The sequence below is a fragment of the Mesoplodon mirus genome (assembly GCF_964341445.2).
Source record: "Mesoplodon mirus genome assembly, chromosome: 18".
NCBI classification, from domain to species: Eukaryota; Metazoa; Chordata; class Mammalia; order Artiodactyla; family Ziphiidae; genus Mesoplodon; species Mesoplodon mirus.
This window is the reverse complement of record NC_138994.1, coordinates 28,299,709-28,443,887: the sequence shown is the minus strand read 5'-3', so window position 1 is coordinate 28,443,887 and position 144,179 is coordinate 28,299,709. Positions and strand designations below refer to the sequence as shown.

At 43.8% G+C, this 144,179-nt stretch overlaps 1 protein-coding gene across 1 annotated transcript; it reads right to left on the bottom strand.

Annotated features, from left to right (window-relative positions):
- Positions 1-65,016: 65,016 nt before the first annotated feature.
- Positions 65,017-141,382, bottom strand: LOC309793384 (RAD52 motif-containing protein 1-like; the record flags this gene model as incomplete). The annotated part of the gene is made up of 6 exons (XM_082603856.1): positions 65,017-65,271; positions 66,733-66,818; positions 68,469-68,567; positions 69,518-69,686; positions 70,063-70,185; positions 141,293-141,382. 6 exons carry the CDS (start codon positions 141,380-141,382, stop codon positions 65,170-65,172), a joined length of 669 nt encoding a protein of 222 aa, XP_082459982.1. The 3' UTR covers positions 65,017-65,169.
- Between the last annotated feature and the right edge of the window lie 2,797 nt (positions 141,383-144,179).

Genomic DNA, 144,179 nt, shown 5'->3' with positions numbered 1-144,179 from the left:
CCTAGAACATGAGTTCCAGGAGAGCTGAGATTTTGTCTGTTTTGTTCCCTGTTGAAGCCTCAGGTACCTCACATCATTCTTTGTTGAATAATAAAAATGTATTGAATGCCAGCAACACAGAAGCCCAAAGGAATAGCACTACCTTTCTGTTATTACCAACAACTAAAATCTGCATAACACTTCAGGCTCACAGTTCACAGAGGGTTTTCTACACCTTATCTCAGGTGATTCTGTGACGCTGCCATTATTACCTCCGTCTCACAGACAAACGAAGGCTCAGAAGACGTAAGTGACTTGCCCAGGAATTCTGGCAATTAATGCTACTTCTGTTCACTCTAGACCCCCACCCAGAAAGCTCAGAACATACCCTACTGAACTGTTCAATTCTCCTTAACTACAGATACGCAGAGTTCAAGTTCACCAAAACACTTTATCCGATTTGCTTCAATAGAATTGATGGAGAGGGAGGAAACAGAGGAAACAACATCACTAACTATTAAAGTTGAACAATGGGTACAGTGGGATTGATTATACCCTTTCCACTTCTATACATCTGAAATTTTCCATAATAAAAAAATGTAATTAAAAAATAAACTCTTCACTCCCAACATAAGCTCTGCCACTTCCAACTTCCTATTGAGCACACCTGGGTGCGAGGAAAACACCACAGCAGAGAAGTTTCTCAGTCTGAGGCACTGAAGAGAGTGCTGCACTGGGAATCAGGAAGCTTCAGTCTTCACTCTGCTTTATCTAACTGTGAGACCTCACTGGTCCCTCTAGTTCCTCTGGGCCCTGAACTTCCTCATCTGTTCCTTCCAGGGTTAAGATTCTGATTTCACCTTTCTACTAGTTCCTTAAACTCAACACACAAAACCAAAATCATCTTTTCTCTATTCTAAACCCCTAAGACCTGCTCTTCCTCCTGACCTCTGTATTCCTGCTGTCCCATTCTGCCAGCCATCCAACCACAAATACCTCAGCATCATCTCTGACTTAAGACACAGAACTGACTGTTCCTTCCCCTCCTACCTAATCAGTCACCACATCTCTCTGTTCAACCTCCAAAGTACCTCTTGACTCCACCACCTCCTTTCATTCCCAAGCACACTAACTCAGGCACTCATCATCCCTCACCTGGAGTAGTGCCATGAACTCGACTGAAAACCCTGTCTCTAGTTTCTCCTCACTCACAATCCATCATATGCATTCTCCAAAACCCAGTCATGACCTCTCAACAGCCTCACTGTCCACTATGTTCTTTCATGTAACCCAGGGTCCGGGTAATTTGGATACTCAGTTTCCGGACATCCACCTCATTTCCAACACCACCCCTCAGCCTTTGCTCAAGCTACCCTTCCCTCCAGAATGCCCTCTTCTTGCCTTGGCGCCTCAGTTTCACAGTGGTGCAATTTAAATGCCACCTCCTCAGTTGAAGCGTTCCCTTACATCCGCAAGGGGGCAGTATCACTCCCTCCACTGAACCCCTAAGCACCTTGTCTGAACCCCTCTTACAGCACCCTTCAAATTCCTATTAGTCCTTTCTTGTTTTGGTGCCCCTACTCTCTCTACTAGATGATTCGCTCCTTGTCAGAGGAAATGATGCTTTATTCGTCTTTGTATCCTTCAGAACAGAGCTTCTCAAAGACTGTGCCGTGGCACTGTGGTATGCCCTGAATGAGCTAAAGAGGTTCTAGTCAGTCATCCCCTCAGCCCTCCACAAAGAGACTTCAGCAGCCAAAGTCCCACAAGTCAAGCCTCAAGCAGCCTCAAGCAGCCTCCTCCTTCAGCCAAGTATACGCCACGATGACTTGAGAAGCACTAAGAGGATGCAACACGTGGTACACAATGGATGCGCACTAAACATGTGCTGAGCTGAACCTTGGAATAACTCACCCGTTCCCCTTCAACCACTATGTTCTCAAGAAAACTTACCATCCAGACTAGACTCTCTCTGAACATTCTCCCCGAACAGGTTCTGATCATCTTTTTAATAATCACCTGTTTATTAGCTGGTTATACTTGCCTTACCATCCAAAGCCCACATCGATAGTTTACTGATTAAAATAGCAAAGGATATGAACAAACAATTCACCATGAAGAGACTCAAAGAGAAAAATTCAACATTATAGAACAAAGAAGTACAAATGCCAATTTACACTATTAAATAAGCAAAAACTTTTAAGGAAAAAATGTATTTATATCCAGTTATGGCGAAACAGGTACATCTGTATATCTCTTAGTAGTACAAACTGGTATAACATTCTTGAAAAACAGGATGGCGATATATATATCAAAAACCATAAAAACATTCATACCATTTAACACAATAATGCATTCAAAAATTTATCCTAGAGATATAATGAGCCCGAAGAAAAGTACAATAATATCTACAATAATGTACATTAAAGTATTAACTGAAAACGAGCCAGCAACATAAATAACTAACATAAAAAGAGTTAAGTAAATTATTGACGGCATGACTTGATGAAATATTTTGCAGCCTCTCAAAGTGTAATCATGTCAATTAAAATTGTGACAACTATAACATGGAAATGTTTCATAATCTAATAAGTAGGAAAAATTCAAATTATATACATTATAATTAAAAAGGAGTACAATAATCTATGTGTGTGTGTATGTATATATAGATAGATATAGAGAGATATATATCTCTCTATATATATTTTTAACAGAATGCCAAAAATAAAATCAACTGTTTTAGGGGTAGTAACCCAAATATTTAACAATTTACTTAATAACAATTCTTAAATTATTTTATAATTTAAGAGAGGAAGTTCTACCATACTGAGCAAACTTAGGGGTCCCAGGATGCAAACTCGATATAGTCTCAGGAAGAGGTCCACACCTCTCTTTTATTGCTCACTTTGGCCTTAACTGAGAACGCTCATGTACTTCTTATCACAATGACCTATGACAACCCAGACCCCAGCTTTCCAAGGACCAAGAAACCAGCTCAGCTAGCCTTCTGATCATCCCCATGAACCTGTGGGGGATGAATCGTGCAAACTACCCTAACTCAAGAAACAAAGAACCCCTACAACAATGTTTTACTTTAGCAATCAATAAGTAGCCAAGCCTAAGTTTAATTATAAACCCTAAAAGTATATAGCATTGTCTCATTAAAGTCTCTGGGACTAGCATTAAAAATACATCAAAAAATAATTTTAGCACTGATGCCCCACAAGGACAATATTAGAACAGTCTTCTAATTGTTTTTCTGTAGTATTACCATTTTCTTAGTTTAATACTGAATGGCCAAGATACTATAATGGACCAAGAAGATTAATTACTGTGAAATAATAAATACTCAAGACTAAAATGTCATTCTTAGGGCATTTCAGCAATAAACAAATAATTTGAAGGACTAATACAACCATTAGGGAAAAAGTTTAACCTTCTGTTTCCATTGGTATGTTCCTGGTATCCAGATCCTCAGAAATGCAGATATATAGTCATTCATGACAATACACACATAGTAGATAACAGGAAAAACAGACAATTTAACACTTAACCTGTTCATCAGAGCACTGGGCGGTCAACACTCAAGAATGTTGACACAAAAACTGAAGGACCTCTGAAGAGCCAATCATATGCAGATAGGTTGAATCCCTGTGCAGTTACTCATGCAAAACAGAAGTGGAAGATTAACCTACCCTCACTTCTCTTCAAACAAACTGACAAAGCATCAGGCAGTCTGTTTGGAGTAGGTTCACCATCATCCAGTCGGCCCCAGAAGTAGCCAATTGAGTCAGGTCACCGCTGCTGCACCAGGGCCCTACTTCCTCCACCTTGTCTCAGCTCATCTTGCTGACCAGACACCCTCCTCTAGATTAAGTCCCTTTGGTCTTTTCCTCAGGCATTACCAAGTCCTTGCTTTGTAAATAAGGCTCTCCCAGACCTTACTCACCTGCAGTTCACTGCACTGGGTATCACCCAAAGAGCCCATCAGAGCTCTTTATAATTTCTGAAAGAGAGAGAAGGAACCTTTGAATACATACTAGAAAACACCACTGCTGATGTATCAGTTCTGAAGCATTTGTATCCAGTGGTCACAGCATATGGTCCTTTGGTCCACAGTACTTCAGTAAAATGTAGCATAACCAGCCAGGACCAAGAGTCCTGAGATAAAAGTTTGGTTTAATGTTACTACTAATCAGCTGTATGACCTTGGGAAAGTCACTTGACTTCTCCAGGCCTCAATTTCCTCATCTGGAAAATAAGACAGACTAGATAGAAGCAGCAGAGCATACTGCAGTGGAAAGAGAACGCCCTTTCCAAGGCACAGCGCCAGCACCACCACTTACTGGTCTTGCGACGTTATGTTCGTTAATTCACATTTAACCTAAATCTCCTCTGCAAAGCAGAAATAACAGCTATCTTGGAGTTGTTCTGAAAACTAAAGGAAACATAATGAGTTATAAAAAGCCTAGAGTAAGTATACTGTGCATCTCATCATAAAATTCCACAGATGATAATTACCAACATTACTCCCAGCCCTAAGGTTACGTGAATTCAATTTCCAAATATTTATTTCCTTACAAGATCAACAAATCAAAACTTTACCAACCTGACAATGCAATTAACTGTTTGAGTGTTTCACTAACAATTCAATTACAGTTATCTTAAACTAATGGAAGTTTAAGATGATCAATATTAATTAACATCACAGGAAATAAGGGTGGAATACCTGCCTAACACCTAAACGGGTTCCGTGGCCATGCCTTCCATGACTTCTCCCTCTGCTTTCACTACTGCCCGCGCACCGAGTCAAGAGAGGTCTTCCAAACACCAAGTAACACCAACTGCTTTCTACGGTCAGATTAGGGGGACATGGCTAACGATGGAGGAAGGAGAGCAGAGGCTTTTTATCTTTTTTCCTATATACACTTAGCACTGCTTGGATTTGTTGACCATAGCATGCATCAGTTTTACATAAAAATAAATAAGTTTTTAAACTATATTAGTTACACATATTGCCTACTGAAAGGAAGCTCGCCTCACAGGATTATTTTCACCACTAGGAGAATATCGACAGAAGAAAGCAAAAAGGCAAATTCAGATGTTCCGAGAACACCTAAAATATGGCACAGAAATAACAAAAATCACAAACATTCACACGTCACAATGGTTTACTCAAAAAAATGTGCCTGCATTCTTTGAAGAACCTAATGATGAATCAGGGTTTCTGGGGGTCAAAACAAGTTGAACACACAAATTCTGGCTTTAGGGGCTTCTCTGGTGGCGCAGTGGTTGAGAGTCCGCCTGCTGATGCAGGGGACACGGGTTCGTACCCCGGTCCGGGAAGATCCCACATGCCGCGGAGCGGCTGGGCCCGTGAGCCATGGCCGCTGAGCCTGCGCGTCCGGAGCCTGTGCTCCACAACGGGAGAGGCCACAGCAGTGAGAGGCCTGCCTACCGCAAAAAAAACAAAACAAAAAAAACAAATTCTGGCTTTACCAGACAACTTCCTGCCCTTGGAGAAACTGACCCAGTACAATTTACACCAGTAAACAAGTTGGTATGACTCTTTAGTAGTATGCTGAAAAACGTTCAATTTGCTTTAGACAATTGGTAGCTTTTAAAATAAAGATAGATACATATATAAATATATATGTACACACATATATATACATATAAATTAAAAATCTTCATGTTATATCTACTATTTATTTTTGAAAGAGGAATATTAACCTTATTAAATTCAGGATAGCTCAAAAGTATAATCTCAGCCACCGGTGAAGTGACAGACCACTAAGTTTTATGTGGCTCCTAGCCAGTGCTACCGAAGTCATCCTGACTACACCCAGCAATTTAAATGAACTACAAGCTGCTGCGGCCACACTCTCCACACATATCATACTTCTCTCCTAGAAAACAATTCAAACTATTATTTAGAAATCAAATTATATTTGCATGTATACTTATCTAAGTTTATGGAAATAAACAGCCATAACACTTTGTTTATAATTTTTAAGTAGCTCCTCCCCATCTCTTGTTTATCGACAAGTTGATAAACTTGGCCCCAAGTCTACTAGGCATTTCAAACTGTTAAGCATTTAAAACAACAGGCAAAGGACCTTACTTCTTGTGCTGGGCCTGTATTTAGAATCTTAAATAGAGTCTGACAGATAATTATAGACTAATTTGCATTTAATATCAATACCATGCCTACTTCTTAAACAGAGGACAAAAGTGCATGTGTAAGATCTGGTCTACTTAGTTGTAGGTCCCTCTGCAATATTCTTAGCCTTTCATGAATATGCTCTATAGTTTTAAACTACACAAGGTCCTTTGCAAGTAGAAATGATTTCCCCTGTTATTTTGGCATCACTCCCTGCTCCAGTAAAACACTGGACTGTCCATAAATGTATACAGACTTTAAAACAATGTAGATTGAATACTTATGGTATTAGAAATGAAACTTCTTGCTAACAACTGCAAAAATCAAGCACACCAGCTGATAGAGAGGCACTTACTGACTCCCCAAAACTCCCGCCTTACCTAAAAATAGTGTCCCAGCTTCCCAGCCAAAAGGACAGACTAAAAAAGCGATGTGTTCAAAGACACAGACCCTCGCTTCACCACGAACTTCAGTACTATGGCATTTCCCATTTTAGAATGCTTCGTGTGACAACCTGTTCGGTGGCCAACCACCAACTTCACTTTGAAGTGAATACTAACACTTCACATGGTAATATGTATTCAAAGTAATATGTATTAAAAAAGGTCCAGAGGCCCGCAGACCGGTCCCCTCCTCCCCCGTACTGGTTGCCTTTAAAACCGCCCCCCCCCACGCCATGTTTAAAAACGTGGCTTTGGGTCTTTCCCGTCGCTCCTGCCCCGGCCTCCCTTCCCCCCACCCTTCGCCTCCACGCCGGTTCCCTCTACCCCGCCGCCCTCCTGTCCTGGAAGACACCCCGCGTCTGCATTTAATCAGCCCGAGGTTTCCCTGCTGCTGGCAGCAAAGAGCCGCTCATTGGTTTATTTATGCGTCTGTTATTGCTCTAGATCTTCGGTGCCCGGAGGCGGGCTTCTGCTTCCCGCCCCCGGGCAGACGGGGGTCGCCCTCGGGGCCCCGGAGCCCGGCAGCCCTGCAGGCCAAGCGGCGCTCTGACTGCAGCATCCGCGTATGGAAAGATACCTCTGTCCTGCCAAACCGTTCCGGGGCGGACACTGTGTCCCCGAGCCTACCGGCATCGCAGCGCGTAAGGGAGGGGGAGGGGGAGTAGTAAGCGAAAAGCAACTTTTACCTCTGTTGACTCTCCCTTCCGCTGTCTCCTCCCCTCGGCCGGTAATGCGATCTGCGACCCTCTAGATGGGGACCCCACCCCTCCCCTAGAAATGTGGTTTTGGGCTCTGCCGAATCCACCCTTTTACAGTCCCGGCTGCTTGCGAACTGGGACTTCCCGAGGCAGGTAACTCGGGGGCGCAGATGGCGAGCTCTGGCCGGGGAGCAGAGGCGCGCCAGGGCTCGAGGGAGGGGCCGGGGCCGGAAGGAGGGTGCGCCCGCCGCAGTCCACCTGCCGGGTCCCAGCCGGGCGGCGAGCGCCGGCGGCCGGGCGAGCGGAGGACTGCGGGCAGCACTCCGGCCCAAGGCTGGTTGGGGGACGCTCAGGTCGCCTGGCTGCGACGGGGCGCGCTGGAAGTAGGGGCGCCGAGATGCCAGCCGGAGAACCAGGCGAGCGTCCCCGCAGCCCACGCCCGCCGCCTGGGCCTCTGCTCCTGCCCGAGGGCTCGCTGCAGGGGAGCTGAGCGCTCTCGCGATACTCGCCGCCCGCTTTCGGTTGCGCGGGCGAGTAGAGCTTCGGCCCGCGCCCTCGCGCGGTGGTCCCCTTGCCCCGGGGCCCGTTGGTCAGTCCGCCGCACTCTCACCTCCCATTGCCACTGGTCTCTGCTTTGCAGACTTTGGGGGCCTACTCTGGTTGCTTTTTTGTTTTCCCCTAGCAAATTTTGACCAAGAGGTGTCCAAGGGAAAATTCCTCCAGGACACCAAGACTTGCGAAATTGTATTCGGTATAAAATGCTGTTGAAAGGCTCTGAAATTAGAAGAATGCACAGGCATTAAAGCCCTCCTTCGGTGCACGGGGAGGGCCTGGGGCCTTCGGGTCCACCCAAAGGTTTTACGCTCCACCAGCCCCTAGGAGAAGCCTCTCTCGAGGAACCTGGACGGTTGCTGACAAAAGCCCTGCCCCCGGGGAGCTAAAAACTCCACCAGGCAATTGTCCCGGCCAAGTGAGAAGAGTGGGGTGTAGACTCCTTAAGGGATTGGCCCGGGGTCAGCGGTGAGGGAGGGAGCGAGGTGGTGAGTCACTGCAGGCCGGCTGAGAACGCGGCGTGTCGGGAGGGCCCTCGCCTTTGTCACCGCTTCTCTGAGCTCCGAGTGAGTTGGGAAACTGGAGCCCGGAGCCAAGTTCTTGGACAATCCAGGCCCCGCCGCCACGCGGGGCCGTGGGCTGGGGGCGGGGAGGCAGCGCTGCTCGCGACCCTCTGCCACTGCCCGCTGGAAAATGAGCCGCCCCGCCCGTCTGGAGAAGGCTCCAAAGTCTCCCCTTTACGCGGTAGCCAGTTACTGTTTCCAGTCCCCCTTCTGCACCTAGTCAGCCTCTCCTATGCACTGACTTACTGGTTGCTTTGTGTTTGCCCGGCACCTTAATATGTGTGGTCTTAGTTTCCTGTAATTCAGCATTCAGTAAGCTTAGGGCAAGGACTGTACCTCGCTCATGTTTCTTTAGGAGGTGCTTTTCTTGGCCTTGCATAGGCCTGGACCCAGAGAAGAGCTTGATATATGTATGACTGCCTGACCCACCCGTTCGTTCAAGACAACGTGCATCCTGGCCCATCCTAGTGCAAGATGCCACCTGTGGCCTCAGCTCGAAAACCCTCCTAACTCCTTTCGCTGCCTCCACTCTGGCCCCTACTGTCTGCTCTCCATCTGACCAACCCAGTGAGGTCTGTGAAATGTTGTCACGTGAGTCCTCTGCTTAAACCCACGGGAGGTGTCCTCGTCACACTTAGAATAAAACCGAATTCCTAACCATAGCCTCCAAGGTCCCATGTGAGGGGGCTCCTCACCATGATCAGCACACTGGCCTTCAACATTCCCCTGCAGCACTGCAAGCCTCCCTCCAGCCAGATCCTTGACCCCCAGATCTGATGGCCATCATCCTTTTAGCGCTCAGGTCTCAGCTCGGATGTCCCCTCCTGGAAGAGAATTTTCATGATCCCCTGCACCAAAGCAGGGCATTCTCTATTCTTTTACCCTGGATTAGGAATGTTCTTGTTTGTCTATTTGTTGATTGTTTATTATCTGCCCCAGCCCCCTTATGGAGTATAAGCTCCAGAAGGGCACAGGCCTTGTCTAGCTTGTTCACTCAGGGCCTGGCACATATATAGGCATTCAGCAAAGATTTGTTGAATGAATGACCAAACCTTTATGAGAGCGAGGGGTGGTGGTGAAAGAGTGCAGAAGCATGGAATGAGCAGCTGACGGCCCTGCCCATCATCAGACCACTGGGATTGTACACAGCTAGAGGCAGGCAGGTAGGAGTGGAGTTGGGGGGAAACAGACCCCTTGGTCACCATTAATGGTGCTCCATTCTGATTCTGATCTGATGAACCACAGCCCCAAATAATTCCCCACTCACGCCCGCTTCCTTCCCTCACTTTTTTTCTCCCCATCCCCAGCAATGGCCACATCTTATTCTGTCCAGACCTAAGGCTCAGTCCTTGGGTCTCTCTTTTTCAACTACACTGCCTGCCCTTCTCTTTCGGTCTCAAGGCTTTGAGTAGCGTCTTTACCCTGAGAAAGGACTCTAAACCTGTAGCTCAAGCCCAGGGCTTTCTCCTGAGCTTCAGACCCTAGTCCAGCAGCTTCTTAGCGTCTCCACATGAAACTCTCATGGACGTCGCAAGCTCAACATGTCTAGAGGTGAGTTCTTGAGTTCCCCCCACAAACGTGCTCCACCATGGTCTTCCCTAGCTCCATCTCTTAATTGCTCAGGCCACAGTCACTCCTGTCTTTCTCTCAAACTCCATCTTCAATCCATCTACAAATCCTGCTTTGCCTTCAAATTGTATCTAGCAATCTACATCTCTCATCACCTCCATTGTTGCCACTCTGGTCCCATGCACTTTTATCTCCTTCCCTTTGCCCCCATTCAGTGTATTCCCAACGTAGCCACCACACTGGTCTCGATAAAGTGCAGATCAAATCCTAGCTCTCCTCTGCTCACACCCATCTGATTCTTCTCGTCTCATTCAGAGGATAAATCTAGAGTCCCACACGATTTGCCTCTGATTTGTTTGAGCTCATCTCCTGCCTCTCTCCGCTGGCTCTGTTTCAGCCATAATGGGCTCCTTTTTGAGTGTTTCCTCTTCCAGTCACACCATCTCCCCTATATTCACATGGCTCACGCCTCTGCTTCCTTCAAGCTTTGCTCAGCCCAGTGAGTCCGTCTCTCACCAGTCTATTTAAATTTTCAATACTCCCCCCCCCTCCCAGACACTCTATTTCTTTCCTGCATTTTTCCCATAGCATTTATCACCTCCGAAAGTAATAAATAATTTGTTATTCAGTTTCTTGTCTGTATCTTTCCATGTGAAGAATCAGTTTGCTGATCACCAAAGACTTGTGTTTGTTACTGGGAACTACATTTCCCAGCCATGCCCTTGCCTTTGGGGCCATGTGACTAGTTCTTGCCAATAGACGTGAAGCAGAAGTGTGACTCTGAATGAGCAGGGCAGATCTGCATGACCAAAAATACATGCAAGGACTCTCAGCTGAGCAGACAACAGACCTTTATTATGTTAACCTGCTGAGAAGTTGTGATCTGTTTGTTACAGCATTTAGCACCTCAATCACTGTACCTTGGGTACAGTGGCCCACTAGAACAGAAGTTCAGTGAGGGCAAGGGCTTGTGTAGGTTTTGTTCATTTGTTTCTCCTCAGTGCCCAGAACAGAGCTTGGCATATAGTGGGTACCTAATAAATGTTTGTTGAGTGAATGAATTAGTTTCCTTTTTCCACGACCAGTCATGAAAATAAGTGAATGGTTGGCAAGGAAAGGACAATGTGAAAGGAATTTTTTGTTTGTTTGCTTGTTAAGCAGGTAGTAACTCTGGATTTCTACAGAAGCGCTGGCTACAGGTCTTGGTAAAACTAAATGGAGCTTCCTTTAATTCTGTTCTCCCCGCTTCATCTTTCTCTTTTCTTTTTCCCGCTTTTCTGCCTTCTCCATCTCTATCCCTCTAGGTCCTCCTTCTCTCTCCCTTTCTTCTTCCACTCCTTTTTCTTCCATGGATTTTCTTCTCTTTTTATTCCCACTTAATCTAAAAAAAAAATTCACTGCCTGTTAATGTGAGCTACTGCGAGTACTCAGCCAGGATATCTACTCCAGGTTACTTAAAATATAGACGTGGGAAATAACATGGGTTAAAAAATAAAGAAATATTAAATCCATGGACTCCTACTCTCCTTCTACCTTTAAGGCCCACTTCATTTCTTCTTGAAATACAGAAAAGAAGTGATGGTGGTCCAGATAATTCAGACTAACCCCCCCCCCACTAAGGACTACTAAAACAAAATAGACAATGTATTCCTCAAAACATCTGCTTGGAAACATCTGGTAGGTTAATAAGAGTGAAAACTATCAGGGGTAGACAGAACAGGGAGGTGATTCTAAGATTTGGGGTCCTTGTGCCCTAAGGTCCTTTGCTTTTGACAGCAACTTAAGTCCAGAGTAAGTATCACCTCGCACACATTTAGACAACTGTTATCAAAACCAAAACAAAAAACAGAAAATAACAAGCGTTGGCAAAGATGTAGTGAAATTAAAATACTTGTCCATTGCTGGTAGGAATGTAAAATGGTGTGACCACTATGGAAAACATTATGGCAGTTTCTCAAAAAATTAAACAATGACCATATAACCCAGCACTTCCACTTCTGGGTATATAACCAAAAGAATTGAAAGCAAGGACTCAAACAGATATTAAACACTCATGTTCATAGCAGCATTATTCACAATCACAAAAAGGTGGGAGGAACCCAAGCGTCCATCAACAGATGAATAGTTTTTTTTTTATTGTGGTATATACACACCATGGAATATTACTCAGCCTTCAAAAGGGAGGAAATGCTACACATGCTACAACATGGATGAACCTTGACAACATTGTGCTATGTGGAATAAACCAGCAGCAAGAAACAAATCACTGTCTGATTGTATTTGTATGAGGGCATCTAGAGTAGACAAATTCTTCGAGAGTAGGAAGGGTGATTGCCAAGCAGGGGGTAGGAAGGAAGGATGGGGAATTGTTAACTGGATACACATATAGCGTCTTCAGTGTGGTAAGATGAAAAGACCTCTGGAGATTAATTGCAGAACAATGTAAATGTACTTTACTGTACACTTTAAAATGACTAAAATGGTAAACTTCATGTTAACAGAGTTTTTACCACAATTTTTAAAAAGTTTAATGGTTAAGACAGTAAATTGTGCATTGTACCACAATTTTTGAAAGAAGAACAAAAATTTAAAAAGACAAACCATGCAAAAACTACCAAAAGAAGGTAGGCATTATGGCAAAAAAGCATGACTGGAAGTAAAGAGGGATGCTTCATAATGATGGAATGCTTCATTCACCAAGAAGACATAACAGTTCTGAATTTGTGTGTGCCTAATACACATAGCCTCAAAATATAGAAAGCAAACCCATGGACAGAATTGCAAGAAGGTAGAGACAAATCTACAAATATAGTGGAAGATGCATATATCAGTAACTCTTAAAATGAGCAGATGGAGAGCTAGTAAGAAAGAGATCTGAACAACTGGATAAGCAGACCTTACCTAATAGATGTATAGAGAATACTGCACCCACAACTGCAGATCACAAATTCTTCTCCAGTCTACATGGAATGTTTATGAAAATGCTGGGCCATATAACAAGTCTCAACAAATTCAAATGCTCTAAATCATACAGAGTACATTCTCAGACAGTGATGCAATTAAGATAGAAAACAAGAAAAAAACTAAGAAAATATCTACATATTTGAAAATTATTTCTTTCTTTCTTTTTTTTTTTTTTTTTTGCGGTATGCGGGCCTCTCACTGTTGTGGCCTCTCCCGTTGTGGAACACAGGCTCCGGACGCGCAGGCTCAGCGGCCATGACTCACGGGCCCAGCTGCTCCGCTGCATGTGGGATCTTCCCGGACCGGGGCACGAACCCCTGCCCCCTGCATCGGCAGGCGGACGTTCAACCACTGCGCCATCAGGGAAGCCCAAGAGGTGGTTATTATGTAGTCATTAAGAACAATGAGTTTGGGAATTCCCTGGCGGTCCAGTGGTTAGAACTGTGGCGCTTTCACTGCTGAGGCCCGGGTTCATCCCCTGTTTGGGGAACTAAGATCCCGCAAGCTGCTCGCAGCGGGCCAAAAAAAAAACAACGAGGCAATGAGGTCAATCCGTAAGTACAGACATGGAAAGATGAGTACAGTACATTAGGAAAAAAAACAACATGCAGATCAATATGAGTAATATCCCAATTAGGTTAAATATCAAAATAAAGCAAAACAGAAAACCTGAATGTGTTTATATATGTATAGGAAAATCTGGAAGGCTGCAAACTGATTGTTAATAATGGAGTTACCTTTCATAGTGTTGGATTATCACTTTTTTTTTTTCTCATGGTACGCGGGCCTCTCACTGCTGTGGCCTCTCCCGTTGCGGAGCACAGGCTCCAGATGCGCAGGCTCAGCGGCCATGGCTCACGGGCGCAGCCGCTCCGTGGCACGTGGGATCTTCCCAGACCTGGGCACGAACCCGTGTCCCCTACATTGGCAGGCAGACTCTCAACCACTGCGCCACCAGGGAAGCCCAGATTATCACTTTTTAAATTACGTACTTCTTTGTATTTTTTTTTGTCAAAGACATGTATTACTTATATAATTTTTAAATTTTGTTTATTTATTTAATTTATTTTTTGCTCTGTTGTGTCTTCGCTGCTGGGCGCGGGCTTTCTCTAGTTGCAGCAAGCGGGAGCTACTCTTCGTTGCGGTGCGTGAACTTCTCATTGAGGTGGCTTCTCTTGTTGCGGAGCACGGGCTCTAGGCACATAGGCTTCAGTCGTTGTGGCACGTGGGCTCAGTAGTTGTGGCGCATGGGCCTAGTTGCTCCGCGGCATGCGGGATCTTCCCGGTCAAGAGCTCGAACACGTGTCCCCTGCATTGGCAGGTGGATTCTTAACCATTGCGCCACCAGGGAAGTCCGTATAATTTTTTTAAATAGGTAAAAACATGAATAACAAAAGCAGCACTGTAGCATTAGAATTGACTTGAACAGTTAGAGGTGCTTAAATACAATTTTGTTACTTTCCTTTTATTTTTGTGACCTTAAGCTTAAAGTATGTTATTGAAATGCCATGTAGATGAAGATTTTTCAAATATATGAAAATGTAATAGGATTTCCATAGCCAGTTTTTCCATATTTTAATTTTTCTTTTTATTTCCTTTTCTTTTTATTTCTTTTTAATTTTTTCCCATATTTTAATTTTGTATGAAGTTATTTTTAAGTACAATTCCATTTTCTACAATAATCAAGGATATAACTCCATTGGTCCAAAAGTAAATAGGTGAAGATTAGTATTTTCCACTTTTAGGCAGGATATCTAATTTATTTTACTGTGACCTCAATTTTTAAAAAAATACCAAAAGAAGGGAAGATTGATTACAGATCTTGCAATAACAACTCCCAATTAGGGCTTCCCTGGTGGCGCAGTGGTTGAGAGTCTGCCTGACGATGCAGGGGACGCAGGTTCATGCCCCGGTCCAGGAAGATCCCACATGCCGCAGATCGGTAGGCCCGTGAGCCATGGCCGCTGAGCCTGCGCGTCCAGAGCCTGTGCTCCACAACGGGAGAGGCCACAACAGTGAGAGGCCCTCGTACCGGAAAAAAACAAAAAACCATCTTGGGAATTTCCCGGTGCTCCAGTGGTTAGGACTCCATGCTCCCACTGCTGCAGGCCTGGGTTCAATCCCTGGTCAGGGAACTAAGATCCCACAAGCCACACGGTGCGGCCAAATAATTAAAAATTTTAAAAAAAGTAAAAAAAATATCCATCTTGCTGGAATATTTTCAGAATTCAAATAATGACAACTATTGTAATTTGATTTCCATTTTAGAAAGTTAGCTCTTTAAATCAACTCACAGTGTAGAGTGAATCAGAAAGGGAGGAGATTAAGGAGACCAGTTAAGAGGTCATAGTTTTAGTTAAGAATGAAAACTACCTGAACTAGGATAGCAGCATTAAAAAATAAGGATGGTGCAGATTCAAAAGTTGTGGGCAGTGTGAGTTGAGGGAAGGGGAGAAGTTAAGGCAGAGGACACGGAGGAGCAGTCCCTGGGGGCAGCTACCACTTAAATGGGATCCTCTGCACGGGTTTTGTCTGCAGGTTGGTTTGTGCCCAGGCCCCAGTGTAACCAGACCGGTTGGTCACAAGTACCCCAGTATCTACTGCCTTGGAGCCTGTATTCATCTGCCCAGGCTGCCGTAACAAAATACCACAGGCTGGGTGGCTTAAACAACACATACTCACTTCTCACAGTTCTGGAGGCTGAGAACTCCAAGATCAAGGTGCCGGCAGACTGGGTTGCTGGTGAAGGCCCTCTTCCTGGCTTGCAATGACTGCCTTCTTACTGTGTCCTCACATGACAGAAAGAGACTGGGAGTTCCCTGGTTGCCTAGTGGTTAGGATTCCCGGATTTTACTACCGTGGCCCGGGTTCAGTCCCTGGTTGGGGAACTGAGATCCTGCAAGCCTCACGGTGTGGCCAAAAAGAAACAAAAGAGAGAGAGACTGATATCTCTCTCTCTGTTCTTATAAAGCCACTAATTCCATCTGGAGGGGCCCACCCTTATGACCTTTTCTAACCCTAATTATCTCTCAAAAGCCCCATCTCCAAATATAGTCACATTGGAAGTTGGGCTTCAAGGTATGAATGGGGGAGGGGGACATGAGTCCATAGCACAATGTAAAGTCCATGGAAGGAATGGGCCTCTTTACCGAGTGTGTGTGTGTGTGTGTGTGTGTATTAGACTGGATTTTTTGCCTTTTGTCTGCTATCTTCTTTCCTTCTTCCTTCCTTTATAACTGTAGTACAACTGTTTTTGTTTTGGGCATTCAGTTTGGCAATATTTAGTAAATTTTCAGCTGTGGCCCAGCTATTTCACTTCTCTGAGTGTCCATGTAAAGGAAAAACATACTCCTGTGTGTTTCCTCTGCTCTCAGTATTCTCCTACAATGCTGATTCACATTTTTAAAATTAATTAATTAATTAATTAATTTTTATTTATTTTATTTTTGGCTGCGTTGGGTCTTCGTTAGCTATGCGCCGGCTTTCTCTAGTTGTGGTGAGCAGGGGTTACTCTTCATTGTGGTGCACAGACTTCTCCTTGCAGTGGCTTCTCTTGCTGTGGAGCATGGGCTCTAGGTGCGCAGGCCTCAGTAATTGAGGCACGCGAGCACAGTAGTTGTGGTGCACTGGCTTAGTTGCTCCATGGCATGTGGGATCCTCCCAGACCCGGACTCAAACCTGTGTGCCCTACATTGGCAGGCAGTTTTTTATTATTTATTATTTTTATTTATTTATTTATTTATTTATTTATTTATTTATTTTTTGTGGTACGCGGGCCTCTCACTGTTGTGGCCTCTCCCGTCACGGAGCACAGGCTCTGTACGTGCAGGCTCAGCGGCCATGGCTCACGGGCTCAGCCACTCTGCGGTATGTGGGATCTTCCCGGACCGGGGCAGGAACCCATGTCCCCTACATTGGCAGGCAGATTTTTAACCACTGGGCCACCAGGGAAGTCCCTCCTGATTCACTTTTGACACTAGATGTGTGTGGGTTTTCCGCACATCAGGCAGGAATTGTTAAATAAATTATAATGTATCTATACTATGAACTGGTATTCAGGCAAAACTAAAGTAGAGCTGTATCCACTGAGGTGCAAATATATCTAGGACCACATCGTTTACCAAAAAAAAAAGCAAGTTCCTATATATAATGTAGAGTCTGGATTCATTTCTTTATTTTACTTTTTTAATCTTTATTTATTTATTTGGTTGCACTGGGTCTTAGTTTCTGCCAGCAGGCTCCTTAGTTATGGCTCACTGGCTCCTTAGTTGTGGCATGTGAACTTTTAGTTGTGGCTGTAGAAAGAGAATCAGTAGGCTTTTGCATCTGCCCTGGGGTGCACCGAGGTTGCGAGCCCAGGTGACTGATGGCGGTGCCGGGCGTGGGCTGAGGGACAGGCGGTGTTTGTATTAGATCCATCAAGCTGGAACTAACCCTCCATCCAAGAGGAGAAGCCCAGCAGGTACCAGGGCCTCTGCTGGTTCTGTGTTCTCTCGCTTCAGAAGAAGAGCTATTTGTCCGCGTACCACAAAAAAAAAAAAAAAAAAAAAAAAAAAGGAGAGCTGTTAGTAATCCTGGGGAAACCTGGGGTGTTCCTGTGTCACAGCTACTGGGTGACCAGTGTCACCTGAGCTGCGGTCTTTGTGTGGCTCCAGCAGCTGCTGGGCCTCGGGCAGGATGTGCTTGCACCTCCCCCCAGGAGACAGCCACTCCGGGTCAGGGGTGCACAGAAGTGATGAGAGGAGAGACCAGCCCTCCCTCTGCATGTCGCCTCCTGCCGCCCTTCCCAGATCCCCTTTCCTCCTCCTCGCACGGGTGCCCTGCCCTGACTCCTCCCCTCTAACATATTTGACTGGCGCTTACTTCTTTCCCACCCAGGAATGTGGCATCACCCCAGAAAGTGAGAACCTGACCTTGTCACCGAAAGGAGCTATTGACCAGTCGTCCTGCACGGGGACGCCTCTCTCCTCGACAGTTTCCTCCCCAGAAGGTACATGATGGTGGGTCGGAACAACTGCAGGTCCTTCCCCATCAGCCGAGTCCTCCCGGATGGACTAGGGAGCAGCACTTTAATACCTAAGCGGCAGACAAAATAGGCCCCAGCTTGAGAGGAAGTGAGACTCGCTCCCTTGCAATGAGAGGGCGGTCTAGTGGCTGAGCTGGGGGAGAAGCAGGTATCTCACTCCCAGTCCTGCTGTCATAAGTGTTTCTTTAACATTATGACAGGGAAAAGCAAATCCCTCATCCCTGAGGTTGAGTTTGGAGTTCTAAAATATAAAGCAGCCAAACCTTGGAAAACCTTCCATCTAAACCCTATTTGGTGAGGGCAAGGCCAGGCCGCTGGTGTCCTCACTGCCCGGGTGCAGCGAGAGAGCTCTGCTCCCAGTGCAGTCACAGCAGCCGGGCCTGACCTCCGTGTCCTTCCTCCAACTCCTGTCTCCAAAGACCCTGCCAGCAGCAGTCTGGCCCAGTCTGTCATGTCCATGGTGTCCTCCCAGATCAGCACCGACACCGTCTCCTCCATATCCGGCTCCTACATCGCCCCTGGCACAGAAGAGGAAGGGGAGGCTCTCCCCTGCCCCCGGGCCTCCAGCAGGACCCCCTCAGAAGAAGGAGACGTAAGAGAGGAGCATGGGATCGCCCTCGCCGCTCTGCTCTGCTCTGTACTCGAGTCCCAAGGAGCTCAGTCCAGGGCCTGCCAGGGAGATCGGCAAAGCCCCCCAGTGCTCGGGAGGGGAGCCCTGGAAAACAGGGTACTGTGTCGTTGAATCACAGACTCCCTCAGATGTGATCTTCCATGTGGCACCACTTCTGTCCTGAGGACTTGGTTTGGTTTGCTGCCAGGCGAGCTGCGTAGGAGAGCCGGTGGCATCTGCACCTTGACTTTTGTTGCTCCTTTGCAGGTGACGCCAGCGGCGTCTCCAGACTGCAACTTTGCGGGCCTCGTCGCCACCGCTGAAGAGGAGGATGCAGAGGTAAGAGCAAGGTGGACGCTGGTGCCCCTCCCCGGTCAGAGGGACTGCCGGCGCTGGCACAGGATGCAAATAGGATGGGGGCTCTTCTGGAAGAAGCCTTCCAAGGTGGTGCACTTGGATCTGTTAGAGGCAGGGTGCAGGCACAGGGACTGTCCGGTTAGCAGAGTGCGCTGGTCTCAGCGTAATAGGCGTGGGGTGAGTTCCAGAGGGAAGTCTCCAGGCCAGACCCTTGAGAGGGTGTTTGTCCTCCAATTCACTTAGTATTTACCTGGCACAGGCATCTCACATCTTCCTGGCACTGGGGGACACAAAGACCGAGTGACATGGCTTTTGCCTGCCCACGCCCCCAATCCACCCATCCCACCCATCCCGGAGCTCCGTCTGATGGAGGAATCAGACTTATAACTCAGCGTGAGAAATGCTCTGATGGAGGTGTGGCCGAAGTATATGGAATGCCCAGCTCCCAGTGGGGGCTCTACAACTTTCTCTTGAGCCAGATGTTCTCAAAGGAGTATCTGTATGGGATTGGGGATCCTAAAGGGTTTCTGAAAGTTTTATGATCTCACGGTTTGCTTTTTCATTTGACAACTTTGATTTCCACCTGAGAGAAACAGTGTGAGCTAAACTATGACCAAGGCTATTCCTGACAGTCCCAGGGTCCCTCTGTAAGGTGCCTTAGACCTGGTCCCTCTGGAACGTGCCTCAGACCTGGTCCCTACGGGCCGATCCTGCCTCGCCAAGCAAAATCTGCCTCTGCTGGGCCTCCCAGCCATCTCACACGGACAGGAAATGTATGGATACCATGAGGGTGATTAGTTCTGTCTTCTGACCATCAGTAGACTCATTTCACTGCTTTACGGACTCACAGTGCCTTCCTTCTGTCCTAGGGAGATGATGTTCTAGAAGAAGAGGACGGATCACCCACACAAGAAGATGGTAAAAGACCTGGTCTTTTGCTCCCTTTTATTATATTTCTTTCCCGGGTATTCTCTGAAGGGTACAGAAAGGGGCACTGGTGTGACTTGGTGGCACTGCTCAAGGGTGTGGCTTTGGGGAAAGGTTGTCTTCTTGATGGAATATCAAAGCAAGCAGGGTATCTGAGGACCTCAGCAGCCTTCCTGGCTCTTTCTGGGCCTCTGAGCCAAGGCTGCAGAAGATACATGGAGTTCTCCATCTACGTTGAGTAGATCCTGAAGCTTCTTGGGCAACTGCCATCCCCTTCCTTCCTGCTTCAGCTTCTCAGCCGAGTCTCACAGAACTGCTCTAGCAGCCCCAAAGTTCAGCTGCAGCAGGAGAACAGCTTCCTCCCCTTGGGGGAACCGACTGTTAGGCAGTAGGTTTTCCTGCTTCAGTGAAGAAAACGGCTGATGTTACAGTAGCAGAAGGATCACAGCCCTGGCGGCACAGCAAAGGTGAGGTGAAGAGACGTTAGCAGCTCAGCGTACACTAGTGTTTGTAGGCTATTGGAACGAGTCTCTTTACCATCATTCAGGCCTCAAGTAGATATTTTTTTTAATTGGAAGAGTTGGTTTACAAAGTTGTGTTAGTTTCTGCTGTACAGCAACGTGAATCAATTATACATATACATATATCCACTCTTTTTTTAGATTCTTTGCCCATATAGGCCATTACAGGGTACTGAGTAGAGTCCCCTGTGCTCTACAGCAGGTCCTTATTAGTTATCTATTTTATATTTAGTAGTGTGTATATGTCAATCCCAATCTCCCAATTTATCCCTCCCCTCCCTTGCCCCCCGCCATAACCATAAGTTTGTTTTCTACATCTGTGACTCTATTTCTGTTTTGTAAATAAGGTCAATCTTATCTTCAATCGGAAGAATGTTGTTTCTAGTAAGCCGAGAAGCAAAGGAACGACCTACATATAGAGCAAGGAAGTGGGGGTGGGGAGGTGACCTGGAATTCCCACCTGGGAGTGTAGGACCAGGCGTCCCAGGAACCGGTGTCTCTTCAGTTTGCTCCTCTGAGATGCCTCCACAGAAGGGCAACCTCCAGAGCAAACCTGGATCCCAGCCTGGATGCAGATGCCATGCTAGTCGCTTCTGCTTTGACCATGGCAGTTGCTTGGGGGCCGGTGTGGTGTGCAGGGGTGCGCATGCGCACATGACCACACTCTCCTGGCAAAGTAGTGCCGAAGGAGGGGTGGTCGCCCAGGCTGTGCCTCTGCCGCACGCACACGCCAACCAAGCCGGGGTTGGGCGCTACCTCCCCTCGGTTGATGTCTTCAGGGCACAAGGCTCCGAGATCTCCATTGTGATTGTCGTCCCCAGTAGAATATTTGCTTCTAAAAGGCACAGGGCAGTACGTGGTTTCCGCCTGACATTCCATATGTGGTTTCCACCTGACATGCCGTACGCAGTACATGTATGTTTCTTCCTCTCCCTTTCACCAAGGAAAAAAAATCGGGTGGGGAGCTTGAAAAAATAACATCTAAAACTGTCCCCTTCCCATCTTACACGACTGTAGGTTTCTGGTCATCCCCTTAAAACATCCTCAGAATAGCAAATTAAGTCTCAAAGAAAATAAATCATAATTTTGCGAACAATGCGATTCTTTGATTTGAGGTGCCAAATTACGGGACCAAAGAGCTTTAATTGCCATTTTATGTATTAGTCATTTCGCAGAGCCTTGTGGTCATAAACACACCCCACGTGCACCGACAGACACAGGCCGGAGTCCGGGGTCACTTCCCCCGTGGCTCTCCTGGCTCCTCCAGCCTGGCTTAGCTCTGCTGTGGGCCCGCGTCTGCGTGTCCGAATCCCACAGACCTCCCCAGGGTCTGATTTCCCTGGAACGAAGGCTGGAAAGGGGCCAGTTAAGGAAACAGAGCAGAACAGAGCGAGAACACAAACGTACCCACACAGTTTCCTTTATTGTCCACTCTCCCCAATAATTATTGTTTTTAATTTTAATTATTTATTTTTTTAACATATGATTTGATGTTTTTTGTCTCCATCCTTAAGATTTTTATTTTAAGGACAGCAAAGCAGAGAAAAACACAGCCAGGTCCTCTCTAACTGCCTTAACTCCGTTACAGGCCAGAGGACATTCGCATTTCTAGGTATGGAGTGTGACAATAACAATGACTTTGACATCGCCAGCATGAAAGCACTGGACAATAAGCTGTGCTCTGCGGTCTGCTTACCCGGTGAGTGGCAGTCTGCTGAATATGAACTTGGTGGGAGATGCTCCCCTGCTCGCACCCCTGCTCTCAGCCTGGGACACCCATCTCCTGCCCTGCAGTTCCTGCAAGAAGGCATGGGCTTTGCTAAGGTGCTGGGAGCCAGTTGCTGAAAGGAAGTGAGGCGACCTCAGGAGAGTCCTTGGGCAAAGAGCGACTCTGCTCTAAGCGAAACTATTTGGGCATGGAGAAAGGCACAAAAATACCTCCAAAGCCTTCCAATTTGACCTGACCGTGTCCTCTCCATCATTCTCTTGCAGGTCCCATGGCAGGGGGCCTGGTCTTGTTTCCATCAACAGGCAGTTTAAGGCAGACACGGCGTCGGTGATAAGGTCTTGGAAAGAGAGCCTGAGCCCTTGAAAAGGGAACCTGTAGCCCCTCAGAGGAGAGTGGTTAGTTAGGATCAGAGAGGAATTTCAAAGCCAGCATTTTATAGACTAGCTCTGTGACCCAGTGAGCCCTGGGCGACCACCAGTTGCCTTGTGCTCCCTAGATTTGGATCCCAAAGGAACGATCAGGGGTCGAGGGTGACTCTTCTCCCTGGAGCGTTAACTCTGTAAATTCAATCAGGGCCATCAACGTGCCCCTTATTCCTTCTCATGACACTAAACTGAATCCGGGATGAGTTCTCAGGAGGAACCCACCTGTCAGTCACACTCTGGGCACTGATGTCCCCCTTCTCCATGCTCACCAAGGGCTTCACCAACCATGGCTCTAAAGCCACGTCTTGCCCGGTGGACTAGGTCGAAATTGCCCCTTCTGGGTTCACGGCAGAGACTGCCTTCATGTTGCATGGTTTGTAATCTCTTAAACATGCCCTGGACATGTTTAAGCTTCAGGAGAGCCACGTCCCATCGTGGGTCCATTGCTTTACCCCCTTGGCAACGTGGCTACGGGTGCTGGAGGGACACAAACTCCTGCGGTTGCCACTCTCCATCAGCTTGCAAAAGACCCAGGTCCTCACCCCTCTGGCCCCATGCAGGCTTGTGGTGGAGGAAGCCGTAATCCCCAGAGACACATCCCATGGCTTTCCCAGGGGCTCGCCAGCCTTTCCACTTAGCGTTGACCCAGCCAGGCCTGGGCCTGAGCGGCTGAGGTCCGGGGTACACTTCACTTCCTGCCTTCCCACTCTTTACCTGGCTTCTGTCTGTCCATTTGTTTCTCATGTCTTTTTGCCAAATGTACGTCTGTCTGTCCAGTTTCTTTATTTTGAAACTCATTTAGGTTACCCAGACTTCGTGTGAAAGTTCATGTTCACCCACACCCAACCCCAAGCTTGCTGGGCACGCGCACATCCGAGGGGCCCTCGCTGAGGCTTCCATTCCTAACTGGCAAGAGCCTGTATTTAATATGCTGAAATTTTCCAGGAAAAAAAAATATTTGTGAGACTAGATTAATCCCTGTTCCACAAAAGCGGGGATGCATCTGTGGCAAAGGTTACAGGCAGGATTTGTTTTGGTCACTAGTTGGGGAAGATGCCATCTCTGCCCTCACTCCGCCCTGAGTCTGTGGCAGCTGTGCCGGCCAGCCGCTCACTGGGCTTCAAGAGAGGAATCTAGGCTCCTGCCTCCCCGCAGTGGCTCCCCACCAACCCCCGTGTTTGGCAGAGAGAGCTCCTGGGAATTGTTTCAGCCACCCATGTTGGTGGAAACTGACCCCAGGCCTTGTGCTTCCTCCTCTCCCTAACTCCTACGGGCCAACCTGCTGGTGGATGTTTATTCCACTCTGGGATTGCGGCAGGGGAGCGAGACCTGGAAGGAAAACAATGCCTGGGCTTCTTTATGGTGATCTCGAGAGCCAGCCATTCTCAGATTAAACTGGCTTCACCGTTCAGGCCAGACATGAAACCGAATGACAGTGGCGGCTGCCGGGAGAGGGAGTTGAGGGTCGCATCGTAGCCTCACCCCGAGGTCTCAAGGGCTCTTACGGGAGAAGGAAAGTGCATCTGCTCTCTTGGTAAAATGTTTCTCGGGTTCTGCTTTAGCGTCACACTGGTAATAAAGAGCTGGGGAACTCTCTGGAAGCATCTGTCGGGTTAATGTCAGGTTAATGACAGGAGCATCCACTGTGGTAGTTCCCGTGGAATCAACAGACCTCACCACGCTCAGCTGTAAGTTCAAAGTTCCATCCTATGACTGAGGTGCCTCAGGCTGGCTTGGCCGTCAGGACAGCTTCTCAGGCACTTGGTCTCCCTCTCCACGCTGTTTCCCTCCCCACATGGATGCCACTCCCCTCACGGAGCGCCCACAAGGAGGGAGCCCGGGGAGCATCCCATGGTCCACCCTCCCCAGGCCCACAGGTGCTCTGCCAGGAGCCCCAGCTCGCAGCAAGGATGGCTCAGGTCCCCATCCTCGCTGCTCTCATCACCCTTGTGGGAGTGATGCTGAGAAAGCACCTGTGTCATTCCAGCACCTCTTCCGCTAAGAAGCCTCTGGGTCTTCTTTGGCCCTGAGACCAAGGTGGGGGGGCGATGGTATGTTCTGAGATTGTTCTGCAAGGTTCTCAAAGGGAGGAAATCTGAGTTGACCATTGTAGGTGGTGAGTCGATTAGAAGCGCGAGGCCGTGCTAGGTAGACGGGGCCCCAAGGAACCTGATGGAGTATCACACAGGCGTCAGGATAGTGGCCAGGGGACCAGTGACAATTCTGTGAAAAGGCTCTGGGGAGTGTGATGGGAAAAAGCAAAGATAATTTGAGTTTATTAGTGGAAATACAAATGTTTTTGTTTTGTTTTGTTTTGTTTTTTGTGGTACGCGTGCCTCTCACTGTTGAGGCCTCTCCCATTGCGGAGCACAGGCTCCGGACGCGCAGGCTCAGCGGCCATGGCTCACGGGCCCAGCCGCTCCGTGGCATCTGGGATTTTCCCGGACCGGGGCATGAACCCGTGTCCTCTGCATCGGCAGGCAGACTCTCAACCACTGCGGCACCAGGGAAGCCCGATACAGATGTTTTTAAATGATGTCATTGGACAGGAGTGGGCATACCGATGAAATCTAAAAGTACTTATGGAGGGAATTCCCTGGCAGTCCAGAGGTTAGGACTCAGCACTTTCACTTCAGTGGCCTGGTTCAATCCCTGGTCGGAGAACTAAAATCCTCCAAGCCACTGCACAGCCAAAAACAAAACAAAGAAAAGTACTTATGGAGACCTGAAATAACCCAAGACTAAGACGCCACTAGGAAGGGTTATGCTTCGCAGATACTAAGGAAAAATCGGAATTAACTTTCTCTTTTCCTGGAGAGAAACCCTACAAGATGGTGGAACTGTTACAGACCTTAAATTTAATTAGTGGCTGGGTAGAGGCAGGAAAGAGGTGTGTGGAATCCCCCTAGATGTGCTCCCCAAATCTGCCTCTAGAGGTCTCCTCACTCCCCCGTTTCTGAGCCTGAGGATGGAATTAAGTGGGAACCACCTTTCTCTACCTCCCGGGAAGGATTTTGAATCTCCAGGCTCCCTTTTCTGGCTGAGGGCTGGACAGAATGGCAGCACTCGCTCAGGAAGTCCTCCTGCGCCTTCCAAGCTTACCTTCTGCATCCAGGATGAACGGAGCAGCAGGGTTTCGCCGAGGGTCTGGCAGAAGCCTTTTTAGAGGAAAGAGCACCACCGACTGTACTAAGAAGCTGGGGAGATCAGAGACTTCAGGTCTGAGTCTTGAGGCTGTTTCAGAAGGAGCCACTTTTCAGCCCTGGCTCAGAATCTGGACCGGTGGTGTTTGTAGCAAGGACTCAAGAATTCAGAGCCAGGCAGCCTGGCAGCCAGTGGTGGTGGCGGCGAGGCTGCGGCAGTGTTTTGATTTGACTTTGTGTGTGTGTGCGTGTGCGTGTGCGTGTGTCTGTGTGTGTGTCTTCTCTCCTGTTTACCATTTGCTTTTGGTCTTTCGTACCAAACAGCCGCAGTTCCGGAGTCCTGCCCATTAAACACAGAGGAATAAGTATGAGATCTACCAAATTATATAAAACGAAGGAACAACATATTACATCTGGGGGTTCCTAACTTAAAAGGGCCATCTTGCCTGCTCTGCGTCCTGTCACCCTTAGAAGGGAAAAGCACTGTGGACCCATGTGCCGGACTCCGGTACCCCCAGGGAGTACAGATCCCCGCATTCCGTCTGGCTGTGAGAGATACCTAAACATTTCCTGTCCCACTCACTCCCCTTCCCCTGGGGTCCACCTCCACAAGACTATTATTAGAGCCTTAGGGCGGATTAGCACACCAGGACATTTATGGGTATACACAATTTATACCCGCTGAATCCTAGTGTTTCTGCCATTAAAGGGTTTCGTGTCTTGGGCTGGCCTAACCTGAAGCTGACCCCAGACATTTGTGAGTGGCCTCCCTCAAATGTGACACAGTGAGCGTCACGTCCACCCTCCAGGGTCAGCCGGCTCCGTCCACGAACTGAGCCCTCTGAAGGGCATGGCTTTCGGCTCTTCCCTGGAGGAGATCACCGTGTGCTGGAGGATCCAGCAATTTCCACACAGCATGAGAAATAGGGTGATGGTACCGGCCAGTGGTGAAGCACTTCGGAGCACGCTGGACCCCATCTGGCTTCAGGGGGGGCCTTCTGGGGGCAGGTGCTGGAAGAGGCAGCTCAGCAGTCCTCGGCCAGAGAATGGAAGGCTTTCCCCCAACTCAGGGGGTTAGGGCTTCATCCTCTCCCTTCAGAAGGGGCATCTCACTGCACTGGGGGGACTGAATCAGATGGAGTCAGTCTGTGGGCTGGGAGGACGACTTCGGGGAGATGAGTGTAGCCTGAACAAGGCCTGGGGGGGCGGATGGTTGTCGCGCACATTCTGTGAGTCAGGCGCCCTGCTCACCACTCTTCCATGTCACCTCGCTTAGTCTCACAGCATCCCTAGGGAGTAAGTACTTGTCTCCCATCTGATGGATGGGAAAACCAGGGCTCCAAGTACAGTGACCTGCCCAAGGTCACACAGTCAGTACGTTACAAGCTGGGGCTGTATCCCGGTTTTCTGACTACAGATTTAGACCTTACTAGAGCTTGAACAAGCAGGAGGTCAGGATGGATTGGATACAGAGCATGAAGGAGAGAGAAGCACCAAGAGTGGGTTTCCAGCATGGGCAGCGGGTGCTTCTCGTGCAGGAACTGCAGGACAAGGGGGGAAGATGATGAGTTTCGTGGATGGTACCCGGGGGACCCCAAAGCTCTGGAGCTAATGTCTCCTGGGGTTGGTGGCACCAGCTGATAGCAACTCTCGGTGGGCTGTTCGGGTGCAGAAGGAGAGGAACAGCTGTCACTCTGTTCTCTGCCATGCCATTTGGTCCCTGGCACCCTGCTGGGCAGCCAGTCCCTTCCTGCCCCACCCTGGCCCCCACAGCAAACACTAACTCTGAGCCCAAATTAACACACTCTTCTCCCTCCCCTTCACCTCCTCCTGCTCTCGTGAAAGTCTCAGCCAGACTCAGTTTCTTTTCCTGGTCCGCTGTAACACTTAGGCAAACTTCAAGACCAAATAAAGATACAAAGGTGGATCCTACGGCAAGCTCACAAAACAAGGACCATCCTGCATGTCCCTCCATCAGTGGGCCACAGTGGCCATGACTGTCCCTCGCCCAGTGGACGCCACTGCTCCCAAGTTTCACGTGCTGTGGTTTGCACCCTGTGGGAGTTCCAGCTAATGCGCATCTTGCCAGCTTTCGTGCCAAACTCCCGGACTGTCCTGCCAGAGACACCATCTGCACCAAACCAAAGGTCCGGTAACCTTCCTTTCCTCTTCTCAGGTGCCTGGCAGGCTGACGACAACGTGCTCAGTCGTCGGAACACGCAGCGCAGACGCCCATCTTCTGGCAGCTGGAGGACCCCGAGAACAGGCTCTGCGTGTGGGATCCTTTGGCCATCTGAGAGCCTTAGCCCCTGTACCAGGGCTCTCCTCCCGTTCTCACATCCCATCCTGGCCTCATGGCACCACTGACCTCCTGGGCATCCTCAGCAAGACACACGGAGACTTTTTAGACCCACGTGAAAGCTGGATGCTGAGGGCACCTGACCCTTCTCCCAGACTCATCTTCTTCCGCAACCGTGATCCTTCCCCTCTCAGAAGGGACTGGAAACCTCTTTTCTCCTTGTGGGCTAAAGTCACTCGAACTGCAGCTCATGAGACCCTTTGCAGAGAGTCTCTGGAATGTTTCCACTGTATCTTGATCTTCAGGTGGAGCTGTGGTCTACAGACTGGTTATTTCTTGCGCATCTTTTTTTTTTTTTTTCTCCTGAGGAGGTAGACCAAGAAGACTCAAGAGTTTGGGTGACTTCATTACAAACACCCATCTGGCATTTTCTAGTCTCTGGGACATCATAACCAATCTGAGACCTGCAGATTGGGGTGGCGTTGGGGGATGACTCCTGTGAGAAGGGAAAGCCATATTGCACTGTAAGTGGGGTTTCCCTCAAAATGCATTAGGAGCTCCTCTCTCAAGGACAAGAAGCAGTGGCAACCACCAGAAGGTTGGTTGGGAAAACAGTTCTTGCTTCTGGTAGCAGAGGCTATGCCTCGTGTGTCTGCTTAGGAAGGAGGCCTTGAATCTGAGAACCCCTCAGTTACATGATGACCTACCGGGGAGTTCTTTATGATCAGGTGCACTCAGGAAGGCCTGGGGCTCCATCCTAAGGTGACACTGCAAAGGCATTTTTGACCCCCTCGATGTACCAGGCACTTGTTAGGGACTGTCGTATATTATCACGTTTCATCACTACCGCCCTGTCAGGTGGCATTCTTACCCCTGCTGCCCCCGTCTCCACCCCGCTTTTCTGAAAGAGTTGAAGAAAGAAGCTGAGAGAGGGGTGGACCGGTGGTTCTCATTTGGTGCCCAGGAACCCCAAAGGAGGTTGGGGGAAGGGCTGAGCTGGGGTCAGTGGTGGTCTGGGAGGCTCCCCACCCCACCGGTTTTCCTCCCCTGTCCTCCAGATCAGCTGAGCCTGATGGGGGGAGCCGGAGGTACTGCCTTCCATAGGTTCATCAGAGATTTAGAGATATTGTTCAAATCACATGTGCACCCCACCTCACTCTGCTGTAGGGCATATAAATAACAGCCTGAAACAGCAAGACCGTAAGCTGTTGGCTGTTCGTCCCTCAACACTAGTGTTATCAATGGATTCCTCATAGCTCTCTGATAGATGCATTGTCTGCTGGCTTTTGGAAGAGGTGGTTATTTAGTGGAGCATGAGATTGAGAAGCAAAGTGGGATCCAACATTTTGTGAGGCTGAGATATGACAGAGCCCTAGGCTATGCCCACCATGATGGCCTGAATTAGTAGTTGGAATTGTTGCCCTAGAAGAGCTTTTCAGGGTCCTTCCCAAGGCCTCAAAGAGAGCCCAGTGCCGGGGAATGTTTTGCACCTCCTGTGTGGCTGCTTTGCGCCACCAGGTGCCTGGTGACCCTCACTGCCTGGTGGTTGTGGTTCACATCCTGCCCTGGGGGCGGGCAGGGGGAGGCCTGTGGTCTTGACAGACACTACATGAGCCAAGCCTGAATCTCAGCTTCCGCCTTGAGTTCCCGTGTCCACCCGCTCTGAAATCCTGCAGTGGGCTCTGCTGTTTCAGGCCCCATTTAATGTCCTTCATTTCCCCGAAATATTCTTACAGACCCTTTCATATTGAAGATTCGAGCAAAAACCACACTTCCTGATCTCCTTGAAGTCTGAGTCCCAGAAGCACTAGGGAAGGGGGTGCTCCCTTAGCCTGGGGTGGTGGCATACAGATCCACCTCCTCTCCCGACAGGTAGTATTCAGAGTGTGGTGTTACCTGAGATGAAGGAGATGCAGGTAAACAGTTGCCACAGTGGCCAGGAACCCTAAGAGGAAGCCATTGCCTTCACCCTTTCTGGAGGGTCTGTCTTCTCCCAGGAAGAGGCTCAGAGAGATTCCTCAAGGCCTTGGTTCCATAACCAAGACATACCCGGGTGAGAAGTGGCCCTTCACTCCTGTTTCTCAGACAGTTCCTGCTCTCTCCCCCATCCCCTCACCTCTTTGCCCTCATTTAGCTCTTTGGCGAGCAGAAATATCCCATCCAAAAGGGCTGGGATCAGGGAACAGGGCACAGAGCCTGGTCGGGGAACAGGACAGCCGCCCCAGTCATCATCTGGAGATGGTCATGTTGTTAGCAGTTGACCCACAGAGAATATGACGGGGCCTGGTTTCTCACACAAGGACACAGACTAACCGGAGGCCTGGGGCTCCTTCCTGCCACACTCAGGTCGGAGCTCACCTATGAGCTCACTTCCGGGTGGTGTGGTGATCCCAGCCTTCTCACAGAGCCCTTTTTCCTTCTCCTCCCCAGTCCCATCCCACCAGAGGTCATGCCCACGCTGGGGCATCTCCTGGGCACGGACCCACACACGTTAAGCCATCTCACCTGGGGAGGGTTTGTGTCCTGTTCACCTGACCTTGGCATGCTGCTTGCTCACTTTGCTTTAGGATCTGCACACCTAGTGTGTGTAAGTATGTGTGTACTGTTGTGCCATCTGTGTACCCCTCACTCCCTGGAGTACACTCATGGGCACACTACAGTGGGGACGTCAAGGATGCAATATTTATGGATTGCTGCATGATTTTTAAAAATGAATAAAACTGTTCACAAGGGAAGAAGAGCTGTTAACTGCGCAGTTGGCTTATTTGTGAAAGTTTCTGTGCGACTTTCTCCAGCACGTCTTTAATACTTTGACTCAAAACAAGCTGGACATGGAGGAGTGAGAGGGCAAGGGGTAGAGGGAAAGACATGTTTCTGCGTGGAAGCTGGTGTACCATCCCCTGGGCACAGCTCCTGCGCAGAGGCCTGATAAGGAGCCCTCTCCTCCACCCCCCCACACCGAACCCCACCCCCTTCAACCGGAGAATTTCCAACTGCAGCTCCTCAATAATTGAAGAGCAGGAAAGCTGGTGACTGGAGGTAGGCTGGGGGAAGGGAGGAGGAAAGACCACAGTCCACCGTTAGTCCGTCACTTAAAGGTTGGTGAAATTAATGAACCCAGTAGAAGAATTTGGCAAGTCCATGGCTTTCCTGGGTTTCACCCACCGGCTCTGTTTCCTCGGCTATCTGGAAAGGAGGGAGAGCACTTCCGAAGAAGCCTCTGGAATGTCAGCTTCTGGGAATCTTGCTGAGGACGGGGCGGGGAGGGAGCGCTTACCGGGAAACACTGGATTACCCTAGCCACCTTGGGGTGTCTGAGACCAGGGCTGCGGTTTCTGCGGACCTGAACGGCAGGTGGCATCCGAGAGTCAGACCTGCTTGCGGGCACCAAGACGACACTCGGTCGAGAGACCGGGGCAGGCCGCAGAAACGTAGGAATTGCCACTCGCAGCCCAGAGGAGAGGAAAGGAAAGCCCCAAGCATGCCCCCAGCCCTGGCCCCCGCGCCACGGGCTGCGTCCCAGGAGCCGTCGCCATCTCTGAGCAGCCCATATGGGAAGGAGGTGGGGCGGAGGACGGATCGCGCCGCGAACTGCTCGCCGAGGGCCCCGGGGCCTCTGCGGGAGCGCCGAGCCGCGCGCCTCTCCGAGCCCTGCGCGGGGCCGTCGGGCGGGAATGCTCGGAGCCGGGACGCGGTGGCGGGTAGGGGGCTGGGTCGCGCGCGGGAGAGGGCGGCCGGACGGAGTTGGAAGAGAGTTACCGCGTGAGAGAGCGGTTAAGAGCCTGCGGTCTCTTTGGAGACGCCCTGGCCAATGGCAGAAGCGGAAGCTGTTTATATGGGCGGGGCGTCGCCACGGCAGCAGGAGACGCCTTGCGAGCGGCTACTGAGTGCTGGTCCCTGGCCGCTGGCTTTCAGACAGGCGCCGGCGGGCGTGAGTGCCGACGAGGATTGCTGGCTGTGCCCTGGAGCTGGGAGGAGAGAGCCGCGGTGAGGGTGGGCAGTGGGAGGAATTTCTTTGAGAACCTTCCTTTGGCCCGGGCTGCGCTCTGAGCCAGGTAAGGGACGGGGAGGGCTGCAGGCCGTGGGAAGGGAGGGCGTCAGTACCAGCCCGCTCTCCCATCCGTCCCCGACGGAAGTGGTGGGCCCGGGGACTGACATCAGAGGCGTTTGGGGGACACTCACTTCCTGCCCCCTTATAACTCTCTGTATTGTTTCCTTCCTTCCCCTTGATCCCCATCCTAATATCCCTTTTCAAAGATCAGACGACCTCCCCTGCCCCCCGACCCGTCGTACTGCCCTCCTGGACTCTCTCGCCCCATTTCCATTGGTTGTGGACGGAGAGAGGGGGGTTAATTCCCCGCTTTGAGGGAGAAAGGGGTGGCCTCGCATGCCCCTACACTATTCCCTCGTTTGGCTAATTAAGTCTGCTCTAAAAATCAAAGAGGAAAAGAGCGAGGCGAACCCCGTGTGGGTCGGACCCCCGGGCACACCTTCTGTTTCCCAGACCTCGGCAGTAAAAGATCCTCCCCAGCTGCAGGAAGGATTTTAGTAAGAGCCTCCCCTCCTCGCCAACACTCTCCCCTCGGGGGTGGGGAAAGAGGGCTCAGTTCCCGCTCTGGTCCCCGCAGGCACCACATTCCGTTTGGAGGAGGCTACCCCCGGATCGCGGGATGGAAGCCCGCTTCCGGGAGGCTGCGTAACCGAAGCCGCGGGAGTCAGCGGGCCGGAGAGCTCGGCGGCCACCCTCGGCTCGGCTCGTGGATGTTGACAGCCCCCTCGGAGAGTCCCCGCAGATATGGCGGAGAGCTGGCTACGCGTCTCGGGAGCAGGGGCAGCGGAGGAGGCCGGACCGGAAGGCGGCCTGGAGGAGTCCAACGCCCTGAATGACAGCCTGACCAGCCTGCAGTGGCTGCAGGAATTCTCCATTCTCAACGCCGAGCTCCCCGCCCTGCCTTCGGGGGACACCGACCCCCACGGCTCCCACGAGCTGTCAGGCTCGGCCGACCTGGGGTCTCCCCTGGCAGCGGACCCCACTGGGCTGGGGCAGCTGCACACGCCTGGCAAGCCCACGTCCTCGTGCACGTCGCGGAGTGCCCCCTCCGGGCTGCAGGCCTCGCCTCCCGACGACGTGGACTACGCCACCAACCCGCACGTGAAGCCGCCCTACTCGTATGCCACGCTCATCTGCATGGCCATGCAGGCCAGCAAGGCCACCAAGATCACCCTGTCGGCCATCTACAAATGGATCACGGACAACTTCTGCTACTTCCGCCACGCTGATCCCACCTGGCAGGTAGGGAGGCACTCCCTCCCTCCCTCCCCATGCCCGCGCAGACTGGACTCACATGACAGGTCCGCAGGCCAAGTAGGCGCGGTACGGCCAGGGCCCCGAGAGAGGAAGGCCGTCCAGGAAGGACCTCAAGGGAGCCCAGTGCTTGGACTCCTGCCCCTTTGACTTCAGAGATGGAGGAGTGAGGATGTTCAGAGGGCTGTAGGGGTGCCGACATAGAGGTTCAAGTGGAAAGAATTTGTCACTCATCCGGCAGGCTCAGCCCAAAGACCAGGGCTGAACTATGCGTGGACACAGCCCCCCAGGGTAGGTTGATGGACTGAGGGACACACTTTTGTCCCAAGTCCTGGAATTCCTCGACACTACCCTCCTCAAGGTCAGTTTGTCAGGGCGTGACTGCAAGCAGAGCATCGTTCCTGCCAGGCTCCCCATCCTGCCTGGTTTCAGTTGGCTGGAGGTGGTCTGGGATGGTTGAGGGGCGTGCTGCGGGGTGTGAAGGCCATCTGTGTCCCAGTGCAAGGGCTACGGGGCCTTCCGAAAGCTGCTGTGCCATCCCCCACCCCAAGCCCTCCCTAGTTTCCTGCCTTCACTCCTCCCCCTCTTCTCATCAACCTCCCTGGGGGGACAATTACCTCAGCCACGTGCTTTCCACAGGGGCTCTTTCCTCCCACACTGGCTTCATGTTCCAAGTCTCCGGAACCTGGCACAGAGCAGCCAAGGGACCCAGGCCACCATGTAAACCTCCCAGTCTTGCCAGGGGCCACTACTCGCCTGCCGGCCCCACCCACCAGGCCCCAGACCCCTGTGCCCCAGCGTGGTTTGGACTGTGCACCCAGGCATGAACAAGGCAGGATGGTGATTCAGGCTGGACACACACTGCCCTGAGCCTCTTCGACCATCAGGATCAGGGGCTACTTGGGGACAGAGACCCTGAGGATGCACAGATCCTTCCCTTTGGCACAGATCACAGGATCAAAGTTCCTGTGATCACAGCTATTCCACGTTTGCTTGGGCCCTGATGCTGGGGCAGGTACCATTTGTAATCTTGGTGAGAAAGCAGAGACCCTCCACCACTCCCCACCCTACCCCAAGCCCGAGAGGCCCCAGGAATGAGCGCTATGCTCTTGGCTGGGTAATAATCAACTGAGGCCTCAGAGCCTGGGGTGGGAGGAGGGGGACATGGTGGGTGAGGGCCCAGGCCAGCAGCCGGCTCTACAAACAAGGAAAGTCATCAGATCCTCCCACACTACATACACCCCCCACACACACTCCCTCACACCCACTCACTCATTTCACAAACAGAGAAGGCCAGTCGGGCCCAGGCAGAGGGAGATGGCCGTCCAGGACCTGCGGGAGCCAAGGCCTTTGACCAGAGGCCGCAAGCGGCGGGGTAAGGGAGGGATGGCAGGACAGGCTGGCACTGAGAGCCACCCTGCGGCTCAGGGCTCGGATGACCGAGCAGGCAGATATCCTGGCAAAAGGGAACAAAAGCCCCCGACACCACTCCAAGCTCCTGGTGCCACATGGCTGGTGTCCCAGAGCCTCGCAGTCACAGCAGCGTCTCTGTGTCCCTGCCCCCATTAGAGAGAAGGTAGTGGTGGGACTGGCAATGGCGCTAGGAGCCCCCCATCACTGACCGCACCCACTCACCCAGCTGTCTTCCTTCTCTCCTATCTCCCTGTGTCCAGAACTCCATCCACCAAAACCTGTCCCTGAAGAAGGGCTTCATCAAGGTGCCTCGGGATAAGGACGAGCCAGGCAAGGGGGGCTTCTGTCGCACTGACCCCCAGTATGCCGAGCGGCTGCTGAGTGGGGCCCTGAAGAAGCGGCGGCTGCTCCCAGTCCACATCCACACGGCCTTTGCCCGCCAGGCCGCGCCGGTGCCCAGCGCCGCCCCATGGGCCGGGCCACTGACCGTGAACACCGAGGCCCAGCAGCTACTGCGGGAGTTCAAGGAGGCCACTGGGGAGGCGGGCTGGGGTGCAGGCGAGGGCAGGCTGGGCTGTAAGCATAAATAGCCGCTGCCCAAGCAGGTGGCCAAAGTGCCGCGGTCCTCCAGCTCCCTGCTGCAGACTCACGAGGAGCAGGGTGAGCTGGAACCCCTCAAGGGCAACTTTGACTGGGAGGCTATCTTGGACGCTGGCACGGTGGACGGGGAGCTGGGCACGCTGGAGACCTCGGAGCTGATCCCGCCGCTGAGCCCTGCCTCACACGGGGACGTGGACCTCACCATCCATGGCCACCACATCGACTGCCCTGTTACCTGGGGGCCTCTAGTGGAGCAGGCTGCCGACAGCCTGGACTTTGATGAGACCTTCCTGGCCACATCCTTCCTGGAGCACCCCTTGGACGAGACCACCTGTAGCTCCCTGCCCCCCGAGCTCCTCTTTGAGGCCGGGGATGCCACACTGGCCTCTGACCTGCATGACTGGGCCAGCCTGGGCGCCTTCTTGTAAGAAGCCAGGCCCTGCCCCACCTCCAGACAGCACCGAAATCTTGGCCCAGACTGCCCCCCTCCCCGCCAGTGCAGGCCCATGGACACCCTACTGCCCAGGCAGGGGCTGGGCCAGCTCACCCCACCAGGCCACACGGCCCCCAGCCCTGGCCATCCTCAGATTCTAGTCCAGCAGGCTGAGAATTGGGGCCCAGGACCAAAATTGCTGCCTCTGCTCCACAGCCCCGAAAACACACACAGTGTTTCATTGATCCACTTCTTCCCTGCCCCAGAGACACGCTAAGGGCCCTGCACTATGAGAGCTGCGGCTTGGAGGGGCCCTGGCCAAGGTGGAAACATCAGTACAGCGCCTGCCCCAGAACATCTTAGCTTCGAAACTTCTCTCTCTCCAGTTCTCCTCCTGAGGTCTCTATCCAGAGCAAGTTCCCAGGTACAACAAATGCTGAGTAGGTGACTGCAAATTAACACCCTAGAGGCCTCTCCCAGCAGAGCTTCCCTGGGGCTGTGGCCAGCAGTCTGTGAGGCGGAGCTAGGGGGGAAGAGAGAGGAGACAGAAAGGAGGCCGGGGTGCCGGGTGGAGCCAGGAGATTTTCTAAGGCCTCTGGGATCTTCTGGCTTCATCCCTAGAGGTGGGGCAGAGGGTATGTGTCCCTAATCTTTGAGCCCAACTGGAGGCTGAGTGTAGCGGGGAGTTGGGGATCTGGGGGTTAGGGCCTGGGGCAGCCAAGCTGCAGAGGGAAAGGGGACAGACAGACTAATGTAGTGAGTGTAGCTACAGCTGAGGCTTAACTGGGAGGGACGCAGTGCTTGCTAGAACCACTGGGACCAGGAAGGGGGGATGGCCCCGTGTCCTTGCTTGCACTCCTGCGGGGGCGTGTCTTGCTCCACCTGAGGCTTCCTCCATGGTTGCAGAAGTTTCAGCTTCTCCAAAGGACTCTGAAAGCTGAGCTGGGGTCTCCTGCTGGCTTGTGGCAGGTATAACTTCTTCTCCAGGATTCTCTGGATACTGAGCTGGGGTCTCCTCTTTTACTGAAGGTTTATTATGTGTACCGGCTTCTGGAGATTGGGCTGGAGCCTCCTGTTGAACTGGCAAAGGTTCCACCTCCTCAGATGGCTGTGAAGGCAGCGTGCGGGCCTCATGCTGGGTTGTAGAAAATTCTGCATTAGTAAGGGGCACTGAGGGCTGAGCTGAAGGCTTGTGCTGATTTGGAGAAGGTCCCACCTCTGGAGTGGGTTCTTCTGTGATGGTAAGCTCCACATCTGCAGGTTTGACAGCGACACTGGATAACTTTGAATGCTGAGCATGAGAGTGACTTGGAAGTGAAACTGTCATTTCATGATGCTCTGGAGGTTGAGCTGGCTGTTCCTGTTGAGTTGGAGAAGGTTCCACCTCCCCTGAAGAAGGCTCTGGAGGCTGAGCTGGTTGCTCCTGCAGGGTTGCAGAAGGTCCTATCTCCGGAGGAGACACAGCTGGGATCTCCTGCTGGGTTGGAGAAGATTCTGCCTCATTAGGAGGCTCTAGAGACGGAGCTGAGGCTTCCTCCTGGGTTGCAGAAGTTTCAGCTTCTCCAAAAGACTCTGAAAGCTGAGCTGGGGTCTCCTGCTGGGTTGCTGCTTTCACCTCCTCAGGAGGCTCTGTAGGTTCAGAAGGCTGAGTCAGTTGTTCCTGTTCACTTGGAGAAGGCTCAGCTTCCACAAGAGGCTCTGGAGGCTGACCTGTGCGCTCCTGCTGGGTTGGAGAAGGTTCAACTTCCCCAGGAGGCTCAGAAGGCTGAGCTGGCTGCTACTGCTCCCTTGAAGTCTCATCCTCTCCAGGAGGCTCTGGAGGCCTAGCTGTGGTCTCTTGTTGGGTTGTAGAAGATTCTGTCTCCTCAGGATGCTCAAGAGGTGGAGCCAGGGCCTCCTGCTGAGCTGCAGGAAACTCAGCTTCCGTAGTGGCCTCTGGATTGATGGTAAATTCCAAATCCAGAGGTTGAAGTGGAACACTGGGTAAGTTTGAAGGAGCGTGACGCTGAACGCCAGGTAGAGATGCTACCTCATCAGTCACTGGAATTTTAAGTACATACTCAGTAGGGAAAGCTGGAGACTCACTTGGGGCCTCTTGATGGAGTAGAGAAGGATCAATTTCCTCAGGGCACTCTGGAAGCTGACAAGGGGTCTCCTCCTGGACTGGAGGAGGTTCAACCTCTTTAGTGACCTGTGGATTTATGGGAAGTGCCAGAGCCAGAGATTTAACAGTGACATTGTACAAGTGTGACTGCTGAGCTTCATTTACCCCATGATGTGCTTCTAGTCGAACTACAACCTCCTTAAGTGTCTCCAAAGGCCGGGCGAGGGCCTCCTGAGGACTTGAAGTTTCTAGTTCCTCAGGGGCCTCTGAAGGCTGAGATGGAGCCTCCTGCGGAAGTGGAGGTGGTTCTACCTCTTCAGTGGGCTCTGCATGCTGAGCCTGGGCCTCTGCCTGGGGTGAAAAAGATTCAACGTCCTCAGGGGTCTGTGGATGCTGAGCAGGGCCCTCCTGCTGGGTAAAGATTCAGCCTCCTCAGTGAGCTCTGGATGACGAGTTTGGGCCTCCTGCTGGGATGCAGAAATATCTCATCCTCATCAGAAGACTCCCTGTCGTGTAGCTTTTGGGCCATGTGTTCCTTGCGTGTGGCGCTGAGAGGCCTATACATATCCCTAAGCCAAAGTGGCCGCCTTCTCCGGAAAAAGCCCTCCTAGAACACAGAAAGGGAAATATTAATTCTGCATCTCCCCTGCTTTCTCTGGCCACAGTACATTACCCTCCTCACATCTACCTGACTCTCACTTTCCCCTGAGCTTCTCTTATGCAGCAGAAATCAAAAAAAGGCCCCTTGGAGGAAAACACACACAGTTAGTGTTACATGTCACTTTTCATCTCTCTCACAATGTGTTATCTCTGCTTTCATTAGGACTAAATGGGGACCTCAGTCCATAATCACAATGAGCAAAATCACCACAGACCCAGGATCATGAAAATCATTGCATGCATGCTGGCCTTCCAGGAGTTCTCTGTGTCTGTCCAAAATGGACCCCAAGTGTCTCTGGAGAGACATTTGTATGTGGCTTAGCATGGAGCATAGGCAGGATTTTCAGCCCCGTTCACCTTTCTTTGCCCTTGGCCAACTACCCTCGTGCAGTGAAAACACTGCACAACGGCACTGGGCAGAAACTTGTTACTCCCTTAGACGCGCTTCACACCAGTCCGCTTCGGACTTAGTCGCACATGCAGCATTTGCTGGGGGTGTGGGTGTGGGGAGAAGGCGATTTTATTTTCCTGGCTGCTCTATCCTATAAGTTGAATCACACCAAGTAAACACCTGAACCCAACGAGCAAAGTCATCTATAGCTCTCTGACTTTCACTCTGCAGGCTGTCACTCAGGTGTCAGTGAATTGTGGAATCCGTTTAAAGGCCACGACCAGCAGGGAAGCACAAAATACTCTTTTCGAATACAAATAGAAGAGAAAAAAATCAGAGTGCACAATAAGTTTGTTTCAGAAACTACTTATGTCCATATAGTATGTGTCTACTCGACTGTGACATAAAACGTAGCTCACAGCCCAAGCACAGTGTGTGATCAGTGGAGAAGTCCTCAGTGGAAAGGGACCATCTTCTTCTCGGTAATCACTAGCAGTATGACCATGGGGCAAGATAGTTTCCCTTTCTCTTTCTCCAGTTCCTTATTACAAAAGGAAGAGACAAACTAGTGTCTAAAGTTTCTCCCGGTTAAAATTCTATGAGGTTTGGATAAAGGGAATAGAGAGTAGGGGCCTGAAAAACAGTAGGATGAGAAGGGAAGTTTTCTTGCCACTTTCCAGGAGGGACTCATATGTTCTACCTTTCGTCAGCTTTGAGTGAGGCCAGCCCCTAAATCCCCAACCATGTGGCCCTCCCTACCCCAGAGCCTCCTAGAAGGCCTCTGGCCTGGCCTGATGCCTGGGAGCCAGGCATCAGCCCAGCAGGAACAGGTACAACCAAAACCTCTCCCCGTCCACCCTCTTTCCTTAAAGGACTAGTGAAAGCAGATGAATGTGTGCCAGTCCTGTTCTAACTCAGCTTGGGCTGGGGAGCTAATTCTGCTGATAAATAAATTAGGGTAAACCTTTAGGGTAATTAAACATTCCTCCTGCCTTTGGCGAGGAAACTGAAATAGATGAGTTCTAAGTTCTCCTCTAGTTGTAAAATTCTGCTTTCAAAGACCAATATTTACCTTCTGCTTCTTTTTCTATCTTCCTCTTTTGCAATTCTATGAGAAGAAATCTGTTTTGAAAGAAAACAGGATCATGATTATCCATTACAACTATTTCCAAATCCTTATTCATTCCTTTTTACTTTAAATCTGATCTATCCAGTAAGATGATAACTCTTTCAAGGAAAGGAATTCTACCCTGTTTAAGAATCCTTTGACTCTTCCACAGTACCTAACTTAGGGTCTTGCATGCAGCTGGCGATATATTTTATTGACTGTTTTAGATAACGTTCAACAGATAATTCCTAATAAAAACTCTTAGAAGTAGGAAAAGAAAATAAAATTATCTGGCAGAAACCTAAGCATTGTTTTAAAGTCAAGAACAAGAGTAGGATGCCCAATCATTACTGCTACTATTGAGCATTGTGGAGGAGGTCTTAATCAGTACGATAAGAAAAACGAAGTATTGGAAAGAAGAGACAAACATATCTGCATATGAAACAAGGGACCCAAAAAGACCAAAAGAATCAACTGAAATTTTATTGGAAGTAACATGAGTAAGATGGCTCCATACAATATCAAGAGATCAAAATATTAGCCTCAATAGCTTTCCCATATAACACAACTAACTAACTAAAAAACAGAAGAAACATCCCATTTACTATATCAATAAAAATGCATAAAGTACCTAGGAATAAATTTAGCCACAAATTTGTAAGACCTATGTGATGAAAATATTAAAACTTTTTTGAAGGACATTAAGAAGTACTTACATGGCATGAGATACCATCCTCCTAGAATGTTGTAAAGAGGTCAATTCTCTTCAAATGAAACTAAAAATTCAATGCAATCCATTTTATAGCCAAAATAATTTCTAAATAAAACCTGGCCAGCTGACATTTGGTAGAGAATATATGTAAGAATAGTTACGAAATGTATGCAAATGAAGGTCAAAGAGCAGGACATTTCCCTACCAGATATAAAATATGTTGTAGAGCAACTGGAATTAAGCAGTGTGATATTAGTACTGGTACAGGACAAGATAACTGGATCATAGAACAGCATCCAGATGAAGATAGCATAGTAGACCAGGGAAGAAAGAATAAACCATTCAGTGAAAGATTTGAAAAGAATCAGATCTTCATGTAGGGGGAAAAAGTTAGATCCCCTACCTCAACCACACGAACAAACAAATACAACAAATTCTGGACAAATTATAAAAGTACTTGAAGAAAATATTAGAGGTGATGTTTACATCACGAGGTGACAAAGGCCTGGCTAACAAAACCCACCCCACATGAGCCATGAGGAGACGACAGGCAGATATGGTGGCAGACTGTCAACACACCTCTACCCTTCACAGCCCTTGCCCCCTTTTCCCCTGGACTGTTTGCCTTCTTCTTGTTGACTTACAAAACTCTTGGGAGTTCCCTGGTGGTCCACTGGTTAGGGCGTGGCTCTTTCACTGCTGTGGCCCGAGTTTCAATCCCTTGTCAAGGGACTAAGATCCTGCAAGCTGCACAGCATGGCCAAACCCCACCACTTCGAAACAAACAAACAAAAACTCTTTATGGTAAAGAAATACTGGCTTTCATTGAATTTCAGTGTTTCGAATATTTCCAGTGTTTTTGTCCTAAGGAGACAAGACAAAAGAGTGGAGGAGGGAGCACCAGCTTTGCAGTCGGGTGAAACTGCCTTCTGCTTTCGGTTTGGCCGCTGGGGCCTTACACTGATCTCCTTCATCTATGAGGGAGGGATAGTAATATCATCCTCACAGGACTGTGGGCTTTAAATCAAATAATATATGGAAAACTCTTCATCTTACGCTTGGCATGAATCAGTGCTAAACTGGTGTCACAGACAAGATGGTGGAATATATCAAAGGCTCTGCTTGTGGCATCAGGCTCTGAAGGCTCTTTCCCACCAGAAGATTATAGAAATATTGCTTTTATTTTCTTCTAATACCTTTATGTGGTCTTTTTTCACATTTATGGATATATGTTTATTTAACATGAAACATGGGGATCTGCTATTTACCCCCCAAATAGTTAGGCAGCTATTCTATCACCATTTATTCATTTTCTTCCCCTGATTGCAATATTAAAACATGACATTTCAAAAGTCTTAAGAACACAGGGGTCTATTGCTGGACTCTATCCTACTTCAAATAAATATTCGGTTGCATTATTCCTCACTGTGGAATTGACATAACGCCTCATCTCTCTTCCGTTGAACACCATTATTGTCTACCATAGGAAGAACACTGCATGGCCCCTGTCCTCCAAAAGCTTATCGTATGTGTGGGGAGAGGAAATAACGGTTAGGACTCCTCGGTTTCACTGCCGAGGGTACAGGTCCAATCCCTACTTGGGGAACTAAGATCACACAGGCCCAAACAAAACAAAACAAAACAAAACAAATGCAAGAAGTTAAAAACAATAAAAAGGGGACTTTACAGAAATTCTAAAAATGCCAAAGGCCATATGCCACCTGAGATGTAGAGGGTACAGTCTGGGCAATGGCCAATGACTAGCAAGCTAGTCCCCAGCCTCCTAGGCTCAGAAATCATACTCTTCCTCACCAAGCGAGAACTCACGTCTTCCTGTTGTGGCAGTCTCACTTTAGCAATATCACAGGATTGATCAAACATCAGAATGCCAAATTATTACTTGACAATGAGAAATACATCTGTTCTACACACGGGGCATCTGTGTCTACACAATCAGAGAATTACCTTCTGTGGGGACAGGCCTCCGTGGCACACTAAAGCACAATCACAGAATCGAAGGCTACTTGGTGAGAACAGAATTAGAAAAGGAATCAGCTGAATCCAGAACTTAATGGGAAGGCCTGAGGTAACTGGATCCATCCATCTCCTCAACAGGCAGCCTGGCTAGTGGGCCTGACTCCTCAGTTATGCTGCCTAAGGTGCCATCTCTACTCTTGGGCAATGTGAGGATGGGCACTGCCCATGTTGGCCTCTCCTCACCTTTTCTATGCTTTCACTAGTGACCAACCCTCCTGCAGATAGACACATTTCTCTTTAGAAGTTAGTACATCATGTCAGGTTTGATTCAACTGTGATAGGCCAGGAAGCCATTGGTCCTTACACATCTCTGCTCAGCTCCATGATGTGCTAACCTTGGTGGTTCGCTCTTGGGGGGCTGCCTTTCAAAAAACTGCTTACCACTTTTGTGAGTTCTGAGGGGAGTGGACTGCTTTGCTATGGCCCCTAAGAAATGGTGACAAACCTCACAGGACTAGGATCAGGAGGGCTGGAGTATTCAGGGAAGGCTTTACAGAGAAAAATATCTGAACTTGAGTTGGCTTTTCAGAGATTCATAGGAGTTCCACAGGCAAAGCAAAATAAAGGAATTTTCGATGGACAAAGGCACAGACAAAAGTAGGAATGGCTATGGTGTAACTAGTGTATAGTGAGGAGCTGCTTTGGCTGGAATGGAGGGCTGCCATTACAGGAGAAAAGATAACTAAAGTAATGTGGAGTGGTAGTGTAGAATCAAGACTGTCAGCCTATTAAAATCACTCTTTTAATGTTAGCAACTGCCTGCTGGGAAAAGTAATCAACCACTATGTAACTGAACAAAAGGTAAACAGGCTAGCTCCAGGAATAGGCTACTATAAATATTTGAGGGTAGCCTGCTGCAAGATTTTACTTGCAGTGTTTTAATGGAACCTATCTACACAAGTCCTAATACACCGGAGAAGAAAGCTGCTAAGTAAACCTGAGGAATTGACGAGATCACACTTTTGTCTTTTAGGCATGTCCTTTTAGCCCTCCCAGGGTGACTGATAGCTCCTTGAGTATGGAGATCCTATATCTCTCATCACTTCAGCCAAGAAGGAAAGAAATCAACAGTAGAATGAGAGTGACTGGTGAGTACATCAAATCAGCATACTTTCTTGAGTTGAAGAAAATTTACTATCATGTCAACTCTGGCCTTCTTATAAACTTCACTTGTCAAAATAGTCCAATAGCTTGTTATCAGGGATCCAATTCCATAGGGATCTCCTGGGAGTGAAGTTCCTTTTAAAAATCCTGTGGGGACCTCCCTGGTGGTGCAATGGTTAAGGATCCGCCTGCCAGCACAGGGCACACAGGTTCGATCCCTGGTCTGGGGAGGTCCCACATGCTGCGGAGCAACTAAGTCATTGTGCCACAACTCCTGAGCCCGTGCATCTACAGCCCGTACTCCACAACAAGAGATGCCACCTCAGTAAGAAGCCCACGCACCGCAATGAAGACCCAAGGCAGCCAAAAAAAAAAAAAAAAAAAAAAAAAACACACAAAAAAAACATCCTGGGAATATACTTTTCATTAAAAGAACAAAGTGTATGTCAGTCCTCATGGCTAAAGGGCAGAATCAAGTAGTAGCAGGTGGAAAGGTGGATTTGATTCTCAGTTTCTGGGTTCTGAATCTGAATTAATTATTGTCCTTACCTCACTGAGACAGAGAATTCTAACACAAATCGTCACTACTACAGGTACAGATACTGCCAAGATGAGTTTGTTGTTATAGTCATAACCTGGAACTTCTTTTGTGAGCTAAAGAAATATATCACAATTTTTAAAAACAAGGAGATAGAAGGGATGAAAACTTACGATTCTTAATCCTATTCTAAACGATAGCTAACTCTTCTTAAACTACTATGAAACCCAATCCTTCCAGGCGAGTAGCTTCTATAAGAACAAGCCAAATTGAATGTTATTAGTCTTATCATTAGCATTTTCTTCTACAATTTATCTACAATTTATTTATCTTGTGTTATGTCCTTTTCGCGTCTACCCTAGGAATAGTGACACACTCTCTCAATGAGCAAAGTTGGAGATCACTGTCTTAGCCCGTTTCATGGCTGAAGATAAGATACTGACTAGGAGCCCGTGGTATTCCCGCTTGGGCACGTTAATGGCATGTCCTAAACTGAGTAAAAGTCCAAGTCCCATGTGTCAGGGGTTATCCTCACCTCACTTGACTCCTGCTCTTTCTGCTCACTCTGGGCTTCTGTGCTCTCACTGATATAGTTGTCAGCTTTCCACTGGTCCATATCCCATTCCGCTTTGGACACATTTACTTCTTGCTGCTTGCTGAGAAGCTTCATCAGGAGGCCTGTTCTAGAGATGAGGTTGGCACAGGCCAGCTGCACGTGGGTGTCCGAGCAGTCTATTTTCAAAGTCTGGATAACATGAGAAATGAGCCTTTGCACGTCAGTGTTGGGGATGAGGGACCAGAGCTGCTGGTTTACCTGAGTTTCAACTTGATCACCCGGGGATGCGAGCCCTGGGAAAGTGAAGCCTGTGGGCTTAGAGGATAATTCAGTGACCGTGTTGTGGTGCTCCCATTGTGTTTTGTTGGTGTGTTGAACAGCTGGCATACTGCTGTCTGCAGCAACAGTAGAATGTGCAGTGGAGACGTTCCTATGGCTAGTGTTTCCAGGGCCGGTTCCTCCTGGCAGAGTAGCGTTTCCTGTAGAAATAATTGCTTCAGAAACATTTTGTGCAGTATTGTTTTCTGAAGTAGTGTTTTCTGCAGAAGGGTCTGAAAGAGAAAATAATTCTGGAAAAGGATTTTCCTGAGAAGTCACTTCTCTTGAAGACAAAACAGCCTCTCGTGGAGGGGAATTTATGAGACTCCTCACGACAGAGAACGGAGGGCTTGCAAGCATCATTCTATCAAGTGAACTTTTCTTTCTGAACTTTCGACTCCCTTTTTTTTTTTTTTTTTTTTTTTTTTTTTTTTTTTTGCGATACACAGGCCTCTCACAATTGTGGCCTCTCCCGTTGCAGAGCACAGGCTCCGGACGCGCAGGCTCAACGGCCATGGCTCACGGGCCCAGCCGCTCCACGGCATGTGGGATCTTCCCGGACCAGGACACGAACCCGTGTCTCCTGCATCGGCAGGCAGACTCCCAACCACTGTGCCACCAGGGAAGCCCCTCGACTCCTTTTAACTTTGGGTTTTCTGTGGACCCGATGAGACCTAATTTTATGGAAGATGTTATTTTTTTTCCAGAATGTGAGATTAATTCAAAGTCCTTAATATTTCTAACTCTTGCCTTTGCATCTTCGAAAACATGAATAGCGTTGGATAAGCCTTTTGATCTGCTTTTAGCCTCAGATGGGGATTTTGGCGGGATGGAGGCACAAGGCCTGCCCTTGAAGTACGGTTTCAGGAAAGAGGAGCCTGCGGCCTTGTGTTCCTTTATGAATGAAGACTCTGCATTGGAGGACTTTCCCACCAGCTTCCTGGGCCTCTGCACCACGAGAAGCTGTTTCAGCTTTCTTGGGGATGGCCTCCTGAGCTTTCATTCTTTGGCAGTGTTCGTCACAGATGGCTGGGCAATCTGTTTCCTCCTGACGCTCTCATCTCCCACTGCTTTGAGGTGCATTTTCTGTATGCCCCTTGAGGACCTTGTTCACTCTCAGCAGCTTTTCCTCTGTACTCTCAATCTTTGCTAGGCTGTCTTTCTGTGGTTGGGCAGTTTCTAATTTCTTTTGAAAGATGTAGCGTGTAAACATGGCACTTAAAAGGTTGGAATGCGTACGCGTGGCAGGTTTTTCTTCCTTTTTAACCTCATCAATTTTTTTTTTGAGTTTCTGCATCTAACAAATTTTCCACAAAATGGAGTTCCCTCAATTTGTTTTTATTAGTTGAATTGTTGGGTACAGGTTTAACAGAAGGGCTCCTTGTATTGTTTTTCAAAAGGCCCAGTGGCATATCTCCATCTTGTGTATTTGAAAAAAGAAGTTGAATGAATGGTAATAATGTTGATTCCACATCTCCTAGATTTCCCTCTGAGATATAAGGCAGTATGTAATTTAGTGTACTGATAATATCACTTTTATTATTAAAGTCCAGCTGCTCATTCATGAAGCCTGACAAGCTGACAGCACTGTTAGGTGAGGACATCCTCTCTGACTCAATAGTCAGCTCGGTGCTGTTGTTCTTCTTCTGGGCTTGGAACAACTTCATCAACGATCCTCCTGCATTCTCTATAGATGTTTCTTCATCTGTCAAAAAAAGAAGGGACTGTTTTTCATCACTGAAGACTGATGGGACAGCCTTTTGTCAGTCCACAGCCAAAGAAATGAGGAATCAGTCAAAGTTTGAGTGCCACTTAGGAGAAAAAGAAACCCACACTTAAGCCTATGACTGGCAACAACAAAATGTGAAAAAGGCTCTCTTGAAAAAGGGGCTATCTACTCAGAAAATTCTGTAGCGTGAAATATAGGAACTATATTCAGGATTACTCCACTGGTTCCCAGGGGCCAGTACTCAAGAAAAGCCAAGGCTGGAAGACAAATATTCCCCTAATCAGCTGGACTCTCTGCAGATCTACTGTGACTCCTAACATTCATATACCCCATCCTGTCCTGCCTCAGAGGCACAGGAGTGTGAGGCTTCCTCTCTCCACCTCTTCAGTGTGCTTGTGTTCTTGCTGCTATCACAGATCTCCACGACAACCACCACCGCTAACAGGTCGTCATCTGGACATGTCCTTCTCCAACTACCCACTGAGTCCTTTGCTTAGTCCCTGCTTCTATATATCCCAGTCCCCATAACAGAAGGCTCTATACAGAAAAAAACACTATGTCCGCCCTGGCTCTTTGCTAAAATTTGGGCAGGGATCTCGGGTATAAGTTAAGAGATTTGCCAGATTGTATGCCCATGTGGAATGTTCAACAAATCAATGGAATAATACTTGAGGCCCTAAAATGTAGACGGGAAAAAGCAACTTCTGTCGGATGGCTACTTTGCTTTCAATTCATTTTACTTCTAATGTTTCCAGCTCTACTTGGGGAACCATCCAAATCTTCTGACTGTGTGAAGGTAATGTGTACCATTGTGTAGCTGGGCTTGTCTCCCAAAAGGATTAAAAGTATTTTTGGTGAGGGTCAAAGGAGGAGGGAAGGGTCATGAGAAAGGAGGAGCAGAAGCTAGCAGAGAGCCCCAAACTGGGGACAGGAGATCGGGGTCCTAGGGTCATAGCACTTAACACCTCTGATCTTGTTTTTCCTCACCTGTAAAAGGAGAGTAAAAATGCCTTTTCTGCCCACTTCTGGGGGAGAAGGGAGTAATATAATTAGTAAAAAAAATGTTTGGGGGAGTTCCCAGGTGGTCTAGTGGTTAGGACCCGGCACTTTCACTGCTGTGGCCCGGGTTCAAGCCCTGGTGGGGGAACTCAGATCCCACCAGCTTTGTGGCCAAAGGAAAAAAAAATTGTGTTGAAAAATCAGCAATATAGGCTTTATATAAGTGGCAAAGTGTTATCATTTATGATGTGCTCTAGATCACTGAAAGAGACCTGTATTCAAGCTACCTGGGCATGAAAGCACATTTTGGAAGTCATCAAGTTAGTGCCCATAAATCTAATATATAGAAAAATAGTTGAAAGCCCCTGAGTGTTTTCTGGATGGAAAAACTTGCGATTCAGAGCAAGTTCAGAGCTGGACAGTCAAAGAAATAACTAGCTCTCCCATGCATTAGAAGGGCTTGGTAGCAGCTTCTGCTTATGGAACCAGAAACTCCCAGGCTCCAGATAGGACCTAAAACAGCATCACTTGTACTCTTTATAAAATTGCAGAAACAAACCAAATAAACAAAACTATATTTACACCTGTCTTATAAGACAAAGGGTACTTGAGACCTAATGTATATAAAATCAGTTTACAAACTGTGATGTACTATGTGAATAAGTTCTCATTTGCACAGAGGGCAGCATAGGATATGTGGCCATTAATGTGAATTCCCTTCCCCCTTCCATTCCTTTCTCTGGTTCCTTTACATATGCAGATCAGTTACATTATGAAGCTAATAATGTAACTGGGCTATTCTTAGCTTAATAATGTAACCAAGAATCTGATTTTTAGCAAGGGGGTAATTCTTAGAAATTTAGGGAGCTGGAACTCTGAATGAATGTATTAAAATAATGTAATTACATCATTAGTTTTAAAATGTATCATCCTTGATTAAAAATAAAAAATTAAATTAAAAATTAAAAATGTATTATCCCGCAATTGAGACTCACCACAACGTGTGACATCCCTCAGGCGTTCACTGTCACAACGCAGCTTGACTGTCTCACAGACGACCTCAATAGTATTTTTAAATTGGCAGAGGCAGCAGGCCCTACGGCTGGGTAAGATCCTATAAATGGAAACACAGGTCATTAAATTCGTGGTAAAAGAGTTACCTGAGTAGGTAGAAGAGGTAGGCCAAGGCCACCACAGACCAGTGCAAAAAGGAGTTCTTGGGGCATATGGACTATAGAACTGGATAGGGGCCGGTTGGCCAGTTGCTGCCCTTGACTGTTGGAAATAAATATCGAGGAGGAGAGAGGTGCCCAACAGAAGGATTAGGATGGCAGTAGGTATGATATGCCTAGAAAAAAGGGAATAGGGATTAGAATTGGGTGACATTGAACTGCAGTTTAATTCAGAAGTATCTCCTTCCAACCCGAAAGCCTCACTTTGGGTTGAGAGTACACAGGAAGAAGGCAGACTTCTAAGAAGAGTATGAATTAGACCGCACATTCTGGAGTCACTTTCTCAGTTCCTATTTGTGAGGAGTAATATATTAAAAATTATTCTAGTAATAAAAAAGCATCATGTGGCTAAACAATAACAGAGATCGCATTGACCAAATCTGGACAAAAGGAACATTCCAAAGAATAACATTATCATTATAATAAGGTATAACGTAGTTAATTGAAAAAAAAGCACATGAGTTCATAATGATACTCCAAATGAAAAGTGGGGGAGCTCTTCTTTATAGAATAATGTCAGCTAAAGGAAGGATAGAATTAGGAAAGTGTTATTTTGCAACTATCAATGTAATAATCGATTCAGACAAGGATTATCATTGATGCACAGTTGGGTGAAGAGTTGTTTGAAAGTAGGATCTTCACTGATCCCAAGGATCACCCCACATATTATTTATCAATTACCAAGGGGAAAAATAACTTTACAATGGAGAGATATGGAATAGACCACCTTAATCAAGTGATCAGACTTAGCACTGGGCCACCTCAAGGGATGAAGTATGAAGAATACATCACCTATATAGTATTCTTCCCCAAAATGTTTACTTCGAATCTAATGAGGAAACTGACAAATACAGATTGTGGGGCAATTTACAAGACAACTGGCTTAGACTCTTCAAAAAAGCCAATGTCATAAAAAACCAAAAAAAGATAGTAGGGAAAAATTCTAGGTTAACGGAAACAAAGACATGACATGCAATGCCTCATCTTTAATTGGACCCTGTACCAAAAGAAAACAGACTTAAAGAATGTTATTGGCTTCTGGCCAAGATGAAGTACAAGGGCCAACTTAACCTCCCAGCTGAAACAAGGAAAAAATCAGATGGAACATATGAAACAACAGTCTTCAAGAAACTGAACCTCAGGCAATACATTTCAGTGATTCCCGAGGAGATGGGAAATACATGAAGTGATCCCTATAATTGCCCTTACTTCTCTGAGAGAGTATCCACGTCATGGTACAGGGAAGAGAAGTCCAGACAGAGACTAGTGGGCTCCCTGACAGACGAAATGGAGAGAAGAGTCTGGGAAAACCAAGGTAACTAGAGTTCACAAAGCAGAGTATCAGAGAGAAAAGAAGTGCACAGACAAAGAACTCTGGAGATATGCAGAGGGAGCTCTTGAGAATTCAACAAAGTATGGGTCAGTACATTTGTGTGAGGAATAACTTGATGCCAGGAAAAGAACCACATGAAAGGATGAATAAGAAGAACAACTGGATATCACACAGGGTTGTAGGAATAGTACCTGTTCCTACAAGTCAGACTGGAAAACCTCATGATACGCAGAAAGGACTTGTCTCAGTAGTTGCAAATAATGAGCTCCAGACTAAAGGCTACTTGGACTCCTACCCAACGAACCTTAAAAGCTAGACCTAAAAGAATACAATTGTTTTGAGTAACCTAATTTCACCCAAAACAAAGCCCAGGCATTTTACAGGAATATAAATATACATAGCACACAATAAACTAAAACTCACAATATCTGGGATCATATGAAAAATTGCATGCAAGCATGCAAAGAAGTAGGAAAATATGACCCATACTGAGGAGAAAAGGCAATCAATCAACAATAACCCATAATCGATACAGATGTTAGAATGGGCAGAAAAGAACTTTTAAAAAGTTATTATACATGAAGAAAAGTTATTATAACTGTATTTCATATGTTAAAAAACCCAGACTAAACTCTGAAAATGTTAAGTACAGGCATGGAAAATGTAAAACAGACCTAAATTGAGCGTCTAGAGATTAAAAACAATGTCTAAATGAAAAAGATATTGCAGGAGGTTAAAGGCTAATTAGACACGGCAGAAGGTCAGTGAACATTAAGGCATAGCAACAGAAACTATCCAAAATGAAACAAAAGGAGTAACAAAACAACAACAAAATGAATAGAGCCTCAGTGACTTGTGCAACAACTTCAAGTGGCCTAATACATGTGTACTTAGAGTCCATGAAGGAGAGGAGAAATATAAAAATTTGAAGAAATAACAGCCAAATTTTTTCCAAATTGGTAAACACTATAAACCCACGAAGTCAAGAAGATCAATGAACTTTAAGCAGAAGAAACATGGACAAAACTACACCAAGGCACAAAAAATAATCGAATTGCTCAAAACCAGCAATAAAGAGAAGAATTTAAAAGGAGCCAGAGGAAAAAATTATACACTACATACAGAGGAACAAAGATAACAATGACAGCAGAATTCTTGCTTGAAAAATCGTAAACGAGAACTCAGTGGAATAACATCTTTAAAGTAGTGAATTGAATTCTATCAAGCTAGAGTTTTATACCCAGATCTGTCAAAACAAAAGCAAAATAAAGACTATCCCAGACATACAGAAGCTGAAAGAATTCATTGCTAGTAGACTTTCACAATAAGAAATGTTAAAAGAAGTATTTTTAAGCAGAAGGAAAATGACACCAGATTGGAATATGGATCTACATAAAAGATTAAGAATACTGGATACATACAACAAAGAAGACCCAATTCAACCAAAAATAAATAAACAAATTAAGAAAAGAAGGGAAAAATCATATAATCATTGCAATAGATGCAGGAAAAGAATGAAAACATCTAACATACATTCCTGATTAAAGAAAAAATAAACAGCCCTCAGTAGACTAGGAATGGAAGGAGACTTTCTCAACTTGATAAATGACTTCTACAAAAAACCTAACATCATACTTAATGGTGAAGGACAAAGTACTTTCTCACCAGGATCAGGAACAAGGCAAGGATATCTGCTCTCATTGCTTCTATTTGACATTGCACTGAAGGTTCTAGCCAGTGCAATAGGGCAACAAAAAGAAAAGACATATTCAGAATGGAAAGGAAGAAGTAAAACTATCTTTACTTGCAGATAACATGATTATGTAGAAAACCTGATAGAAGATACAAAAATGCTACTGGAACTAATAAATGAGTCTATCAAGTTTGCAGGGTACAAGATCAACATACAAAAAGATGAATTTGTCTCAACAAACAATCAGAGATCAAAGTTTTAAAATGCTACTTATAAAAGAATCCAACATATAAAATACTTAGAATAAATCTGACAAAAGACTTGCACACTGAAAACTGTAAAATATTGCCGGGGGAAACTAAGAAAGACCTAAATAAATGGAGAGATATAAAGTATTCATGGATCAGAAGATTCAATATTGTTGAGACATCAATTCTCCCCAAATCGATTTATACATCAAAACCCCAGTAGGCTTTTCTATAGACATTGACAAGCTAATTCTAAAATTCATATGGAAATAAAATTTAGAATCACTAAAACAACTTTGAGAAAGAACAAAGTTGAAGAACTAACAGTAACTGATTTCAAGGATTATGAAGCTACACCTTCAAGACATTGTGATAGTAGTGTAAAGAGAGACAAAAAGACCAAAGGAACAGAATACAAAGTTCTGAAGTAGAGAGAGGGGGAGAACTGACTGTCAGGTTCAAAGGCATTTCAGTGGAGAAATGATAGTCTTTTCAACAAATGATGCTGGAACAACTGAATATCCAGGTGCAAAAAGGAAAAAAAAAGGAACTTCCATCTAAACCATATACAGAAATGAACTCAAATTGGTTCAAAGATCTAAATGTAAAACATAAAAGTATAAAACGTCTAGAACAAAACAGGTGAAAAATTTTATGACCTTGAGTTCGGCAAGATTTCTTAGATACAACACCAAAAGCATAATGCATAAAAGAAAAAAATAGATAAATTAGACACCATCGAAATCAAGAATTTCTGCCCTGCAAAAGACACTCCTGAGAGAATGAAAAGATGAGTCACAGAATGGGAGAAAATACCTAGCAACTTACCTATTGGATAAAGGACTAATTTCCAGAATATATAAAGAACTCTCAAAACTCCAGAAAAATATAGATAAAAGATTCAAAGATATACAGATGGAAAATAAGCATATGAAAAGATGTTTGACATGATTAATCATTAGGGATGCTACAGTGAGATACAACTACACACCTATTAAACTATCTAAAATTAAAAATACTGAGCATAGCAAATGTTGGCCACAACGTGAAGAAAATGCAGCTCGCATACACTGCTGGTAGAGATGTAAAATGATCAAACCACTATGGAAAATAGGTATTTTTAAAAAACTTAAACATACACTTACCAATGATGCAGCCATTCTACAGGCAGGCATTTACCCAGGAGAAATGGAAGTAAACATCCATACAAGACTTGTACACAAATAGTCATAGCAACTTTATCTGTAATAGACAAAGACTCAAACAACTCAAATGTCCATCAATGGTCAATAAATAAATGGTGGTACATCCATATAAAGGAATGCTATCCAGCAATAAACAGAAATGAATTACTGATATATACAACAATATGGATGAAGATTAAAATAATCATGCTGGGTTAGAAGCCAGTTAGAAAAAAGTATACACTGTAAGATTCCATTTACATAAAATTCTAGAAAATGCAAACAGAAAGCAGATCAATGGTTGCATGGCGATTGGGAAGTGCAAGGAACGATGGGAAGGAAGAATTACAAAGAGACATTAAGAAACTTTCTGAGGTGATGGACATTTTGATTTTCGTGATGTCTTCATGGTGTGTATGTATGTGTGTGTGTGAACACAGATTATTGCATGTCAGTTATACCTCAAAAAGCTGTTAAAAGAAATGATATTATATAAGAGAGACAATGGGGGAAATTTGAATAGCAACACTTTATTAGGTAATATTATTGTGTAGGAATTTAATTTCTTCAATACTGTGTATTAACAGTATCGTCGTTACACAGGGAAATAATTTTTTAATATCCAGAGAGGAGGGCATCTAGCTGACAAGAGGGATCACAATTGTGGCAGATGCCGTGGGACACTGAGGAAGATGAGGCTAGAGCACTGACCAATGCATGACGGCACGGTGAAGACAGTCATTTGTCAGGTGACCTGACAAAGACGGTTGGAACAGACTGCTAAATCCAGGGCCGTTTCCGCATACTAATCTCACGCAATCCCCTCAACTAGCCTTGGCGTAACAGAAAGTTTCTATTAGCTTGCCATATGGGAGGGGGGATGGCACAATTTAAGGTGCAGTGGGTTGTGTAATAAACTGTCACAATAGGGTCCTACAGAAATAGTTTTTTAAACTGCTAAAAAATAAAACTTGACCCTTCCCTCACAACATATATGAAAATTAACTCAAAATGAATCATAGACCTAAATGTAGCTATACAACGTCTGGAAGAAAACGTAGGAGAAAATCTTTGTGATTTTGGGTTAGACAGTGGGGTCTCAGAGAAAGATTTCTTAGATTAAGACGCAAAAAAGCAGAAACCATCTAAGAAAAATTGCTAAGGGACTTCCCTGGTGGTTAAGACTCCGAGTTCCCAATGCTGGGGGCCCGGGTTCGATCCCTGGTCAGGGAACTAGGTCCCACATGCATGCCTCAACTATGAGTTCGCATGCCAGATCTAAGAAGCCCATGAGCCGCAACTAAGGGGCCCATCTGCCGCAACTAAGACCCAGCACAACCAAATAAATAAATTAAATATGAAAATTTATGAAAAATTGCTAAATTAGAGTTCATCAAAAATTTAACACTTCTAGTTTTCAGAGACACATTAATATAATGAAGATAAGTCACAATCTGGGAGAAGATATTTACGAAACACATATCTGAGAGCAAGGACTTTTTCCATTGCTTTTTATATAAAACACTCTTAAATCTCAATGCAAATATCCAATTAAAAAATGGATTTGAACAGACACTTCATTTAAAAAGATATTTGCACATGAATAGACACTCAACATCATCACCTATTACAGAAATGCAAAATGTGGCAAAAACCACGAGATTCAACTACACACCTACTAGAAAGGCTAAAATGTTTTTAAAAAACAAATATAAGGATCAGGTGAAGATGTAGAGCATCTGCAACTCTCATAGACTGCTTGTGGGAAAGCAACATGGCACAGGCACTTTAGAAAACAGTTCAGCAGTTTCTAAAAGAGTTCAATGGGCACTTAGCATATGATGAAGCAATCCCACCCTGAGGTATTTTACCCCAAAGAAATGAAAACATATGCTCACACAAGACATATGTTCACACACACATGTGAGTGTTTTCAGAGGCTTTGTTCATAATAGCCAAAAAACTAGAAGAAACTCAAATGTTCATCAAACGATGAATGCGTAACCAAACTGTGTATCCACACAACTAGAATACAACTCAGTGCTCAAAAGGAATGAGCTACTGACAGGTGCAACAAAACAGATGAATCTCCAAAGAGACTGGCTAAGTGAAAGAAGCCAAAAACAAAAAGCTACATACCACATGATTTCATTTATCAAATATTCTGGAAAAGGCAACATTATACGGACAAAAATCAGATTGGTGGTTGCCAGGGGCTGGTAGTGACAGGAGGATGGATTGACTACAGAGGGACATGGGGGGTCTTTTGGGAGTGCAGAAGTTTTCTTTACCTCAAATGTGGTGGTGGCTACAGAACTATACGTTTGTCAAAACACATCACACTGTATATTTAAAAAGAGTGAATTTTGTTAAATGAAAATTATACATAAATAAACCTGACTTAAGAAGATAATCAAACAAACCTAAAAATACAATTGAGTGAAAATCAATGTAAGAAAAATCAACTTACAGTGTTTCCAATTCAAGGGTCATCATGAGGATGCTTTCAATTGCTGTAAGTGACACTTGTGCTGTTCCCATGTCTCTGAAGGAGAAGCCCAAACATGCATGATATAAAACCCAAAGACAAAATTTCTAAACTGAAAAAGATACGTAACATGGGATTACTTCCACTTTGGCTTCTTACTTGCCATAGATGATAATTCCAAAGAGCTCTTTTGGAAGAAATTTAAATTTGCATCATCAAATTAATGACCTTGGTGCTGAACAGTACAATCATTTTCTATTAGCCTCACTTCTCATTTTCAATTGCGTCTACCTCTTTTGATCACTCTTTTTTAAAAAAATAATGTACCCCTTATTCCTTTTTGCTTTCTTGGATAAATACTATTCCTATATGCATCTTCATGTTCCATACCTATATGTGTTCTTCAACACTGTTCTCATCCTCTGCTGGCTCTCTTACCCATATATATTCTTTCTTAATCCTTTTCTTTGCCAATAACTCTTATTTTCAATAACCCAGTTAAAATCTAAATTATGACTGTTTAGCCAAAGTACTCAATTTTTGACGAAAGTCAAAAGGAGCAGAAATTATCTCATGAGCCATGAAACTGTTACAATACTTACAAAGAGTTTAATGCTGGCACTTTAAAAAGACAAGAATCTTCCACTGTTGGCAAAGGATTACGATTGAGAATTCTGAAAAATGGAATGGAATTAAAATTATCTGCATTTTCAATTACTTCCATGAAAGTTTATAGTCATTTTTTTTGCGTATGGAACTTGAAGGTTAAAAAAAATCATTTTCTGTCTTTACCTATAAATCTCCCTTAGAATCTGTAAAACACTCTTTCACTGGGAACTACCCAGGTCTCTAGATGATAAAGTGGAGAAGAGAAACAAACAAACAAACAATAAAATAGAAAAAAAGTGGCTAGCAAAGAAAAAATATGCCAAAGTACTTTTCACGTTAAAAACCCTCGAAGTGACTATGCTGGTAGGAAGCCCTTGCTCTGTAAAAAAGTACTATTTCTAGTGTCCTCCATAATTCAAGGTGTTTTTCTTTCATCTCTACAAAGTTTGAAAAATTTCATGATTTAAACTACCCAGCTAAAGACAAAAATAAGGCTAATTCCTTGGTTCTGGAGCCAAAGAAGAGAGAAATCCAAGAGGAACTGGTGAAAGCCATACTCCCATCACATAGTCCTGTGTGTATTCTGGTGCCATAGCCTTTGTTACTGTGTATGTAATCAACTGTTTACTTGTCACTCTCCTAGATTGTCAGCAACTTGAGAGCAGGGACCACACTTTATTGTCATTATTATTCCTGTGCCTGACATAGTGCCTAATAGTTACTAGGCATTTAATAAATGTTTGCTGAATAAATAAATAACATTTTGTTTATATATCAATAAAATAAACAAATTAATTTTGGGGAACAAAATTTTATTCCAAAATGTTGGAATAGATTTTCTTCATAGTTCTTTCTTTCTTTCTTTTTTTCCCCCTTAGTTCTTTAAAACAAATAAGGGGGAAAAAAAAACAGAAAAGAAACAGGAAGAAAGAAGAGAATATCTGACTTTAGGTTAACTCTACTCAAGAATTATTAGTGTACTTTTACAGAATATTATAAAGATAATTATCAAAACTAATATCTTTTGGGTTGCCATGCATATGTGATCAGCATTTAACATTTCATCCTCACAGTAACCTTATGTGATATATATATTACACAATTGTACAAATGAGGAAACTGAGGCACAGAGAAGTTACATAACTTGTCTTAAGTCATCAAGCTCGTAAGAAGCAGAGCTGGAATTTGAACTCAGTTCTGACTCTAAAGCCTGTGTTTAACCTGAATGAAAAAAAAGGGTTGTTTTTTTTTTTTGAAACATCTGTTACTTTAACCTTAATTTTGACAGCACTAAATATAGAAATACCTTTTCAAACTTCATCTACCCATCTGGGAAAGCCTCTATGAGAATAATATTTTCTCTTTTTATTTATTTATTTATTTATTTCTCTTTTTATTTATTTTTTCCTTAATCATCTCTCGTGATAAATATTTAATTAGCCTATGGCCATTGAGACTTTATAGATTTTTTTTTAAAAAATTGCAGGAAAATCAGTAAAAATGATGGAGGAAGGACATCTGAAAATTCATCCCCGCATAGAAGCAACAAAAACAACAACAAAACTGGCAAAAATGGTCAGAATCAACGTCTTCTGAACTCTGGGAATTTAACCAACACGCTGGCAGTAAATGGGGGAGCAAGTTATTCAAGGAAAACAAATTAATTTCTGTAAGAACAACGAGATCTGTGTTGCTTTAACTTGCCCTCGACCTTTGGTCTCCATGCCAGTGGTAGCCTTGAAAAACAGCCCACATCCCTGGTACCAGAACGAGCAGCATGGACTGGGAGGTCCTTCAAAGCCTCATTCCCAAAGAACTGTCATTGTTGTACATGTCTGGTGGTCCCCTGGAAGACCTCACTTGAAAGGCTTGCCTTTGACCTGACTGAGGGCTGTCTAGTGAGAAAAGCCTCTGCTCAGGTGGCATTTCTGGAAAACATTTTCAAGCAAATATTTTAACATGGCGGTGGCATGAGGCAATGGATAACAGTTTGGGGCAAAAAACAACCCAACCGCAAAGCTTTAAAAGAAAAGCTGAGGAATGAGATGTCCACAGACACTTTGCAATATTCCAATGTATTCCTGGGAAACTGGAAGACCACAAGACATATTCCTGGGCATCTAGGAGAATAACTGTTAGCATTAATAAATGACTTCAGCAAGGTTGTAGGATATAAGATCAATATTATTTCTACACACCAGCAATGAGTAATCAAAAAATGGAATTTAGAAAACAATTCCATGTGGAACAGCATCAAAACAAATATAATACTTAGGGGAAAATTTTACCAAGTAAGTGCAAGATTCACACTGAAAAGTACAAAACTGTTGAAAGAAATTGAAGAAGATCTAAATAAGTATAAAGACATGCTGGATTCATGGACTGGAAGATAATCTTATTAAAATTTCACTACTTCCCAAATCGACCTATGGTTCCATTGCAATTCCTATCAAAATCCCAGCTGACTTCTTTCCAGAAATTGCCAAGCTCTTTCTAAAATTCCTATGGCAATTCAAGGAAACAGAATAACCAAAACAATGTCGGTAAAGAACAAAGTGGGAGGACTCACACATCCTGGTTTCAAAACTCAGTTCAAAGCTACTGCAATCACAGTGTGGTACTGGAATAAGAACAGACATGTAAATCAATGGAACAGAATTGACAATATAGAAATAAACCCTCATATTTATGGTCTATTGATTTTCAACAAGGGTGCCAAAACAATTCAATGTGGAAAGAACAGTCTTTTCAAATGATGCTGGGACAACTGTACATCCACACACAAAATAATGAAGCTGGACTCCTACACTTCACACCGTATATGAAAATTAACTCCAAATGGATCAAATATCCAAATGTCAGAGCTAAGGCTATAAAACTCTTAGAAGAAAACACAGGAGTAAATCTTTATGACCTTGCTTTAGACAACAGTTTCTTAGATATGATACCAGAAGCACAAACAACCAAAGGAAAAATAGATGAATTGGATTTTATAAAAACTAAAAAGTTTGTGCTTCAAAGGACACTATCAAGAAAGTGAATAAACCTATGGAATGGGAGAAAATACTACAGGTGGGAAGAATAAGATGCAGTGGGGAGAAGAAAAGTATAGTAGTTGCTAGGTGTGACAATCTCAAAATTTTGAACTATTACAAATAAAACAGCCACCCTAATCCACCCCAAAGGGCAGACCCAAGTTATTTTTGCTTTTAGTGTTTATGCCTTTCTAAATCTGAGAAGCTGCCAGGATTCTAGTACATAGCAAAAAGTGAGGACAACACCCTCAAGTGTGTAAGCTTTTGTGTGTACATAGCTATGTAAAGGAAACCAATGCTAGCTGACTGGGGGAGCATTAGGGCGGCTCTGTGACCGCAGCTCAATTTGCCTTCATAGTGTGGCCACACCTCCCGCACTGATATTCTCAACAATGGGGTAAATAATTCAATAGGGATAAGGCTTTGATTTTCCTCTTATTCTCTCTTCGTGCTTATGTTCTTGGTACAATATTGATGTACCACGGACAAGCCAGCATGTGAATGTGCTCTGTCTGCTTAAGTTATATAGCCTTTCTACATTGTAGAGTCCTTCAGTTTCTAAAATCATGGAGCTTGTATTGTTAGATCCAATGAAGTGACTAAAAGAATTTTTAAAAATAAGCCATCCGTCTGGACCTGCATAGGTGAATGAAGGAGAAACACTTTACAGTCAGAGAAAAAAAGCATACTTAACATTTAGGATTATCAACCACTGCCGGTTTTCCATAGTATATTTCATTCCTGATTTTATCTGAAAGAGATATGATTACTACCACCATTCAAAAAGTGGTACTTTATTAATAAGCTCTTGGCTCATCTTTGAGGTAGATTTCGGATTTAAAATAGACTACCACACTGCTAACTACTTCACCTGATATTTCTCAGTAACATAGAGGCTTCATTCAAGAAACCTACTGACTTATAATTACCTGACACCCGGTGATGAATCAAGGATTTGTGCGGCCTGAACCTCATCTACTTTGGGAAATCCTATCTAATAAAAACATGCAAAGTTATAAATAGAAAAATCGCTAGGACCCCTCTCAAGACCTTGGAAGGGACCTATGCAAGTGAGGAGCCCTGAAGCCTAAGGTTCATTGAATTCATGATAAGTCCACCTCAGCTGGGGCCCTTTTCCAAACTTATTTAATGCAGGCAACTTATAAACACCCCAGTAATATGTCATTATAGGTAGTAAAATGATTTAACTCGAGGGTGGCATCTTCCCTTGGTGGCTTGCCTTTGGTAAGAGATGCAATAAAGTTTATATCTCACCATGGCAAATGTATCCTGAAGCAAATTAGCTTTGTCTATTAGAAAGACTTAGTCCAAAACAAAGACTTACTATACTGTGACAATCTTTTGAAAGTAACTGTGAATGAGTTTTCGGAGTACAGTACTAATTTATTTACAACACCAGATAGTTCTGATTCTTTCACTACCTTTTTCTGTCATTTAAGAGGAGCACAAATTCCAAAGGAACATGTTGGTGCCTCTTCCATTACAAATCTTTTCTAACCTACCACCCGTTTTCTACTTCATCACACCCCTCCCTCACCTTGTTACCCTGCTGCATAGATGCTAGAATGGCTCTCATATATGTTTTCCCATCGACATCCATATTTCTCCTTCCAGTATGAAAGCTTCTTGGGGACAAACTCCCTGCCCTATGCGTCTTTGTATCCCCAGCACTTAGTACAGTGTTCACAGACAGTGGGCATGGCACTCAGTGAATGTTTTGGAATGAATTCGTTAATTTTTAAACTGTGATTTATTTATTTATTTCCACAATGTATTGTCCTGTGTTGCCTACATAACTCTAGTGAAACTCTGATTCTTATAAGGAACTCTTGGTGTTCTAGGATGTTTAGGAAAGTGGTGAGTTTAAGACGTTGTACTGACGCTACTAAAACCTCCTGGTGAAGGGACCTCACGAGCCTGCTCTCCGGTGTGCTAACAAAAGAAAAACCGACCCTTGGTGCTCTCTCCCCAAGGTAGGCGTCAGCAAACTAACAAGGGAAAGGAAGGAGGCCGCTAAAGATAGGCATCTGCAGGAATTGTTAATCCAGCTCCAGACACAGCCTCAACACCTTCATTAACCCAAAATGTGGGAACTGTGTGAAACTGGATTTCTGAACCACAAGACAGGTAGGAGAGTCTTTTCCAAAGCCAGGTGTAGAAGAGCTCTTTACCTTGAGTCTAAAATCGCCTTCGGGCCATTGAACGTACCCACTATCATTTCCTTGTGTCATGAGAAATAAGAGAAATTTTGAGCTGAAGGGGTGTAAAACCCACACTTCTTATTGAAGAGTAGTCAGCAAAGAAAATATATTGAATTAGGCCACAGCAAAGTCTTTTCTTTATATTTTTCACACTACAGCTGAACACAAACAACGTCTTTTTCCATACCTCAAAGGTTCCTATTGGCCACAGATAATTCACTTCAGCAATATATGCTTTTTTGAAAAATAATGTTCTGGGTGGCTGGGGAGAGCCCCGTGGTGGGTGTTCAGGAATTCTTTCTGCTTTACCATTTAAAAGAGCTAATGATGGTTGGGGAAGCACCCACACCCACTGAACCACACCCTGCTAAACTTAGTTCTCTGCAGCTCTGTGTTGCATACATTTTAAGCAGTTAGGAACTTTGCACATGAAAAGGAATCAAAGTGAAATTCAAAAGTGGAAGTGCCTGGACCATTCACATATTGGAGAGGCATCCGTGGGATTCCATGACAATGCTAATCTGAGTGTTTTGGTTCGGGGCCTTTAATTGACCATGCCAAAGATCAGTACTATGGAAAGCAGAGCCTTTCATATATATGAGTTAAACAAGTCTCTTGGCCTCTTTGTACCTTAGTTTCCTCATTTGAAAAAAAAAATAAATGGCTCTCAAGACATACTTTCCAGAATTCATACTGGGCTTACTTACACCCAGCTAACCAATAACTGCATGATTGTTTTTACACACAGTTGTTTACATGTATTCATCTTCTATTTCACTTACAACTTGTGTAAAAACTGCATTCCATGCCAGGCCTGAAACGTTCCAAAGCTCAGTTCTGGGAGTAAATTGCAACCAAGATTTCTACAAAAAAAGACACAAGCAAAAGAATTAGAAAAGTAGATACTCTTTCAGAACATTTATCCTTTGGCAATAATTCTAATTTATATATGATGAAACATAACATCACTACTCCCTCCATACACTAAAGAAATCTCACTGTGGGAGATATTATGATTTATACTTTCATGATTATATATGTGGTGCAGTAGATACAAAATACTAAATGCTCATTAAATACTTGTGTTAAGTCATCTTTATTTCTCTAGCTAGGCAGCACTATTGACACTTCGGGCTGGATAATTCTTTGCTGTGGGAGGCTCTCCTGTACACTGTTGGATGTTTAGTAGCATCTCTGGTCTCTGTCCACTAGATGCCAGTAGCATATACAGTTCTGACAAGCAAAACTGTCTCCAGACACTACCAAATGTCACCTGTGTGCAAAATCACCCTGGTTGAGAACCACTGCTCTTGATACTGGGTGATGTTGGATGCTCAGCATGATCCTGCTCTGTGCTGGAACTGTCACCTCGGGATACAATGGAGACTGAGCTACAACTTCCTTACGGAGCTCTGGAGGCTGAGATGGGGTCTTCTGCTGGACTGGAGAAGGTTCAACCTCTTTAGTGACCTGTGGATTTATGGGAAGTGCCAGAGCCAGAGATTTAACAGTGCCATTGTACAAGTGTGACTGCTGAGCTTCATTTACCCCATGATGAACACATGGTCAAACTACAACCTCCTTAAGTGTCTCCAAGGGCCGGGCGCGGGCCTCCTGAGGACTTGAAGTTTCTAGTTCCTCAGGGGCCTCTGAAGGCTGAGATGGAGCCTCCTGCGGAAGTGGAGGTGGTTCTACCTCTTCAGTGGGCTCTGCATGCTGAGCCTGGGCCTCTGCCTGGGGTGAAAAAGATTCAACGTCCTCAGGGGTCTGTGGATGCTGAGCAGGGGCCTCTTGATGAGGTAAAGATTCAGCCTCCTCAGTGAGCTCTGGATGACGAGTTTGGGCCTCCTGCTGGGATTCAGACATTTCAGCTTCCTCATGGGGCTCTGGAGGTTCATCTGGGCTCCCCAGAAAATCCCTAGGTATGCTCTCCTCAGGATAAAAGGCCTCCATACTTGGATGTAAATAATCACCCTGCAACTGTTGTTCTAGACACTGAGTGTTTTTTTTCAAATTGGCCTATAGTTCCAACAACAACTTTGGCAAGCCGTCGATGCTGAACTAGATCTTTCTTCAGGTTTGGGGGTGAAACAATAAAGCTCATTGGTTTTGAGCTCTTACTACCTAGAGGTGGAACAAGTATTTCAAATGATTGGTGACCTTCAGCCTGTTCTAGACCTATGTGTTTAGTCTTACTTTTGTGTCGAGGAGGCAGAACCAAGGGCTGATTCTGATCCCACTCTAGCACTGGAACCGCCTCTGGGAGCTTTTGATGTTGGATTTGCTCGTTATTCAGATACTGATGTGGAACAGCAAACTGATCTGGCCCTATAGGCAGCTCTACAACGGAATCCGTGTCCGGGTATGGAGCCTCAGTCTCACTCAACTCCTGATGAGGCAGGGCCAACATCTGGACTGGAGACGAGGACGTCAAGTAATTAAAGCCCCCGGCTTCTTCCAGGGGTGTAAGGGCAAGGGGCAATTTGGGAGGGCTGTCTGAGGTGTATGAAGACCAAGTCTCGGTCAGGCGCGGGGGTTAGGGGGTCACCTGGACGCGGCTCAGGGCCCACTCTGGAGGCTGAACTGCCTGGACTAGAAGCCACAGTCGTTGCCATGTGAGGAGGAGCCGTGGGGCGCAGCAGCGACACAGAGGCACAGCCAGGACATAACATGTGGCGGCTCCCAGGCACAGCGACCCAGGCCAGCGAGAAGCCAGAGCCACATCCTCCTTCAGAGCCGAACTGAACCGTTATGCCAGCGCTGCGACGTGAGGGTTCACCGTTAGCAACCGTTAGCAACCGCACGCCCCTCCCCCACCTAACGTCCCACCCGTTATTTATGACATCTGTAGTTACTCCACCTTTATTAGGCTCCCGCGGAGATCCAATGCACGCCACCAGAGTGAGCCTTTTTCCCAGAGTCCCCAGGGCACAAGCCACCCTTCCCCTTGCAAAGGAGACAATTACCTCCTGCCGGGCCCCCTTCCCAACCCCGCCCTGCCCTCCCAGGCCCCAAACAATGAGGCGGGATTTGGGCTGCAGACCCCAGTGGCCCCAAACTCCAGCAGCCCAGGGGTGGAGGGGGGTTGGGAAGGATGCAGAGCTTCCCGAGGAAACCACAGGATGTGGCATTCTGGGAAATTCAAAAGTGCTAGTCCAGTTCTGACAATCTGAACTCTTCCTCCTCGAAGCTGAAGTCTGAGAGACATTCTTCCTCCCTTTGGCTACAGGGCTGACAAGAAAAGTAGCTGACCTGCAAAATGAGCACCAGTCAGGGTGGCGGGAGGGGAACACACCTTACAATTATTCTAAATTGTTGCCATTTCCTCCAAACTCTCAGTATTCACGTCTCATTATTAATTCACCACTCTGTCATCAGAGGTTACCACTGAATCAGTGATGACTCCAGAACTTCTGTAGGAGGGGTTTGGGGCAGGTGAGCAATTCATTCTGGGAAAGAGTGTCTAAAACCAAGCGAATGGCCCTTTATATTAGCATGGGAAAACTTCCCCCATCCCACCTTGTCTCAACAGAACCATTAATCTAGAAAAAACTACTGTGTCACTTTTCAGAGGTCTACCCTGTGTGCAGACATGGAGAAGACACTTAGAATGTTAAAGTCAGCATGTGAAGTAGTTTTCTCCAAATACTCTAACTAGCACCCAGTTTACTTTCTTCACAGTCCTTTTCATAATCTATTTAATTTTAGTCCTTTTTAATTGTCTGGTACACCTGTAACACCTAAACTCCAAGAGAGAAGGAGCTTCATCTTATTTCCAGTGCCTGGCACATAATGGTTTCTCAATGGAACTGATTCCAAGATTGGCCTCATTTAGGAATGGATCTGTTGTTACAATCAGTTTTCCGAAATCTTTACTATCAATATGGAGTCCTTTCCTCTCACATTTCACAGGAAGCTAGACTTCTTAATGTCCAAACATGGATACGTTTGAAGTTTCCTTGACTGATTTCAATTGAATTAAAATAATTATTTTGTACAGGAAAAACTTTCAAAATTTCTACATTTTTCAGAACATAACCACCTTTTCTTTCTCTACTTTCTTCCCTTCAAAACAAACTTTGCAACGTTGGGGTGAGTTAAATAATCAGAAAACTAGCCCCAAAATAAGCTCTCAATGACATGAAACACATTTTTTGCTCCTTTTTAATAAAAATCCTATATACAGTACATTAATGTTTTCTTTTAGAAGTTACGTTGACAACTTAATCCCTAATTCGAGGCATCCATATAATTGGTTTACAGAAAGGTGCTTCGGCAAAATATTTAACACAAGATATATATGAGATGCTGAGATCTGGGTAATATACCTTACTTGAAAGGCATGAATAGTTTTAAAACACTGTAGCATAATCACACTTAAGGCCATAGTTACTTTGTTCCCAAATCCCTGCAATTCTATTTGAGGGGAGTTCTAAAGGGCCTGTGTCTTCTCCTGTGTCCACAACTGTAGACGTACACTGATGGCCCTCAATCCTGCTCTCCAAACTTCAAATAATGGGCCAGAGACAAGGCTCGGGACTTGGAAAAGTCCTAGAAATTCCCTGCCTCAAAAGCAGTTTCAGAGTTTCACATTTTCCTAAGGAAGACAGAGCTGAGTAGACATGCCAAAGTCTTCCAAATCCTGCTGCTTGTTTTGAATTATGGCTACACTGGCTGTGTACCCCTTGAGTTTGTATCTCCACATACACATACTTGAATTAAATCCTGTAGTTCCTCTTTGGTTCTAGCATCTGTGACCTCTTCACAGAGTCTATATGCCACGGCTGTTTTACCAATTTCTGAAATAAAGTTAACAAGGATCAATGCAGAAGTTTTCTTGCTCTAAAACTTCCTGTATACAATGGTAGCACCCAATAATTAGACATTCTTTTGATTTCTAAAAGCAGAAAATAAGAGCATTTTCCTAGAAGTTCCCTCATCTGACACTCCAGTTTTTATCATAATTAGTTGTGAAAAAATATATAAGAAGTATCAACTTTGGTTCAAAAACCTTTATGATCTTAGAAATAAGAACTAAGGAATAATGACATAGAAATTAAAAGCTGTGGAAACAAAAATGTTCAATCACAATACAATGAAATAGGAAGGCATTAGGTGGGGGTCAAAATGAGTTCAAACCTGGAGAGATACCACTGGACTATAATAGATACTTCATATTAGAAGCAAGGCCAGGGCCTACTCCTTGGGACCAAACTTCTACCAGATACAATGAACAAAGCTTTGGAGACAGAGACAGAGAGAGACAGCATTTGAACACTCTACTGGCAGAAACTAGCCCATGTACCTTTTGGACAATACAGTTTTCCTCAAGGCAAGCTAGAGCCACCAGGCTTTTTGGTCTAAGGAGTTTGGAGTACATATAAGGAATACCTTGGCATATTAGGGACAAACAACCCAGACATTTAGTTTCGTTCTTAAAGGTTGTTACCCAGAGTTGACAGCTGATGGAGATTCTGCCTGATGACCAGGGAAGTCAAACTTCACTGGAAGGACTGCCCAGGCTGGAAGGCCAAGACCAATCCAGGGTCAACTCTTACAAGCAAATAAGGTCTCTGACAACTTTGCTCGGATTTTCTCTAAGCCTGCAGGGCTGTGAAGCAGGGGAGCAATTCTGTTCCGGGAATCTACTCATCATAAAGTTTCCTTTGGGCACAGCCTGTGACATTCTCACCACTGTATAACTCGATAGGGAACACAATCAACACTATTCAATAGCATGACCACTTTCAAGGCTCACAAAAACGTAGCCAATTATTATATAAGAATCATATTCACCCAATATATCAGAAATGAAAACTGAAATTAAACTGATTTCAAAAACATCATCTAATAAACTCTTCAACAAGAAAAAAACGATAATAATAATAGTCAATATATTTTCTCTGCTTACTATGTTTCAGGCATAGTTCTAAGCTTTTTACATTCATCATCTCATTTACTCTTACAAAAGCCTCCATTAGGTGATAAGCTGTATTACTAGTCCTATTTGCAGATAAAGAAATTGCAGCTTAGAGATATTAAATACCTTCCAATGCCTCTGGCTAGAAAAGCCTAAAATTGCAACAACAACGACAACAACAAAATCTAAGAGACGAAGTTAGGACTCAAACGCAGGTGCCCAAGGCTTATCATCACTGCACTATTCTGGAAGATAAGCAAGCAATTGGGGAAGAACGGGATCAAACGCTTTCTGTAGGAACTGTGGCAAGTCACTCTACATCTAAACACTGGGGACAATAATATTTGCTGTCATTTTTCTCATAAATGCCACAAAGAACAAATTTAAGACTGCTGCTGTGAAAGCACCTGGTGAATGAAAGAATATGTAATGTTTTCGCTAACCATTATTTTCATCCAATTAACTTTTCAAGTAACTTTACTTGCTCACTGAAACTGAAGTACTTCAAGGACAATCAAAAAGGTCTTACCTAAAGCCACAATCAGCAGTTTCTGGAAGGCATCTGTCATAGCCTTCTGAATAGCAAGCTTCTGGGTTACCTTCCTTTCCATAAGGAATGATAATGACCCTAAATCCAACCAAAACAGATGAATGTAAAATGCCTGTCTGCATAACTGATTTCTAGGTTATGTGTGTAAAACTAAAAATGCATCTGTGATTCTTAGATCATTATCTTAGTGATTAAGGGCAGGCACAACACTGGGGTACGGGTGAATGTCTCTGTTGTAGGTATACCCTGGCATGGCACATTTTGACTGCTATTCTGGAAGTTCCTAAAACACTCGATGGGAAATGCAAACCAAGAACGTGCACAAATCTCATACTACTCACAGATTTCAAATGGACAAGCTGAGGCTGCACTGCTACAGACCCTGCTCTCCTGTGCGTAAAGGGCTGGATTCATACAGTGACATAGATTTGGCGGTAGTGCAGATGATCTGGCCTCTCCTCAACCATCACCCACTCAGGTGGATGGTGGAGCCTCCTCCACTCCATTCACTAACAGCTCTGCCTCTGAGTTAAAACCCTAAGCCCAAGTGCCATGGATTCTAGGAAAAAACTCAGTACCAATTGGAATCCCCTTTCTAGGGATCTACATTAACTTTTTCTGCTCAGGCCCTTCTATAGGAGGCAAAGGACTGAATATTTACACAAGGGTTTATTTCAATCTTTAGACAATGATTTTCTTGGGATAACTGAAGGCCAGAAGACATCTGTATTTGAAGGAATATTTTAGCACATAACAAATTATTAACAACAACCACAACAAAAACTAACTAATTTTCCTTCCTCCTAAGCTTCTTGGCAGGCGGTCAGTTCTCAAATTCTAAAGTTTAAGGTGCTGTCAGGTATTGCCTAAGATAAAAACCTATATTGTCAGGCAGAAAAAATCTGCCCAGGGCTTTAGTGGCTTAGAAAAGCGATGATGTGTCTGAAAAGGTGAGTTTCAGAAAGAAAGGAAAAAAGAGAAATCCCACTCCCTCACCTCCCCACACACAAACATACTGGAAAACAGACCTTCCTCCAACTTATGCAAAGGTTCCTCAGCCATGACAACTCCGGGACTCCTGCACTCATGGGAGGGCAACACCACCTCTAAAGCACAGAAGAACTTCAGGCTTTGCTTCTGAATTCGTGTCACAATAGCTTCATTTTCCCTTTCTTCAAGGTTAGAAAGATCCTGAAGCTGTTAGGATTATGAATTAAAGGCTAGGCTTCAAAATATCCTGTTGTTAGAAATAAAAACGAAACTCCAGCAATCCCAGGTAATAGTTTAGGTATGCAATAGCTTCAAAATCAAGTTGGGACTTGCAAATGAATGACTAGATATGGACAACTATTTTTTATCATATACCATACAAATACTGGCGAAAATTATGGACACCGCCATCCAAGTCATTGAGATTATCACTAATTCTAGGTGGCAGGCCAATGCTCACATACTTCCATGTGGAAGGCTCTCACATCTCCTCCCCATAGCCCTGTTCTATTCTTCTCTCTAAAGTCTAGGAGTTCAATGTTGAAAGGAGTCTGGTTAGTCAAAGAAAATCTACAGACTTCACTTTGATGATCCTTTTTGACCACCCATTGAAACCAAAGTAGTGATTTGCCAATTCTTGGCATCTGGAGCTGTTTAGGGCCAGCGTATTATGTTGAACCGCCTTATGTCTGGTGCCAAGACGAACCTAAAGACATAAAAGTCCTAAAAATATCACAATCCTACATAGAGACTTGTTTTGGATATACCTGAGATTTATCAATACCAATTTCCTAGAGTGGTTGTGAAGATTAAGTAGGACATTTTAAGCAATGAGCTCACAGTCAGCCCTAAATAAATGTTATTTATTATTTTTAAGTCAGTACTTTTCTGCATCATTTCCAGGGCCCCTGATTAACCGGAAGGTTCCCTGACCTCCGGTGGTGAAAGTAATGATGAAAGCAACCAAGGAAGCCCAGCAGAAGCCTATCATGGGGCTGGGGGTAAGCAAAGGAAGTGAACTGTTTTACTCGTCTCATCCTGTAGCTCCTGCTTGACAATATGACCTGAAGAGGAGGTAAGATGGACCTGCCACTGAATCAGGACCTTAATCTGTAGCACCCCCTCCCCAAGTTACTAACCCCTGTTAGAAGAGGGAATACCTATACCTCTATAAATGTAAATAAAGCAACCAAAAGAAGTAGGGGTTCATCTGCATGAACAAGCTTCTTGGAGAGTGCAAATATCGCCAGTCTTAACTCTCTAAATAACTTACATATTACTGTGGATTTTTTACATCACTAGTTCTTTCTTAAATATCTATTTCCACTTTGAACAGGGTGTAGTATATAAATATAGTCATAAAAATTCAAATAATACAAAGGAAGTCAAAGCATTGTTAATTCTTTATTGATTGGTTTGTGCATCTTCCTCTGTCACTAGTTTATGAGCTCCTTAAGTGCTTGAAGGAACCATAACAAGGAACCATTCTTTCCTTGTTACCAGAAGCAAGCATAGATCTTGGCATATAATAGAGGAGTGATGGTCTGTTGACTGAGTGAATGAACGAGTACATAAGAAAATGAAGTTACTTTCTCCAACTGAAGCTGCCTGTTGGGAAGGAGAAATGAAGACTAATTTTTAAATGTTGAGTGTCGCATGAGAGGCTAGGCCCTGTACGGTGAGCCATAATGGAGCTGTCCTGGACAATTAGGAAGCTTCAGAAGGGCTCTGAGCCCCTGGTAGTAGAGACAGTTGACATCTGGGATAACCTTGCCACAGTTCTTGCTGGCAAACATTTCCCTTCGTGCTACGGAGAAAAACTCAGATACATTAGGCCTTTCCTTCATTTTATTTTAAGATGTTATTCACTTTTCTGTGTTTATAAAAATACAGGGGAAAAAAGATAAGAATTATGTATACCTGCCAATGAATAAAGGAACACATAATTGGAACTTCCCTGCTGGTGCAGTGGTTCAGACTCTGTGCTCCCAATGCAGGGAGCCCGGGTTCGATCCCTGGTCAGGGAACTAGGTCTCACATGCATGCTGCAACTAAGAGTTCACATGCCACAGTTAAGGAACCTGCGAGCCGCAACTAAAGGAGCCTGCCTGCTGCAACTGGGGAGCCCTTGAGCCGCAACTAAGGAACCAACATGCTGCAACTAAGACCCGGTGCAACCAAATAAATAAATAATTGAAATTTACAAAGAACACATAATTAAAGCAGGTAATAATATCGGGGGTGTGGGTAGTAAACTAAGGCTCTACATTAACAAAAGAAATCTAGGGCTTCCCTGGTGGCACGGTGTTTGAGAGTCCGCCTGCCGATGCAGGGGACACGGGTTTGTGTCCCGGTTCAGGGAGATCCCACATGCCGCAGAGTGGCTGGGCCCATGAGCCATGGCTGCTGTGCCTGCGCGTCCGGAGTCTGTGCTGCGCAACGGGAGAGGCCACAACAGTGAGAGGCCCGCGTACCGCAAAAAAAAAAAAAAAAAAAAAAAACCAGAAGGTGCAAAACTGTTTCCTATCCCAGGCTCCTATCTTCCGTCTTACAATACTGTAACTGACACTTCAGAGAATCAAAGTCCACACCGTGTAGGATTTTTCCCACCAGTACAAAACACTGGCTCAAGGGCAAGTTCGAACTGGCTATTAATTCAGTTCAGCAAACATTTCCTGAGGCCAGGCCCTGTGTTAGCAGCACTAAACGCAAAGAGGAAGCATGCCATCACTGCTTTCAAGAAACTCAGATTCTAGCAAGACAGGCAAAGCACAAATGAAAAATAGCAAGAAATACCTTCCATCTGCCGAAAGGCATGAGCTGCCCTCAAAAGAACACAAGTTCACTGTGCAGAGATGATAGGGAGAGCACAGGGGAGTTTATCAGAGAGAATGCACAAGAAGTCACCAAGACAAGAAAAAGCACATGATACACTCCAGGTGTGTCAGAGAAAGTGGGAAAGGAGCTAAGAATGCCCTCCAATGCCACAAGAAGTGAGGGCTTTATTCCATAGCAATGGAGCATGATGGGAGGTGTTTAAATAAAGGAGGAACCTATCGGGCAGTGCAGTGGTTGGGACTCCGCGCTTCCTCCACGGCGGAAAGGGGCGGGGAGAGGGTTTGATCCCTGGTCGGGGAACTAAGATCCCGCAGGCGGCATGGTGTGGTCAAAAAAAAAAAAAAAAAAAAAAAAAAGGAACCTATCATGTAGAAGTCCTGTGAACAACTGGTGATAAGCAGGCATTGCCATTAATAACACACCACTAAGCAGTCCAAGTAATAGAGATTGAGAATTCAAGCGCAGCCTCTCCTGAGCTATACCACTCATAATGCAGGGAGCAGCAATCCTGGGCAAAGAAGACCTAAGATCCTCTGACCTGACAGTCACAACATTGCTCCGGCGGACCACGCTTGCAGACCTCCCACCACCATCTCTGTTGGTTCCGAGACTGCTCTTCTTGCCTCTTCCCACCCTCGCTCACTCTCCCCACTTTCTACCTCACCAAACGGGCCCAAGGTACAGGTCTCCTCCATCCTTCCAAAGCTCAATTTATGCCACTTCGCTTTTAAGAAAGACCCACGTTAGCGCCTGTTTTCCCAACCAAAAGAAATCCAAAGAGGTATCTATTTTCACAAAAAAGGGGGGAAAATGAGAACAGTGCCCGGCACGTGTTGTGCAGCAGCCCGTACAGAGGCAATTCGCACTGTGCGCTGCAAAAGCGGGTGCAAGGGGCACCACCCAGCTCCTTCCTGGGAACCACACTCAGCACCTCAGCATCAAGCCACCATAGCTTTGAACTGTCACTGAGCTTCTGTACTTTAGCTCAATTTATTTTGTGCATCCGTTAGCAAGATGTGTCCTATGGTCACTGCTTCTTCGCTTTACGCCACTTCGGCTTATGAAAGGCTTCATGGGAACGCTCTGCTTTCAGTCATTGGGGGAAACCCATACTTATTGTCCTCCCGCCTCCCTCCAGCCTACGCATCCACTCTCGGCCTGGCCTTTCCAGCTTTGAAAAGACAACCTGGCTCCGCCCTCTACCGCCTATATACTGCAGTGAAAGATGAGGGGAGAAGCTGACAGGCAGACAAAAGGCAGCAGCAGTGAGTGAGGCCTGACGACAGACAACGGAAGAGTTCCAGGCCCCTTCAACTTTTGAGATGTTTGGTATAATAAAAAATGTAGAAACACCTAAGGGATGGGATGAGAAAGAGCTCAAAATGGACTTCAGTATTTGTTAGCATTTGTTAAATATGGGTGGTACATACACGGGGTACAATGTAAGATTCTCCACTTTTCTCAGTATGAAATTTTTAATTAAAAATATACCAAAACACGGTTTTAAAAATTACAGGATATTTAAAATGTTTATACATTTGACAAGTTAATACAACACAAAAAATGAAATCTAATTGTGTAATTCACAAGGTAATCCAACAAATATTTAGAGTATTGTATCCTCAGGCATTACATGGCCTCCCTTTAAACTTCCTCAGCTCTCCCTCAGTGGGCTATAATTCCCAGTTTACTTTAAGGGAACTTCAATATTTAAGTTATGGTTGCTGTTTATGTCCCTTATACAAACATGCATTCATTTGGGGAAATCAATTATCAAACAAACATCAAAAGTAATCATTTCTACATTACTAATGTGACTTTGCCCGTTAGAGATCAGAATGGCATTACAAGATCATCAGTCACTTATTCTATAGGCCAGAGTTGATGCTATTGACATTTTGGGCTGAACAATTCTTTGTTGCGGAAGGCTGTCCTGTGCTTCATAAATGTTTCAGCAGCATCCTGGCCTCTGACCACTAGGTGCCAGGAGCACGTCTCCTGACTTACGACAACTAAAGATGTCTGTCTCCAGACATCAGCAAATGTCCCCTGGGGGGCAAAATCATTCCTGGTTGACACCTACTGATATAAACAAGCATAGCGTGTTTGCTTGCCAAATAACAGCAACAGAAGATGGATAAATCCATGGATTCCAAAGGTCCTAGAATTAGCAAATCTTCTCTGTAAAACTCCTAGCCCACATCTAGAAAATATTACAAAAAGAAGCAAAATGAAAAGAAAAACTAACAACACATGAGCTAAAATCTTTACTAGGGACAGAACACAGCATAGTGATCCAAAGCACAGACTTGGAGCCAGAGGACTTACATTCAGAACTCACCAGCTGTCACTCACCAACTGTGTCACTCACCAGCTGTGTGACCTGGAGCAAATGACTTAGCCTCAAGTATCTCAACTTGCTCACCTCTAAAATGGCAAGGAGACAACTAATACCTACCTCCTATGGTTATTTATTTTCTCTTAAGAATTAAGCGAAATAATACGTGTAAAGTGCTTAAAAGAATGCCTGGCATACAGTGAGTGCTCAGTAAGTGTTAGCTATTGTTATTTCACTAAAATTCCATATTTTCAATTTATACAAAGTGGAAATCACTTTACAGATTTCAACATACAACACTCTAGTTTTAGAAAATAAAATATCATGCTATGTAACTACTTTATCTACTTGACAGAGGAATTATTTTCACCCATTTTCACCATCTCGGTAAAATAATAATGGTTATGATTATGCAATCATAAGAATGATTATGCTCTCCAATAGCCATTGGAGAAACAAGTGTACTTGTACATCACTGACAAACACAAGCTAACCCCTAAAACTGGCTCTGAGGGGAGATCACAAAGCCTACCATCAACATTAATCACCAAACATATTAGCCAGGGATATCTCAATAAAAGTAACACAGAAGTAGAGATTAGGGACAGAATTACTAACTCCGGGAGCTATGGGGGGAACTGACTTAATTTCAAGAGTTAATGTCTCTGATATGTAGGCTCAGGTGCCCACCTCAGCACTGGATATGAAGATGCCTACCACAATTAATCAGGTCCCAACAGTTCATTTCTAACTGCGGTCTCCCTGAACCTCACTGCGGGTACTTCTGTAGCGTAGCTCTCCATACAAGGCAGGTCTCTGGTAACTGCCTTCTCTGGTTCTTCAGAAAACAGCATGACCTGGCTACACATACTCCTGAAGAAGTTCAAGCGTCTTCTTGAAAAACATAAAATAGAAACTGCCAGCCGAAGTCAAAGTGAGACAATGTCTCAAGCCACACTAAAATGGACTATAAAAAATACAGAGATCTAGGGCTTCCCTGGTGGCGCAGTGGTTGAGAGTCCGCCTGCCGATGTAGGGGACACGGATTCGTGCCCCGGTCCGGGAAGATCCCACAAGCCGCGGAGCGGCTGGGCCCGTGAGCGATGGCTGCTGGGCCTGCGCGTCCGGAGCCTGTGCTCCGCAACGGGAGAGGCCACAACAGTGAGAGGCCCGCGTATCACAAAAAAAAAAAAAAAAAAAAAAAAAAAATACAGAGATCTAGAAACTACCTCTAAACGACGCCAGCACCAGACACACCTCACCATGTAGCCAACACTCTTGGCCGGGATACACGGATACACCCGTGTCTACAGCATGCAACCCTGCCATGTAGCGGACAGACACTGACCAAGCTGGGTCTTGTACAGCCTCTGCCACGGGGACAGAAAGGCCCGGAGAAGGGCGCTGAGTCGCTTAAACCCACCAGTGTGGGAAGAAGCACCACGTCCACCCATTGAGAAGGCCACCCCTATTTGCCTTGACTCTTTCTCTTCCTGTTAAAAATTATCCGACTTTCACCAAAAGAATACACAACACTAACTTTCTGCAAACTCCTGCCCCCGTGGGGAACGGCATTCCTGGAGACAAAAAAGCTGGAATCAGTAACCAAGGTTCTAATTCAAATCCGGTCTAATTCAAATCCATTAACCCCTGTGATCCGTTGCCGATCTACAAAAAGAGCCTAACAGCACATTAGTCATTTGACCAGCCAGCGTCCAGCCCTTTTTCTGGTAATAAAAGCCCACAAATTCCCTCAGAGTAGGTACCTCTCCCCGCCTCTCAGTCAGCGTGGCTCCGGTGGGCTCGACTCCGCCAAAGAGCCACGGGTGACACGTGACCAGAACTGGCCAATCCCAGTCTCACAGCCTCAAACAGCGATTGGCTCCAGGTCAGACATGTGACCCCATAAGAGCCAATGAGACATCATGAGACTTTTGCTGAGGCTTCTGGGAAAGAGACAGGCGCTCTTTCCGGCTGAATCTAAACGCTGACAGGCTACAGGGGGTGAATATGCTACAGCCAAGTTTCTAACATACAGTTCCGACAACTGAAGTCCATACAGGAAAAGGCAGAGTTGACTCGTGGGGAGAACCTGAGTCCTGATGACTTTACTTGAGCCCTGAATCCAGCTAGCTGTGCCTGACTTTGCAGTTAGGTGAGCCTAACTCAAATTTCTTTCCAGCTTAAGCCAATTTAGGTTGATATTTCAGGCAGCTGAAGCGAACTGATGTATATGTGTATATCTGATTAGTACCTCACAGGATGTGAAAAATGGAATGAACTGATAGCTGGCTTGTAAAACAGTGTATATATACATGATTATTAAAAACACTGGTCACAGGTATTGATTAATAATAACAAGTGCAAAGAGAAAAAAGTGGGCATGGGAGAGAAATGACTTAGTGTGATATGTGGTTATTCTGACTCTTGAAAATATTCCAAAACATTTGTTTAAACAATTTTATCATAAAGCTATTTCAGCAATAATAATAAGAATAATAACAAGAGCCATTTGCTGAATGCTTCCTGTGGGCCAGAGGCCGTTGAAATGACTATATTATGTAATCTGCTTGAGTCCTCATAATGACCTTACAAAGTGGATGTTATTATTATCATTCCCACTAACAGATAAGGAAACTGAAGCACAGACAAGTTAAGTTACTCACCCACAGTTACACTGTAAATAAAAGGCAGGATTCAAATGCAGACATTCTGATGCAGCTCGTGCTTTTAGCCATGACACTGAATCTGAACCTACACTCAGAGTTCTAATGCTGTTCCAGTGAAGCAGAAACTCAAACTCAGGCACTCCCCAAAGCATCAAATGGGAATGTAATATACCACTATTTTAACCCTGGAAGAGTCTTAAGGACTAATTCCTACATAGTTCTGCATTACGAAAGTATACATATTTAACCACATTAGTGATCATCATTTTTTTAAAAAGTGTGAAAACCCTCACAAACCTCAACCAATTGCATCCTTTGGTTAAACAAAAGTCCTAGATGTTCCCAAGACTAAGAGGTATATTAATTAGTACTACCTTTCCAGAAAATAACATTTGCACCTTCCACAAAGTCAACTTTATGAGGACATTCCCATCACTAAGTTACTTTTCACCACTTTTATAGAACAGAAACTTATTTTAAAATCTACCCATCTTACTATAATATAAAAAAGAAAAAAAATTATGAACTGGACTTTCTCAAAATTAAACCTTTTTCCTCTTTGAAAGACACTATTATGTTAGAAGGATACGAAGCCAAGCTAAAGACTGAGAAAAAACCAATGGCAAATCACATACCTGAAAAAGGATTTGTATCCAAATATATAAAGAATTCTCAAAACTCAACAGTAAGAAAACAACCCAATTAAAAGCTAGGCAAAAGATTTCAATGGCACTCCACCAAGAGGATCTAATGATGGCAAATAAGCACATGAAAAGATGTCCAATGGCATTAGTCATCAGAGAAATGCAAATTAAAACAATGATAAGATATTACCACGTACCTATTAGAATGGCTAAATTAAAATCACTGATAGTGTCAGTGATGTGGAATAGGTGGAATTCTCGTACATTGCTAGTGGGAGAATATAAAATGGTACAGACACTCTGGAAAAAGGGTTGACAGTTTCTTATAAAGTTAAAAATATACTCACTATATCACCCAGCAATCCCCTCTCCCCAGAGACAGCTACCCTAGAGATAGAGAAATGAAAACTATGTTTGCACAAAAGTCTGTACACAAATGTTTACAGCAGCTCTATTCCTAAATGTTAAAAATTGGAAACAACGCAAATGTCCTTTAATGAGTGACAATGGAAAACTACTCAGTAATAAAAAGGAATAAACTTTCAATACATGCAATAACTTAGATGAATCTCAAAGACAGAGTAAAACAACCCAGTCTCAAAAGCTTACATGTATGATTCCATGTATAGGACATTCTCAAAAAGACAAAACTATAGGGATGGAGAAAAGGTCAGTGGTTGCAGAGGTTATAGGATGGGGAGAGTTAACTGTAAAAGGATAGCATCAGGGAATTCTGTGGGGTGATAATATTATTCTGTATAATGATTGTAGTGATGGTTGCACAAACTACACGTGTTAAATTAACAGGATAAAAGAAAAAGGTTAGTTTTACTGTATGATAATTTTAAGAATAAAATTTTAAAATTATGTTTAAATATGAATGTCAATGTCACAATGGACACGGTTTTTAAAAACTGGAAAGAAATAAAGAAGGATAAGTTTGTTAATAAAAGGAAAACCTGGGCTTCCCTGGTGGCGCAGTGGTTGAGAGTCTGCCTGCCGATGGGGGGGACACGGGTTCGAGACCTGGAATGGGAGGATCCCACATGCCACGGGGCAACTGGGCCCGTGGGCCACAACTACTGAGCATGCGCATCTAGAGCCTGTGCTCCACAACAAGAGGGGCCACGGCAGTGAGAGGCCCACGCACCATGATGAGGAGTGGCCCCCGCTCGCCGCAACTAGAGAAGGCCCTTGCACAGAAACGAAGACCCAACACAGACAAAAATAAATAAAAAATAAATAAAAATAAATACATTGAAAAGGAGAACCTATACATTTCCCTTTCTGCAAATGTAGGTTTTCGAGGCAAGAGTAGAGCCTCAGAAAGAATGTCTGCAAACAGAACAATCACTAGTTCACTAAGTACAAAATGTAGGATACTTTTGAAGAATCCCATTACAGTTAGATAATTGGTCCAGAACCAAAAGTAAATACTGGAAGAAAAATGAAATCAACAGTGTTCCACAGAGGTGGTAGGCAGACTGGCCTGGACTAAGACATGTTCAGTAATAGATAATAAGGGTGCTGATTTGTAAGCATCATTCTCGTCCCACTGTGGACTTCCTTCTGCGACAGTATAAGGATACCACCAGATCATCTTGAAATCAAGTCATGAAATGTACTTTTATGTTTTTAAAAATCAATTCTTGTCCTTAAATTAACTTTTCTTATTAGTTTAGTCATGGTCCTCTATTACTTCTAAAACATTAAATCTTATTTGATTAGAGACAGACTTCAAAAAATAAAAATAAACTGTGATCAAATAGCAGGAACAAAGAGTAGTAACTAAAATTTCTTCAATCTAAACGGAAGATGATTTCTGTATCTCTGTCTTTTACATTTGTCTCCATTAAGGGAAAAAAATGATGTACCTCATAATTAACGTGGCTGGAATGAATCAGACTGCATTTGTAAAGGTTTCAGAAGACCAATGAGCTGTGCTAAACAGTACCACTATCCACCTGAGCAGAAATTACTATCCATAAGTTTCTTTACATAACTAACGAAACAAAAATTTAAACAAAAGAAGAACTACTAGAAAAATATTAGAGATTCATTTTTTAAGTCAATAATTTGCCTCACACATTATTATTTTCCCTGTGGAAACCCAATTATTACCCTGAAAACAAGACCACGTTAGAAAGTAAATGCATTGTGACAAAAGAAAGAAAAGGCAGATTGATACATTATTAAAATAACTCACACGCCATACCGTGAGGAGTAAGGAAGCCATGGCAGAGCAGGCCCCTTTCTCCTCAATGGACAGCACAGCTGTGGGGAAGACACTGCAGCTAGCACAAGCGTGTCACACTTCTTCAGGGAGGAAGCAAGTTACACACCACTCTAGAGAGGGCGCCCATAAACTCACGGCCACGCTCATTACCCAACGTCCAGGCCACCCACAGGCTGACTGCAACCCAACTTTCCCACCATTCCCACACAGGCCCCAGGAACCGTCAGGCCTCTGAGGCTCTGCCAATGCCCTTCCCTCTACCCAAATATCCTTTCCCTCCTCTCTCCGGACCTCAATCCTGCCCAGCTCTAAATGAACACTTCAAGGCCTATTTCCCTAAGAATGCCTCTCTCAAAACCAAAATTACTTCCTAGACAATGATCTGCCTCTTACTCATCCATTATCTTGGATTAAATACATCATGTAAGATGCCTTATCTGACCAACACAACTATTTTATAAATAGGAGTCATGTTTTATATCATCTATGACATGACATGACAACCAATCAGCTCACTAAAACCATTCAATAAATACTCTAATTGAATTTCCCAAAGAGTTGACCTAAAATAACCTAAATGCTAAGCAGTTCAAGAACTGTCCTGAACCAAATTCACTTCTCATTTGAATGCCAATGTCATAGACAGGGATGTTGTATTGTCTTTAAATGTACTTGCCTTTATCCAAAACTAGAATCTCTGATGAATCTATGGGACACACATGTAAAATATTCTGCAAAGGAAAAAAGCTTTATTTAGTGTACTGTGCTTAATATTCAGCCAGACTTGCATTTTTCTCTAAAACTTATACAATTACTGAGTATGCAAGAAGCATTAGAAGAGAGACTAAGTCTATTGAGAAGAAAACTGGAAGCCAAGGTCAGCAATCACTTTCTACGTTGAATCATCTCTTTCATAAAGAGGTAAATTCTCCTAAATTCCAGAATGAATGGAATTCAAAACAGCAAAGTAAAATGCTTTAAATACATAAAATAAATATCTTGATGGACCTTCCACCATCTGTTTTAGTAACTTAAATTATAAAAAAGAACCCTAAATTTAAGAAAAGTTATATCAAGAGCTAAAATTGAGATTGTTTTTCCATCTATTACTTTGATTTTCCTGACCCATTTTTGAGAACTGTCAGCATTCTGGATCAATAATTCCAAATTATTTCTTGAAGAGAGTGAGATTCCTCCCAAGTCATTTACTATGCTTACTAATCAATAAAGATATGAAAAAACAAAAAATCCATATTTATGAGGCAAGCAAATTATATTAAAAGACTGACTTTGAGAAAAGGTTGCTGCTTGCCAAGAAAATTTTATTATTATAAAATATTTTCTGTCATTTGTATTTCTTCATTTTCCCTTCCAGATTATCTGTGTAGCCTTGTAAACACATCATAATCCAAAGCAGTGGAGCTTTATAAATAAAATGTACATCAACGCAAGAGAGCCAACTGCATAATTAAAACAAAAGTGTACCGGGCTTCCCTGGTGGCGCAGTGGTTGAGAGTCCACCTGCCGATGCAGGGGACACGGGTTCGTGCCCCAGTCCGGGAAGATCCCACATGCCGTGGAGCGGTTGGGCCCGTGAGCCATGGCCGTTGAGCCTGCGCGTCCGGCGCCTGTGCTCCACAACAGGAGAGGCCACAACAGTGAGAGGCCCGCGTACCGCAAAAAAATAAAAAAATGGGCTTCCCTGGTGGCGCAGTGGTTGAGAGTCCGCCTGCCGATGCAGGGGACACGGGTTTGTGTCCCGGTTCAGGAAGATACCACATGCCGCAGAGTGGCTGGGCCCATGAGCCATGGCTGCTGTGCCTGCGCGTCCGGAGTCTGTGCTGCACAACGGGAGAGGCCACAACAGTGAGAGGCCTGCGTACCGCAAAAACAAAAAAAAAAACCAGAAGGTGCAAAACTGTTTCCTATCCCAGGCTCCTATCTTCCGTCTTACAATACTGTAACTGACACTTCAGAGAATCAAAGTCCACACCGTGTAGGATTTTTCCCACCAGTACAAAACACTGGCTCAAGGGCAAGTTCGAACTGGCTATTAATTCAGTTCAGCAAACACTTCCTGAGGCCAGGCCCTGTGTTAGCAGCACTAAACGCAAAGAGGAAGCATGCCATCACTGCTTTCAAGAAACTCAGATTCTAGCAAGACAGGCAAAGCACAAATGAAAAATAGCAAGAAATACCTTCCATCTGCCGAAAGGCATGAGCTGCCCTCAAAAGAAGAACACAAGTTCACTGTGCAGAGATGATAGGGAGAGCACAGGGGAGTTTATCAGAGAGAATGCACAAGAAGTCACCAAGACAAGAAAAAGCACATGATACACTCCAGGTGTGTCAGAGAAAGAGGGAAAGGAGCTAAGAATGCCCTCCAATGCCACAGGAAGTGAGGGCTTTATTCCATAGCAATGGAGCATGATGGGAGGTGTTTAAATAAAGGAGGAACCTATCGGGCAGTGCAGTGGTTGGGACTCCGCGCTTCCTCCACGGCGGAAAGGGGCGGGGAGAGGGTTTGATCCCTAGTCGGGGAACTAAGATCCCGCAGGCGGCATGGTGTGGTCAAAAAAAAAGGAACCTATCATGTAGAAGTCCTGTGAACAACTGGTGATAAGCAGGCATTGCCATTAAGAACAGACCACTAAGCAGTCCAAGTAATAGAGATTGAGAATTCAAGCGCAGCCTCTCCTGAGCTATACCACTCATAATGCAGGGAGCAACAATCCTGGGCAAAGAAGACCTAAGATCCTCTGACCTGACAGTCACAACATTGCTCCGGCGGACCACGCTTGCAGACCTCCCACCACCATCTCTGTTGGTTCCGAGACTGCTCTTCTTGCCTCTTCCCACCCTCGCTCACTCTCCCCACTTTCTACCTCACCAAACGGCCCCAAGGTACAGGTCTCCTCCATCCTTCCAAAGCTCAATTTATGCCACTTCGCTTTTAAGAAAGACCCACGTTAGCGCCTGTTTTCCCAACCAAAAGAAATCCAAAGAGGTATCTATTTTCACAAAAAAGGGGGGAAAATGAGAACAGTGCCCGGCACGTGTTGTGCAGCAGCCCGTACAGAGGCAATTCGCACTGTGCGCTGCAAAAGCGGGTGCAAGGGGCACCACCCAGCTCCTTCCTGGGAACCACACTCAGCACCTCAGCATCAAGCCACCATAGCTTTGAACTGTCACTGAGCTTCCGTACTTTAGCTCAATTTATTCTGTGCATCCGTTAGCAAGATGTGTCCTATGGTCACTGCTTCTTCGCTTTACGCCACTTCGGCTTATGAAAGGTTTCATGGGAACGCTCTGCTTTCAGTCATTGGGGGAAACCCATACTTATTGTCCTCCCGCCTCCCTCCAGCCTACGCATCCACTCTCGGCCTGGCCTTTCCAGCTTTGAAAAGACAACCTGGCTCCGCCCTCTACCGCCTATATACTGCAGTGAAAGATGAGGGGAGAAGCTGACAGGCAGACAAAAGGCAGCAGCAGTGAGTGAGGCCTGACGACAGACAACGGAAGAGTTCCAGGCCCCTTCAACTTTTGAGATGTTTGGTATAATAAAAAATGTAGAAACACCTAAGGGATGGGATGAGAAAGAGCTCAAAATGGACTTCAGTATTTGTTAGCATTTGTTAAATATGGGTGGTACATACACGGGGTACAATGTAAGATTCTCCACTTTTCTCAGTATGAAATTTTTAATTAAAAATATACCAAAACACGGTTTTAAAAATTACAGGATATTTAAAATGTTTATACATTTGACAAGTTAATACAACACAAAAAATGAATTCTAATTGTGTAATTCACAAGGTAATCCAACAAATATTTAGAGTATTGTATCCTCAGGCATTACATGGCCTCCCTTTAAACTTCCTCAGCTCTCCCTCAGTGGGCTATAATTCCCAGTTTACTTTAAGGGAACTTCAATATTTAAGTTATGGTTGGTGTTTATGTCCCTTATACAAACATGCATTCATTTGGGGAAATCAATTATCAAACACACATCAAAAGTAATCATTTCTACATTACTAATGTGACTTTGCCCGTTAGAGATCAGAATGGCATTACAAGATCATCAGTCACTTATTCTATAGGCCAGAGTTGATGCTATTGACATTTTGGGCTGAACAATTCTTTGTTGCGGAAGGCTGTCCTGTGCTTCATAAATGTTTCAGCAGCATCCTGGCCTCTGACCACTAGGTGCCAGGAGCACGTCTCCTGACTTACGACAACTAAAGATGTCTGTCTCCAGACATCAGCAAATGTCCCCTGGGGGGCAAAATCATTCCTGGTTGACACCTACTGATCTAAACAAGCATAGAGTGTTTGCTTGCCAAATAACAGCAACAGAAGATGGATAAATCCATGGATTCCAAAGGTCCTAGAATTAGCAAATCTTCTCTATAAAACTCCTAGCCCACATCTAGAAAATATTACAAAAAGAAGCAAAATGAAAAGAAAAACTAACAACACATGAGCTAAAATCTTTACTAGGGACAGAACACAGCATAGTGATCCAAAGCACAGGCTTGGAGCCAGAGGACTTACATTCAGAACTCACCAGCTGTCACTCACCAACTGTGTCACTCACCAGCTGTGTGACCTGGAGCAAATGACTTAGCCTCAAGTATCTCAACTTGCTCACCTCTAAAATGGCAAGGAGACAACTAATACCTACCTCCTATGGTTATTTATTTTCACTTAAGAATTAAGCGAAATAATACGTGTAAAGTGCTTAAAAGAATGCCTGGCATACAGTGAGTGCTCAGTAAGTGTTAGCTATTGTTATTTCACTAAAATTCCATATTTTCAATTTATACAAAGTGGAAATCACTTTACAGATTTCAACATACAACACTCTATTTTTAGAAAATAAAATATCATGCTATGTAACTACTTTATCTACTTGACAGAGGAATTATTTTCACCCATTTTCACCATCTCGGTAAAATAATAATGGTTATGATTATGCAATCATAAGAGTGATTATGCTCTCCAATAGCCATTGGAGAAACAAGTGTACTTGTACATCACTGACAAACACAAGCTAACCCCTAAAACTGGCTCTGAGGGGAGATCACAAAGCCTACCATCAACATTAATCACCAAACATATTAGCCAGGGATATCTCAATAAAAGTAACACAGAAGTAGAGATTAGGGACAGAATTACTAACTCCGGGAGCTATGGGGGGAACTGACTTAATTTCAAGCGTTAATGTCTCTGATATGTAGGCTCAGGTGCCCACCTCAGCACTGGATATGAAGATGCCTACCACAATTAATCAGGTCCCAACAGTTCATTTCTAACTGCGGTCTCCCTGAACCTCACTGCGGGTACTTCTGTAGCGTAGCTCTCCATACAAGGCAGGTCTCTGGTAACTGCCTTCTCTGGTTCTTCAGAAAACAGCATGACCTGGCTACACATACTCCTGAAGAAGTTCAAGCGTCTTCTGGAACAACATAAAATAGAAACTGCCAGCCGAAGTCAAAGTGAGACAATGTCTCAAGCCACACTAAAATGGACTATAAAAAATACAGAGATCTAGGGCTTCCCTGGTGGCGCAGTGGTTGAGAGTCCGCCTGCCGATGTAGGGGACACGGATTCGTGCCCCGGTCCGGGAAGATCCCACAAGCCGCGGAGCGGCTGGGCCCGTGAGCGATGGCTGCTGGGCCTGCGCGTCCGGAGCCTGTGCTCCGCAACGGGAGAGGCCACAACAGTGAGAGGCCCGCGTATCACAAAAAAAAAAAAAAAAAAAAAAAAAATACAGAGATCTAGAAACTACCTCTAAACGACGCCAGCACCAGACACACCTCACCATGTAGCCAACACTCTTGGCCGGGATACACGGATACACCCGTGTCTACAGCATGCAACCCTGCCATGTAGCGGACAGACACTGACCAAGCTGGGTCTTGTACAGCCTCTGCCACGGGGACAGAAAGGCCCGGAGAAGGGCGCTGAGTCGCTTAAACCCACCAGTGTGGGAAGAAGCACCACGTCCACCCATTGAGAAGGCCACCCCTATTTGCCTTGACTCTTTCTCTTCCTGTTAAAAATTATCCGACTTTCACCAAAAGAATACACAACACTAACTTTCTGCAAACTCCTGCCCCCGTGGGGAACGGCATTCCTGGAGACAAAAAAGCTGGAATCAGTAACCAAGGTTCTAATTCAAATCCGGTCTAATTCAAATCCATTAACCCCTGTGATCCGTTGCCGATCTACAAAAAGAGCCTAACAGCACATTAGTCGTTTGACCAGCCAGCGTCCAGCCCTTTTTCTGGTAATAAAAGCCCACAAATTCCCTCAGAGTAGGTACCTCTCCCCGCCTCTCAGTCAGCGTGGCTCCGGTGGGCTCGACTCCGCCAAAGAGCCACGGGTGACACGTGACCAGAACTGGCCAATCCCAGTCTCACAGCCTCAAACAGCGATTGGCTCCAGGTCAGACATGTGACCCCATAAGAGCCAATGAGACATCATGAGACTTTTGCTGAGGCTTCTGGGAAAGAGACAGGCGCTCTTTCCGGCTGAATCTAAACGCTGACAGGCTACAGGGGGTGAATATGCTACAGCCAAGTTTCTAACATACAGTTCCGACAACTGAAGTCCATACAGGAAAAGGCAGAGTTGACTCGTGGGGAGAACCTGAGTCCTGATGACTTTACTTGAGCCCTGAATCCAGCTAGCTGTGCCTGACTTTGCAGTTAGGTGAGCCTAACTCAAATTTCTTTCCAGCTTAAGCCAATTTAGGTTGATATTTCAGGCAGCTGAAGCGAACTGATGTATATGTGTATATCTGATTAGTACCTCACAGGATGTGAAAAATGGAATGAACTGATAGCTGGCTTGTAAAACAGTGTATATATACATGATTATTAAAAACACTGGTCACAGGTATTGATTAATAATAACAAGTGCCAAGAGAAAAAAGTGGGCATGGGAGAGAAATGACTTAGTGTGATATGTGGTTATCCTGACTCTTGAAAATATTCCAAAACATTTGTTTAAACAATTTTATCATAAAGCTATTTCAGCAATAAGAATAAGAATAATAACAAGAGCCATTTGCTGAATGCTTCCTGCGGGCCAGAGGCCGTTGAAATGACTATATTATGTAATCTGCTTGAGTCCTCATAATGACCTTACAAGGTGGATGTTATTATTATCATTCCCACTAACAGACAAGGAAACTGAAGCACAGACAAGTTAAGTTACTCACCCACAGTTACACTGTAAATAAAAGGCAGGATTCAAATGCAGACATTCTGATGCAGCTCGTGCTTTTAGCCATGACACTGAATCTGAACCTACACTCAGAGTTCTAATGCTGTTCCAGTGAAGCAGAAACTCAAACTCAGGCACTCCCCAAAGCATCAAATGGGAATGTAATATACCACTATTTTAACCCTGGAAGAGTCTTAAGGACTAATTCCTACATAGTTCTGCATTACGAAAGTATACATATTTAACCACATTAGTGATCATCATTTTTTTAAAAAGTGTGAAAACCCTCACAAACCTCAACCAATTGCATTCTTTGGTTAAACAAAAGTCCTAGATGTTCCCAAGACTAAGAGGTATATTAATTAGTACTACCTTTCCAGAAAATAACATTTGCACCTTCCACAAAGTCAACTTTATGAGGACATTCCCATCACTAAGTTACTTTTCACCACTTTTATAGAACAGAAACTTATTTTAAAATCTACCCATCTTAGTATAATATAAAAAAGAAAAAAATTTATGACTGGACTTTCTCAAAATTAAACCTTTTTCCTCTTTGGAAGACACTATTATGTTAGAAGGATACGAAGCCAAGCTAAAGACTGAGAAAAAACCAACGGCAAATCACATACCTGAAAAAGGATTTGTATCCAAATATATAAAGAATTCTCAAAACTCAACAGTAAGAAAACAACCCAATTAAAAGCTAGGCAAAAGATTTCAATGGCACTCCACCAAGAGGATCTAATGATGGCAAATAAGCACATGAAAAGATGTCCAATGGCATTAGTCATCAGAGAAATGCAAATTAAAACCATGATAAGATACTACCACATACCTATTAGAATGGCTAAATTAAAATCACTGATAGTGTCAGTGATGTGGAATAGGTGGAATTCTCGTACATTGCTAGTGGGAGAGTATAAAATGGTACAGACACTCTGGAAAAAGGGTTGACAGTTTCTTATAAAGTTAAAAATATACTCACTATACCATCCAGCAATCCCCTCTCCCCAGAGACAGCTACCCTAGAGATAGAGAAATGAAAACTATGTTTGCACAAAAGTCTGTACACAAATGTTTACAGCAGCTCTATTCCTAAATGTTAAAAATTGGAAACAACGCAAATGTCCTTTAATGAGTGACAATGGAAAACTACTCAGTAATAAAAAGGAATAAACTTTCAATACATGCAATAACTTAGATGAATCTCAAAGACAGAGTAAAAGAACCCAGTCTCAAAAGCTTACATGTATGATTCCATGTATAGGACATTCTCAAAAAGACAAAACTATAGGGATGGAGAAAAGGTCAGAGGTTGCAGAGGTTATAGGATGGGGACAGTTAACTATAAAAGGATAGCATCAGGGAATTCTGGGGGGTGATAATATTATTCTGTATTCTGATTGTAGTGATGGTTGCACAAACTACACGTGTTAAATTAACAGGATAAAAGAAAAAAGTTACTTTTACTGTATGATAATTTTAAGAATAAAATTTTAAAATTATGTTTAAATATGAATCTCAATGTCACAATGGACACGGTTTTTAAAAACTGGAAAGAAATAAAGAAGGATAAGTTTGTTAATAAAAGGTAAACCTGGGCTTCCCTGGTGGCGCAGTGGTTGAGAGTCTGCCTGCCGATGGGGGGGACACGGGTTCGAGACCTGGAATGGGAGGATCCCACATGCCACGGGGCAACTGGGCCCGTGAGCCACAACTACTGAGCATGCGCATCTAGAGCCTGTGCTCCGCAACAAGAGGGGCCACGGCAGTGAGAGGCCCACGCACCATGATGAGGAGTGGCCCCCGCTCGCCACAACTAGAGAAGGCCCTTGCACAGAAACGAAGACCCAACACAGACAAAAATAAATAAAAAATAAATAAAAATAAATACATTTAAAAGGAGAACCTATACATTTCCCTTTCTGCAAATGTAGGTTTTCGAGGCAAGAGTAGAGCCTCAGAAAGAATGTCTGCAAACAGAACAATCACTAGTTCAACTAAGTACAAAATGTAGGATACTTTTGAAGAATCCCATCACAGCTAGATAATTGGTCCAGGACCAAAAGTAAATACTGGAAGAAAAATGAAATCAACAGTGTTCCACAGAGGTGGTAGGCAGACTGGCCTGGACTAAGACATGTTCAGTAATAGATAATAAGGGTGCTGATTTGTAAGCATCATTCTCGTCCCACTGTGGACTTCCTTCTGCGACAGTATAAGGATACCACCAGATCATCTTGAAATCAAGTCATGAAATGTACTTTTATGTTTTTAAAAATCCATTCTTGTCCTTAAATTAACTTTTCTTATTAGTTTAGTCATGGTCCTCTATTACTTCTAAAACATTAAATCTTATTTGATTAGAGACAGACTTCAAAAAATAAAAATAAACTGTGATCAAATAGCAGGAACAAAGAGTAGTAACTAAAATTTCTTCAATCTAAACTGAAGATGATTTCTGTATCTCTGTCTTTTACATTTGTCTCCATTAAGGGAAAAAAATGATGTACCTCATAATTAACGTGGCTGGAATGAATCAGACTGCATTTGTAAAGGTTTCAGAAGACCAATGAGCTGTGCTAAACAGTACCACTATCCACCTGAGCAGAAATTACTATCCATAAGTTTCTTTACATAACTAACGAAACAAAAATTTAAACAAAAGAAGAACTACTAGAAAAATATTAGAGATTCATTTTTTAAGTCAATAATTTGCCTCACACATTATTATTTTCCCTGTGGAAACCCAATTATTACCCTGAAAACAAGACCACGTTAGAAAGTAAATGCATTGTGACAAAAGAAAGAAAAGGCAGATTGATACGTTATTAAAATAACTCACACGCCATACCGTGAGGAGTAAGGAAGCCATGGCAGAGCAGGCCCCTTTCTCCTCAATGGACAGCACAGCTGTGGGGAAGACACTGCAGCTAGCACAAGCGTGTCACACTTCTTCAGGGAGGAAGCAAGTTACACACCACTCTAGAGAGGGCGCCCATAAACTCACGGCCACGCTCATTACCCAACGTCCAGGCCACCCACAGGCTGACTGCAACCCAACTTTCCCACCATTCCCACACAGGCCCCAGGAACCGTCAGGCCTCTGAGGCTCTGCCAATGCCCTTCCCTCTACCCAAATATCCTTTCCCTCCTCTCTCCGGACCTCAATCCTGCCCAGCTCTAAATGAACACTTCAAGGCCTATTTCCCTAAGAATGCCTCTCTCAAAACCAAAATTACTTCCTAGACAATGATCTGCCTCTTACTCATCCATTATCTTGGATTAAATACATCATGTAAGATGCCTTATCTGACCAACACAACTATTTTATAAATAGAAGTCATGTTTTATATCATCTATGACATGACATGACAACCAATCAGCTCACTAAAACCATTCAATAAGTACTCTAATTGAATTTCCCAAAGAGTTGACCTAAAATAACCTAAATGCTAAGCAGTTCAAGAACTGTCCTGAACCAAATTCACTTCTCATTTGAATGCCAATGTCATAGATAGGGATGTTGTATTGTCTTTAAATGTACTTGCCTTTATCCAAAACTAGAATCTCTGATGAATCTATGGGACACACATGTAAAATATTCTGCAAAGGAAAAAAGCTTTATTTAGTGTACTGTGCTTAATATTCAGCCAGACTTGAATTTTTCTCTAAAACTTATACAATTACTGAGTATGCAAGAAGCATTAGAAGAGAGACTAAGTCTATTGAGAAGAAAACTGGAAGCGAAGGTCAGCAATCATTTTCTACTTTGAATCATCTCTTTCATAAAGAGGTAAATTCTCCTAAATTCCAGAATGAATGGAATTCAATACAGCAAAGTAAAATGCTTTAAATACATAAAATAAATATCTTGATGGACCTTCCACCATCTGTTTTAGTAACTTAAATTATAAAAAAGAACCCTAACTTTAAGAAAAGTTATATCAAGAGCTAAAATTGAGATTGTTTTTCCATCTATTACTTTGATTTTCCTGACCCATTTTTGAGAACTGTCAGCATTCTGGATCAATAATTCCAAATTATTTCTTGAAGAGAGTGAGATTCCTCCCAAGTCATTTACTATGCTTACTAATCAATAAAGATATGAAAAAACAAAAAATCCATATTTATGAGGCAAGCAAATTATATTAAAAGACTGACTTTGAGAAAAGGTTGCTGCTTGCCAAGAAAATTTTATTATTATAAAATATTTTCTGTCATTTGTATTTCTTCATTTTCCCTTCCAGATTATCTGTGTAGCCTTGTAAACACATCATAATCCAAAGCAGTGGAGCTTTATAAATAAAATGTACATCAACGCAAGAGAGCCAACTGCATAATTAAAACAAAAGTGTACCGGGCTTCCCTGGTGGCGCAGTGGTTGAGAGTCCACCTGCCGATGCAGGGGACACGGGTTCGTGCCCCAGTCCGGGAAGATCCCACATGCCGTGGAGCGGTTGGGCCCGTGAGCCATGGCCGTTGAGCCTGCGCGTCCGGCGCCTGTGCTCCACAACAGGAGAGGCCACAACAGTGAGAGGCCCGCGTACCGCAAAAAAATAAAAAAATGGGCTTCCCTGGTGGCGCAGTGGTTGAGAGTCCGCCTGCCGATGCAGGGGACACGGGTTTGTGTCCCGGTTCAGGAAGATACCACATGCCGCAGAGTGGCTGGGCCCATGAGCCATGGCTGCTGTGCCTGCGCGTCCGGAGTCTGTGCTGCACAACGGGAGAGGCCACAACAGTGAGAGGCCCGCGTACCGCAAAAAAAAAAAAAAAAACCAGAAGGTGCAAAACTGTTTCCTATCCCAGGCTCCTATCTTCCGTCTTACAATACTGTAACTGACACTTCAGAGAATCAAAGTCCACACCGTGTAGGATTTTTCCCACCAGTACAAAACACTGGCTCAAGGGCAAGTTCGAACTGGCTATTAATTCAGTTCAGCAAACACTTCCTGAGGCCAGGCCCTGTGTTAGCAGCACTAAACGCAAAGAGGAAGCATGCCATCACTGCTTTCAAGAAACTCAGATTCTAGCAAGACAGGCAAAGCACAAATGAAAAATAGCAAGAAATACCTTCCATCTGCCGAAAGGCATGAGCTGCCCTCAAAAGAAGAACACAAGTTCACTGTGCAGAGATGATAGGGAGAGCACAGGGGAGTTTATCAGAGAGAATGCACAAGAAGTCACCAAGACAAGAAAAAGCACATGATACACTCCAGGTGTGTCAGAGAAAGAGGGAAAGGAGCTAAGAATGCCCTCCAATGCCACAGGAAGTGAGGGCTTTATTCCATAGCAATGGAGCATGATGGGAGGTGTTTAAATAAAGGAGGAACCTATCGGGCAGTGCAGTGGTTGGGACTCCGCGCTTCCTCCACGGCGGAAAGGGGCGGGGAGAGGGTTTGATCCCTAGTCGGGGAACTAAGATCCCGCAGGCGGCATGGTGTGGTCAAAAAAAAAGGAACCTATCATGTAGAAGTCCTGTGAACAACTGGTGATAAGCAGGCATTGCCATTAAGAACAGACCACTAAGCAGTCCAAGTAATAGAGATTGAGAATTCAAGCGCAGCCTCTCCTGAGCTATACCACTCATAATGCAGGGAGCAACAATCCTGGGCAAAGAAGACCTAAGATCCTCTGACCTGACAGTCACAACATTGCTCCGGCGGACCACGCTTGCAGACCTCCCACCACCATCTCTGTTGGTTCCGAGACTGCTCTTCTTGCCTCTTCCCACCCTCGCTCACTCTCCCCACTTTCTACCTCACCAAACGGCCCCAAGGTACAGGTCTCCTCCATCCTTCCAAAGCTCAATTTATGCCACTTCGCTTTTAAGAAAGACCCACGTTAGCGCCTGTTTTCCCAACCAAAAGAAATCCAAAGAGGTATCTATTTTCACAAAAAAGGGGGGAAAATGAGAACAGTGCCCGGCACGTGTTGTGCAGCAGCCCGTACAGAGGCAATTCGCACTGTGCGCTGCAAAAGCGGGTGCAAGGGGCACCACCCAGCTCCTTCCTGGGAACCACACTCAGCACCTCAGCATCAAGCCACCATAGCTTTGAACTGTCACTGAGCTTCCGTACTTTAGCTCAATTTATTCTGTGCATCCGTTAGCAAGATGTGTCCTATGGTCACTGCTTCTTCGCTTTACGCCACTTCGGCTTATGAAAGGTTTCATGGGAACGCTCTGCTTTCAGTCATTGGGGGAAACCCATACTTATTGTCCTCCCGCCTCCCTCCAGCCTACGCATCCACTCTCGGCCTGGCCTTTCCAGCTTTGAAAAGACAACCTGGCTCCGCCCTCTACCGCCTATATACTGCAGTGAAAGATGAGGGGAGAAGCTGACAGGCAGACAAAAGGCAGCAGCAGTGAGTGAGGCCTGACGACAGACAACGGAAGAGTTCCAGGCCCCTTCAACTTTTGAGATGTTTGGTATAATAAAAAATGTAGAAACACCTAAGGGATGGGATGAGAAAGAGCTCAAAATGGACTTCAGTATTTGTTAGCATTTGTTAAATATGGGTGGTACATACACGGGGTACAATGTAAGATTCTCCACTTTTCTCAGTATGAAATTTTTAATTAAAAAAATACCAAAACACGGTTTTAAAAATTACAGGATATTTAAAATGTTTATACATTTGACAAGTTAATACAACACAAAAAATGAATTCTAATTGTGTAATTCACAAGGTAATCCAACAAATATTTAGAGTATTGTATCCTCAGGCATTACATGGCCTCCCTTTAAACTTCCTCAGCTCTCCCTCAGTGGGCTATAATTCCCAGTTTACTTTAAGGGAACTTCAATATTTAAGTTATGGTTGGTGTTTATGTCCCTTATACAAACATGCATTCATTTGGGGAAATCAATTATCAAACAAACATCAAAAGTAATCATTTCTACATTACTAATGTGACTTTGCCCGTTAGAGATCAGAATGGCATTACAAGATCATCAGTCACTTATTCTATAGGCCAGAGTTGATGCTATTGACATTTTGGGCTGAACAATTCTTTGTTGCGGAAGGCTGTCCTGTGCTTCATAAATGTTTCAGCAGCATCCTGGCCTCTGACCACTAGGTGCCAGGAGCACGTCTCCTGACTTACGACAACTAAAGATGTCTGTCTCCAGACATCAGCAAATGTCCCCTGGGGGGCAAAATCATTCCTGGTTGACACCTACTGATCTAAACAAGCATAGAGTGTTTGCTTGCCAAATAACAGCAACAGAAGATGGATAAATCCATGGATTCCAAAGGTCCTAGAATTAGCAAATCTTCTCTATAAAACTCCTAGCCCACATCTAGAAAATATTACAAAAAGAAGCAAAATGAAAAGAAAAACTAACAACACATGAGCTAAAATCTTTACTAGGGACAGAACACAGCATAGTGATCCAAAGCACAGGCTTGGAGCCAGAGGACTTACATTCAGAACTCACCAGCTGTCACTCACCAACTGTGTCACTCACCAGCTGTGTGACCTGGAGCAAATGACTTAGCCTCAAGTATCTCAACTTGCTCACCTCTAAAATGGCAAGGAGACAACTAATACCTACCTCCTATGGTTATTTATTTTCACTTAAGAATTAAGCGAAATAATACGTGTAAAGTGCTTAAAAGAATGCCTGGCATACAGTGAGTGCTCAGTAAGTGTTAGCTATTGTTATTTCACTAAAATTCCATATTTTCAATTTATACAAAGTGGAAATCACTTTACAGATTTCAACATACAACACTCTATTTTTAGAAAATAAAATATCATGCTATGTAACTACTTTATCTACTTGACAGAGGAATTATTTTCACCCATTTTCACCATCTCGGTAAAATAATAATGGTTATGATTATGCAATCATAAGAGTGATTATGCTCTCCAATAGCCATTGGAGAAACAAGTGTACTTGTACATCACTGACAAACACAAGCTAACCCCTAAAACTGGCTCTGAGGGGAGATCACAAAGCCTACCATCAACATTAATCACCAAACATATCAGCCAGGGATATCTCAATAAAAGTAACACAGAAGTAGAGATTAGGGACAGAATTACTAACTCCGGGAGCTATGGGGGGAACTGACTTAATTTCAAGAGTTAATGTCTCTGATATGTAGGCTCAGGTGCCCACCTCAGCACTGGATATGAAGATGCCTACCACAATTAATCAGGTCCCAACAGTTCATTTCTAACTGCGGTCTCCCTGAACCTCACTGCGGGTACTTCTGTAGCGTAGCTCTCCATACAAGGCAGGTCTCTGGTAACTGCCTTCTCTGGTTCTTCAGAAAACAGCATGACCTGGCTACACATACTCCTGAAGAAGTTCAAGCGTCTTCTGGAACAACATAAAATAGAAACTGCCAGCCGAAGTCAAAGTGAGACAATGTCTCAAGCCACACTAAAATGGACTATAAAAAATACAGAGATCTAGGGCTTCCCTGGTGGCGCAGTGGTTGAGAGTCCGCCTGCCGATGTAGGGGACACGGATTCGTGCCCCGGTCCGGGAAGATCCCACAAGCCGCGGAGCGGCTGGGCCCGTGAGCGATGGCTGCTGGGCCTGCGCATCCGGAGCCTGTGCTCCGCAACGGGAGAGGCCACAACAGTGAGAGGCCCGCGTATCACAAAAAAAAAAAAAAAAAAAAAAAAATACAGAGATCTAGAAACTACCTCTAAACGACGCCAGCACCAGACACACCTCACCATGTAGCCAACACTCTTGGCCGGGATACACGGATACACCCGTGTCTACAGCATGCAACCCTGCCATGTAGCGGACAGACACTGACCAAGCTGGGTCTTGTACAGCCTCTGCCACGGGGACAGAAAGGCCCGGAGAAGGGCGCTGAGTCGCTTAAACCCACCAGTGTGGGAAGAAGCACCACGTCCACCCATTGAGAAGGCCACCCCTATTTGCCTTGACTCTTTCTCTTCCTGTTAAAAATTATCCGACTTTCACCAAAAGAATACACAACACTAACTTTCTGCAAACTCCTGCCCCCGTGGGGAACGGCATTCCTGGAGACAAAAAAGCTGGAATCAGTAACCAAGGTTCTAATTCAAATCCGGTCTAATTCAAATCCATTAACCCCTGTGATCCGTTGCCGATCTACAAAAAGAGCCTAACAGCACATTAGTCGTTTGACCAGCCAGCGTCCAGCCCTTTTTCTGGTAATAAAAGCCCACAAATTCCCTCAGAGTAGGTACCTCTCCCCGCCTCTCAGTCAGCGTGGCTCCGGTGGGCTCGACTCCGCCAAAGAGCCACGGGTGACACGTGACCAGAACTGGCCAATCCCAGTCTCACAGCCTCAAACAGCGATTGGCTCCAGGTCAGACATGTGACCCCATAAGAGCCAATGAGACATCATGAGACTTTTGCTGAGGCTTCTGGGAAAGAGACAGGCGCTCTTTCCGGCTGAATCTAAACGCTGACAGGCTACAGGGGGTGAATATGCTACAGCCAAGTTTCTAACATACAGTTCCGACAACTGAAGTCCATACAGGAAAAGGCAGAGTTGACTCGTGGGGAGAACCTGAGTCCTGATGACTTTACTTGAGCCCTGAATCCAGCTAGCTGTGCCTGACTTTGCAGTTAGGTGAGCCTAACTCAAATTTCTTTCCAGCTTAAGCCAATTTAGGTTGATATTTCAGGCAGCTGAAGCGAACTGATGTATATGTGTATATCTGATTAGTACCTCACAGGATGTGAAAAATGGAATGAACTGATAGCTGGCTTGTAAAACAGTGTATATATATACATGATTATTAAAAACACTGGTCACAGGTATTGATTAATAATAACAAGTGCCAAGAGAAAAAAGTGGGCATGGGAGAGAAATGACTTAGTGTGATATGTGGTTATCCTGACTCTTGAAAATATTCCAAAACATTTGTTTAAACAATTTTATCATAAAGCTATTTCAGCAATAAGAATAAGAATAATAACAAGAGCCATTTGCTGAATGCTTCCTGCGGGCCAGAGGCCGTTGAAATGACTATATTATGTAATCTGCTTGAGTCCTCATAATGACCTTACAAGGTGGATGTTATTATTATCATTCCCACTAACAGACAAGGAAACTGAAGCACAGACAAGTTAAGTTACTCACCCACAGTTACACTGTAAATAAAAGGCAGGATTCAAATGCAGACATTCTGATGCAGCTCGTGCTTTTAGCCATGACACTGAATCTGAACCTACACTCAGAGTTCTAATGCTGTTCCAGTGAAGCAGAAACTCAAACTCAGGCACTCCCCAAAGCATCAAATGGGAATGTAATATACCACTATTTTAACCCTGGAAGAGTCTTAAGGACTAATTCCTACATAGTTCTGCATTACGAAAGTATACATATTTAACCACATTAGTGATCATCATTTTTTTAAAAAGTGTGAAAACCCTCACAAACCTCAACCAATTGCATCCTTTGGTTAAACAAAAGTCCTAGATGTTCCCAAGACTAAGAGGTATATTAATTAGTACTACCTTTCCAGAAAATAACATTTGCACCTTCCACAAAGTCAACTTTATGAGGACATTCCCATCACTAAGTTACTTTTCACCACTTTTATAGAACAGAAACTTATTTTAAAATCTACCCATCTTAGTATAATATAAAAAAGAAAAAAATTTATGACTGGACTTTCTCAAAATTAAACCTTTTTCCTCTTTGGAAGACACTATTATGTTAGAAGGATACGAAGCCAAGCTAAAGACTGAGAAAAAACCAACGGCAAATCACATACCTGAAAAAGGATTTGTATCCAAATATATAAAGAATTCTCAAAACTCAACAGTAAGAAAACAACCCAATTAAAAGCTAGGCAAAAGATTTCAATGGCACTCCACCAAGAGGATCTAATGATGGCAAATAAGCACATGAAAAGATGTCCAATGGCATTAGTCATCAGAGAAATGCAAATTAAAACCATGATAAGATACTACCACATACCTATTAGAATGGCTAAATTAAAATCACTGATAGTGTCAGTGATGTGGAATAGGTGGAATTCTCGTACATTGCTAGTGGGAGAGTATAAAATGGTACAGACACTCTGGAAAAAGGGTTGACAGTTTCTTATAAAGTTAAAAATATACTCACTATACCATCCAGCAATCCCCTCTCCCCAGAGACAGCTACCCTAGAGATAGAGAAATGAAAACTATGTTTGCACAAAAGTCTGTACACAAATGTTTACAGCAGCTCTATTCCTAAATGTTAAAAATTGGAAACAACGCAAATGTCCTTTAATGAGTGACAATGGAAAACTACTCAGTAATAAAAAGGAATAAACTTTCAATACATGCAATAACTTAGATGAATCTCAAAGACAGAGTAAAAGAACCCAGTCTCAAAAGCTTACATGTATGATTCCATGTATAGGACATTCTCAAAAAGACAAAACTATAGGGATGGAGAAAAGGTCAGAGGTTGCAGAGGTTATAGGATGGGGACAGTTAACTATAAAAGGATAGCATCAGGGAATTCTGGGGGGTGATAATATTATTCTGTATTCTGATTGTAGTGATGGTTGCACAAACTACACGTGTTAAATTAACAGGATCAAAGAAAAAAGTTACTTTTACTGTATGATAATTTTAAGAATAAAATTTTAAAATTATGTTTAAATATGAATCTCAATGTCACAATGGACACGGTTTTTAAAAACTGGAAAGAAATAAAGAAGGATAAGTTTGTTAATAAAAGGTAAACCTGGGCTTCCCTGGTGGCGCAGTGGTTGAGAGTCTGCCTGCCGATGGGGGGGACACGGGTTCGAGACCTGGAATGGGAGGATCCCACATGCCACGGGGCAACTGGGCCCGTGAGCCACAACTACTGAGCATGCGCATCTAGAGCCTGTGCTCCGCAACAAGAGGGGCCACGGCAGTGAGAGGCCCACGCACCATGATGAGGAGTGGCCCCCGCTCGCCACAACTAGAGAAGGCCCTTGCACAGAAACGAAGACCCAACACAGACAAAAATAAATAAAAAATAAATAAAAATAAATACATTTAAAAGGAGAACCTATACATTTCCCTTTCTGCAAATGTAGGTTTTCGAGGCAAGAGTAGAGCCTCAGAAAGAATGTCTGCAAACAGAACAATCACTAGTTCAACTAAGTACAAAATGTAGGATACTTTTGAAGAATCCCATCACAGCTAGATAATTGGTCCAGGACCAAAAGTAAATACTGGAAGAAAAATGAAATCAACAGTGTTCCACAGAGGTGGTAGGCAGACTGGCCTGGACTAAGACATGTTCAGTAATAGATAATAAGGGTGCTGATTTGTAAGCATCATTCTCGTCCCACTGTGGACTTCCTTCTGCGACAGTATAAGGATACCACCAGATCATCTTGAAATCAAGTCATGAAATGTACTTTTATGTTTTTAAAAATCCATTCTTGTCCTTAAATTAACTTTTCTTATTAGTTTAGTCATGGTCCTCTATTACTTCTAAAACATTAAATCTTATTTGATTAGAGACAGACTTCAAAAAATAAAAATAAACTGTGATCAAATAGCAGGAACAAAGAGTAGTAACTAAAATTTCTTCAATCTAAACTGAAGATGATTTCTGTATCTCTGTCTTTTACATTTGTCTCCATTAAGGGAAAAAAATGATGTACCTCATAATTAACGTGGCTGGAATGAATCAGACTGCATTTGTAAAGGTTTCAGAAGACCAATGAGCTGTGCTAAACAGTACCACTATCCACCTGAGCAGAAATTACTATCCATAAGTTTCTTTACATAACTAACGAAACAAAAATTTAAACAAAAGAAGAACTACTAGAAAAATATTAGAGATTCATTTTTTAAGTCAATAATTTGCCTCACACATTATTATTTTCCCTGTGGAAACCCAATTATTACCCTGAAAACAAGACCACGTTAGAAAGTAAATGCATTGTGACAAAAGAAAGAAAAGGCAGATTGATACGTTATTAAAATAACTCACACGCCATACCGTGAGGAGTAAGGAAGCCATGGCAGAGCAGGCCCCTTTCTCCTCAATGGACAGCACAGCTGTGGGGAAGACACTGCAGCTAGCACAAGCGTGTCACACTTCTTCAGGGAGGAAGCAAGTTACATACCACTCTAGAGAAGGCGCCCATAAACTCACGGCCACGCTCATTACCCAACGTCCAGGCCACCCACAGGCTGACTGCAACCCAACTTTCCCACCATTCCCACACAGGCCCCAGGAACCGTCAGGCCTCTGAGGCTCTGCCAATGCCCTTCCCTCTACCCAAATATCCTTTCCCTCCTCTCTCCGGACCTCAATCCTGCCCAGCTCTAAATGAACACTTCAAGGCCTATTTCCCTAAGAATGCCTCTCTCAAAACCAAAATTACTTCCTAGACAATGATCTGCCTCTTACTCATCCATTATCTTGGATTAAATACATCATGTAAGATGCCTTATCTGACCAACACAACTATTTTATAAATAGAAGTCATGTTTTATATCATCTATGACATGACATGACAACCAATCAGCTCACTAAAACCATTCAATAAGTACTCTAATTGAATTTCCCAAAGAGTTGACCTAAAATAACCTAAATGCTAAGCAGTTCAAGAACTGTCCTGAACCAAATTCACTTCTCATTTGAATGCCAATGTCATAGATAGGGATGTTGTATTGTCTTTAAATGTACTTGCCTTTATCCAAAACTAGAATCTCTGATGAATCTATGGGACACACATGTAAAATATTCTGCAAAGGAAAAAAGCTTTATTTAGTGTACTGTGCTTAATATTCAGCCAGACTTGAATTTTTCTCTAAAACTTATACAATTACTGAGTATGCAAGAAGCATTAGAAGAGAGACTAAGTCTATTGAGAAGAAAACTGGAAGCGAAGGTCAGCAATCATTTTCTACTTTGAATCATCTCTTTCATAAAGAGGTAAATTCTCCTAAATTCCAGAATGAATGGAATTCAATACAGCAAAGTAAAATGCTTTAAATACATAAAATAAATATCTTGATGGACCTTCCACCATCTGTTTTAGTAACTTAAATTATAAAAAAGAACCCTAACTTTAAGAAAAGTTATATCAAGAGCTAAAATTGAGATTGTTTTTCCATCTATTACTTTGATTTTCCTGACCCATTTTTGAGAACTGTCAGCATTCTGGATCAATAATTCCAAATTATTTCTTGAAGAGAGTGAGATTCCTCCCAAGTCATTTACTATGCTTACTAATCAATAAAGATATGAAAAAACAAAAAATCCATATTTATGAGGCAAGCAAATTATATTAAAAGACTGACTTTGAGAAAAGGTTGCTGCTTGCCAAGAAAATTTTATTATTATAAAATATTTTCTGTCATTTGTATTTCTTCATTTTCCCTTCCAGATTATCTGTGTAGCCTTGTAAACACATCATAATCCAAAGCAGTGGAGCTTTATAAATAAAATGTACATCAACGCAAGAGAGCCAACTGCATAATTAAAACAAAAGTGTACCGGGCTTCCCTGGTGGCGCAGTGGTTGAGAGTCCACCTGCCGATGCAGGGGACACGGGTTCGTGCCCCAGTCCGGGAAGATCCCACATGCCGTGGAGCGGTTGGGCCCGTGAGCCATGGCCGTTGAGCCTGCGCGTCCGGCGCCTGTGCTCCACAACAGGAGAGGCCACAACAGTGAGAGGCCCGCGTACCGCAAAAAAATAAAAAAATGGGCTTCCCTGGTGGCGCAGTGGTTGAGAGTCCGCCTGCCGATGCAGGGGACACGGGTTTGTGTCCCGGTTCAGGAAGATACCACATGCCGCAGAGTGGCTGGGCCCATGAGCCATGGCTGCTGTGCCTGCGCGTCCGGAGTCTGTGCTGCACAACGGGAGAGGCCACAACAGTGAGAGGCCCGCGTACCGCAAAAAAAAAAAAAAAAAACCAGAAGGTGCAAAACTGTTTCCTATCCCAGGCTCCTATCTTCCGTCTTACAATACTGTAACTGACACTTCAGAGAATCAAAGTCCACACCGTGTAGGATTTTTCCCACCAGTACAAAACACTGGCTCAAGGGCAAGTTCGAACTGGCTATTAATTCAGTTCAGCAAACACTTCCTGAGGCCAGGCCCTGTGTTAGCAGCACTAAACGCAAAGAGGAAGCATGCCATCACTGCTTTCAAGAAACTCAGATTCTAGCAAGACAGGCAAAGCACAAATGAAAAATAGCAAGAAATACCTTCCATCTGCCGAAAGGCATGAGCTGCCCTCAAAAGAAGAACACAAGTTCACTGTGCAGAGATGATAGGGAGAGCACAGGGGAGTTTATCAGAGAGAATGCACAAGAAGTCACCAAGACAAGAAAAAGCACATGATACACTCCAGGTGTGTCAGAGAAAGAGGGAAAGGAGCTAAGAATGCCCTCCAATGCCACAGGAAGTGAGGGCTTTATTCCATAGCAATGGAGCATGATGGGAGGTGTTTAAATAAAGGAGGAGCCTATCGGGCAGTGCAGTGGTTGGGACTCCGCGCTTCCTCCACGGCGGAAAGGGGCGGGGAGAGGGTTTGATCCCTAGTCGGGGAACTAAGATCCCGCAGGCGGCATGGTGTGGTCAAAAAAAAAGGAACCTATCATGTAGAAGTCCTGTGAACAACTGGTGATAAGCAGGCATTGCCATTAAGAACAGACCACTAAGCAGTCCAAGTAATAGAGATTGAGAATTCAAGCGCAGCCTCTCCTGAGCTATACCACTCATAATGCAGGGAGCAGCAATCCTGGGCAAAGAAGACCTAAGATCCTCTGACCTGACAGTCACAACATTGCTCCGGCGGACCACGCTTGCAGACCTCCCACCACCATCTCTGTTGGTTCCGAGACTGCTCTTCTTGCCTCTTCCCACCCTCGCTCACTCTCCCCACTTTCTACCTCACCAAACGGCCCCAAGGTACAGGTCTCCTCCATCCTTCCAAAGCTCAATTTATGCCACTTCGCTTTTAAGAAAGACCCACGTTAGCGCCTGTTTTCCCAACCAAAAGAAATCCAAAGAGGTATCTATTTTCACAAAAAAGGGGGGAAAATGAGAACAGTGCCCGGCACGTGTTGTGCAGCAGCCCATACAGAGGCAATTCGCACTGTGCGCTGCAAAAGCGGGTGCAAGGGGCACCACCCAGCTCCTTCCTGGGAACCACACTCAGCACCTCAGCATCAAGCCACCATAGCTTTGAACTGTCACTGAGCTTCCGTACTTTAGCTCAATTTATTTTGTGCATCCGTTAGCAAGATGTGTCCTATGGTCACTGCTTCTTCGCTTTACGCCACTTCGGCTTATGAAAGGTTTCATGGGAACGCTCTGCTTTCAGTCATTGGGGGAAACCCATACTTATTGTCCTCCCGCCTCCCTCCAGCCTACGCATCCACTCTCGGCCTGGCCTTTCCAGCTTTGAAAAGACAACCTGGCTCCGCCCTCTACCGCCTATATACTGCAGTGAAAGATGAGGGGAGAAGCTGACAGGCAGACAAAAGGCAGCAGCAGTGAGTGAGGCCTGACGACAGACAACGGAAGAGTTCCAGGCCCCTTCAACTTTTGAGATGTTTGGTATAATAAAAAATGTAGAAACACCTAAGGGATGGGATGAGAAAGAGCTCAAAATGGACTTCAGTATTTGTTAGCATTTGTTAAATATGGGTGGTACATACACGGGGTACAATGTAAGATTCTCCACTTTTCTCAGTATGAAATTTTTAATTAAAAATATACCAAAACACGGTTTTAAAAATTACAGGATATTTAAAATGTTTATACATTTGACAAGTTAATACAACACAAAAAATGAATTCTAATTGTGTAATTCACAAGGTAATCCAACAAATATTTAGAGTATTGTATCCTCAGGCATTACATGGCCTCCCTTTAAACTTCCTCAGCTCTCCCTCAGTGGGCTATAATTCCCAGTTTACTTTAAGGGAACTTCAATATTTAAGTTATGGTTGGTGTTTATGTCCCTTATACAAACATGCATTCATTTGGGGAAATCAATTATCAAACAAACATCAAAAGTAATCATTTCTACATTACTAATGTGACTTTGCCCGTTAGAGATCAGAATGGCATTACAAGATCATCAGTCACTTATTCTATAGGCCAGAGTTGATGCTATTGACATTTTGGGCTGAACAATTCTTTGTTGCGGAAGGCTGTCCTGTGCTTCATAAATGTTTCAGCAGCATCCTGGCCTCTGACCACTAGGTGCCAGGAGCACGTCTCCTGACTTACGACAACTAAAGATGTCTGTCTCCAGACATCAGCAAATGTCCCCTGGGGGGCAAAATCATTCCTGGTTGACACCTACTGATCTAAACAAGCATAGAGTGTTTGCTTGCCAAATAACAGCAACAGAAGATGGATAAATCCGTGGATTCCAAAGGTCCTAGAATTAGCAAATCTTCTCTATAAAACTCCTAGCCCACATCTAGAAAATATTACAAAAAGAAGCAAAATGAAAAGAAAAACTAACAACACATGAGCTAAAATCTTTACCAGGGACAGAACACAGCATAGTGATCCAAAGCACAGGCTTGGAGCCAGAGGACTTACATTCAGAACTCACCAGCTGTCACTCACCAACTGTGTCACTCACCAGCTGTGTGACCTGGAGCAAATGACTTAGCCTCAAGTATCTCAACTTGCTCACCTCTAAAATGGCAAGGAGACAACTAATACCTACCTCCTATGGTTATTTATTTTCACTTAAGAATTAAGCGAAATAATACGTGTAAAGTGCTTAAAAGAATGCCTGGCATACAGTGAGTGCTCAGTAAGTGTTAGCTATTGTTATTTCACTAAAATTCCATATTTTCAATTTATACAAAGTGGAAATCACTTTACAGATTTCAACATACAACACTCTATTTTTAGAAAATAAAATATCATGCTATGTAACTACTTTATCTACTTGACAGAGGAATTATTTTCACCCATTTTCACCATCTCGGTAAAATAATAATGGTTATGATTATGCAATCATAAGAGTGATTATGCTCTCCAATAGCCATTGGAGAAACAAGTGTACTTGTACATCACTGACAAACACAAGCTAACCCCTAAAACTGGCTCTGAGGGGAGATCACAAAGCCTACCATCAACATTAATCACCAAACATATTAGCCAGGGATATCTCAATAAAAGTAACACAGAAGTAGAGATTAGGGACAGAATTACTAACTCCGGGAGCTATGGGGGGAACTGACTTAATTTCAAGCGTTAATGTCTCTGATATGTAGGCTCAGGTGCCCACCTCAGCACTGGATATGAAGATGCCTACCACAATTAATCAGGTCCCAACAGTTCATTTCTAACTGCGGTCTCCCTGAACCTCACTGCGGGTACTTCTGTAGCGTAGCTCTCCATACAAGGCAGGTCTCTGGTAACTGCCTTCTCTGGTTCTTCAGAAAACAGCATGACCTGGCTACACATACTCCTGAAGAAGTTCAAGCGTCTTCTGGAACAACATAAAATAGAAACTGCCAGCCGAAGTCAAAGTGAGACAATGTCTCAAGCCACACTAAAATGGACTATAAAAAATACAGAGATCTAGGGCTTCCCTGGTGGCGCAGTGGTTGAGAGTCCGCCTGCCGATGTAGGGGACACGGATTCGTGCCCCGGTCCGGGAAGATCCCACAAGCCGCGGAGCGGCTGGGCCCGTGAGCGATGGCTGCTGGGCCTGCGCGTCCGGAGCCTGTGCTCCGCAACGGGAGAGGCCACAACAGTGAGAGGCCCGCGTATCACAAAAAAAAAAAAAAAAAAAAAAAAAAATACAGAGATCTAGAAACTACCTCTAAACGACGCCAGCACCAGACACACCTCACCATGTAGCCAACACTCTTGGCCGGGATACACGGATACACCCGTGTCTACAGCATGCAACCCTGCCATGTAGCGGACAGACACTGACCAAGCTGGGTCTTGTACAGCCTCTGCCACGGGGACAGAAAGGCCCGGAGAAGGGCGCTGAGTCGCTTAAACCCACCAGTGTGGGAAGAAGCACCACGTCCACCCATTGAGAAGGCCACCCCTATTTGCCTTGACTCTTTCTCTTCCTGTTAAAAATTATCCGACTTTCACCAAAAGAATACACAACACTAACTTTCTGCAAACTCCTGCCCCCGTGGGGAACGGCATTCCTGGAGACAAAAAAGCTGGAATCAGTAACCAAGGTTCTAATTCAAATCCGGTCTAATTCAAATCCATTAACCCCTGTGATCCGTTGCCGATCTACAAAAAGAGCCTAACAGCACATTAGTCGTTTGACCAGCCAGCGTCCAGCCCTTTTTCTGGTAATAAAAGCCCACAAATTCCCTCAGAGTAGGTACCTCTCCCCGCCTCTCAGTCAGCGTGGCTCCGGTGGGCTCGACTCCGCCAAAGAGCCACGGGTGACACGTGACCAGAACTGGCCAATCCCAGTCTCACAGCCTCAAACAGCGATTGGCTCCAGGTCAGACATGTGACCCCATAAGAGCCAATGAGACATCATGAGACTTTTGCTGAGGCTTCTGGGAAAGAGACAGGCGCTCTTTCCGGCTGAATCTAAACGCTGACAGGCTACAGGGGGTGAATATGCTACAGCCAAGTTTCTAACATACAGTTCCGACAACTGAAGTCCATACAGGAAAAGGCAGAGTTGACTCGTGGGGAGAACCTGAGTCCCGATGACTTTACTTGAGCCCTGAATCCAGCTAGCTGTGCCTGACTTTGCAGTTAGGTGAGCCTAACTCAAATTTCTTTCCAGCTTAAGCCAATTTAGGTTGATATTTCAGGCAGCTGAAGCGAACTGATGTATATGTGTATATCTGATTAGTACCTCACAGGATGTGAAAAATGGAATGAACTGATAGCTGGCTTGTAAAACAGTGTATATATATACATGATTATTAAAAACACTGGTCACAGGTATTGATTAATAATAACAAGTGCCAAGAGAAAAAAGTGGGCATGGGAGAGAAATGACTTAGTGTGATATGTGGTTATCCTGACTCTTGAAAATATTCCAAAACATTTGTTTAAACAATTTTATCATAAAGCTATTTCAGCAATAAGAATAAGAATAATAACAAGAGCCATTTGCTGAATGCTTCCTGCGGGCCAGAGGCCGTTGAAATGACTATATTATGTAATCTGCTTGAGTCCTCATAATGACCTTACAAGGTGGATGTTATTATTATCATTCCCACTAACAGACAAGGAAACTGAAGCACAGACAAGTTAAGTTACTCACCCACAGTTACACTGTAAATAAAAGGCAGGATTCAAATGCAGACATTCTGATGCAGCTCGTGCTTTTAGCCATGACACTGAATCTGAACCTACACTCAGAGTTCTAATGCTGTTCCAGTGAAGCAGAAACTCAAACTCAGGCACTCCCCAAAGCATCAAATGGGAATGTAATATACCACTATTTTAACCCTGGAAGAGTCTTAAGGACTAATTCCTACATAGTTCTGCATTACGAAAGTATACATATTTAACCACATTAGTGATCATCATTTTTTTAAAAAGTGTGAAAACCCTCACAAACCTCAACCAATTGCATCCTTTGGTTAAACAAAAGTCCTAGATGTTCCCAAGACTAAGAGGTATATTAATTAGTACTACCTTTCCAGAAAATAACATTTGCACCTTCCACAAAGTCAACTTTATGAGGACATTCCCATCACTAAGTTACTTTTCACCACTTTTATAGAACAGAAACTTATTTTAAAATCTACCCATCTTAGTATAATATAAAAAAGAAAAAAATTTATGACTGGACTTTCTCAAAATTAAACCTTTTTCCTCTTTGGAAGACACTATTATGTTAGAAGGATACGAAGCCAAGCTAAAGACTGAGAAAAAACCAACGGCAAATCACATACCTGAAAAAGGATTTGTATCCAAATATATAAAGAATTCTCAAAACTCAACAGTAAGAAAACAACCCAATTAAAAGCTAGGCAAAAGATTTCAATGGCACTCCACCAAGAGGATCTAATGATGGCAAATAAGCACATGAAAAGATGTCCAATGGCATTAGTCATCAGAGAAATGCAAATTAAAACCATGATAAGATACTACCACATACCTATTAGAATGGCTAAATTAAAATCACTGATAGTGTCAGTGATGTGGAATAGGTGGAATTCTCGTACATTGCTAGTGGGAGAGTATAAAATGGTACAGACACTCTGGAAAAAGGGTTGACAGTTTCTTATAAAGTTAAAAATATACTCACTATACCATCCAGCAATCCCCTCTCCCCAGAGGCAGCTACCCTAGAGATAGAGAAATGAAAACTATGTTTGCACAAAAGTCTGTACACAAATGTTTACAGCAGCTCTATTCCTAAATGTTAAAAATTGGAAACAACGCAAATGTCCTTTAATGAGTGACAATGGAAAACTACTCAGTAATAAAAAGGAATAAACTTTCAATACATGCAATAACTTAGATGAATCTCAAAGACAGAGTAAAAGAACCCAGTCTCAAAAGCTTACATGTATGATTCCATGTATAGGACATTCTCAAAAAGACAAAACTATAGGGATGGAGAAAAGGTCAGAGGTTGCAGAGGTTATAGGATGGGGACAGTTAACTATAAAAGGATAGCATCAGGGAATTCTGGGGGGTGATAATATTATTCTGTATTCTGATTGTAGTGATGGTTGCACAAACTACACGTGTTAAATTAACAGGATAAAAGAAAAAAGTTAGTTTTACTGTATGATAATTTTAAGAATAAAATTTTAAAATTATGTTTAAATATGAATCTCAATGTCACAATGGACACGGTTTTTAAAAACTGGAAAGAAATAAAGAAGGATAAGTTTGTTAATAAAAGGTAAACCTGGGCTTCCCTGGTGGCGCAGTGGTTGAGAGTCTGCCTGCCGATGGGGGGGACACGGGTTCGAGACCTGGAATGGGAGGATCCCACATGCCACGGGGCAACTGGGCCCGTGAGCCACAACTACTGAGCATGCGCATCTAGAGCCTGTGCTCCGCAACAAGAGGGGCCACGGCAGTGAGAGGCCCACGCACCATGATGAGGAGTGGCCCCCGCTCGCCACAACTAGAGAAGGCCCTTGCACAGAAACGAAGACCCAACACAGACAAAAATAAATAAAAAATAAATAAAAATAAATACATTGAAAAGGAGAACCTATACATTTCCCTTTCTGCAAATGTAGGTTTTCGAGGCAAGAGTAGAGCCTCAGAAAGAATGTCTGCAAACAGAACAATCACTAGTTCACTAAGTACAAAATGTAGGATACTTTTGAAGAATCCCATCACAGCTGGATAATTGGTCCAGGACCAAAAGTAAATACTGGAAGAAAAATGAAATCAACAGTGTTCCACAGAGGTGGTAGGCAGACTGGCCTGGACTAAGACATGTTCAGTAATAGATAATAAGGGTGCTGATTTGTAAGCATCATTCTCGTCCCACTGTGGACTTCCTTCTGCGACAGTATAAGGATACCACCAGATCATCTTGAAATCAAGTCATGAAATGTACTTTTATGTTTTTAAAAATCCATTCTTGTCCTTAAATTAACTTTTCTTATTAGTTTAGTCATGGTCCTCTATTACTTCTAAAACATTAAATCTTATTTGATTAGAGACAGACTTCAAAAAATAAAAATAAACTGTGATCAAATAGCAGGAACAAAGAGTAGTAACTAAAATTTCTTCAATCTAAACTGAAGATGATTTCTGTATCTCTGTCTTTTACATTTGTCTCCATTAAGGGAAAAAAATGATGTACCTCATAATTAACTTGGCTGGAATGAATCAGACTGCATTTGCAAAGGTTTCAGAAGACCAATGAGCTGTGCTAAACAGTACCACTATCCACCTGAGCAGAAATTACTATCCATAAGTTTCTTTACATAACTAACGAAACAAAAATTTAAACAAAAGAAGAACTACTAGAAAAATATTAGAGATTCATTTTTTAAGTCAATAATTTGCCTCACACATTATTATTTTCCCTGTGGAAACCCAATTATTACCCTGAAAACAAGACCACGTTAGAAAGTAAATGCATTGTGACAAAAGAAAGAAAAGGCAGATTGATACGTTATTAAAATAACTCACACGCCATACCCTGAGGAGTAAGGAAGCCATGGCAGAGCAGGCCCCCTTCTCCTCAATGGACAGCACAGCTGTGGGGAAGACACTGCAGCTAGCACAAGCGTGTCACACTTCCTCAGGGAGGAAGCAAGTTACACACCACTCTAGAGAGGGCGCCCATAAACTGACGGCCACGCTCATTACCCAACGTCCAGGCCACCCACAGGCTGACTGCAACCCAACTTTCCCACCATTCCCACACAGGCCCCAGGAACCGTCAGGCCTCTGAGGCTCTGCCAATGCCCTTCCCTCTACCCAAATATCCTTTCCCTCCTCTCTCCGGACCTCAATCCTGCCCAGCTCTAAATGAACACTTCAAGGCCTATTTCCCTAAGAATGCCTCTCTCAAAACCAAAATTACTTCCTAGACAATGATCTGCCTCTTACTCATCCATTATCTTGGATTAAATACATCATGTAAGATGCCTTATCTGACCAACACAACTATTTTATAAATAGGAGTCATGTTTTATATCATCTATGACATGACATGACAACCAATCAGCTCACTAAAACCATTCAATAAATACTCTAATTGAATTTCCCAAAGAGTTGACCTAAAATAACCTAAATGCTAAGCAGTTCAAGAACTGTCCTGAACCAAATTCACTTCTCATTTGAATGCCAATGTCATAGACAGGGATGTTGTATTGTCTTTAAATGTACTTGCCTTTATCCAAAACTAGAATCTCTGATGAATCTATGGGACACACATGTAAAATATTCTGCAAAGGAAAAAAGCTTTATTTAGTGTACTGTGCTTAATATTCAGCCAGACTTGAATTTTTCTCTAAAACTTATACAATTACTGAGTATGCAAGAAGCATTAGAAGAGAGACTAAGTCTATTGAGAAGAAAACTGGAAGCGAAGGTCAGCAATCATTTTCTACTTTGAATCATCTCTTTCATAAAGAGGTAAATTCTCCTAAATTCCAGAATGAATGGAATTCAATACAGCAAAGTAAAATGCTTTAAATACATAAAATAAATATCTTGATGGACCTTCCACCATCTGTTTTAGTAACTTAAATTATAAAAAAGAACCCTAACTTTAAGAAAAGTTATATCAAGAGCTAAAATTGAGATTGTTTTTCCATCTATTACTTTGATTTTCCTGACCCATTTTTGAGAACTGTCAGCATTCTGGATCAATAATTCCAAATTATTTCTTGAAGAGAGTGAGATTCCTCCCAAGTCATTTACTATGCTTACTAATCAATAAAGATATGAAAAAACAAAAAATCCATATTTATGAGGCAAGCAAATTATATTAAAAGACTGACTTTGAGAAAAGGTTGCTGCTTGCCAAGAAAATTTTATTATTATAAAATATTTTCTGTCATTTGTATTTCTTCATTTTCCCTTCCAGATTATCTGTGTAGCCTTGTAAACACATCATAATACAAAGCAGTGGAGCTTTATAAATAAAATGTACATCAACGCAAGAGAGCCAACTGCATAATTAAAACAAAAGTGTACCGGGCTTCCCTGGTGGCGCAGTGGTTGAGAGTCCGCCTGCCGATGCAGGGGACACGGGTTCGTGCCCCAGTCCGGGAAGATCCCACATGCCGTGGAGCGGTTGGGCCCGTGAGCCATGGCCGTTGAGCCTGCGCGTCCGGCGCCTGTGCTCCACAACAGGAGAGGCCACAACAGTGAGAGGCCCGCGTACCGCAAAAAAATAAAAAAATGGGCTTCTCTGGTGGCGCAGTGGTTGAGAGTCCGCCTGCCGATGCAGGGGACACGGGTTTGTGTCCCGGTTCAGGAAGATACCACATGCCGCAGAGTGGCTGGGCCCATGAGCCATGGCTGCTGTGCCTGCGCGTCCGGAGTCTGTGCTGCACAACGGGAGAGGCCACAACAGTGAGAGGCCCGCGTACCGCAAAAAAAAAAAAAAAAAACAGAAGGTGCAAAACTGTTTCCTATCCCAGGCTCTTATCTTCCGTCTTACAATACTGTAACTGACACTTCAGAGAATCAAAGTCCACACCGTGTAGGATTTTTCCCACCAGTACAAAACACTGGCTCAAGGGCAAGTTCGAACTGGCTATTAATTCAGTTCAGCAAACACTTCCTGAGGCCAGGCCCTGTGTTAGCAGCACTAAACGCAAAGAGGAAGCATGCCATCACTGCTTTCAAGAAACTCAGATTCTAGCAAGACAGGCAAAGCACAAATGAAAAATAGCAAGAAATACCTTCCATCTGCCGAAAGGCATGAGCTGCCCTCAAAAGAAGAACACAAGTTCACTGTACAGAGATGATAGGGAGAGCACAGGGGAGTTTATCAGAGAGAATGCACAAGAAGTCACCAAGACAAGAAAAAGCACATGATACACTCCAGGTGTGTCAGAGAAAGAGGGAAAGGAGCTAAGAATGCCCTCCAGTGCCACAGGAAGTGAGGGCTTTATTCCATAGCAATGGAGCATGATGGGAGGTGTTTAAATAAAGGAGGAACCTATCGGGCAGTGCAGTGGTTGGGACTCCGCGCTTCCTCCACGGCGGAAAGGGGCGGGGAGAGTGTTTGATCCCTAGTCGGGGAACTAAGATCCCGCAGGCGGCATGGTGTGGTCAAAAAAAAAGGAACCTATCATGTAGAAGTCCTGTGAACAACTGGTGATAAGCAGGCATTGCCATTAATAACACACCACTAAGCAGTCCAAGTAATAGAGATTGAGAATTCAAGCGCAGCCTCTCCTGAGCTATACCACTCATAATGCAGGGAGCAGCAATCCTGGGCAAAGAAGACCTAAGATCCTCTGACCTGACAGTCACAACATTGCTCCGGCGGACCACGCTTGCAGACCTCCCACCACCATCTCTGTTGGTTCCGAGACTGCTCTTCTTGCCTCTTCCCACCCTCGCTCACTCTCCCCACTTTCTACCTCACCAAACGGCCCCAAGGTACAGGTCTCCTCCATCCTTCCAAAGCTCAATTTATGCCACTTCGCTTTTAAGAAAGACCCACGTTAGCGCCTGTTTTCCCAACCAAAAGAAATCCAAAGAGGTATCTATTTTCACAAAAAAGGGGGGAAAATGAGAACAGTGCCCGGCACGTGTTGTGCAGCAGCCCGTACAGAGGCAATTCGCACTGTGCGCTGCAAAAGCGGGTGCAAGGGGCACCACCCAGCTCCTTCCTGGGAACCACACTCAGCACCTCAGCATCAAGCCACCATAGCTTTGAACTGTCACTGAGCTTCCGTACTTTAGCTCAATTTATTTTGTGCATCCGTTAGCAAGATGTGTCCTATGGTCACTGCTTCTTCGCTTTACGCCACTTCGGCTTATGAAAGGTTTCATGGGAACGCTCTGCTTTCAGTCATTGGGGGAAACCCATACTTATTGTCCTCCCGCCTCCCTCCAGCCTACGCATCCACTCTCGGCCTGGCCTTTCCAGCTTTGAAAAGACAACCTGGCTCCGCCCTCTACCGCCTATATACTGCAGTGAAAGATGAGGGGAGAAGCTGACAGGCAGACAAAAGGCAGCAGCAGTGAGTGAGGCCTGACGACAGACAACGGAAGAGTTCCAGGCCCCTTCAACTTTTGAGATGTTTGGTATAATAAACAATGTAGAAACACCTAAGGGATGGGATGAGAAAGAGCTCAAAATGGACTTCAGTATTTGTTAGCATTTGTTAAATATGGGTGGTACATACACGGGGTACAATGTAAGATTCTCCACTTTTCTCAGTATGAAATTTTTAATTAAAAAAATACCAAAACACGGTTTTAAAAATTACAGGATATTTAAAATGTTTATACATTTGACAAGTTAATACAACACAAAAAATGAAATCTAATTGTGTAATTCACAAGGTAATCCAACAAATATTTAGAGTATTGTATCCTCAGGCATTACATGGCCTCCCTTTAAACTTCCTCAGCTCTCCCTCAGTGGGCTATAATTCCCAGTTTACTTTAAGGGAACTTCAATATTTAAGTTATGGTTGGTGTTTATGTCCCTTATACAAACATGCATTCATTTGGGGGAATCAATTATCAAACAAACATCAAAAGTAATCATTTCTACATTACTAATGTGACTTTGCCCGTTAGAGATCAGAATGGCATTACAAGGTCATCAGTCACTTATTCTATAGGCCAGAGTTGATGCTATTGACATTTTGGGCTGAACAATTCTTTGTTGCGGAAGGCTGTCCTGTGCTTCATAAATGTTTCAGCAGCATCCTGGCCTCTGACCACTAGGTGCCAGGAGCACGTCTCCTGACTTACGGCAACTAAAGATGTCTGTCTCCAGACATCAGCAAATGTCCCCTGGGGGGCAAAATCATTCCTGGTTGACACCTACTGATATAAACAAGCATAGCGTGTTTGCTTGCCAAATAACAGCAACAGAAGATGGATAAATCCATGGATTCCAAAGGTCCTAGAATTAGCAAATCTTCTCTATAAAACTCCTAGCCCACATCTAGAAAATATTACAAAAAGAAGCAAAATGAAAAGAAAAACTAACAACACATGAGCTAAAATCTTTACCAGGGACAGAACACAGCATAGTGATCCAAAGCACAGGCTTGGAGCCAGAGGACTTACATTCAGAACTCACCAGCTGTCACTCACCAACTGTGTCACTCACCAGCTGTGTGACCTGGAGCAAATGACTTAGCCTCAAGTATCTCAACTTGCTCACCTCTAAAATGGCAAGGAGACAACTAATACCTACCTCCTATGGTTATTTATTTTCACTTAAGAATTAAGCGAAATAATACGTGTAAAGTGCTTAAAAGAATGCCTGGCATACAGTGAGTGCTCAGTAAGTGTTAGCTATTGTTATTTCACTAAAATTCCATATTTTCAATTTATACAAAGTGGAAATCACTTTACAGATTTCAACATACAACACTCTATTTTTAGAAAATAAAATATCATGCTATGTAACTACTTTATCTACTTGACAGAGGAATTATTTTCACCCATTTTCACCATCTCGGTAAAATAATAATGGTTATGATTATGCAATCATAAGAATGATTATGCTCTCCAATAGCCATTGGAGAAACAAGTGTACTTGTACATCACTGACAAACACAAGCTAACCCCTAAAACTGGCTCTGAGGGGAGATCACAAAGCCTACCATCAACATTAATCACCAAACATATTAGCCAGGGATATCTCAATAAAAGTAACACAGAAGTAGAGATTAGGGACAGAATTACTAACTCCGGGAGCTATGGGGGGAAGTGACTTAATTTCAAGCGTTAATGTCTCTGATATGTAGGCTCAGGTGCCCACCTCAGCACTGGATATGAAGATGCCTACCACAATTAATCAGGTCCCAACAGTTCATTTCTAACTGCGGTCTCCCTGAACCTCACTGCGGGTACTTCTGTAGCGTAGCTCTCCATACAAGGCAGGTCTCCGGTAACTGCCTTCTCTGGTTCTTCAGAAAACATCATGACCTGGCTACACATACTCCTGAAGAAGTTCAAGCGTCTTCTGGAAAAACATAAAATAGAAACTGCCAGCCGAAGTCAAAGTGAGACAATGTCTCAAGCCACACTAAAATGGACTATAAAAAATACAGAGATCTAGAAACTACCTCTAAACGACGCCAGCACCAGACACACCTCACCATGTAGCCAACACTCTTGGCCGGGATACACGGATACACCCGTGTCTACAGCATGCAACCCTGCCATGTAGCGGACAGACACTGACCAAGCTGGGTCTTGTACAGCCTCTGCCACGGGGACAGAAAGGCCCGGAGAAGGGCGCTGAGTCGCTTAAACCCACCAGTGTGGGAAGAAGCACCACGTCCACCCATTGAGAAGGCCACCCCTATTTGCCTTGACTCTTTCTCTTCCTGTTAAAAATTATCCGACTTTCACCAAAAGAATACACAACACTAACTTTCTGCAAACTCCTGCCCCTGTGGGGAACGGCATTCCTGGAGACAAAAAAGCTGGAATCAGTAACCAAGGTTCTAATTCAAATCCGGTCTAATTCAAATCCATTAACCCCTGTGATCCGTTGCCGATCTACAAAAAGAGCCTAACAGCACATTAGTCGTTTGACCAGCCAGCGTCCAGCCCTTTTTCTGGTAATAAAAGCCCACAAATTCCCTCAGAGTAGGTACCTCTCCCCGCCTCTCAGTCAGCGTGGCTCCGGTGGGCTCGACTCCGCCAAAGAGCCACGGGTGACACGTGACCAGAACTGGCCAATCCCAGTCTCACAGCCTCAAACAGCGATTGGCTCCAGGTCAGACATGTGACCCCATAAGAGCCAATGAGACATCATGAGACTTTTGCTGAGGCTTCTGGGAAAGAGACAGGCGCTCTTTCCGGCTGAATCTAAACGCTGACAGGCTACAGGGGGTGAATATGCTACAGCCAAGTTTCTAACATACAGTTCCGACAACTGAAGTCCATACAGGAAAAGGCAGAGTTGACTCGTGGGGAGAACCTGAGTCCTGATGACTTTACTTGAGCCCTGAATCCAGCTAGCTGTGCCTGACTTTGCAGTTAGGTGAGCCTAACTCAAATTTCTTTCCAGCTTAAGCCAATTTAGGTTGATATTTCAGGCAGCTGAAGCGAACTGATGTATATGTGTATATCTGATTAGTACCTCACAGGATGTGAAAAATGGAATGAACTGATAGCTGGCTTGTAAAACAGTGTATATATACATGATTATTAAAAACACTGGTCACAGGTATTGATTAATAATAACAAGTGCCAAGAGAAAAAAGTGGGCATGGGAGAGAAATGACTTAGTGTGATATGTGGTTATCCTGACTCTTGAAAATATTCCAAAACATTTGTTTAAACAATTTTATCATAAAGCTATTTCAGCAATAAGAATAAGAATAATAACAAGAGCCATTTGCTGAATGCTTCCTGCGGGCCAGAGGCCGTTGAAATGACTATATTATGTAATCTGCTTGAGTCCTCATAATGACCTTACAAGGTGGATGTTATTATTATCATTCCCACTAACAGACAAGGAAACTGAAGCACAGACAAGTTAAGTTACTCACCCACAGTTACACTGTAAATAAAAGGCAGGATTCAAATGCAGACATTCTGATGCAGCTCGTGCTTTTAGCCATGACACTGAATCTGAACCTACACTCAGAGTTCTAATGCTGTTCCAGTGAAGCAGAAACTCAAACTCAGGCACTCCCCAAAGCATCAAATGGGAATGTAATATACCACTATTTTAACCCTGGAAGAGTCTTAAGGACTAATTCCTACATAGTTCTGCATTACGAAAGTATACATATTTAACCACATTAGTGATCATCATTTTTTTAAAAAGTGTGAAAACCCTCACAAACCTCAACCAATTGCATCCTTTGGTTAAACAAAAGTCCTACATGTTCCCAAGACTAAGAGGTATATTAATTAGTACTACCTTTCCAGAAAATAACATTTGCACCTTCCACAAAGTCAACTTTATGAGGACATTCCCATCATTAAGTTACTTTTCACCACTTTTATAGAACAGAAACTTATTTTAAAATCTACCCATCTTAGTATAATATAAAAAAGAAAAAAATTTATGACTGGACTTTCTCAAAATTAAACCTTTTTCCTCTTTGGAAGACACTATTATGTTAGAAGGATACGAAGCCAAGCTAAAGACTGAGAAAAAACCAACGGCAAATCACATACCTGAAAAAGGATTTGTATCCAAATATATAAAGAATTCTCAAAACTCAACAGTAAGAAAACAACCCAATTAAAAGCTAGGCAAAAGATTTCAATGGCACTCCACCAAGAGGATCTAATGATGGCAAATAAGCACATGAAAAGATGTCCAATGGCATTAGTCATCAGAGAAATGCAAATTAAAACCATGATAAGATACTACCACATACCTATTAGAATGGCTAAATTAAAATCACTGATAGTGTCAGTGATGTGGAATAGGTGGAATTCTCGTACATTGCTAGTGGGAGAGTATAAAATGGTACAGACACTCTGGAAAAAGGGTTGACAGTTTCTTATAAAGTTAAAAATATACTCACTATACCATCCAGCAATCCCCTCTCCCCAGAGGCAGCTACCCTAGAGATAGAGAAATGAAAACTATGTTTGCACAAAAGTCTGTACACAAATGTTTACAGCAGCTCTATTCCTAAATGTTAAAAATTGGAAACAACGCAAATGTCCTTTAATGAGTGACAATGGAAAACTACTCAGTAATAAAAAGGAATAAACTTTCAATACATGCAATAACTTAGATGAATCTCAAAGACAGAGTAAAAGAACCCAGTCTCAAAAGCTTACATGTATGATTCCATGTATAGGACATTCTCAAAAAGACAAAACTATAGGGATGGAGAAAAGGTCAGAGGTTGCAGAGGTTATAGGATGGGGACAGTTAACTATAAAAGGATAGCATCAGGGAATTCTGGGGGGTGATAATATTATTCTGTATTCTGATTGTAGTGATGGTTGCACAAACTACACGTGTTAAATTAACAGGATAAAAGAAAAAAGTTAGTTTTACTGTATGATAATTTTAAGAATAAAATTTTAAAATTATGTTTAAATATGAATCTCAATGTCACAATGGACACGGTTTTTAAAAACTGGAAAGAAATAAAGAAGGATAAGTTTGTTAATAAAAGGTAAACCTGGGCTTCCCTGGTGGCGCAGTGGTTGAGAGTCTGCCTGCCGATGGGGGGGACACGGGTTCGAGACCTGGAATGGGAGGATCCCACATGCCACGGGGCAACTGGGCCCGTGAGCCACAACTACTGAGCATGCGCATCTAGAGCCTGTGCTCCGCAACAAGAGGGGCCACGGCAGTGAGAGGCCCACGCACCATGATGAGGAGTGGCCCCCGCTCGCCACAACTAGAGAAGGCCCTTGCACAGAAACGAAGACCCAACACAGACAAAAATAAATAAAAAATAAATAAAAATAAATACATTGAAAAGGAGAACCTATACATTTCCCTTTCTGCAAATGTAGGTTTTCGAGGCAAGAGTAGAGCCTCAGAAAGAATGTCTGCAAACAGAACAATCACTAGTTCACTAAGTACAAAATGTAGGATACTTTTGAAGAATCCCATCACAGCTGGATAATTGGTCCAGGACCAAAAGTAAATACTGGAAGAAAAATGAAATCAACAGTGTTCCACAGAGGTGGTAGGCAGACTGGCCTGGACTAAGACATGTTCAGTAATAGATAATAAGGGTGCTGATTTGTAAGCATCATTCTCGTCCCACTGTGGACTTCCTTCTGCGACAGTATAAGGATACCACCAGATCATCTTGAAATCAAGTCATGAAATGTACTTTTATGTTTTTAAAAATCCATTCTTGTCCTTAAATTAACTTTTCTTATTAGTTTAGTCATGGTCCTCTATTACTTCTAAAACATTAAATCTTATTTGATTAGAGACAGACTTCAAAAAATAAAAATAAACTGTGATCAAATAGCAGGAACAAAGAGTAGTAACTAAAATTTCTTCAATCTAAACTGAAGATGATTTCTGTATCTCTGTCTTTTACATTTGTCTCCATTAAGGGAAAAAAATGATGTACCTCATAATTAACTTGGCTGGAATGAATCAGACTGCATTTGCAAAGGTTTCAGAAGACCAATGAGCTGTGCTAAACAGTACCACTATCCACCTGAGCAGAAATTACTATCCATAAGTTTCTTTACATAACTAACGAAACAAAAATTTAAACAAAAGAAGAACTACTAGAAAAATATTAGAGATTCATTTTTTAAGTCAATAATTTGCCTCACACATTATTATTTTCCCTGTGGAAACCCAATTATTACCCTGAAAACAAGACCACGTTAGAAAGTAAATGCATTGTGACAAAAGAAAGAAAAGGCAGATTGATACGTTATTAAAATAACTCACACGCCATACCCTGAGGAGTAAGGAAGCCATGGCAGAGCAGGCCCCCTTCTCCTCAATGGACAGCACAGCTGTGGGGAAGACACTGCAGCTAGCACAAGCGTGTCACACTTCCTCAGGGAGGAAGCAAGTTACACACCACTCTAGAGAGGGCGCCCATAAACTGACGGCCACGCTCATTACCCAACGTCCAGGCCACCCACAGGCTGACTGCAACCCAACTTTCCCACCATTCCCACACAGGCCCCAGGAACCGTCAGGCCTCTGAGGCTCTGCCAATGCCCTTCCCTCTACCCAAATATCCTTTCCCTCCTCTCTCCGGACCTCAATCCTGCCCAGCTCTAAATGAACACTTCAAGGCCTATTTCCCTAAGAATGCCTCTCTCAAAACCAAAATTACTTCCTAGACAATGATCTGCCTCTTACTCATCCATTATCTTGGATTAAATACATCATGTAAGATGCCTTATCTGACCAACACAACTATTTTATAAATAGGAGTCATGTTTTATATCATCTATGACATGACATGACAACCAATCAGCTCACTAAAACCATTCAATAAATACTCTAATTGAATTTCCCAAAGAGTTGACCTAAAATAACCTAAATGCTAAGCAGTTCAAGAACTGTCCTGAACCAAATTCACTTCTCATTTGAATGCCAATGTCATAGACAGGGATGTTGTATTGTCTTTAAATGTACTTGCCTTTATCCAAAACTAGAATCTCTGATGAATCTATGGGACACACATGTAAAATATTCTGCAAAGGAAAAAAGCTTTATTTAGTGTACTGTGCTTAATATTCAGCCAGACTTGAATTTTTCTCTAAAACTTATACAATTACTGAGTATGCAAGAAGCATTAGAAGAGAGACTAAGTCTATTGAGAAGAAAACTGGAAGCGAAGGTCAGCAATCATTTTCTACTTTGAATCATCTCTTTCATAAAGAGGTAAATTCTCCTAAATTCCAGAATGAATGGAATTCAATACAGCAAAGTAAAATGCTTTAAATACATAAAATAAATATCTTGATGGACCTTCCACCATCTGTTTTAGTAACTTAAATTATAAAAAAGAACCCTAACTTTAAGAAAAGTTATATCAAGAGCTAAAATTGAGATTGTTTTTCCATCTATTACTTTGATTTTCCTGACCCATTTTTGAGAACTGTCAGCATTCTGGATCAATAATTCCAAATTATTTCTTGAAGAGAGTGAGATTCCTCCCAAGTCATTTACTATGCTTACTAATCAATAAAGATATGAAAAAACAAAAAATCCATATTTATGAGGCAAGCAAATTATATTAAAAGACTGACTTTGAGAAAAGGTTGCTGCTTGCCAAGAAAATTTTATTATTATAAAATATTTTCTGTCATTTGTATTTCTTCATTTTCCCTTCCAGATTATCTGTGTAGCCTTGTAAACACATCATAATCCAAAGCAGTGGAGCTTTACCAATAAAATGTAAATCAACACAAGAGAGCCAACTGCATAATTAAAACAAAAGTGTACCGGGCTTCCCTGGTGGCGCAGTGGTTGAGAGTCTGCCTGCCGACGCAGGGGACACGGGTTCGTGCCCCAGTCCGGGAAGATCCCACATGCCGTGGAGCGGCTGGGCCCGTGAGCCATGGCCATTGAGCCTGCGCGTCCGGCGCCTGTGCTCCACAACAGGAGAGGCGACAACAGTGAGAGGCCCGCGTACCGCAAAAAAATAAAAAATGGGCTTCCCTGGTGGCGCAGTGGTTGAGAGTCCGCCTGCCGATGCAGGGGACACGGGTTTGTGTCCCGCTTCAGGAAGATACCACATGCCGCAGAGTGGCTGGGCCCATGAGCCATGGCTGCTGTGCCTGCGCGTCCGGAGTCTGTGCTGCGCAACGGGAGAGGCCACAACAGTGAGAGGCCCGCGTACCGCAAAAAAAAAAAAAAAAAAAAAAAAAACCAGAAGGTGCAAAACTGTTTCCTATCCCAGACTCCTATCTTCCGTCTTACAATACTGTAACTGACACTTCAGAGAATCAAAGTCCACACCGTGTAGGATTTTTCCCACCAGTACAAAACACTGGCTCAAGGGCAAGTTCGAACTGGCTATTAATTCAGTTCAGCAAACATTTCCTGAGGCCAGGCCCTGTGTTAGCAGCACTAAACGCAAAGAGGAAGCATGCCATCACTGCTTTCAAAAAACTCAGACTCTAGCAAGACAGGCAAAGCACAAATGAAAAATAGCAAGAAATACCTTCCATCTGCCGAAAGGCATGAGCTGCCCTCAAAAGAAGAACACAAGTTCACTGTGCAGAGATGATAGGGAGAGCACAGGGGAGTTTATCAGAGAGAATGCACAAGAAGTCACCAAGACAAGAAAAAGCACATGATACACTCCAGGTGTGTCAGAGAAAGAGGGAAAGGAGCTAAGAATGCCCTCCAGTGCCACAGGAAGTGAGGGCTTTATTCCATAGCAATGGAGCATGATGGGAGGTGTTTAAATACAGGAGGAACCTATCGGGCAGTGCAGTGGTTGGGACTCCGCGCTTCCTCCACGGCGGAAAGGGGCGGGGAGAGGGTTTGATCCCTAGTCGGGGAACTAAGATCCCGCAGGCGGCATGGTGTGGTCAATAAAAAAGGAACCTATCATGTAGAAGTCCTGTGAACAACTGGTGATAAGCAGGCATTGCCATTAAGAACAGACCACTAAGCAGTCCAAGTAATAGAGATTGAGAATTCAAGCGCAGCCTCTCCTGAGCTATACCACTCATAATGCAGGGAGCAGCAATCCTGGGCAAAGAAGACCTAAGATCCTCTGACCTGACAGTCACAACATTGCTCCGGCGGACCACGCTTGCAGACCTCCCACCACCATCTCTGTTGGTTCCGAGACTGCTCTTCTTGCCTCTTCCCACCCTCGCTCACTCTCCCCACTTTCTACCTCACCAAACGGCCCCAAGGTACAGGTCTCCTCCATCCTTCCAAAGCTCAATTTATGCCACTTCGCTTTTAAGAAAGACCCACGTTAGCGCCTGTTTTCCCAACCAAAAGAAATCCAAAGAGGTATCTATTTTCACAAAAAAGGGGGGAAAATGAGAACAGTGCCCGGCACGTGTTGTGCAGCAGCCCGTACAGAGGCAATTCGCACTGTGCGCTGCAAAAGCGGGTGCAAGGGGCACCACCCAGCTCCTTCCTGGGAACCACACTCAGCACCTCAGCATCAAGCCACCATAGCTTTGAACTGTCACTGAGCTTCCGTACTTTAGCTCAATTTATTTTGTGCATCCGTTAGCAAGATGTGTCCTATGGTCACTGCTTCTTCGCTTTACGCCACTTCGGCTTATGAAAGGTTTCATGGGAACGCTCTGCTTTCAGTCATTGGGGGAAACCCATACTTATTGTCCTCCCGCCTCCCTCCAGCCTACGCATCCACTCTCGGCCTGGCCTTTCCAGCTTTGAAAAGACAACCTGGCTCCGCCCTCTACCGCCTATATACTGCAGTGAAAGATGAGGGGAGAAGCTGACAGGCAGACAAAAGGCAGCAGCAGTGAGTGAGGCCTGACGACAGACAACGGAAGAGTTCCAGGCCCCTTCAACTTTTGAGACGTTTGGTATAATAAACAATGTAGAAACACCTAAGGGATGGGATGAGAAAGAGCTCAAAATGGACTTCAGTATTTGTTAGCATTTGTTAAATATGGGTGGTACATACACGGGGTACAATGTAAGATTCTCCACTTTTCTCAGTATGAAATTTTTAATTAAAAAAATACCAAAACACGGTTTTAAAAATTACAGGATATTTAAAATGTTTATACATTTGACAAGTTAATACAACACAAAAAATGAAATCTAATTGTGTAATTCACAAGGTAATCCAACAAATATTTAGAGTATTGTATCCTCAGGCATTACATGGCCTCCCTTTAAACTTCCTCAGCTCTCCCTCAGTGGGCTATAATTCCCAGTTTACTTTAAGGGAACTTCAATATTTAAGTTATGGTTGGTGTTTATGTCCCTTATACAAACATGCATTCATTTGGGGGAATCAATTATCAAACAAACATCAAAAGTAATCATTTCTACATTACTAATGTGACTTTGCCCGTTAGAGATCAGAATGGCATTACAAGGTCATCAGTCACTTATTCTATAGGCCAGAGTTGATGCTATTGACATTTTGGGCTGAACAATTCTTTGTTGCGGAAGGCTGTCCTGTGCTTCATAAATGTTTCAGCAGCATCCTGGCCTCTGACCACTAGGTGCCAGGAGCACGTCTCCTGACTTACGGCAACTAAAGATGTCTGTCTCCAGACATCAGCAAATGTCCCCTGGGGGGCAAAATCATTCCTGGTTGACACCTACTGATCTAAACAAGCATAGCGTGTTTGCTTGCCAAATAACAGCAACAGAAGATGGATAAATCCATGGATTCCAAAGGTCCTAGAATTAGCAAATCTTCTCTATAAAACTCCTAGCCCACATCTAGAAAATATTACAAAAAGAAGCAAAATGAAAAGAAAAACTAACAACACATGAGCTAAAATCTTTACCAGGGACAGAACACAGCATAGTGATCCAAAGCACAGGCTTGGAGCCAGAGGACTTACATTCAGAACTCACCAGCTGTCACTCACCAACTGTGTCACTCACCAGCTGTGTGACCTGGAGCAAATGACTTAGCCTCAAGTATCTCAACTTGCTCACCTCTAAAATGGCAAGGAGACAACTAATACCTACCTCCTATGGTTATTTATTTTCACTTAAGAATTAAGCGAAATAATACGTGTAAAGTGCTTAAAAGAATGCCTGGCATACAGTGAGTGCTCAGTAAGTGTTAGCTATTGTTATTTCACTAAAATTCCATATTTTCAATTTATACAAAGTGGAAATCACTTTACAGATTTCAACATACAACACTCTATTTTTAGAAAATAAAATATCATGCTATGTAACTACTTTATCTACTTGACAGAGGAATTATTTTCACCCATTTTCACCATCTCGGTAAAATAATAATGGTTATGATTATGCAATCATAAGAATGATTATGCTCTCCAATAGCCATTGGAGAAACAAGTGTACTTGTACATCACTGACAAACACAAGCTAACCCCTAAAACTGGCTCTGAGGGGAGATCACAAAGCCTACCATCAACATTAATCACCAAACATATTAGCCAGGGATATCTCAATAAAAGTAACACAGAAGTAGAGATTAGGGACAGAATTACTAACTCCGGGAGCTATGGGGGGAACTGACTTAATTTCAAGCGTTAATGTCTCTGATATGTAGGCTCAGGTGCCCACCTCAGCACTGGATATGAAGATGCCTACCACAATTAATCAGGTCCCAACAGTTCATTTCTAACTGCGGTCTCCCTGAACCTCACTGCGGGTACTTCTGTAGCGTAGCTCTCCATACAAGGCAGGTCTCCGGTAACTGCCTTCTCTGGTTCTTCAGAAAACAGCATGACCTGGCTACACATACTCCTGAAGAAGTTCAAGCGTCTTCTGGAAAAACATAAAATAGAAACTGCCAGCCGAAGTCAAAGTGAGACAATGTCTCAAGCCACACTAAAATGGACTATAAAAAATACAGAGATCTAGAAACTACCTCTAAACGACGCCAGCACCAGACACACCTCACCATGTAGCCAACACTCTTGGCCGGGATACACGGATACACCCGTGTCTACAGCATGCAACCCTGCCATGTAGCGGACAGACACTGACCAAGCTGGGTCTTGTACAGCCTCTGCCACGGGGACAGAAAGGCCCGGAGAAGGGCGCTGAGTCGCTTAAACCCACCAGTGTGGGAAGAAGCACCACGTCCACCCATTGAGAAGGCCACCCCTATTTGCCTTGACTCTTTCTCTTCCTGTTAAAAATTATCCGACTTTCACCAAAAGAATACACAACACTAACTTTCTGCAAACTCCTGCCCCTGTGGGGAACGGCATTCCTGGAGACAAAAAAGCTGGAATCAGTAACCAAGGTTCTAATTCAAATCCGGTCTAATTCAAATCCATTAACCCCTGTGATCCGTTGCCGATCTACAAAAAGAGCCTAACAGCACATTAGTCGTTTGACCAGCCAGCGTCCAGCCCTTTTTCTGGTAATAAAAGCCCACAAATTCCCTCAGAGTAGGTACCTCTCCCCGCCTCTCAGTCAGCGTGGCTCCGGTGGGCTCGACTCCGCCAAAGAGCCACGGGTGACACGTGACCAGAACTGGCCAATCCCAGTCTCACAGCCTCAAACAGCGATTGGCTCCAGGTCAGACATGTGACCCCATAAGAGCCAATGAGACATCATGAGACTTTTGCTGAGGCTTCTGGGAAAGAGACAGGCGCTCTTTCCGGCTGAATCTAAACGCTGACAGGCTACAGGGGGTGAATATGCTACAGCCAAGTTTCTAACATACAGTTCCGACAACTGAAGTCCATACAGGAAAAGGCAGAGTTGACTCGTGGGGAGAACCTGAGTCCCGATGACTTTACTTGAGCCCTGAATCCAGCTAGCTGTGCCTGACTTTGCAGTTAGGTGAGCCTAACTCAAATTTCTTTCCAGCTTAAGCCAATTTAGGTTGATATTTCAGGCAGCTGAAGCGAACTGATGTATATGTGTATATCTGATTAGTACCTCACAGGATGTGAAAAATGGAATGAACTGATAGCTGGCTTGTAAAACAGTGTATATATACATGATTATTAAAAACACTGGTCACAGGTATTGATTAATAATAACAAGTGCCAAGAGAAAAAAGTGGGCATGGGAGAGAAATGACTTAGTGTGATATGTGGTTATCCTGACTCTTGAAAATATTCCAAAACATTTGTTTAAACAATTTTATCATAAAGCTATTTCAGCAATAAGAATAAGAATAATAACAAGAGCCATTTGCTGAATGCTTCCTGCGGGCCAGAGGCCGTTGAAATGACTATATTATGTAATCTGCTTGAGTCCTCATAATGACCTTACAAGGTGGATGTTATTATTATCATTCCCACTAACAGACAAGGAAACTGAAGCACAGACAAGTTAAGTTACTCACCCACAGTTACACTGTAAATAAAAGGCAGGATTCAAATGCAGACATTCTGATGCAGCTCGTGCTTTTAGCCATGACACTGAATCTGAACCTACACTCAGAGTTCTAATGCTGTTCCAGTGAAGCAGAAACTCAAACTCAGGCACTCCCCAAAGCATCAAATGGGAATGTAATATACCACTATTTTAACCCTGGAAGAGTCTTAAGGACTAATTCCTACATAGTTCTGCATTACGAAAGTATACATATTTAACCACATTAGTGATCATCATTTTTTTAAAAAGTGTGAAAACCCTCACAAACCTCAACCAATTGCATCCTTTGGTTAAACAAAAGTCCTAGATGTTCCCAAGACTAAGAGGTATATTAATTAGTACTACCTTTCCAGAAAATAACATTTGCACCTTCCACAAAGTCAACTTTATGAGGACATTCCCATCATTAAGTTACTTTTCACCACTTTTATAGAACAGAAACTTATTTTAAAATCTACCCATCTTAGTATAATATAAAAAAGAAAAAAATTTATGACTGGACTTTCTCAAAATTAAACCTTTTTCCTCTTTGGAAGACACTATTATGTTAGAAGGATACGAAGCCAAGCTAAAGACTGAGAAAAAACCAACGGCAAATCACATACCTGAAAAAGGATTTGTATCCAAATATATAAAGAATTCTCAAGACTCAACAGTAAGAAAACAACCCAATTAAAAGCTAGGCAAAAGATTTCAATGGCACTCCACCAAGAGGATCTAATGATGGCAAATAAGCACATGAAAAGATGTCCAATGGCATTAGTCATCAGAGAAATGCAAATTAAAACCATGATAAGATACTACCACATACCTATTAGAATGGCTAAATTAAAATCACTGATAGTGTCAGTGATGTGGAATAGGTGGAATTCTCGTACATTGCTAGTGGGAGAGTATAAAATGGTACAGACACTCTGGAAAAAGGGTTGACAGTTTCTTATAAAGTTAAAAATATACTCACTATACCATCCAGCAATCCCCTCTCCCCAGAGACAGCTACCCTAGAGATAGAGAAATGAAAACTATGTTTGCACAAAAGTCTGTACACAAATGTTTACAGCAGCTCTATTCCTAAATGTTAAAAATTGGAAACAACGCAAATGTCCTTTAATGAGTGACAATGGAAAACTACTCAGTAATAAAAAGGAATAAACTTTCAATACATGCAATAACTTAGATGAATCTCAAAGACAGAGTAAAAGAACCCAGTCTCAAAAGCTTACATGTATGATTCCATGTATAGGACATTCTCAAAAAGACAAAACTATAGGGATGGAGAAAAGGTCAGAGGTTGCAGAGGTTATAGGATGGGGACAGTTAACTATAAAAGGATAGCATCAGGGAATTCTGGGGGGTGATAATATTATTCTGTATTCTGATTGTAGTGATGGTTGCACAAACTACACGTGTTAAATTAACAGGATAAAAGAAAAAAGTTAGTTTTACTGTATGATAATTTTAAGAATAAAATTTTAAAATTATGTTTAAATATGAATCTCAATGTCACAATGGACACGGTTTTTAAAAACTGGAAAGAAATAAAGAAGGATAAGTTTGTTAATAAAAGGTAAACCTGGGCTTCCCTGGTGGCGCAGTGGTTGAGAGTCTGCCTGCCGATGGGGGGGACACGGGTTCGAGACCTGGAATGGGAGGATCCCACATGCCACGGGGCAACTGGGCCCGTGAGCCACAACTACTGAGCATGCGCATCTAGAGCCTGTGCTCCGCAACAAGAGGGGCCACGGCAGTGAGAGGCCCACGCACCATGATGAGGAGTGGCCCCCGCTCGCCACAACTAGAGAAGGCCCTTGCACAGAAACGAAGACCCAACACAGACAAAAATAAATAAAAAATAAATAAAAATAAATACATTGAAAAGGAGAACCTATACATTTCCCTTTCTGCAAATGTAGGTTTTCGAGGCAAGAGTAGAGCCTCAGAAAGAATGTCTGCAAACAGAACAATCACTAGTTCACTAAGTACAAAATGTAGGATACTTTTGAAGAATCCCATCACAGCTGGATAATTGGTCCAGGACCAAAAGTAAATACTGGAAGAAAAATGAAATCAACAGTGTTCCACAGAGGTGGTAGGCAGACTGGCCTGGACTAAGACATGTTCAGTAATAGATAATAAGGGTGCTGATTTGTAAGCATCATTCTCGTCCCACTGTGGACTTCCTTCTGCGACAGTATAAGGATACCACCAGATCATCTTGTTTTTCTCTTCTTCTTCTGGAACCCCTATAATTCGAATGTTGGTGCGTTTAATGTTGTCCCAGAGGTCTCTGAGACTGTCCTCTGTTCTTTTCATTCTTTTTTCTTTATTTTGCTCTGCAGCAGTTATTTCCACTATTTTATCTTCCACCTCACTTATCCGTTCTTCTGCCTCAGTTATTCTGCTATTGATCCCATCTAGAGTATTTTTTATTTCATGTATTGTGTTTTTAATCGATGTTTGATTCATCTTTAGTTCTTCTAGGTCCTTGTTAACTGTTTCTTGCATTTTGTCTATTCTATTTCCAAGATTTTGGATCTGGGAAATAGAATCTTGGATCATCTTTACCATCATTATTCTGAATTCTTTTTCAGGTAGAGTGCCTATTACCTCTTCATTTGTTAGGTCTGGTGGGTTTTTATCTTGCTCCTTCTCCTGCTGTGTGTTTTTCTGTCTTCTCATTTTGCTTATGTTACTGTGTTTGGGGTCTCCTTTTTGCAGGCTGCAGGTTCGTAGTTCCTGTTGTTTTTGGTGTCTGTCCCCAGTGGCTAAGGTTGGTTTAGTGGGTTGTGTAGGCTTCCTGGTGGAGGGGACTAGTGCCTGTGTTCTGGTGGATGAGGCTGGATCTTGTCTTTCTGGTGGGCAGGTCCACGTCTGGTGGTGTGTTTTGGGGTGTCTGTGGACTTTTTATGATTTTAGGCCACCTCTCTGCTAATGGGTGGCGTTGTGTTCCTGTCTTGCTAGTTGTTTGGCTCAGGGTGTCCAGCACTGTAGCCTGCTGGTCGTTGAGTGAAGCTGGGTGCTGGTGTTGAGATGGAGATCTCTGGAAGATTTTCGCCGTTTGATATTATGTGGAGCTGGGAGGTCTCTTGTGGACCAGTGTCCTGAAGTTGGCTCTCCCACCTCAGAGGCACAGCACTGACTCCGGGCTCCTCAATTTGGGATGATGTGTTGTCTATTCATGTATTCCGCAGATGCAGGGTACATCAAGTTGATTGTGGAGCTTTAATCCGCTGCTTCTGAGGCTGCTGGGAGAGGTTTCCCTTTCTCTTCTTTGTTCTCACAGCTCCTGGGTCTCAGCTTTGGATTTGGCCCCGCCTCTGCGTGTAGGTCGCTGGAGGGCGTCTGTTCTTCGCTCAGATAGGACAGGGTTAAAGGAGAAGCCTCTTCGGGGACTCTGGCTCACTCAGGCCGGGCGGGAGGGAGGGGCACGGAGTGCGGGGCAAGCCTGCAGCGGCAGAGGTCGGCGTGACGTTGCACCAGCCCGAGCAGATCATCTTGAAATCAAGTCATGAAATGTACTTTTATGTTTTTAAAAATCAATTCTTGTCCTTAAATTAACTTTTCTTATTAGTTTAGTCATGGTCCTCTATTACTTCTAAAACATTAAATCTTATTTGATTAGAGACAGACTTCAAAAAATAAAAATAAACTGTGATCAAATAGCAGGAACAAAGAGTAGTAACTAAAATTTCTTCAATCTAAACTGAAGATGATTTCTGTATCTCTGTCTTTTACATTTGTCTCCATTAAGGGAAAAAAATGATGTACCTCATAATTAACTTGGCTGGAATGAATCAGACTGCATTTGCAAAGGTTTCAGAAGACCAATGAGCTGTGCTAAACAGTACCACTATCCACCTGAGCAGAAATTACTATCCATAAGTTTCTTTACATAACTAACGAAACAAAAATTTAAACAAAAGAAGAACTACTAGAAAAATATTAGAGATTCATTTTTTAAGTCAATAATTTGCCTCACACATTATTATTTTCCCTGTGGAAACCCAATTATTACCCTGAAAACAAGACCACGTTAGAAAGTAAATGCATTGTGACAAAAGAAAGAAAAGGCAGATTGATACGTTATTAAAATAACTCACACGCCATACCCTGAGGAGTAAGGAAGCCATGGCAGAGCAGGCCCCCTTCTCCTCAATGGACAGCACAGCTGTGGGGAAGACACTGCAGCTAGCACAAGCGTGTCACACTTCCTCAGGGAGGAAGCAAGTTACACACCACTCTAGAGAGGGCGCCCATAAACTGACGGCCACGCTCATTACCCAACGTCCAGGCCACCCACAGGCTGACTGCAACCCAACTTTCCCACCATTCCCACACAGGCCCCAGGAACCGTCAGGCCTCTGAGGCTCTGCCAATGCCCTTCCCTCTACCCAAATATCCTTTCCCTCCTCTCTCCGGACCTCAATCCTGCCCAGCTCTAAATGAACACTTCAAGGCCTATTTCCCTAAGAATGCCTCTCTCAAAACCAAAATTACTTCCTAGACAATGATCTGCCTCTTACTCATCCATTATCTTGGATTAAATACATCATGTAAGATGCCTTATCTGACCAACACAACTATTTTATAAATAGGAGTCATGTTTTATATCATCTATGACATGACATGACAACCAATCAGCTCACTAAAACCATTCAATAAATACTCTAATTGAATTTCCCAAAGAGTTGACCTAAAATAACCTAAATGCTAAGCAGTTCAAGAACTGTCCTGAACCAAATTCACTTCTCATTTGAATGCCAATGTCATAGACAGGGATGTTGTATTGTCTTTAAATGTACTTGCCTTTATCCAAAACTAGAATCTCTGATGAATCTATGGGACACACATGTAAAATATTCTGCAAAGGAAAAAAGCTTTATTTAGTGTACTGTGCTTAATATTCAGCCAGACTTGCATTTTTCTCTAAAACTTATACAATTACTGAGTATGCAAGAAGCATTAGAAGAGAGACTAAGTCTATTGAGAAGAAAACTGGAAGCGAAGGTCAGCAATCATTTTCTACTTTGAATCATCTCTTTCATAAAGAGGTAAATTCTCCTAAATTCCAGAATGAATGGAATTCAATACAGCAAAGTAAAATGCTTTAAATACATAAAATAAATATCTTGATGGACCTTCCACCATCTGTTTTAGTAACTTAAATTATAAAAAAGAACCCTAACTTTAAGAAAAGTTATATCAAGAGCTAAAATTGAGATTGTTTTTCCATCTATTACTTTGATTTTCCTGACCCATTTTTGAGAACTGTCAGCATTCTGGATCAATAATTCCAAATTATTTCTTGAAGAGAGTGAGATTCCTCCCAAGTCATTTACTATGCTTACTAATCAATAAAGATATGAAAAAACAAAAAATCCATATTTATGAGGCAAGCAAATTATATTAAAAGACTGACTTTGAGAAAAGGTTGCTGCTTGCCAAGAAAATTTTATTATTATAAAATATTTTCTGTCATTTGTATTTCTTCATTTTCCCTTCCAGATTATCTGTGTAGCCTTGTAAACACATCATAATCCAAAGCAGTGGAGCTTTATAAATAAAATGTACATCAACGCAAGAGAGCCAACTGCATAATTAAAACAAAAGTGTACCGGGCTTCCCTGGTGGCGCAGTGGTTGAGAGTCCACCTGCCGATGCAGGGGACACGGGTTCGTGCCCCAGTCCGGGAAGATCCCACATGCCGTGGAGCGGTTGGGCCCGTGAGCCATGGCCGTTGAGCCTGCGCGTCCGGCGCCTGTGCTCCACAACAGGAGAGGCCACAACAGTGAGAGGCCCGCGTACCGCAAAAAAATAAAAAATGGGCATCCCTGGTGGCGCAGTGGTTGAGAGTCCGCCTGCCGATGCAGGGGACACGGGTTCGTGCCCCGGTTCGGGAAGATCCCACATGCCGCGGAGCGGCCAGGCTTGTGAGCCGTGGCCACTGAACCTGCGCGTCCGGAGCCTGTGCTCCGCAACAGGAGAGGCCACAACAGTGAGAGGCCGCGTACTGAAAAAAAAAAAAAAAAAGCATACCACCATCATCCCAACCAGATTACAAAATAGCAAGCAGATTATAAAATAATAGTCTACAAGCATGCTTTTTAAAATATATATCTATATGCTCTGAATATCTTATATAAAAATCCAAGAGAGAGAGATGAAACAAAATATTAAAAGTAAACATCTCCTTCCCCAAAACCCTAACTCCATTCCAGTCATGAGGAGAACATCACACAAACCCAAGTTGAGGGACAGTCTATGAAATACATGAACCAGGACTCTTCAAAATTGTCATTAAAAAAAGGAACGTCTGGGACTTTCCTGGTGGTGCAGTCGTTAAGAATCCATCTCCCAATGCAGGGGACACGGGTTCCAGCCCTGGTCCGAGAAGATCCCACATACCGCAGAGCAACTAAGCCCGTACGTCACAACTACTGAGCCTGCGCTCTAGAGCCTGCGAGCCACAACTACTGAGGCCACACGCCGCAACTACTGAAGCCCACGCACTCTAGGGCCTGTGTGCCGCAACTACTGAGCCTGGGTGCTGCAATTACTGAAGCCTGCGCACTTAGAGCCCGTGCTCCGCAACAAGAGAAGCCACCACAATGAGAATTCCGCGCACCACAATAAAGAGTAGCCCCCACTTGCCACAACTAGAGAAAGCCCGCACGCAGCAACAAAGACCCAACACAGCCAAAAATAAACAATAATAAAAATAAATAAATAAAGGCATCATCACATAAAAACAAATGAGGAAATAATTTTTTGATAAAAGAAGAACTGGTGGGGCAGTGGTAAAGAATCCGCCTGCCAGTGCAGGGGACACGGGTTTGAGCCCTGGTCCGGGAAGATCCCACATGCTGCAGAGCAAGTAAGCCCGTGCGCCACAACTGCTGAAGCCCACACGCCTAGAGCCCGTGCTCCACAACAAGGGAAGCCAACACAGTGAGAAGCGCGTGCACCGCAATGAAGAGTAGCCCCTGCTCGCCGCAACTAGAGAAAGCCCACACACAGCAACGAAGACCCAACGCAGCCAAAAATAAATACATTAAATAAATTAATTTAAAAAAAAGAAACTAAAGAGTCAAAAACAAACTAAAGAAATAAAATATATTTTGGGAAGAAATAGGAAAAATTATACATGGACTTGATATCTGATAGTATAACTATTAGTATTACTGAATTATCTTCTTAGGTGTGATAATGGTATTATGTTTATGAAGAAATATGTCCTCATTCTTAGGAGACACATGATGAAGTATGAATGAAATGCCATGTAAGATGTCTGCCACTTACTTTCAGCTGGCTCAGGAAAAAAAAATTCTATCTATTTGACAGAGAAAGGGAGACAAGGCAAATTATGACATAACGCTAACAATTGGGTATTGATTATACTATTCTTACAACTTTGCTGTAGGCGTAAAGATTTTCATAATATAAATTAAACTAACAGTTTTCTTTTTTTTTTTTTTTTTCTTTTTGCGGTATGCGGGCCTCTCACTGTTGTGGCCTCCCCCGTTGCGGAGCACAGGCTCCGGATGCGCAGGCCCAGCGGCCATGGCTCACGGGCCCAGCCGCTCCGCGGCATATGGGATCCTCCCAGACCGGGGCACGAACCCGTATCCCCTGCATCGGCAGGCGGACTCTCAACCACTGCGCCACCAGGGAGGCCCTAACAGTTTTCTTTAACTTAAAAATGATTCAAAACCCAAACTAATCCAGAAGTTATAATCTTCTCGTAAATATAAAATATATTTTATTTTATGCTGCTTAACTCATCTCCTCCAAATTAAAAAAAAAATTGAAAAGGGGTGACTTATTTTCCATAGTAAGGAATTATAGCTAACATCCAGGAGTAATATTTAGGTTTCCTTCAAATTGATATTGAATAGTCTTTTTAATCATCTGAGCAGTTTATACTGATCTTGGGCTCATTAATTGCTAACTTACCTAGTTTTTTTAAATAAAAATGTTTATTTGAATACAATTACCTTATCCCTTAAAGAAGCTGGAAAGAAGATTAAATAACCCAGAAGACACAGTTGGAAACTGTAAAGAAGTATAAGAAAGAGAGTCACTGGCAGAAGAGAAGAGCAGATCTCTGGCAAAGCTGCATTCCATGTACCCTGCCTGGGTCAGACATAGTTCATCTTGAGCCGAAGATCCAGTAGAGACCCATCTGCCCAAAATGCCTTTCTCCAACTGAGAAAGAAGTGAAAATGCTAAGACATATGAGAACATTTGTTGCTGTCTACAGCTAATTGAACCAGAAATCTTTAATACCATTTCCAGTCCTGAAATTCTATTATTCTACATAAAACACCTTTAAAAACAAGTATATATTATCATTTCACACCCATTAGGATGGCTACTATCCGAAAAATAGAAAATAACTGTTTGTGAGGATGTGGAGAAATTGGAACCCTTTTACATTTCTGGTGGACATCAAACGGTGCTACTGCTATGGAATACAATATGGGGATTCCTCAAAAAATTAAACACAGAATTACCATATGATCTAACAATTCTTCTGGGTATTTCCTGAAAGAACTGAAAGTAGGGACCTGAACAGATATGTATACACCCAAGTTCACAGCAACATTATTCACAACAGCCAAAACGTGGAAGCAACCTGAGTGTCTATCAAAAACTGGACGGATTTAAAAAAATGTGGTATTTACATACAATGGCATAGTATTTAGCCTTAAAAAGGAAGAAAATGCTGCCACGTGCTACAATATGGATGAACCTTGAAGACAGGCTAAGTGAAATTAGCCAGTCACAAAAAGACAAATATTGTATCAGTGCACTTACATGAGGTACCTATGGTATGAATGGACCCTATTCAAATTCTGAGAAACAGAAAGTAGAATGATGTTTGCCAGGTGCTTGAGGGAGAGGGGGATGGAGGGTTAGTGTTTAATGAGTACAGACTTCAATTTGGGAAGATGAAGTTCTGGAGATGGATGGTGGTGATGGTTGTACAACAATGTGAATGCACTTAATGACACTGAATTGTATGCTAAAATGATTAAAATGGTAAATTTTATGTTATGTATATTTTAACAATATTCAAAAAAAACCCCACAGGTATGCAAGCCATAATACCCTCCTAACCCTCCTTAAAAGGAGTGAGGCCCATGTCCTAATCCTGATGCAAACTTAAGGAATGCTCACTGCCCATTTCCCCATCTTCCCTGCCCAGGAAGAAGAACCACGAGCTGGCAAGGCAGAGCCAGAGCCAGAGGCGGGAAATTGGTCCTGACGTTAGTCCCGCTGAAGAAACTCAGAAGAGCCACAACAGAGGGTAAGGCCCAAGAAGACGGACAGAGGCAGGCTAGGGAAGAGAAGGCAAAAGCAGAAGGAAGGAAATCCCTGAGAACATGGGCAGCTGATGACACTGGGAAGGGACACCACAGCTGTGAGGAAAAGGAGGATCAGACAACAGGGGAAATCAGAGAAGGGAACTGCCCCAAGGTAAGGAAAGAGAGGAGTAGGAGAAAAAAGAAGAATTGTAAGCAAGAAGGAGATTCATTCAAGAAGAGACTCTTCCCAAGTACCAGCAGGAAAATGACTTCGTTCCACTGAGGTGGCCATTTGTATCTAAAGAATCCAAGAAAGTTGCTGAAGCCTATAAAAAGTTAGGAAGAAACATTCTTTTCTGTGTAAGAATACTAATATACCCCCATCCACAGAGAACTGTGTACTGCCATTTTTTTCATTTGGTTTTGTCTTTTTTTCTCCCTCAAGAAGAGAACACTTACTTGTTTAGGAATAATTTCAATCAGGGCCTACCTTTTGTATTTGTACCAAACACTAGTACGCCATGAATGAGCTAAAGCGTTTTAATGGCACAGGGGTAAGAGTACAGGCTTGAAGCCAGCTCTGCCTGAATCTGAATCCTGGCATTGTGACCTGAGGCAATCTGCTTAAAAATCTGCTTTGATTTCCAAATCTGCAAAATGGGAATAATAACAGGGCTACACTTCAAGGCATTACTGCAAGAATTAAATAGGGTAAAATATGAAAGCACTTAGAACAGTGTCTGGCCCACACTAATCACTATGAAGGTAGTAGCTTCCTATTATACTCCAGACCTAGAACATGAGTTCCAGGAGAGCTGAGATTTTGTCTGTTTTGTTCCCTGTTGAAGCCTCAGGTACCTCACATCATTCTTTGTTGAATAATAAAAATGTATTGAATGCCAGCAACACAGAAGCCCAAAGGAATAGCACTACCTTTCTGTTATTACCAACAACTAAAATCTGCATAACACTTCAGGCTCACAGTTCACAGAGGGTTTTCTACACCTTATCTCAGGTGATTCTGTGACGCTGCCATTATTACCTCCGTCTCACAGACAAACGAAGGCTCAGAAGACGTAAGTGACTTGCCCAGGAATTCTGGCAATTAATGCTACTTCTGTTCACTCTAGACCCCCACCCAGAAAGCTCAGAACATACGCTACTGAACTGTTCAATTCTCCTTAGCTACAGATACCCAGAGTTCAAGTTCACCAAAACACTTTATCCGATTTGCTTCAATAGAATTGATGGAGAGGGAGGAAACAGAGGAAACAACATCACTAACTATTAAAGTTGAACAATGGGTACAGTGGGATTGATTATACCCTTTCCACTTCTATACATCTGAAATTTTCCATAATAAAAAAATGTAATTAAAAAATAAACTCTTCACTCCCAACATAAGCTCTGCCACTTCCAACTTCCTATTGAGCACACCTGGGTGCGAGGAAAACACCACAGCAGAGAAGTTTCTCAGTCTGAGGCACTGAAGAGAGTGCTGCACTGGGAATCAGGAAGCTTCAGTCTTCACTCTGCTTTATCTAACTGTGAGACCTCACTGGTCCCTCTAGCTCCTCTGGGCCCTGAACTTCCTCATCTGTTCCTTCCAGGGTTAAGATTCTGATTTCACCTTTCTACTAGTTCCTTAAACTCAACACACAAAACCAAAATCATCTTTTCTCTATTCTAAACCCCTAAGACCTGCTCTTCCTCCTGACCTCTGTATTCCTGCTGTCCCATTCTGCCAGCCATCCAACCACAAATACCTCAGCATCATCTCTGACTTAAGACACAGAACTGACTGTTCCTTCCCCTCCTACCTAATCAGTCACCACATCTCTCTGTTCAACCTCCAAAGTACCTCTCGACTCCACCACCTCCTTTCATTCCCAAGCACACTAACTCAGGCACTCATCATCCCTCACCTGGAGTAGTGCCATGAACTCGACTGAAAACCCTGTCTCTAGTTTCTCCTCACTCACAATCCATCATATGCATTCTCCAAAACCCAGTCATGACCTCTCAACAGCCTCACTGTCCACTATGTTCTTTCATGTAACCCAGGGTCCGGGTAATTTGGATACTCAGTTTCCGGACATCCACCTCATTTCCAACACCACCCCTCAGCCTTTGCTCAAGCTACCCTTCCCTCCAGAATGCCCTCTTCTTGCCCTGGCGCCTCAATTTCACAGTGGTGCAATTTAAATGCCACCTCCTCAGTTGAAGCGTTCCCTTACATCCCCAAGGGGGCAGTATCACTCCGTCCACTGAACCCCTAAGCACCTTGTCTGAACCCCTCTTACAGCACCCTTCAAATTCCTATTAGTCCTTTCTTGTTTTGGTGCCCCTACTCTCTCTACTAGATGATTCGCTCCTTGTCAGAGGAAATGATGCTTTATTCGTCTTTGTATCCTTCAGAACAGAGCTTCTCAAAGACTGTGCCGTGGCACTGTGGTATGCCCTGAATGAGCTAAAGAGGTTCTAGTCAGTCATCCCCTCAGCCCTCCACAAAGAGACTTCAGCAGCCAAAGTCCCACAAGTCAAGCCTCAAGCAGCCTCAAGCAGCCTCCTCCTTCAGCCAAGTATACGCCACGATGACTTGAGAAGCACTAAGAGGATGCAACACGTGGTACACAATGGATGCGCACTAAACATGTGCTGAGCTGAACCTTGGAATAACTCACCCGTTCCCCTTCAACCACTATGTTCTCAAGAAAACTTACCATCCAGACTAGACTCTCTCTGAACATTCTCCCCGAACAGGTTCTGATCATCTTTTTAATAATCACCTGTTTATTAGCTGGTTATACTTGCCTTACCATCCAAAGCCCACATCGATAGTTTACTGATTAAAATAGCAAAGGATATGAACAAACAATTCACCATGAAGAGACTCAAAGAGAAAAATTCAACATTATAGAACAAAGAAGTACAAATGCCACTTTACACTATTAAATAAGCAAAAACTTTTAAGGAAAAAATGTATTTATATCCAGTTATGGCGAAACAGGTACATCTGTATATCTCTTAGTAGTACAAACTGGTATAACATTCTTGAAAAACAGGATGGCGATATATATATCAAAAACCATAAAAACATTCATACCATTTAACACAATAATGCATTCAAAAATTTATCCTAGAGATATAATGAGCCAGAAGAAAAGGACAATAATATCTACAATAATGTACATTAAAGTATTAACTGAAAACGAGCCAGCAACATAAATAACTAACATAAAAAGAGTTAAGTAAATTATTGACGGCATGACTTGATGAAATATTTTGCAGCCTCTCAAAGTGTAATCATGTCAATTAAAATTGTGACAACTATAACATGGAAATGTTTCATAATCTAATAAGTAGGAAAAATTCAAATTATATACATTATAATTAAAAAGGAGTACAATAATCTATGTGTGTGTGTATGTATATATAGATAGATATAGAGAGATATATATCCCTCTATATATATTTTTAACAGAATGCCAAAAATAAAATCAACTGTTTTAGGGGTAGTAACCCAAATATTTAACAATTTACTTAATAACAATTCTTAAATTATTTTATAATTTAAGAGAGAAAGTTCTACCATACTGAGCAAACTTAGGGGTCCCAGGATGCAAACTCGATATAGTCTCAGGAAGAGGTCCACACCTCTCTTTTATTGCTCACTTTGGCCTTAACTGAGAACGCTCATGTAGTTCTTATCACAATGACCTATGACAACCCAGACCCCAGCTTTCCAAGGACCAAGAAACCAGCTCAGCTAGCCTTCTGATCATCCCCATGAACCTGTGGGGGATGAATCGTGCAAACTACCCTAACTCAAGAAACAAAGAACCCCTACAACAATGTTTTACTTTAGCAATCAATAAGTAGCCAAGCCTAAGTTTAATTATAAACCCTAAAAGTATATAGCATTGTCTCATTAAAGTCTCTGGGACTAGCATTAAAAATACATCAAAAAATAATTTTAGCACTGATGCCCCACAAGGACAATATTAGAACAGTCTTCTAATTGTTTTTCTGTAGTATTACCATTTTCTTAGTTTAATACTGAATGGCCAAGATACTATAATGGACCAAGAAGATTAATTACTGTGAAATAATAAATACTCAAGACTAAAATGTCATTCTTAGGGCATTTCAGCAATAAACAAATAATTTGAAGGACTAATACAACCATTAGGGAAAAAGTTTAACCTTCTGTTTCCATTGGTATGTTCCTGGTATCCAGATCCTCAGAAATGCAGATATATAGTCATTCATGACAATACACACATAGTAGATAACAGGAAAAACAGACAATTTAACACTTAACCTGTTCATCAGAGCACTGGGCGGTCAACACTCAAGAATGTTGACACAAAAACTGAAGGACCTCTGAAGAGCCAATCATATGCAGATAGGTTGAATCCCTGTGCAGTTACTCATGCAAAACAGAAGTGGAAGATTAACCTACCCTCACTTCTCTTCAAACAAACTGACAAAGCATCAGGCAGTCTGTTTGGAGTAGGTTCACCATCATCCAGTCGGCCCCAGAAGTAGCCAATTGAGTCAGGTCACCGCTGCTGCACCAGGGCCCTACTTCCTCCACCTTGTCCCAGCTCATCTTGCTGACCAGACACCCTCCTCTAGATTAAGTCCCTTTGGTCTTTTCCTCAGGCATTACCAAGTCCTTGCTTTGTAAATAAGGCTCTCCCAGACCTTACTCACCTGCAGTTCACTGCACTGGGTATCACCCAAAGAGCCCATCAGAGCTCTTTATAATTTCTGAAAGAGAGAGAAGGAACCTTTGAATACATACTAGAAAACACCACTGCTGATGTATCAGTTCTGAAGCATTTGTATCCAGTGGTCACAGCATATGGTCCTTTGGTCCACAGTACTTCAGTAAAATGTAGCATAACCAGCCAGGACCAAGAGTCCTGAGATAAAAGTTTGGTTTAATGTTACTACTAATCAGCTGTATGACCTTGGGAAAGTCACTTGACTTCTCCAGGCCTCAATTTCCTCATCTGGAAAATAAGACAGACTAGATAGAAGCAGCAGAGCATACTGCAGTGGAAAGAGAACGCCCTTTCCAAGGCACAGCGCCAGCACCACCACTTACTGGTCTTGCGACGTTATGTTCGTTAATTCACATTTAACCTAAATCTCCTCTGCAAAGCAGAAATAACAGCTATCTTGGAGTTGTTCTGAAAACTAAAGGAAACATAATGAGTTATAAAAAGCCTAGAGTAAGTATACTGTGCATCTCATCATAAAATTCCACAGATGATAATTACCAACATTACTCCCAGCCCTAAGGTTACGTGAATTCAATTTCCAAATATTTATTTCCTTACAAGATCAACAAATCAAAACTTTACCAACCTGACAATGCAATTAACTGTTTGAGTGTTTCACTAACAATTCAATTACAGTTATCTTAAACTAATGGAAGTTTAAGATGATCAATATTAATTAACATCACAGGAAATAAGGGTGGAATACCTGCCTAACACCTAAACGGGTTCCGTGGCCATGCCTTCCATGACTTCTCCCTCTGCTTTCACTACTGCCCGCGCACCGAGTCAAGAGAGGTCTTCCAAACACCAAGTAACACCAACTGCTTTCTACGGTCAGATTAGGGGGACATGGCTAACGATGGAGGAAGGAGAGCAGAGGCTTTTTATCTTTTTTCCTATATACACTTAGCACTGCTTGGATTTGTTGACCATAGCATGCATCAGTTTTACATAAAAATAAATAAGTTTTTAAACTATATTAGTTACACATATTGCCTACTGAAAGGAAGCTCGCCTCACAGGATTATTTTCACCACTAGGAGAATATCGACAGAAGAAAGCAAAAAGGCAAATTCAGATGTTCCGAGAACACCTAAAATATGGCACAGAAATAACAAAAATCACAAACATTCACACGTCGCAATGGTTTACTCAAAAAAATGTGCCTGCATTCTTTGAAGAACCTAATGATGAATCAGGGTTTCTGGGGGTCAAAACAAGTTGAACACACAAATTCTGGCTTTAGGGGCTTCTCTGGTGGCGCAGTGGTTGAGAGTCCGCCTGCTGATGCAGGGGACACGGGTTCGTACCCCGGTCCGGGAAGATCCCACATGCCGCGGAGCGGCTGGGCCCGTGAGCCATGGCCGCTGAGCCTGCGCGTCCGGAGCCTGTGCTCCACAACGGGAGAGGCCACAGCAGTGAGAGGCCTGCCTACCGCAAAAAAAACAAAACAAAAAAAACAAATTCTGGCTTTACCAGACAACTTCCTGCCCTTGGAGAAACTGACCCAATACAATTTACACCAGTAAACAAGTTGGTATGACTCTTTAGTAGTATGCTGAAAAACGTTCAATTTGCTTTAGACAATTGGTAGCTTTTAAAATAAAGATAGATACATATATAAATATATATGTACACACATATATATACATATAAATTAAAAATCTTCATGTTATATCTACTATTTATTTTTGAAAGAGGAATATTAACCTTATTAAATTCAGGATAGCTCAAAAGTATAATCTCAGCCACCGGTGAAGTGACAGACCACTAAGTTTTATGTGGCTCCTAGCCAGTGCTACCGAAGTCATCCTGACTACACCCAGCAATTTAAATGAACTACAAGCTGCTGCGGCCACACTCTCCACACATATCATACTTCTCTCCTGGAAAACAATTCAAACTATTATTTAGAAATCAAATTATATTTGCATGTATACTTATCTAAGTTTATGGAAATAAACAGCCATAACACTTTGTTTATAATTTTTAAGTAGCTCCTCCCCATCTCTTGTTTATCGACAAGTTGATAAACTTGGCCCCAAATCTACTATGCATTTCAAACTGTTAAGCATTTAAAACAACAGGCAAAGGGCCTTACTTCTTGTGCTGGGCCTGTATTTAGAATCTTAAATAGAGTCTGACAGATAATTATAGACTAATTTGCATTTAATATCAATACCATGCCTACTTCTTAAACAGAGGACAAAAGTGCATGTGTAAGATCTGGTCTACTTAGTTGTAGGTCCCTCTGCAATATTCTTAGCCTTTCATGAATATGCTCTATAGTTTTAAACTACACAAGGTCCTTTGCAAGTAGAAATGATTTCCCCTGTTATTTTGGCATCACTCCCTGCTCCAGTAAAACACTGGACTGTCCATAAATGTATACAGACTTTAAAACAATGTAGATTGAATACTTATGGTATTAGAAACTTCTTGCTAACAACTGCAAAAATCAAGCACACCAGCTGATAGAGAGGCACTTACTGACTCCCCAAAACTCCCGCCTTACCTAAAAATAGTGTCCCAGCTTCCCAGCCAAAAGGACAGACTAAAAAAGCGATGTGTTCAAAGACACAGACCCTCGCTTCACCACGAACTTCAGTACTATGGCAT